The 144,179-nt window shown below is 35.7% G+C and overlaps 1 pseudogene; it reads left to right on the top strand.

Annotated features, from left to right (window-relative positions):
* The first annotated feature begins 31,157 nt into the window (after nucleotides 1-31,157).
* Nucleotides 31,158-100,633, top strand: LOC141398365 (protein sidekick-like; annotated as a pseudogene).
* Nucleotides 100,634-144,179: the final 43,546 nt, after the last annotated feature.

Consider the following 144,179-nt stretch of genomic DNA (forward strand, 5'->3'; position numbering starts at 1 on the left):
AAAATAACTTTTTTCTCTAAAACGTATAGTTTTCCTGCAATCGGGCCTTCTTTTAAAAGTTCCAAAAACTTTGGAGGGTAATATAGGTGTACCTCCTGGTTTTTGATTGAGGAAATACTATTACTATATTCCCAACAAATCCTTGACTTTATATGATTCTAACATTTATGATTAAATTTTTATCGCATATTTACATTTTTTATCAAAAGTCGAAAATTACAAAAAAGTAGATTTTTTTGAATAGCTTGGGTTTTAGGCAAATTGCGTGGAAATGAGTAGGTCAAATGAAGCGTTATCAGCGTGAAATTACAGATAACAGACAATACTATAACAAAATGCAAAAACCATACAAAAATTTTCGAAAAAAAACAGAGTTTTTACGTTTAAACGACCAGTGGCTTTATCTGGGTTAACAAGCTTCTTGACTTCGGTTGAATCTTGCAAATAAAACCAAAGTTATTTCGGGAATAAACACAATAAACTTTTGTTTTATTTGGAATCATCATCTAATCTATTTTCCTGTTCCTCTTTTAAGTAAGTGGTAAAATAAACACATGAAGATAACCCACATATAACACAAACTAATAAAAACAGAAAAATACACACAAATATGCGCTTAAAACGAACGTAGCCCGCTTAAAACCCCTTTGAAATAGGCGTTTTATTATGTCGAAACACAGTATAATCAGATATATTTTACGAGCACGACCATTGTCGAAATCACTGATATTGCGGCGCGAAATTAATAACTTGGAAACGAATGGAGATATCTTTCTGAAATTTTGCACAAACTCAGTCTGTGTCCGTGGGTAATAATGGACTAAATATGAACAGCATCGGCTAAAATTTGGGTATAGCCCTCCTAATATTCGGTATTTTGAGGATTTAAGTCACCCTTTCCTTCCAAATTAGTTGTATGTTGGTGCTTAGGGGTTTCTAGTGAAAAAAATAAAATAAAATAATATGTATATAGGTTCACGTTTGGGTATAGGCCCCTTTTAAGGTACCTTCCGATTTTCAGTATTTTGGGGGTTTAAAGCAACATTTTCTGGCCAAATTAGGTGTAATTTGTTATTTTGTGCAAACATTCTCCACCAAAAATTGTGGACATAGATCTACGTTTTGATATTGTCCTCATATAACGGTACCTCCCAATATTCGGTATAGTTAGGATTTTGTCTAAATTTTCAGACCAAATAAGCTAAATTTTGGTATAGGAGGTTATCATTGGTTATACATCTTCTCCACCAAAAATTGTGAACATAGGTCTACATTTTGATATAGCCCCCCATATAACTGTACCGACAGATTTTGGGTATTTTGAGGATTTAAGCTATTTTTATCAGCAAGATTTGCAGCTAAATTGTGGTTATACAGAATCTAGGAACTCCAAACTAATTAGTAAAAAAACATTGACAGGACCTTAGATAATCTTTGTAGTTACGCTCCATTCAACAAAAGTATATTGCACTAAAAACATAAAAAAATAATAATGTTTGAAAATTTATTGCTATATAACTGTGTAACTTCACGCCCCAAACATTTGTTTTAAATTTCACTTACACCCTCCCCTACAATAAAAAATAAACTTTGTTTTTATTAATAATTTATTTAACAATTAAACAAATATGAAATCAGGTTTTTAGCAACAATTTTGTTAAAATCTGATGCATAAAAATTTCTTGCACTTGACAGTGAATAACTGAGTGAATATTTGCAACACCAAAAAAGTAAAAACAAAATTTAGTCAGCAGAGTGTCTGTAATCGATACAATGGAAAACATTTCGCAATTTTATGCTTTGATTTTTTGACTTTCGTGAGGATAGATCAATTGTTTCGACCAGTGTGGAGCGGTTAAAAAAACATATGACCGTTATCCGTTATCACTAAAATTATTCTAAGCCAAAATTGGAAATCTTTGGACCTACAGTCGGAAAATTCAGTCTTCACTGTGAAACATCTGATAATGGAATGAGGCTGATAGACTTGGTAGTTAGCAGTACCAAATTTAAGCGTCTCGACATTCATAAGGGCTCCTGGCTGTCTCCAGACCAAACAAACAAGTGTTGGATGTACGATCGTTCTGGGGAGCAAATATTGAATCGGTCCACCACCTCATTGCTATTTAAAGTATTACATTACTATTGAACAAAACCAAAAGTATCATTAAAACTTTAAGACCCTGTAGATAAATTTAACTCAAGGATTTTTTCTGTCACAATGCCGATAATTTCTTTACCATTATATAATGATAATTTGTGGCATGGAAGTAACATATATTTATTTAATAATAAATAAAGGAATACTCTTATATGTTAGGAAGTATTTCTGTTGTTTAACCACCACTACTTTATTGTAATTAGGGAAAAATTTATTTTTCCATATACAAGTTATTTTGTTCGGAATATGTCCTCCAGAAATGAATATATGGAACAAAAATAAATTTTGCATTTTTGCATACAAAAGATATGGTCAGTTTCACCCAGTAAATACTATCCGATCATCATCCAAAATTACTGGCATCTTCCTTGGCCTAAACTCGTACCTCTTGCAAAATTGTAACACCATTGAACTAAAACTGCGACATTTTCTTGATTATGATGCACTACATACTGTGAGATCTCTGACCACGTACGTCAACATAATTAATGGGAAAGACCAGAGTTTATCTTCAAATATTACATGCATGAGCGGAATGGGTATTCCAGGAATAAAGATACAACCTGTACATTAAAATTTTTTCAATTTTCATAAAATATTCATCATCTTCTAATATTGCAATTATATTCTTTGTTTAAATTTCGCGTCGATCGGACTATTACTTTGACCAATAGATAAGCTACAAAAGCGGATCAAAATTTTGTTTTCCATCATCAATAACAATAAATGTCTATTCTGGCCTGAACCCGGCCTAAATACAAAATTTCGTGACGATCAGTCCATAATTGTTGGAGTTTGATTGCAATTTATAACGAACAGACGGATGAACACACATCTGTAAATCGCTTTATCTCGTCGATATGTGAAAAATCGTATTACTCATTGGGGGTCTACGACGAATATTTGGCAGAGTTACATGCATTTTGGGCAAAGTAAATCTATAATACCCTTCCCAAATTGTGGAGTAGGGTATAAGAATATATTTTTTTATTTCTTAAATTTTTGACTAGTAGAATATGTTGAAAAAAATTGTCTGAGATATAAGCGTTGGAGGGGAAAATTTCATTGTGATTTTCATGTAACATAGAAGTTTAAACGCGGTTTTGTCGAAATTTCATTTTTGAAAACCGTGCCTACCGTAGCTCGAAAACGGATGGTCCGATCTTCATATGTTTTTGAGGGACACTGAAAAAGCGATTTTACGAATTTGTTTTGAAAAATATCAATATTTTTTTTTTTTAAATTGAAATTTTGACTTATACAGTTCACCATTTTTTTAAAAAAATTATATTGTTAATTCCGTTTCTCTTAAGGACAAGATTATTAGGCACGGTGTGCCTGAACCAACTTTAAGTGGAAGGTGCTTACACCTGGGAAGTTTTTGCGGATTCTGAAACTACAATGATCAAATATAAGAAAAATCAAAACACCGGTGGGCTTTTTAAATAAATCGCGGTCAAAGTTCACATTTTTAGGGTTTTTTAGGTTGTCACGATTTTGCTTGAAAACTGCAAGTCCAATCGAAATAGTAGCAAAGAAAATGTTGTAGCTGTGAAAATTATCTACAACATTGATATTTATGATAACTTCGTAGGTTTAAATGAAAACCACTTACACCAGGGAAGTTTTTGCGGATTCTGAAACAGCAATGTTCATAGATGAGAAAAATAAAAAAAATCGCTGGAGGGATATTTAAATAAATCGCGGCCAAAGTTTATATTTTTAGGTTTATTCTAGGCTTTCGCGATTTTTCTTGGAAACCGCAAGTCCTATCGAAATGATGAGAAAGAAAATGTTGTAGCTGTGATTGACCTTTATGATTTGTTCCTAGGTTTTACCATATTTTAGATATAGGAGTTTAGTTCATATTTTTTGGTTTTTTTGTTAGGTTTTCACGATTTTACTTGAAAACCGACAAGTCTTGAGGAAATGGGACTAGAGAAAATCTTATATCTGTGATAATTCTCTTACAATATTGGCTTTTGCAATTTTTCCTAGGTTGTACCATTTTTTGAGATATATAAGTTGAAATTGGGAAATTTCAGTCATGACATTGTTTTACAAGGAGGCGATACAGTCAGTGCATTGTCCCATTTTGAACTTATTCATCACAAAAATGTTAGAACCCACGAACACATCATAGTGGCAGGTCTTGTAGAGAATTTTCACAGCTACAATAATCTCTCAAATACATTTCGATAGGACTTGCTGTTTTCAAGAAATATCGTGTAAAAATAAAAAACCTTAAAAATGTGAACTTTGACCGCGATTTATTTAAAAAGTGCTCCGGCGATTTTTTTGTTTTTTTTTTTTATTTTTCTCATCTATGAAGATTGTAGTTTCAGAATACGCAAAAACTTCCCAGGTGTAACCACCTTCTATTTAAACTGGGTTCACTGTGTAGCTTGTTAATGATCGCGATTTCGAGTTACAGTGGGCAACGCACTTGTCAGAAAAATACGCAATATTTTCAAAAAAAAAAAAAAAAAAAAACAGTAAGGAAAAGATCAAAGTCGGGCGGAGCCCACTATATGATACCCTTCACCACAGTGAATATGCACATAACTTGGAATAATTTCATAGTTTCTCTTCAGTAATGAAAGTCATGGTTTATTACTCGGAGGAGAAAAACAATAGATTTATTGGACGCCTTTAATGTTTTCGGTACATATGTATAACGGCTTATAAGTTAGTTAAATGTAAAAAAAGATGCAGATGAAATTGGACTGATTTATACCTTAATAATTTATTTATATCTTATGTATATCTTAAAAGTTTTAATAGGTCAGTATTTCTATTGACAGCCCGCTATCTGTCCGAATTTCATAATAAAATATATGTATACTAGCAAAGTGCCCGCCACTTCGTATCCGGAAAGGAAATAAAAAAACAACAAACAATATTTAATACCGAAATGGTGAACTCTAAAAATGTTGTTGTACTACTACCTATTTTAATTGATATGTAATTTCATTTAACTACTATTTGTAACATTTTAGTTATATTTCCTAAAAAATCGGACGTATCTCACCCCTACAAATTAGCAGCGAGTGCTTCAATGTGTAGTACATTTTAGTAATTCTAAAACATTTATTGAATATTATGCTTTAGAACTTTGCTATTGTTCCAAATTATGTAATTTCAGCTTTAATCTTATACCAAAACCAAATTTAGTAATTCTTGTACCATTATATATGAGATATTTTCAATATCACCTCCATATCTCGGTCAACAGCGGCCTTCGTACCAAATTTCAGAATTTGTACTTACACCTGGGTATAAACTTCAAAAATTACTCCTTATATCAACACTATACACACAGCCGTTATTCTCATTGCTAGCTCTATATGTTTCTCCACCATATCTTAACCCCGCACACCAACAGTGACTCTAAGTTTAGAATTCGAGCTCTGTACCTAGCCCAAATACCTAATTTTGCACAGTAACTTTAATTCGAAATTTCAGGATTCCAGCTCTATCCGTTCACCCAAATTCTAATAATATCAATATTAGTACCATTGAGTACTTTACGTACACACGTGTACACCTTTCTAAAACCACCTCCTTATGTCAACTGTACTTTTTAAACCCTCAGCCTTTAGGCTAAGGAGGGTATATACACTTTGATACGATGAAAATGTGCCTCATCGAAATAATGGTTTTAGACCCCAAGTATGTTTGGACGAAATGTGTTTCAGACAATTTGGAGTCGATCTAGCCATGTCCGTCCGTCTGTCTGTCTGTCTGTCCTGCTGGCTGGAGCGCACGATAACTCTCGAACGGATGAACCGATTCGGTTCAAATTTTGGCTTTCGTAATATTTTGCCCAAACTTAGTTTAAGTTCGAAGATGAGCTACATCGGTCCACTCCTTCCGGTACCACCATCACAAAAGTTCGAAAATGTTCGGAAAGTTTGTGCGCACGATAACTCTTGAAGGTAGTGACCGATTTGGTCCATACTTTGTACAGCGTAAACTTTCTACCAAAATAATATAAGGTTCCAACATGGTCTCAATAGGTCCACTCCTTTGGGTACCTCCCAAACAAAATTTCGAAAAAGTTCAGTTTAGGTCCATCTCTCGAATCGCTTTGATTTTTATTTTAGCTATTTGTATTTACAGCCCTCCATACGACGGTATAAGTTTCATCAGGGGCAAGTCCATACTTCCTGGGAAAATAGTATGAAAGTTGCAAAAACCCCCTATGACACCGTGTAAGGTGGTTGGGGCGCAAGATAACTCTTGAACGGATCTGCCGATTCGGTCCAAAATATGCCCTTAGTAATATGTTGTGCACACATAGTTTAAGTTTGAAGATAAGCAATATCGGTCCACTCCTTCAGGTACCTCCCCCACAAAAGTTCAAAAATGTTCGGAAAAATTGTTCGTACGGTAACTCTTGAAGGGAGTGGCCGAATTGGTCTATACTTTACACATCCTAATATATCTACCAGATATAGATCAGGTTTAAATATGGACTATGCTTGTCCACTCCATCCGGTACCTCCCACACAAAATTTCGGATAAGTTCACTTTAAGACCTGATATCGGATCACTTTGATTTTTGTTGAAGCAACTTGCATTCGCTGCCTCAATTACGATATTAAATGTTTTTTTAGGGGCAAGTCCATACTTCTTGAGCAAACAGCCCGAAGAGTGTAAAAACCCCCTATGACACCATATGTTGTGGCTGGAGATCCACTTCCATAACGGTCAATGTCGATCCATTCCTTTTAGTATCTCCTCCGCAAAACTTTTGATCTTTAATCCTAATCAACATTTTTGTCGGTTCAAACGCCCAAATTTTTTTAAAACCCGTTAAATACATACGTATTTTGGGAAAAAATGGTTTCAATATACACATGCTGAGGGTATACCTCTGTCGGCAAAGCCGACTGATACTTTTTTACTTGTTAAACTTGATTCTCACTCGAAATTTCAACCTTTAAGCTTTATCAAATACAAGATTCTACAAACAATCCTTAAGGCAAAAATCGACGGAAAGCGCGGAAGAGGTAGAAAACAAACAACCTGTCTCAAAAATATCCAAACATGGACTGGCTATAATGATGAATACTCTCTTTTACAAGCCGCTAAGAACAGGGAGCTGAACATCAAATAATTATAAATATATACTTAATATCATATATGTATCATTGAAATATTATTGTACGATCACCAATATCCGAATAACGGATGAGTAAATAAAGAAGAAGAAAGCTTTATCTGTTCACAAAATACGAATTGTTACCAAATTTAGTGCATTTTAGTACTTTTCGCACACTTATATTTCGAATATCCAAAAACCCTTTGGTACATCTATTCTACACTCTATCAGTGACCATCATTCTAAATTTCTAGCTCTACCGGTTCGCCAAATACAAATGGTACCATATTTAGTATCTTTTAATACTTTTCGTACTGTTCCAGTTCGAATTTCCAAAAACTCAACCTTATCTGACACCTTCGGACCAAGAGTGACCCTCACCCAAAATTTGAAGATTTCAGATCCAGCCGTTTAGCCTGGGCCTTGATTATCAATCAGTCAGTCAGTCATCATCACTCAACTCTTTTATAAGTATAGATGGGAGCTGAATTTGACTCCATATAGATTTAAGTCGGTCAACAATTGGTTTAAACGCATGAAAAAATGTGTTAATCATCCTATTTAGCAAACTAGTTTCTAGACCGAATTTGGTCCCACGTTTCAAATTTCGGTAGGAATTAGTGACAACTTTATTTTGGTTGTTAGCTTACCCAAAAATTTCTTTAATTACCGATATTATAAACATTTTAATTTTACTGATTTTTGTCGGTAACTCGAAAAATGAGTTACAGAATTTCAGTACAGATTGGAGTAATCTTAAAGTATACTGGCTTTTTTGGCTTGATATTGCCACATTTCCACTTAATATTATTTTCTCTTTTCCTTAACGTGGAAGAATCTTGAAGTTTTACCACTTTTTACTCTAAAAGCGTTCCCTTATTTCAGATACCATACAATTCATATGAGAGTAGTTTAAAACTTTTGATACTTTTAACATGTTTTTTTAAGTAAAGGGACAGACCAAATGCTAGATGTCATAACAAATCCCTGGTAATGCGAACTTTATTCCTTACTTGTCTTAAAGTAAGGGATAACAAAAATAGACTATAAAGATACGATCCGTAGAAATTCTCACAAAACTCGTTTACGGAAAGTTATGACAGTCTAATGTAGATAGGATGACATTGCAAATATCTTCACTTGATAAGAAATAAGAGTCTTGAGTGTAGCCGTTATGTGGACCAAACTGTCTCACTACCATTATCAAACATTTTCGTTCATTCCTAAAGATGCAAATATCTCCTAAAAACAACCTAATAGGAAAAGGTGCCGCATGTTACTTCAGCTCCCTAGTTTAAAATCGTGTAGTCGGACGATTTTTCTACTGCTCTTAGTAATTTTAGTACAGAAAGTCTTCATTACAATGTATTTAATTTAAAAATAGTGGCACAAGGTATGACAAAGTGGCACAAAATTTGAAAAAAGTGGCACATTTGGTATCAAAATACAAATGTGTCACAGAAGTGCAAAGCCGAAAAAAGTGTTAAAATTGATACTTTAGTGGCAGGCACAGCGGTCACGCTGGTCCCTTGCCCAAACAAATTATCTTTCCGAATTTGTATTTGAATCGGACAGTAAATGCGACCTGTACTTTGCACAAAGACATAATACGGCACTCAGTGGGAAAAAATGCAGATTTAGCGTGCAGAAAATAAAAGTCGATGTTTTATTGTTAGTTTAGCCAAAATTATAATAAGAATAGCTTTAGATTGGCAACTTTACTTCATTTATTGATATACTCGTAATTGGCCTATTTGTATTATTTATATATTTTTTGATCTAACCCCCATATGGCGGTACCTCCCGATTTATGTAATTTTGATGATTTAAGCTGCATTATCCAACCAAAATGGCTGAAATTTGGCATTTTAGTCTTCCTTGGGGTTATAAAATATTCCGACAGAGAATTGTTGGCACAAGTCCACTTTGTGATATAGGTACCGTCTTCATTGGGGGAATAAAATATTCCAACAGAGAATTGTCGGTACACTTTTTGATATAGCCCCCATAGAAAGGTACGCCCCGATTTTCGGTATTTTTAACATTTCACCCACATCAACCAACCGAAATTGCTGAATTCTGATTTGAATATACATATGTACATACATAACTTATGGTGGAGGGTGTAATAAGAGTTCTGTTCTGCACTTTTTGGTAATAAAAATTTGTATTTAACAGTTTGTTTGGAGACGTATCACTGCATTAATTTTCCTACTTGAACCCGTATTACGGACTTTTTCATTTGGTAATTTCTTATCTGCTATGCCGTGATCAATTCCAAGGGATATTTGATCTTATTTATGAAAACGTTTCCTATAATCGTTGTTTTATTGGAACCAAACTTAAAAGAGAGCTTAGTTCTCGAATAGGCATATTTCCTAAAAATTTATATAAAACCAAAAGTCGCAGAAAGTCGCACGTAAATAGACAAGATACATAAAATACTAATCCCCAATTTTAATTGAAAAATTTAGAAAAAAATGGGACTTACATTTGTTTACTTCGAAACATCAAAATTGAAATAACTTATGGGTTACAAAACTATTTAATTTATTTCAATACCATTACGGTATATCAAAAATACAAAATATTCCGCAATAATATATTCACAGAATTCACACATCTATCGCAATTTTACACCTAAAAAAGGTCATCGTTAACATCGTAAAAGATATCAATTTTAAATGTGCCATTATTCCGTTCGGACTAGCTATTTCTAATTATTACATATGCCGTTGAGTATAGTCAACACTTTAGTTCAATACTCTTCTAGCGTTTCATAGTTTCCTTCAAGTCCATTTTTTAATTTTCTGACGCTAGATCGGGATATTTCTCACTGTGCGGCAGTGTGATGTAGGGTATAAAAAGACATACATATGAAAAAAAATCTTATAAAAAAAATTTGGTGGATTTCTTGTAAAAAATTCAGTTCATTAAGTAATTATAGAATACATGTAGTTATTAAAGAATAAAAAAACATATTTAATATCAATGACAACGCATTCAGTAAATGTGCAAAGTAAATTATGATTTCGCCATTCATTATGTATGTACCTTCAACAAATAAAAATTCTACTTTAACAACTACAACTGTGAGTAGTCTGTGTAATGAAGTAAAATTATGCCAATTTACTAAACTGTTATACAAATAATATTATATGTACATAAACTCTTCAGACCATTACTCATTTGATGGGTGAAATGTCTAGAGCGCCGTGCTAACACGAAACTGGTTAAAGGAAGCGGGTTCGACTCCGTATAGAATAATTTTGTTCTTGTTTTTTTTTTTTTTTTTTTTTTTTTTTTTTTTTTTTTTGTGGAAAGAACGAAATGTTTTTATAGTTGTTCTCAATAAACTTCTCTTGAATCTTACAAATAAAAAAATGTATTGAGTTTTTTCCAAATAACCGCAATAAACTCTAGCTCCAATGCATATACTCGTATCATCATTGTTCAAAAAGCTATTCCTCGTTTATGTTGTAAGTAAAAGGTAAAATAAAAACAGTAACAGTAATAAAAACAATGTACACACACACAGAGGCACTTAAAATTGAAATTCGTCCGCTTTCACCACCATCAAAAGTCACATTTTTATACCAAAACACGGCAACCCTGCCACCATTACATTTACATTTTGAAGCAAAAAAATGTCTTTAAAAACTACACATAAGGAAAAGGACGATATTTTTAGAATCAGGAGAAGAAATCCTTTTAATGTAGTCAGGAAAATATGTGTCTATATTTTTTTGTCCCCAAAATGATCATGTCCCCAAATAAATCACTAGATAGATAGTTTTTCGGGGACTGTCCCCAAAGAAGCAAAATGTCCCCAAAAACGCTACTGTGTTGAAAAAGTGTCCCCAAACCCTGCACACTACATACATATATATATATATATATATATATATATATATATATTTTATACGGCATAATTATTGTGTTTGTTTCTTTTTTGGTCAGATGCTGAGGGTATATCACCGTTAGCGGAGCTGACTTATACTATCTTACTTGGTGTGTGATTTAATATAATAATTTTGGTATTTATAAATTTGTTTGCATGCAAATTATTTGAATTTCTATTCATTATTAGTTATTTATATCGGTATAAAACTATTTTCGAAATGGCCTGAAAATCACAAAACTGCGTGCATCAGCAAGCATATGTGAAGACGATAGATCTTCAATAAACCCACAATCAATGTGAATTTTCCAATTTTGGCATATTGTTTAGAAACGTATAATTTATATAATTGTTCCACAAATATTCCAGTAGGGACAAGGGAGGCTTATCTTATACCAATGGATTCATGTTGTGTCATTGATATGTGTCGTATTTTTTATCGTCGAATCCGAAAGCCACTAGTAGAGAAGTTTTTCATGGCTGAAATACTCAGGAAATATCGGCAGCATTACAAGGGGTATTATGCCACCGTCGAAAATTTGATGTGGCCAGGCGTGGGAATCATACCCGGACTTTCAGCGTGCAAAGTGGTTGCACATAGCTAATTTCTAGAAGTTGTGGTGTAGGGTATCACATGGTCGGCCTTGTCCGACTATAGCCTTTGCTTACTTGTTTTGGTATATATAGGTCTACGACGATGCGTTGCAAACTTTTTGGCCAAAACCAACTTATAATATCTTCCCCACATAATGTTGTAGGGTGTAAACAGACGGCTTTTTTGGCAGCTAAATAAAAGCAGCTTTTGACTGTTCCGGACTGGATTAAATTTACTATGAACATATCTCGAATGTTACAAATAAATAGTGTTCTCGTAAATCACAAAATAAGTTTTGGAAGTTTCCAGTGTAAATTTTTAGGCGGCTGTGTGGCCTAATTATTCCCCTGGCATATTCTTCCTACTTTTTTGGATGGTTTTTGCTCCCTTTTTTAATTTTTTTATTTGAACTTTCGGGCCATTTTCGACAGAAGTATGGAGAATAAAATTATAAAGCTGTAGCAAAGACTTCTAAAAATTTAGTACGGGTGGGATTTGAAAAAGGAATAAGTCGTCGGCTCCCTTTTGGGCCATCTTAAAACTGGATCTAATTTTCGGTAGTTACTCTTAAAAAAGACCAATATTTAAATTTCAACATGAGCCGAGAGATGACCTCAAACTGGCTTAAAGTGGAAGAGGATTTACCTGAAAGAATGGACGGACAACATAGTACATCTTTTTACTGGTCAACGTAGGATTTTTAGAGCTTTTGGCTCATTATGTCAGGACACATTCATTGACTTGCACTAGAAAAAATTTTTAGTTGTATTCAGAAATTTCAAAACAATCCTCAAAATTATAAACTGAACTTAAGCGAATTTTTTAACAAGGGCATTGGTGGTGTTTTTTTATTAGGATAGCTGATGCAGTTTCGTTTGTTTTTTTTTTTTTTTTTCAAAATAGTCTGTCTTAATTTTATTTTGGTATGCTGCTTTCGTTGTAATTCAACCACACATAACAGCGTAGAAAGTTTGTCTTTGTTTTGCAAACACTTTCGTTGGGGTTATATAAGGTTGTCTAAGAAAAAAATCTCATTGAATTTTTTTCTACGGTCACACTTATATTTCGATCCGACGATTGATGTTTGGGTTAGCGAGGATCGAAAATAGTCTTCCCTGCCTTACCCCTTGGTGAACAATGTCAAACATTCTCCACTAATAAATAAGTTGTTTTAAAATAATTAACAACAATGGGATTAAGCCAGGCTATTTCAAAAAAAAAAAAAAACAATTTTTTTAACTTTTGTGTGGGACGTACCTGAAGAAATCGTTCGATACTGTGCACTTTTAATTTGAAATACAACGACAAATACAACGACGTGCAAAGGTTAGTCACTCCCTTCGATATTCGATAAGCCCATCTTCGAACTTGATCTATGTATGTAACTGTGGACAAAATAGTATGTTGTGCAAATTTTGGACTAAGTCGGTTGATCCGTTCCAGAGTTATCGCTTTCACCATTGGGCCCAAAAACCAACTATGTATTTCGAGAGGCACATTCATTTTCTTATCATCAATCGGAACCAATATTATACTGAATGTATGTGTTCGGTTCCCAGATAAGACGACATAAGCCTATGAGTAATGAACTTAATTTGTTACGTTGAAGAAATTCACCTTTGTCCCTTCGGGATGCTCAGGCTAAACTAATAGTTGGTTTTCTATTCTAAAAAAGTACTATATGAAGTACTGATGTCGTATATGAAGTACTGATGTCGAATATGGAGAAATTTAATCACTTGTTTCTGATGCAATCTGGTGTTGGTTGTGTCATATTCTAAACCCTTATTTCTTTCTCAGTGAAAATGTTATGTTGTCTGGCCTGGAATTTCGGTGTGTAAGGCGAATGTCCTTAACAGGCAACCTAGTGGCACCCTCAAGGATACCATTGAATTTAAATGTATCATGTTATTTTCTCTCATTAAATATCAACAAGATAACTTTTACTGATTTTTTTTAATTTTTTCAACAACAGATTTTCTTAATATTCAATACTGCTTCTGCGGCTCATAAAATCGTACCGTTTTTGGGTAATATTAATTAAAACGAGTTAAAAAGTATCAGTCGGCTATACCGATAGAGATATACCCTCAGCCTTGAATTGAAACTTTCAACTACGGACAGATCGAACGTATTTAGTGTATTTGTAGATCGAAATAATCCATTATGGAAGTAGATCTTATTTTGGGAGTAATATCTTTTCGATAGATATCGCGCCCAGTAGCCATTTCAGTGGGTCGTCGTATAACTTTTGGACAGGAAGCATGGACTTGTCCACTGATAACATAATATCCGTATAAACATGACCACAACGAACACCATCGGTATACATTTCCAAAGGATCTTCGAACAGACCCTAAACTGTACTTAGACACAAATGTTGAACTTTTGTGTGGGAGGTACCCTAAGGAGAGGACAGATATGGGCCATTTTAGAATTTAAACTAAATTTGGACCAAATATTAGGAGATCCAAACTTTGGACCAAATTGGTTGGGGGAAGTACTGGTAGTTGTGGGCCGGTATTGCCCATTTTTGAACTGAAACTAAGTTTGGACAAAATACGACGAAGGCAATTATGCCATGACACACAGTGTCATGGGTTTTTTTGCACCTTTCAGGCTATTTTCTCAGGAAGTATGGACTTTCTCTTGATGAACTTGCACCGTCGTAGGGGGCAGTGAATACAAGTTGCTAAAACAAAAATCAAAGCGTTTCGAGAGCAGGTCCTAAATTGAACTACTCCCAAATTTTGTGTGGGAGTTACCCTAAGGAGTCGATATCGGAATCTTATCTAAGTCTGGTAGAAATTTTACTATATGCAAAGTATGGACTAAATCGGTTACTCCCTTCAAATGTTATCGTGCGTACAAATTTTCCGAACATTTTCGAACTTCTGTGAGAGAGGTACCGGAAGGAGGTGACCGATATAACCCATCTTTTAACTTAAACTAAGCTGGGACAAAATATTACGAAAGCCAAATTTTAGACCGAATCGGTTGATCCGTTCGAAAGTTGTCGTGCGCTCCAGCCAGACAGATAGACAGAGAGACGGACGGACGTAGCTAAATCAACTCTAAATTGTCTGAAACGTATTTCGTCAAAACATACTTGGTAGACCCCACCATTATTTCGATGAGGCACACGTATGAAAGTTAACATAAATGCAGAGGGTATAGTACTGCTGTGACATGTATTTTTTTTGCGATGAACACCACTAAAAGTATAACAACATTTACTGTAATTTACATATATGTACATATATAATATTAAATAAAAATTTAATTATTTCTTTCTGCATATCCTGCATGAAAAGAACACTCACAGGACTTGTTTTTCAATGATGGTTGTCTTAGTAACAAACCAACCACAAGGAACAAAATGGGTTAAAAATATTAGGTTTTATAACTTATTTAATTTCAATAATATATACTTTCGAATATGAAACACTAGGCAACTGTTGTTTATGGGGCGTACATAAATTGGTAATACTATTGGTAATTTATAATTATAATAAATATAAAAAAAATAAAATAAAAGAATAAATTGGTAATATATGATGTTGTCATCGTGACTACAACAACTTTTAGGTAAGGTGTATAAACCAAAACACATAAAAAATATGCCAGAATTTATGTAGCACCATTCAGAAAATACACAAAAACTCTAAATAATGTCTATGTCTATTTATTGAAATCCTTTTAATAGCATAAATTTTCTATAAATCAATTTTTTTGCCTGTGAGACCCATATATCAATTATCCAGAACACTGGAACACAGTCTTTCTTCACTATAACGAAATTCACTGTACAAATACTTCTGTACTACAAAGTTGTTTTTAAAGCACAAGTGGAAAGTCTCACACAAAATAATCTGTCTATAACAAATTTTTACTATAACGTGGTAATTCTTCGGTTCCCAAGTGCACGGTTCCCATCTCTTCGCTGCGCTCACAGATGACATATATCTCCGAAATGCTGCAACATTGCGACCGTTACCTTTAAGTTCCAAAATGTATCAGCAGCTCTAAAAGGTTTTGAAAATTAAATATAGTGTTCACAGCTTGTCTGCTGATGCTACTTTTGCTAATGTTTTAATTTTGACAGAACACCCAATAACGATGGTAAAAGACAATACCCCTTTTTTCCATGTCACTATCACAGCCACAGTCATTAAAGTATATGTATGTACAGTATTAGTCCGGTCAAAATAGACATTGAAATAGCAAAAATTCCCACAGGGCTGAATATTGGTGGAGAGCTGGGGTTTGCCATTAGAAGCAACGTCCTAAAAGTCCCCATCGATCCCATGTGTGCAAAAAAAGTTATTCGGGGTCAAAAGTCAAATTTTAATGGTTTTTAGGTTCTCGTATTTATTTTTTGAAAACGGTTGATCTAATCAAAAAGTTAGTAAAGTAAATATTGTAGACAGAAAAATTATCTACAAGTTTTATCTTTTTAATTTTTTCCTAGAAGGAACCATTCTTGAGATATAGCTATTCTAAAAAACACATGATTTTTATGCACTTATAAGGGAAATATGCACATATTCACACGAACCGGCTAAAATAAGCGAAGTAATCGGGTCTGTCCCCCCAAAAAATATATATTTTCTTGAAGAGCGAAATTGTAGCTATCTTCTAAAAAAAAATTCCAACAAAATCGGAGCAAGTTTAATAGAGTTATTCAATGTTAGAGTCATTTTATGCAAAAATAGCCAATTTAACCCACATGTATAATCGAAAGCCCAACGGGAATGACCCCAACGAAAACTCTCCGATTTTTTTCAAGTTTTGTCAGAAGGTAGGGTTTGTTGCGCTGATTACGGAAATGTATAATTTTTAACGGTTGCGGATCCGGTTCGCCGGTTATTCGACTCGAAAAGCCAAATTTAAAAACCGGGTTAGATACGGATCTATTGAACCGATTACTGCAAAGTGGATATCGTTTGAAAGCTTATGAAAGTATCTAACACATAGTGTGATTACTTTAACCGGTTCGGCTCATAATGTACTTACGCGGCTAATTTTTTATTTGACCTTTAGATCGAGATATCTCGGAAATGGTAAGTCCTTTTTAAGAATAATAAAGACCAATCTTGTAGACAATTATTAAATCTACAACTTTTATTTTAGCCGGCTTTTGCTAAGTCTTACCGTTTTTGAGAAAAATTAAAAAACTGAATAATGCCTCCAAAAATTACCTTTGACCCCGAATAACTTGTTTTGCACACATGGGATCGATGGGGACTTTTAGGTCGTTGCTTCTAATGGCCAACCCTAGCTCTCCACCAAAATTCAGCTTTGTGGGAATTTTTGCTATTTCCCCCTTATACGCATGTCTATTTTGACCAGACTATATGTGCACTTATCATAATGGAAACCATATGTGAACCTGAACTAAATACTCGTAGTGAGCGTATTTAATTAGTCATCAATGTTCAAAATGTTGTCACTTACCCATCCACTCACTCAACAAAACCCATCACCACTAACTAAACTAAGGCAAATTCCTCCTCCCAAATTCAAAATGAAACTACCGGGGCACCCTAAATTATGCCGCAAAAAGAAGGCATGCAACACTTTATCGTTTTTGATTTCATGGTACTTCGACGACTTTATTCTTAACTTTGCCTTTTAAAAGTACATAATATGCATTTTGCAAAGAACGAACAGCAACGACATAGAAGCCTTCTAAAAGTATCATATACCTTGTAAGTAAAAGAAGCAGTAAACATAATGTTATGCATTATTTCTTTCAATTGCGCCAGGGAGTGAGTATGATAGTGAAAGGAAAAACCATCAAAGCTTTTAAATGGCATAAAGAACTCAATACAACAAAACCAGCAGCACCACCATCATCACCACCAACCTAATGGAAATAGTGGAGTAGTAGCAGATGTTTTGGCGTAAACATAACAATGAAATCAACCGTTACATATTTTAGTAATTTTATGCATGAGTCCACAGAGTAATAATTCGCATATTATTTGCAGAATTTCTATCATAACGTACATACCTATAAAAATGTGTATAGTAGGCCTGAAATTGTACTGAGGAAAAAAGTCAATTAGACCACATGTCTACGGTGACAACCTAGCCTCCCGATATTGACTTGAAGTTTTTTATCCACCCTTTTTTGGATATTTTGGCATATAACAGCTAAACCATTGAAATTTTCGATCCAACACCCAAACGGAATTTGTAGCCAATACAATAATTAAGAACTCTCTAGTACATCGCAAAGATATCGATAAATGACACTGTGCTACAAAAGTTGACCAGAAAAATATTTATTCAAGCATTCTGATTAAAAAATTCTATCGTGTTGGGGTCCAAGGACAACGAAAATACCTTGGTTCGTTTGGGTCACTTCGTTTTATTGTTTTATAACGGTAAAAGTAGTGAAAATTTAAACGGGTATAACTTCTTTTATTCACAACGGATTTCTATTGAACCTTTTTCCTTTTAAAGGGGTCAATAATATCTTTCGAATAAACTATTTATTTGTTCAAATCGGTTAACAAATGGCTAACTTACAGTGTTTATTCATACCAATACAATTACTTTGTACTTTAACAGAATTTCTCATAATTTTCAAAATAAATATCACTGTTTGTAATTTTTTGAGTCATGTTTTATTAAGCATATTCTGACACCGCAGTGTTATAGAAGACCAAAAAAAGAGAAGACATGTTTATCGCCATTTTCCATATCTCATCAACTTTCGCGGTTATAGGCCTCCAAAGGTTTGAGGCTTTGATGTCAAAACGGATCATTTTGTCTGGAGCATATAGCATTTCCAAATTAAATGAAACCTTTTCCAAATTGAATAAAACTTTTTCCAAATTGAATGAAACCTTTTCCAAATTAAATGAAACCTTTTCCAAATCAAATGAAACATTTTCCAAATCATATGAAACCTTTTCCAAATCAAATGAAACCTTTTTTCAAATCAAATGAAACCTTTTTTAAATCAAATAAAACCTCTTCCAAGTTGAATGAAACCTTTATTTTTATTAAAAGAAAAAACCAGAATAGTTTGAAAAGATAAAGAAATAAAAAATTATATGGGTTTTAACGATTTTTTACTTAAATTCTAATCTTAAGTAATGACATAAAAGTGTACCTCCCTGCATGTTTTGCTTCCTTGAACTTAAACATTTCATAAGTTTTGGGCATCAATTAAGGTTATAGCGAAATAATGCTAAAGAGAGAATTGAGGGTTAAAAAATTGCTAATAATAACAGGGACTAATTGTATTACATAATTAAGTGGTTTACGATTTGCTGCTTGTGGAATTTTCAATGGACATACTCATTACATAATTGGAGCAGTCCTGTTTATTGAGCTGTTGGTTACTATGCTCAATCACGTCAACGATATTACGATCTATTGTCTGATCGCGTAGTACCACTCTGGTACACAATTTTATTTTTGAAAATACCTTTACTATTGGGTTCAACATCGCTGAATATGGCATTTAAAATTTCAATTTACACCGGTTTAATTCCATCATTATGTGTATTCGTTTACTTATTAAGTTATTGCATACAAATTATCGTAAAAATACTTCCAAAAATAAAATTGTGTGTTAATTTCTGATGCCTTACATGGTCTTCAGCAGAAACTTAGTCAGGCCATAACTCGGAATTTTGACTCACGGCTGATATGTCCTACGGGATTCTTAATATACTCAAAAAGGGCTTTCATTCCCAAACGGAATTATCTCTGCCACAGATTTTCAGCTTCATTTTGTGTCACAGTGTTATTAGCAATTTTTTAAAACTAAATTTCTCTCTTTAGGATTATTTTGCTATAACCTTAACTGATGCCCAAAAATTATGAATTGTTTAAGTTCAAGGAAGCAAAACATGCAGGGAGGTACACTTTTTTGTCATTACTTAAGATTATAATTTATGTAAAAAATCGTTGAAAACCCATATAATTTTTTATTTCTTTCTCTTTTCAAAATATTCTGGCTTTTTTTTCTTTTAATAAAAATTAAGGGTTCATTCAATTTGGATTTGGAAGAGGTTTCATTTGATTTGGAAAAGATTTCATTTGATTTGGAACAGGATTCATTTGATTGGGAAAAGGTTTCATTTAATTTGGAAAAGGTTTCATTTAATTTGGAAAAGGTCTCATTCAATTTGGAAAAAGTTTCATTCAGTTTGGAAAAGGTTTCATTTAATTTGGAAATGCTATATCTTCCAAGCCGTTAAGAAGTTTGATTTACTCTCAGAGTCAAAGCTGTAGCTCTTGTATTAAAGAAAAAAATTGTGAATACATAAAATCCATCGAACTTTATGATCCAGAAGAATAATCATCAATATGTAATTACTTTTTACATTTTTGGTCTACAGATATCAAACCGATCAAATTTGAAGTAGACGACCAATTACAAAGATGTTCTTAGATCTTAATAAATATTTTTTTAGAAAATACGAACTCTGTAGAAACTGTTCTTAAAGGTCAAAACGGCAAAGCAAATCAGGATAATAATCCCATCCTGTTTTCTCTGGTTCTGGTCCACAGATACAAAACCGTTCAACATTCAAAAATACAATAATGTAGCAAAAATATTATTAAACCACTTTCGGAACATACGAACTGACAGTGAAGGGTTCTTAAAGGTCAACATGGCAAAAAACTTTAAAAATATTCGATTTTTATACTTATTTCTCCGATTCAGGTCCATAGAAACCAAACCGTCAAAAATTTGAGAATACAGTCATCTACAGAAATGTACCTACGATTTCAATAAACAGCTTTCTAGAACTTATGAACATTCTCGGGTCTCTAAATAACAAACTCTTCAAAATCAAGAAAATTTTAAAGGTCATGCATTTACGGACCTGAACAGGAAAGAAGAACTGTTCCTAGAAAGTATTTTACCGAGATCTTAAGTACATCTTTGTAGTTGATTATATTCTTAAATTTTGGACGATTTGGTATCTATGGACAAGAATCGGAGTAAAAACTATAAAAATCGAATATTTTCTAAAGTTTTTTGCTATTTTGACCTTTAAGAATCTTTCACTGACTGTTCTTATGTTCCAGAAAGTGGTTTAATAATATGTTTGCTATATTATTGTAGTTGATTGTTTTGTGCGTATTGAACAAAACAAAAAGCAGTAAAGAAAGGACCAAAGGCGGACGGGGCCCTACACCAGTCTTAAAATGTTAAAATGGAATAATCAGTTCACTTCCTAATACGAAAGTACTTAGCTTAGTGATGAAAGTACTTAATTTGGTGCCTTTTGGTGAAAAAATATGGAAGTTATATCCTCAAATCGGGCGAACATTTATATGGAAGCTATATCGAAATCTGAAATCCGTCACACACTCCAAATTTCATCAAAATTGGACAGCTATATCGTGTTTGATGCATCAAATACCTCAAATCGGCCAAAAATATATGTGGGAGCTATTACCAAATCTGATCCGATTTTTGCCAAAAGCAATAGCGTTCTTCCGACGCACGTTGGGGCAAGATTGAAAAAAACGGGACTTGAAACACAAATTTTTGATAATCTGTCTTCACAGGGTTAACGGGTACAAAATTCTACCTAACTAGCCAAAATATCAAAGTCGTATGTTGTTTACTTTTCGTGTAGCACAGTGTTAAAGTTTAACATATTTTTAAAATTTAAGAAACAGGTGAAAAGTATTAAATTTTGCTGCTTTTAAATCGCCATAACGTAGTTTTTGCTACATAAACTTGGCATCTTCAAAATGTATGTTTCAAACAGAGGTAATTCTTAATATTTTAGGAAAAAATTGTTCTGAAAAAGCAGCAATGTGTTAAAAAATTCGTCAAAATGTGTCCAGATTTAGCATAAACTTGAAATGTATTGGAGTATAACAAAAAAGAGTGTCGAGAAGGTCATGAGGATTTTTTTTGTATTTTTCTCTTGATTGTTGTCTTTGATATTGCGCAAACAAAACTTGCGTCTTGCTTGCGCATTTTGAGTTATGCCAAAAATGGTAGAAATAGCCTTGGGTCAAATTTTTGCATTTTGGAGTTTTTGTCTTCTTATTTATTTATTTATTTTGAACATATTTTATAAATTAATTTATAAAATATACTAATTAAGGGTTTTTGTCTTCTTTTTCTCTGTTATTGTTGTATGTCGTGTTTTGGCTTAATGTTTGCGTTCACCCTAGATAAGACAGTGTGTGCACGGCCACTAGTATGTTATAGGTACTATATATAATGATTTATATGAAATGATGGCAATGCACAAGTGTTGAAATAGCAAAAAAATTGCGATTAATTAAAAAATAAATTCGGTTTTTGATATAATTGTCGTTACATAGTAATATGGTACAAAATTCTAAGTCTCTGGCCAAAATATCAAGATAATGTATTGTTTACTTCTACAGTTACACTGTGTTAAAGCCAGGGTTTCGGAGTCGAGGTATTTTTGGCTCGACTCCGACTCCAGGCGAGTTTTTTTCACGACTCCGGCTCCGACTCCGGGTCGACTCCGAGAGTGAATTCCTATACCACTAAAAATGAAAAAAAAAAAGTTTCACACATTTTTAACTTTTTCCTATATTTTGGCCTATATAGGCTAATGTGTTAGTTTTTTCTTACATATTCATTAGAAAGGACATTCGTTGGAATACATTCGAACATATCAATATTGTTTCTGCCAAATCTTACATTGAAAATAGGAAATTTAGAAAGTTTTTTTGTTGAAAATTTTGCCATTTTAGGCGAAGATACTTTTAGTATTATTTTTTAATTAATTTCTCGCTGGAAATCGAGATTAATGATCAATAATGCATCTGAAAAAGGAAAGCCGACGACTCGAAAGTTTTTGTCGGTTTTCCTTTTTTTGCACGAGTATATTCTGGACGGAATTCTTCCGCGTGAGAAAATCTTTAAGCTTTCAAAATATGTGAAAATGAAGGGGCAATAGAAATCATAAGGACTACATGCAATAAAAATTATAATCAATTCAAACTGGATGTAACCCAACATTTTAGTGCACTTAGCCTTAAAAGGAGACCCCAGTTGTAAAGCTCAATAAAAGCCATTTTTCATAATTTTTTCCGAGAAAACTACATAACTTTTTGCGAGACTTTTTTCATCATCTGAAAGCGAAAAATATTACGAAGTTTTGAGACCGTCTACGAAACTCTGTTTTTATTAAAGCATTTAGCGGTGCCAACCAACTCTACCTCGAAAACTGATAAACCAATTGTCATATATTTTGGTGGCCGATTTCGAGAAAAAAACAGAGTTTATTTGCTGCACACAATATAAAAATAAATTTTTCCCATCCAACCCTTATACTATGGCAATATTGTTCCGATCGACTTAAAAATTTGATCACATATTCTATGCTACTTATACTAAAATTCAGAGCTCACATTTTGAACTTTGGCGTGGAGTGGATAATTTTATTGAAATATTTGAGATATATTGTGTAAACAACCCATCACGTAGGCAGACAGATGTTTTCTGGAACTAAAAATTAGCACACGAAAAAATTAGCATGAAAATATTCTACAAAAATGTTGCTAGGAAAATTTTATGTAGGGTCAGTCCACTAAGACAACAAATCGATATTGTCATGTTTCCATTGTCCTTTATCACTTTTACCCGATCCTTTCTCATGAAAACAATATGGTAATGTATTTCATTGAATTTCGTATATGCTATTGATTGTGTAGAAAACTCGGATACACATGAACTATGTCTGTTCCTGGCGGACAGATCCGGTTATTTGAATGTCAACATCTAATGCCCTCATTGAGTACATAAAGAATCCTAGAAGAAAGATTCGCCGTTTGTCAGACTTATGAGTTATGGCGGGATGAATCTGTCGTTGACAAACAACGAATTTAATCTGAATTTCATATATAGTTAATAGATTTGCGAAATTTACCGAAATACATAGAGATCTCAATGTCTTTAATAGAGGACAAGGATGATTTCTCATAAAAAACAGTAGACCTTTGTGAGAAGACCAGTAAGACTTCTGACGAAAGAGGTTAAAGGTCCAATCATAATTTTATTGTCATAGAACTTTACTTTTGTTTGCAAAAATGTAAAGAATCATTTGGATCAACAAAATAGGGATGAATAGACTACACTTCAGAGGATAGTAAATATCCTGTGAATTGTCCTTTAAATTAGTATAAAATACCGTTTGCATATATGTTTTCCTATAATTTTCTTTTAAAATAAATAATTATTTAAAAAAATGTTCTTGTTCCGAATTTAATCTTATGTTTCTATAACGTGGAAAAAATTTTGCCCGGAGTCGGAGTCGAGTTATATTTTCCGACTCAGACTCCGACTCCAGAAAAATTGCTCGACTCCGACTCGTAGACTCCGACTCCGACTCCGAAACCCTGGTTAAATCTAACGAATTTTTTGAAGAGCACCATAAAAAAATTAATGGCCTGTTTCACTAAGACGATTCGAATACAAATTCGTTCGAACTACTACCAAACATATGTTTTTTAAAAAATATTTCATTCATTTTTGTGTTCAATCAAACAAACATATTCTACACAAACAGAAGTTTGGTAGTAATTCGAACGAATTTAAATTCGAATCGTCTTAGAGAAACAGGACATACATTTTTGGTGTATAAAATATAAAATTTTTTACGCATCAAAAGTGGCCATTTTAGAATGGAATCGGTCACTTCAGGTAGATATCAGAATCAGAAAATATATTTATGGCAAAACAAGTTTAGAAACATATTAAACATTAATTTTAAATGTATCCATTTTTCCCTATTTTTGAAAAGTATTTAGAGTTAAGCAAGTAGCGGAATATTTTATAGAGATGACGTTTGATAAAAATATTTTCAATCCCTTCAAAATGCACAAATCACAATTTAAGCCAGTTTACTTGCAATATATGCTTAAAATGTTCGAAAACCCCCCAAATTTGACTGTAAATCTATAGGGGGGCTATACCAAAACATTGACCTATATTGACAAATTTTCGCACGATGAATTCTTAGCATTCAGAACTATAAATCCTAATTTACAGGTAAATATAGTAAAAAATGTGGTCAAGACCCTCGAAATACATAAAATCGGGAGATACCACACAAGGGAGCTACACTAAAATTATTGACCTATATTTATAATTTTTTGCCCAATATTAGCTTAACCAAGAATTAATCATATTAGAAGATTTTAGATTAATCCAATAAGAAATGTAAGCAAAACCGTAAAAACACTTCATAGTTTTTATGGTACGCATTTATGAAGGCTTCGAATATACCTCTCCAATCCATTAATTTGCACCAAACCTGTGTTCCGTTATATTGACTGAGGTGTAAACATTCGAAAAATATTAACATTAGATCACCCAAATGCTTCCCTGAATTAATCTCCGTTTTTTGGAATCTTGCCCCAATGTGCGACGGCTTAACAAAAATTATCGTCCCCAATGTTCAGCAAAATCGGACAATAAATGCGACCTGTACGTTGCGAACGGACGGACGGACGGACATGCATAAATCGACTCAGAAAGTGATTCTATACATATCCCTAGAAGGAATTATGGGTCAATCTCTGTTCCTTATGCATGTTACGTACAAATGCACTAAGACATAATAACTCTTACCACAGTGTGGTGTAGGGTATAAACATTATATTTGAGATATTCACACTTCAACCACCATAACTTAGCCATTTATTAACCGATTTAAAATCCTAATGACTGGTTCGAAAGATATTATTCAACCCTTTAAAAGGAAAAAGGATCAAAAGAAATCTGTTGCGAAAAAACGAAAATCTTTGAAACTTTGTTTTTCAAAAAACAAAAAAAAAACAAAGTGACCCAATGGAACCAACTTTATTTTCGTTATCCACGAACCTCAACGCGATAGAATTTTTGCAACGGAACGCTTGAATATTTTTCTGGTCAACTGTACTACAGCAGCGTCATTTAACAAAATTTTCCCAAAATTGCCACTATCTTAAGAACAAGACTGCCAGAAGGAGCGTTCCAATGCTTTTGCGATGTACTAAAGAATTCTTAATTATTGTCTTTGCTACAGTTTCTGTCTGAGGCTTGGATCGAAAATCTCAATGGTTTTGCTGTTATATGCCAAAATATCCAAAAAACGTCTATCAAAAACCTCAAATCAAAATCGGGAGGCTCGATTTTCACCGTAGACATATGCTCTAGCAGACTTTTTTGCTTAGTACAATCCCAGGAATCAGAAACGTTACGCGCCCTTTAAGATTTTTTCCTTCCAATCAAATCGCCCGCCCTATTATATAGTATATCATAACAAACATTTTAAAATGATGTCATCATTTATAAGAAAATAATTAGTCTCAATTTCTGGAGAACGTGTAATTTTATATCTATTATATAAAAGAGCTTAGTGATGAGTGAGTGACTGAGTGACTGACCGACATATCATCGCCCAGACGAAACGGCTGAAGCTAGAAAGTTGAAATATTTACTTTAGATTGCTGTTGGTGTGTAGGGGAGATATAAGGCTGGGTTTTTGGAAATTCGACCTAGAAGGGTACGTAAAGTACTAAAAGGTACTAAATATGGTACCGTTTGTATTAGACAAACGGGAAGAGCTAGAATTCAGAAATATGGAATGGGGGTCACTGATGGAGGGTTAGAAAGATATACCAAAGGGTTATTTGAAATTCGTACTATAAGTGTATTAAGATTACTTATGGAGTGTATGATAGAGGTAGTTTTGGAAATTCGTACTTCTGTGTACGAAAAGTACTAGATGTTACTACAATTTGGTACAATTTGAATTTGGGTGAATAGATAGAGCTGGACTCCTGAAATTTGGAATTAAGATTACCTTTAGAGTTTAGGATTCAGATAGTTCTGGAAATTCGTACTTATGGGTACGGAAAGTACTAAATGGTACTAAATTTGGTACAGTTTGGATTTTGGGTGAACGAATAGGGCTGAAATCCTGAAATTTGGAATTAAGATTAATTATGTAGTGTAGGATTGAGGTAGTTTCGGAAATTCTTACTTATGGGTACTTAAAGTACTAAAATGTACTAAATTTAGTACAATTAATATATTGGCGAACGGATAGAGCTGGAGTCCTAAGTTAAGGATACTGTTGGAGCGCAGGATTGAGGAAGTTTTGGAAATTCGTACTTATGGGTACGAAAAGTACTAAATTTGGTACAATGTGGAGTTTGGTCAACGGATAGCGCTGGAATCCTGATATTTGAAATTAAGATTGCTGTTGGAGTGTAGGTTTGTGCTGGTTTGGAAATAAGTACTTATGAGTACGAAATTACTAAATTTGGTTCAATTTGGATTTGGGTGAACGGAGAGAGCTGGAATCCTGAAATTTGGAATTAAGATTACTGTTGGAGTGTAGGAATGGGACAGTTTTGGAAGTTCGTATTTATGGTTACGAAAAGTGCTAAATGGTACTAAATTTGGTGCAATTTAGATTTGGGTGGACGAATAGAGGTGAAATTCGGAATTACTGTTGGAGATAGTTATTGAAATTCGTACTTTCAAACGAAAAGTATTAATGGTATTATGAATAGAGGTGGAATTCGGAAATTTGGTATTGCCGCTGTTGGTGTGTATGGTTGAGATATAGATGTGGTTGTGGATATACGTACAATAAGAGTACGAAAATTACTAAATGGCACAGAATTTGGTTCAAATTGTTATTGTGTAAAGTGGTAGAACTGAAATTATGAAATTGAGAGCAAGTTTTGGAACTTCGTACTTATGTATACGAAAAATACTAAATCGCGGTTGGGATATAGTTTTGGATATAAGGAAGTAATTTGTGAAACTAATAAATACTATAAGTATTAAATATGGTACCAGTTTGGTGAAGCATGGTGGAATTTCGAATTGTTATATGAGGGTTTGTGTTGGTGTTTAGATAAGGACTTTTGAAATGCATACAAATTCTGAACATAGGCTGAGGGCTGGCTGATTTATTAAGAAATATGAAAAGTATTAAATGGTATTAAATTTGACGTTGGGTGTAGCAATGAAGCTGGAATTATATAATTAGTGTATTAAAAGTACAAAATTGGAATAAATGTATTATTGGGCTTAGGAATAGAGGTGAAATTCTGTTTTTTTCAAAATAGTCTGGCTTAATCCCATTGTTGTTGTTTTAATATTTTAAAACAACTATTTTATTAGTGGAAAAGATTTGGCATTGCTCGCCAAGGGCTAAGGCAGGGAATACTATAGTTTCGATCCACGCCACTGGATCTCATCAGTTCCCTTGTTTCTTGTTTGTGGATATTCTCCACCGAAGTTATTTTTCAATAACTTCTTCAACAAGAAACTTTTTATACCCAAACATCGATCGTCAGCTCGAAGTATAAAGGTAAGCAAAGAAAAAAGTTCAATGAGAAGTTTTTCCTTGGCAACCTCATACAACTCCGACGAAAGTGTCTGCGAGCAATGCCAAATCTTTTCCACTAATAAAATAGTTGTTTTAAAATATTAAAACAACAACAATGGGATTAAGCCAGACTATTTTGAAAAAACAAAATTGCAAACGCTATCCCAATTAAAAAAACGCCACAATGCTTCAAAGGTGGAATTCTGATTTATAATTAGTGTGTTAAAAGTACAAAATTGGAATAAATGTATTATTGGGCTTAGGAATAGAGTTGGAATTCTGATTTTTTATTTATTTGCAGGTTCATTGTAAGAGGTGGTCGTTCAGTAAGTGTAGAAGTATCAAATAAATATTGAAGCACTGGTATTGAGTGAATCGATACATGAAATTTTTTATGAGGATCACTGTTGAGATTGGATCAGAATGTTTTTTAAAATCCGCCTTTAAATGTATGAAAGGTTTCTACATATAATACCATTGGCATTGGGTGAACAAGTAGAACTAAAACTGTAAAATCTGAGCTAAGGTCCCGGATTTTAAATATTGTACTATTGTTTCTATTCTAACACCAAGGCGAATTTAGGAAGGTGATCCCAAAAGGCGAATTCAGGCCGTAGAATTCATTTGCTGTCAAAATTTGTTTCGCGATATATCGACAAAAGGTAGAAGAAAACGGTAAAATATTCTTCTCGAAGCTTAAATTAACATGTTGTACACATATATTCTTTTAAGGAGAGAAATATTTGTTACTTATTTTTGATTAAAAAAATGTTTTGATAGTAAATGAAGACATCAGTTGGTATTATAATGTACTGAAATGAAAAAGTCAAATGTATCTTTTCAACAAAATTGTTTTTATTTTTTTTTTCTTTTGCCTTATTAAGGCGAAGGCCATTTATAGTGATATTTAATTAATTCTCTTTCGAGTTGAGCTGTTAGGCCTTTAGAGATACATTGAAAAATTAGGAGTCTACCGAAGTCCCACGCATCCAACCATTACACTACGTTTCACGGGTGGTAAATCCGATCTTCAGGTGTATTAGGATGTTGTTTTTGTGGCAGACGAAGGCAAAGTTTGGTAACTGGTATATATATCGAACTTCATTAGATAAATGTATATGCGAAATTATGTCAGTTAATTGAAACTCCAAACTTTTCCTATAGTCCTGCTTTGGTAATCCCATTTTTCAATGTTCACAAATACTATGGTAAGTTTTATTCCTACATCATTAGTAATTGCTCTTCTATATCAGAAGATTTTATTTTTTGATCATCAATTATTGTCTACTAAAGTTTTGACAAGTTGATGGTGGCTTAGAACGCTAAGACGCCGGCAACCTTGACACTCAGTTGTCGGAGACCCAGGTTCGAATCCCAGCCTGGCTCATGCTGAAATTATTTTTTATTTTTGCCTTATTAAGGCGAAGGCCATTTATAGTGATACTTTAGTAGACAATAATTGATGATCAAAAAATAAAATCTTCTGATATAGAAGAGCAATTACTAATGATGTAGGAATAAAACTTACCATAGTATTTGTGAACATTGAAAAATGGGATTACCAAAGCAGGACTATAGGAAAAGTTTGGAGTTTCAATTAACTGACATAATTTCGCATATACATTTATCTAATGAAGTTCGATATATATACCAGTTACCAAGCTTTGCCTTCGTCTGCCACAAAAACAACATCCTAATACACCTGAAGATCGGATTTACCACCCGTGAAACGTAGTGTAATGGTTGGATGCGTGGGACTTCGGTAGACTCCTAATTTTTCAATGTATCTCTAAAGGCCTAACAGCTCAACTCGAAAGAGAATTAATTAAATGTTTTTATTTTTGTTGTCTATTCGTAACGTTATAGTAAGTTCATTTGAAAAGGTAGATCTTTGCGCCTAATGTTTTACAATAAGGTTTTTACACCCTGAGAATTAAAAGTCCTAAAATAAAATACCTCAGAAATTAACTGTTTTATAGGCTAACATCTTTCGATTGCAGGTTTTCTACATTTTGATATCACGAATTCCAAAATTAGGTTGGAAAGTGTGGATGTGGAAAATACCCATACCTTTCTAATAAAACATGGACTGGAATTTAAAATGTAGGCCGCTGTTGAAGTGTAGAGGTCTTTTTTTTGAAATTCGAACATAACGTGTACGAACAGTACTTAAACGAAATTAATATCAATTCAAATATGTATTAGTACATCAAAATTTTCAGTGTTCATTTGTATACTATTCCATTTCCGCATACGAAGTACCGGGCATTTTGCTAGTCTATAATAAATCATCCCTAGAAACAATTGTGAGATATACTGTTTTAACTAAAAAACCTTGCCGAAACGGTTTTATTAGAGTGGACTACTCATAAAGATATGTACACATGTAGTTCACGTATCATAAAAAATAGTCAGATGTGTCCTTCTTCTGAAACAATACAATGATTTTAAAGATAATTAATGATTTGAATGATCAAAGATTTTTTGCAATAAAAAACAAGTAGAAAAGTATCAATCGGCTTTGCCATAAGAAACTAAGCAACCTAAATCAGTTACTCCTATGCCTATAGAAAATATTGATCAAAGGATTTCTGTAGTGCGATTCTCTAACCTATTTTTGAGTTACTAAGAAAAATCTAAATATTTGAATGCTTATAATTTCGAAAATTAACGATATTTTTCGGTAAGTTAGAGACCAATAAAAAGTACTCCTAAAGCTCTAACGATAGGAAAAGTGCTGTCAACTTTTATTTAAATTTTTCATTCACAATTTTTCGTTTTAATTTTACCGCTTTTTGTCGGTACACTACTGCTTATTCTATCATTATTTACCAAGAAGTTTTTCACAATGACGAAAATGTTATCGAAAATGTTATTGCAAATGAAAAAGGAAAGCGAACCCACATAACCACAAATTTATGTGACTAGATATGTCATCAGACATATCGGCTGTGGGATATTGACGGATGTTTGTCCGTTCAATTTGTAAGACTTCAATGACAAACGTTTTTTTAGCGCAGCCTTTGGAAGTTATGAATTTGGCCTTGAACGCTAACACGGTAGTTGTGTGGGTTCGAATCGTCGGCTTTCCTTTTTCACTTACAATAAAATGTTCTTCTTTTGTTATTCCAATGGAATTCCAAACAATTTTTTTTAATTTTATTATTTAAAAAATATTTTAAATCAATTTTTAATTTTAAATGAATTAATATTATTGTTTCCCCACTTTTTATTTTCAACAGCTATAATCGCCACGTTTTACCACACAACCATCATCGTCATGTTCTACAGTTAGTGAAGGACGAAAGGAAATTCTACAGTGTCATGTCTTAAGTAAGTGTTTTTATTAAACATTTGTTTGCTTACTTCTTTTTGCTTGGGAATATTTCTGTCCTTTTTCTGTTTTGATTGTGGCATTGATATGATATTATGACTTTTGGTTTTATGGTTGGCAAATCGCAAAACAAGAACAAAAGCCCAAATGTATTTTCGCTTGAAATTGATATGGAGAACATAAAAAGTGGTTAAATTTCATTGTTTGATAATAATGTGGAAAAATAATATGCGGCTCTTTTATGTTTCTGAAGTTCTTTTTTTAGCTGAATTTTAATGGCGTGTATAAAAATGTTTCTTCAGGTTAAATTATTTCTCCATGGTATTTGATTTGTTTTGGTTTACATTTATTTCCCCTTCTTTTTCTGAGTATGATTTGGTCATTGAGTTTGGTTATTGTGACACACATATTCCTATAAAAATCGACTTCCAAAAATAATGAATTGTTCAACATACATATGTTCCAAAAGGTCTACATGTTTTTGAAACTATAAATTTACATCAATAGCTTTTGCCATAGCCTCAACAATCTTTAAAGAAATCAATCAAAGAGGTAAGCAGTAAAAGTTATTATCACAGTAACATAACAGTCATAGTATTTTTATTTAATCTCTTTTTGTATTTTGCCCAAGGACCTTTCAATACTCTGTTGTGACTCTCGTTTCCAAGTACTTATTATTTTTCTTTAATGTAATTGTTCTTTCTTGTTAAGTTTTCTTCAATAAAGAAAAAGCCTAACAAAATCATTGCGAAGTGACGAGAAAGAGAAAATATTTCAAGAATAAACTTTTCTATTGACAATGTTTTTAATTAGAAATGTCTTAGGATACTGAAACCTAAGGACATTACTCGTATTTTTGCTTCTTTAAGGCGACAAAATCTCTTATCGAATGCCATGAACTGTATTAAAGGAACTTCTAGAAGGTCAAAGCAGCAATCCAAGGAAGTTAAATGCAATGTGACAGTGCTAATAGCATTAAAAGAAATTTAATATGCCTATTTAATGGTTGTGCATTAAAAAAATGTGTCGCTGGCCTTTTTTTGAGAAGAACATTAATTTAATTAAATTTATTAAGACATTTTACGATATTTTTATTAACAACAATGCGTATATCACCATTAAGACAAAGAATATGTTCTTTTAAATTATCTATTATTAACTGATAATTCTGTAATATTCCATTTTTTCTCTTCAATGGTTAGCAACAATAACCAACCACTGTCTATCTCTTCTAGTCTATTGCACTTTCCTTTGAATTTCTAATGAATTTCTCCATTATATTCCTTCTCCAAATGTTGTTGCGTTTGTTGTTCCAAAACATTGTCGTTGGAATACAATGCTTTACACCTAAAAGCTTCTTTATTTTTATTATGCTTCTTTACTTTACATGACAATCAATGGCAAAAATTGTGCCACCAACAGTAGCCAGATTTTTAAACACTAATATAACAAAGGCGATATTATAGTAAAAGCAAGCAGAGAGCCATAGACTGTAGAATACTGTTTACTCCATTGACACATTTTCACCATAATCACACCACCAATCATAATAATTGAGTTCCCATTCATTTTCCCCAACAAAACACACATTTTTCGTAAAATATTTCCACACACACACACACACAGAAAATCATCAGTAATTCATTGTCACCGCCACCTGGTCGGTTGGTTATGCGGCGATTGCTCATTGCAACCGCTGCGCATATTTTTTCAAGTATTAATGAAATTCCACAAATAATAGTGTTAATGATTGTATAGTGTACATTGATTTAATGTTGATTTAATTATATAAATTGATTTATAACATAATTACATACATACGTTGGCACATGCACATTGCGTAGGCAATGGAGTGGTCCCATTTACATTGGATGATTGTACGATCTTGGCGCCTTGACTAATATCATTTGTGAAAGGCTGAACTCCTTATTTTCACTAAATCTACGGCCACTCTATTCACCACATGGACTGCGGAGATATAGCCCTATTAAACGTGCTGGTCGATAAATCAATAATTCTGAACACTAATAACCCCAAAGTCCTGGGGTCACATTCTATAGCTTATGAAAGTAGTCCGCGCATCCCACTGCTATATGCAACAAGTTGAAATGTAGGTACTCCATATAAGGCGATAGGTCGGTCTGTTGCAAGCTATACAGCACAAGTGTAGTTCGCAAATATAAGTGCAACGTCATGGAACAGTATTCAAATCTGTCAGAATGTCACTCTGAGCACTATCGAAGACTCCGATATAAAAGAAGACCCCTTTATCAGTAAGCCTATCATTCAGGTTTGAATGCATTCACACAGATGTAGTCGCAGATGGCATAAACAACTACTGTGTGAATGCGTTTTTCGGAATACAACCCCATCTATAGCGGCTAAAGAAAGTCAGCTGCCATGGAAAACCAGTGTAGTGTTGGCCAAGTACCTTTAGAATGGTGCAGCGTCTGAATTCCTAAAGAGCAAGGATTGATAGTATCATGTAAATATCTGTTCAGCATGATTTGTGTGTAATTGCTGATCTTGCAGAAACATGATGATTTCTGTAACGATTTTGCTAGTTCTTGTTCTTGTTACATAGCAAGCCAGCCTCTTGGTTCACCTTTATACTTCGAGCTGACGATTGATGTTTGGGTATAAAAAGTTTTTTGTGGAAGAAGTTATTGAAAAATAACTTCGGTGCAGAATATCCACAAACGAAAAACAAGGGAACTGATGAGATCCTGTGGCGAGGATAGAAACTACTCTTCCCGCCTTACTCCTTGGCGAACAATGCCAAACCTTCTACACTATCAAATTAGTTGTTTTAAATATTAAAACAACAACAATGGGATGAAGCCAGACTATTTTGAAAAATCATCCTAACATCCATGATTTTTGCATGGTCCATGCAAAAATCATGGATGTATGATGTCGCATATATTTACTGGACAATAGCCGTAGACTATCCCCGCATTTTCACACACAATATCAGGAACCTATGACTTATCCTGATGATTTATTTTGGTCTGATACGATCACATTTTAAAGGAGTTTTTAAGCGTTTTTGAAAAATGGGACTAAAAAGACCCGTTTAGTGACTCGCATGAGGGTTAATTTTTTTCAAAAAAAGATACCCCGCATTGTTGTCAGTAATATTGCCAAAGACACTTTATACCAAGAATGCAAGGATTCCAAGGAATCTGATGCCGAATATTTCAAATATTTTTTGAATAAATTTGTTTTGTTCTTTTTGCGAGTTGATTTTTGCGGTCAATTTTATCAGATCAGGAATAGCCGCCATCATTAGAGTATTTAGAACCATGCCAAAACCGTGGATGTTAGGACTCGTATGTCAAATATATATTCACTGGACAATAGTCGTAGACTATCCCCGCATTTTCGCATACAATATCAGAAACCTATGACTTATCCTGATGACGTTATTTTAGTTTATAGTACTGAAATACGTAATTTTTCAAAGTCCGATCTGAATAGAATATTTCTAAATTTCATGCTACTTTCATGCATCAACTCGCAAAAAGAACAAAACAAATTTATTCAAAAAATATTTGGTTGTTTTGTTGGCAAACTTGATGTATGTATTTTTTTGATATACATATATTGCAAATACATATTCCATTTATTCAGTGACTTATATTGAAATGGAGATTATTTTTGTCTTTGACGTCTTTTATCTAGAATGAAGTTTTGTGGGACAAAACTTAATAAACTCAGATAAAGTACAACATTAACCCTAAAACGTGATTTTACTTTTGGCAGATTACAGGCGTTTAGGAACTATTTAGAGTTTTGGTGTATTCGGGGACCTATAGTAAAATTTTATTACAAATAATTTTGTAGAATATTTTGATCTGATACGATCACATTTTAAAGGAGTTTTTAAACGTTTTTGAAAAATGGGACTAAAAAGACCCGTTTAGTGACACGCATGAGGGTTAATTTTTTTCATAAAAAGATACCCCGCATTGTTGTCAGTAATATTGCCAAAGACACTTTATAACAAGAATGCAAGGATTCCAAGGAAACTAATGCCGAATATTTCAAATCCTGTAGAAATGGGCGCAACTTGCCACGCCTATTTAGGTTACTTCCCGACGTAAACTTTCAAAACGCCGATACACGTGTCTTCTTTTCCTATTCTTTTCCGGTCCTCTTTCATATTCTGTGAGGGGTTCCTTGTAATTTTCATTTATTCCTCCTAGTAATCATATATACAATAAACCAAAGTGCCCGATTAAGGACGCAAAAAAGTTACATATATAATTTAATCCATCAAATATATCAAATCTAGCGTCCTTTTATCTATATATTTTTATCTGTGTATCCGTTTCGTAAAATTAATTCTTAAAAATAAAAGGTCAAAAAATTCCCACGGATATCTGCTTTGCTGGGTATATGTTTAATTTAATTTGCGAAATTCCGCCTAAAAGTATCTCCATCAATTATGTTTCTTTCTCATTAATAAAGCCAAATGTCAAATATAGATTGAGTTATAAAATATAGTGCTATGTATGTTATGTGATAGTATATTAATGTATAAAAGATTATGGATTTTATTCGTGTTGATAGCGGATTTTATTTTATTCTTATTGCATTTAAAAATATACGCTCGAAACTTCTTTTTCATCTACAAATTGCTATTCTTTAAATTGTGGATTGATGCATAAGACTTTGGGTCCACCAGTATTATTTTATATACATTTTGTTCATTCATAGACTGAGGGTACTTTTATATTTAAATATTATTTTTAAACTCAAATAACTTTTAAGATGTAGTTTATTATATCAAAGTATATTCACACTAAATCATGATGATGTGTATAAAAATGTTATTTACCTGCGTACATATACTACATATAAAAAGCTTGTACTTAAGCGACAGACTTCCTTAATAAAATTTTGACGGATTTATGGCGAAAAAAAAACTATCCATTTTTTAGTTAAAATCGATATTCTGACTTTGACAGTTCACATTTTTTTAAATGGATATTTTTTAATTCCTATTCGCTTAAGTACAAGATTATTAGGTTGTTAGTGATCCCACAAAAACAGTTTACTCGTTTTCGAGCTACAGTGGGCACCGCAAATGGCTTTAGAGGCGACCATTTGTCAGAACACTGTGCAATATTTTTCAACAAAAAAATTAGAAATTAACTCAAAATATGATCTATCAGATGAAAGCAAAATCTTCTAAAAATATTTGGTAGATTTCTTGTAAAAAATTTAATTTTTCGTGCTCAAGATGTGGCCATAACCCCTTAAAATACGACATGCAAAGCAATTGTCTGGATGAGTCTGCAATGAATTCTGTGTATTCTTTGATATTTTCATACATCAAAGGAAACCCTTTTCATTGCATTGCCATATATACAACTCAAGGGAAAAAGTTTTTATTTTCTGCGAAATGTTTTATCTGCTTACAAAAAATTGCGAAATATTGACTTTCATGTAACAAAATTTAGATAGCTCCTCTCTCCATACAAAACAAACTAAATTCTTTTCATTTCTTTATGTCATAGTTTCTTCAAATCATCATCAGTTTTCAATAGATTCAAGGATATCGTTTTGAGTTAGAAGCACATTCATCTTGATGACTACCCTTTTGATTCAATATAAAACTTTTTTCCTTTTGAGGACATTTAAAATAGTTCTTCAGTTATGGAGAAAGTGTCTACATTCGTTCATCACTTGAGCAGCCAGCCATCACACATGTCCTTGCATTGTCGAGTGTGTTTTTGCAAAGTTCATTTTAAGTTTAGTTGGCAACATTTGCCATGGGAGTAGGAATAACTTAAAAACAACTTAATGGATAATTCAAAATTTATTGACTGCATGTCAATGGTTTAATGTTCTTTGCCAGAGAATAATTACAACTTTTAAGTACATAGTTCAGTATGCAAATTGTATATATATGTAGCACGGACGTACGCAGGATTTCATTTCGGGGGGCCCACCTTGACCAAAATCATGAAAGTTAAAAACATTGTGTAGCTTTACGTAAAGCTATATAAAGGTTTTTTTATTTGATTTTATATGCAATATTGACACTAAGTATATAAATTCCATAGAGAGTGCTAAGTATATTTTAGATACCAATTTGAAATTTGGAACAGATCAGTCCTTGGATGTTTAGAATTGCAAATGCACCATATCAAACCATGTTCGGTATAGTCCCCATAAAAAAGTTCCGCCGGTATTTTGAAGTTTTTTTATTTCGAAACTATTATCCTAATTTTTAAAAATATCGTCTGTAATATGGATTTTGGGAATCCTTTTGTTAGAAGAACCTCCATGCAGAAAGTAGTCAAAATAAATTCACGTTTGAATACAGGGTCGATTAAAGGTATACAGTGTTTTAATGTGGTGGTGATATAAACAGTTCGGCCCGAACACAACGCCTTTTCTTATTCTTTAAAGTACATACGTAGATATCAAAACCATTCCATTAAAGAAGTTTTGTATTACTTTTGCCTTATTAAGTTTTAAATTGAACACATTTTTTACCACTAAGACTGATTCTGATAAGAAGATGTATCTCAAAAACCGTTTAATGTTATTTGTATACCATTATTTAGTTAATTGAAGTAAATACATCCAAAAAGAAAAATAACTCGAATCGCATGTTCAGATTAGACTTGTATCGAACATTTCCAATCAAAAATTGTCTACGGCTCCTTTTTCAAAGTTGATTGTATGGCGTGCTACTGTAAAAGAATATAAAAACATCAAAACTTTTCTATTTTACCAGAAGTGATAGAATCCGTGCAAGCCAAAAAATTCCATTAAGAAACAAAAAAAGCCGGACAGGTACAAACTACGACCCATAGACTCCGAACCCTACTCGCAGTACTGTTTGAGACGAAACGAAACGGTCTTTGCAAAAACATTGCAAAAAATATCCCTGAAAAAAGCTCGGCAAATTTTCAGCAAAGTCCTGACAAAATATGTTAAGTCGAAAAAACTTAATCTGATACCCCAATAGTTGTTGTTCCGGCTTCTTTTTATTTCAATTGTACGAGAAGATGTTAATGGACTTGATGACATAAAAACTGTCCAAGGACAATGCCCAAAGATTAGTCACTTCTGTCTGCACATTGGAGTCAAACTTGGAAAACAAGTACATAAAAAAGTATCAGCCGGGTTCGCCGACAGATTTATACCGTCAGCCTAAGTTGAGGCTTTTATCTATACACAGGTCGAATTCGGACTACATAATCAAAATCTTTTTCATAAAACTGTGTAATTAGAGAGTTTAAGAATGTCGTGGCCTTTTTTGGACGTATAAACTTTCCGACAAAAATGTCGAAAGATTTGGGCTATAAAACTTCACGATTGTGGGCGTTGCGAATAAATGCTTATACTGTGCTCATAAATTTGACTTCGATAAAAGCGCAAAAGTTTTGCAGTTTTGCGGACAAGATAGCTGAAAGAACGGACCGATATAGTTCATTTTGGAAGTGATAGTTATCGGATCAAGACTCATTTTAACTGGTCACCGTAAGATTTAGAGCTTTTGGACCATTATGCCAGAAAGCATGGACTTGCCGACGAAAAATAGAATGTCGAGTATCATTCGCCAAAATGTCCAATGGACCCTCGAACAGCCCATAAACTGCACTTATGTTGAACTTTTGTTGGTTCGATAGTGTAATACTAATGTTGGTCGTTCTGATTTTTTATACTCACACACGCGCAATGTATAATCTGTAAATGTGTGTTTTTGGCCATCCCTAGTATAAATGTTCAACCTTTATGACGAACTTTCATTGAACCTTACACTTACCTTACACTTCACTCCACATGAATTCACACAGAATTTTTTCGTTTTTTAGTTGAATGAGTAATGCCACCAAATATTCATGTAGCTGTCATTATTTTTGAGCCAAACCCATTTTACATGCGTTAAAAACGGAAACAAACATTGTTGCTAGGTTTTAGAAATAAAGAAAAAACGTGAATTTTCAACAATCTTTGTAGAGATTGGCAACCATTTCAATTTCATTTTGTTTTCTATTAAAAAAACGAATATCCTCAAAAATGCAAGTGTTTAAATCCTACAATTCATGTGCTGGTGGCTTGACACCTGTGTGCTATTTTTCCCCCAAACAAAAAAATATGCATGCTTTTCTATGCAATTCTAATAAATCAAAAAACGAACTCTATTAAATTTTTATTTTTCTGGATTTATCATGCATGTATTTTTTCGATTTCTTTTCCTGTTCTTTGGAATTGAATTCTGTTTCCCAATCACTGCACTGCTCTGCACAAAGCAAGTTGTCTGTGAATAACTAAAATGAAAAAAAGATTTCTTAATTCTACCAGACAACACCTTTCAACATGACATTTAAATCGAATGAAACTGATTGGAAAACTCTTTGGCATGACAACAGTATTGAATTTACTGAAAATGTGTCACTACTTTGTTATTCTTATCGTTTAAAAAGTTTGATTTTTATTGTTTGCCTGTCGGTTTGTCTGGGTGTGTGGAAGCGTTATAAAAATCTTATATTTGATTTCTTACTGAATGTTCATATGTAGATTATACTTAATGTATGACAAATATTGTCCTTCGATTATGTTCACATCTTCCTACAGAAAATTGAGGGATATATTAAATTTGTCACTACCTTTGTAACATTGCACTTTAGGTAATTTGCCCAGTTTTTGAGGCAAAAAGTAGATTTTGCAACTTTTACTAATAATAATTTTTTAGTAGGCATTGAAAAAAGAGCATGTTAAAATGTATTAATATGAATGATATTTTTCGAAATAGCGCCATTATCGCGGTTTAAATTGCCGTCAAAGTGAGAATTTCGAAGAAAAACTAAAAAAATATATGTATATTATAAGGCATGTTTCAATGTATTTAAAACCGCGCAAAAATCAACCAAATATAAATATATGTAAAATGGAATAGATTGGCAATTGCGAGACGAATTTATTTATTTTATAGCTTAAACAATTTGCGACCAAAAAACATAAAAAGTCTAAAATAAATATTTTACTTTTCTTAAACTCACTTCATATAGACTTATACTAAATTGGCCGTGTTTGGCCGTGATTTTGACACCTGAAACACATCACAGAAAGTCTTCTGCATTGGTGTTACTAGGTTTCAAAACCCGATTTTGCCCGTTTTTTGCTATTTATCAGATTTTATAAGGTAATTTCTCAATAAAAAGTCTTAAAATTCTGTAAGTTTGGTTTGAGGAAACAAATAATAAATATAAAAAATTTTGTTGTTTACAATTTCATTGCAAGTAAAATAAGTAATGGCGACAAATTGTTCGTTTTTTCAGTGGTTTTCTATAAACGGTGCGGCAGTAGTAAGCTTTATTTTATCTCTCTCTTACATAAAAAACGCACTCATGAAATTGGTAATTAATGCAAAAATTAACTTGTTTACATTAGAAAGTAATGGCTTATTCGGTTTAATACGCTGCAAAATATTAACTTTGAATCCACTCCAGGTAGTTATATACAGTGACACGTTATTATTAAAAATTAGTGTTATATTTCACTGTGCAACATTTTTAAGGTAATCTTGTGCAAACAATTTGAGCTAAGGATTTTGTGAAAGTACAGACCCAAACGACAAAAACCCTAGTTGGGTTTTGTTATGTCAGATACAGCTTGGATTTTATGTCCCCATCTAAACATTGTTAAATATTGACTTTTTAAAGCAATTTGGGGCTATACCTATGAAACCAATGCAAATATTCTTCTGACCTCTGAAGCAAATTTGTAGATAAGGGCAAGAATAAAATATTTAGAGAAATAATGAACTCGAAAAACTACATTTAATGCTTTAAATTTTATAATATATCTAGAAATTTCATAGTTTGTATACATTTCGCACCATATCTCCGAAACTGATACATTTTGTATCAGTTATCTTTGAGAAAAATATTCGCTCGAATGTAATACATAACTCTTCTGAACATGCCATTGTTGTAAAATGCCTCTATCACGTTGTTTTCAGCATACTTTTCAATGACGTTTTAATAAATATGTCAATAATGTGGTGAAATTCGAAATGCGAGTATAAACTTTTGGTGTGAATTGTGTGTGAAATACGTGTTGTAAAAGATATGATACAAAATACCACTGAAACAATATGAAATAAGCATTTTATAGTTTCAGAATGTTCTGAAGAATTGTTGAGAACATTATTTGGAAGATTTTTTTAATAGGTTACTTGCTTCAACTCCCAACAGTTTGGCAGTTACTGACCAGAATTCCAGAAATTATGTAAAAATGTTTATAGTTTATCAATTTTGATGCCTTAGATGGAGTTTATGTTGTACGGTCTGTTAAAGAGATAAGTTCTACTTCTTTAGGGCTACAATATTGCTAAAGACATCAAGGCCAACTTCCTTAACCCCTTATTTTTTTGGCTTTTGATTTTAAGAACTAACAACAATATTCTGGTTTTCCAATAGAAACTGAAAACTAATTTGTTAAATTTGTTCATGTGTCTGTGTGAGTTTGTGTGCATATGTAAGCAAGAAAAAAGTTTGCATACAAATCTTATGGTGGCTTTCACAAAGAAATCCCAAAATGTCCCTTGGTATTTTAAGGATTTTTGCTGGTATAAAATTTCTTACAAAAGATTTGTTGATTGTCCTTATAAGACAAAAAACAATAAGTGAAGTTTTAAGTATTTTAATAAATGGGGATTTCTGAGTGAAATCGGGCATTTTTTCACAATGAGGTTTTTGATTTCCTTTATTTTATCAGCAAAACATTTCAGTATATTTTCAGATTTTTTTGATATCGTGCCTTGAAAAATTCGAAATCTGTAAAAACTATATGCAAAGCAATACTCATAACTTCTTTAATATTAGTCCAATGTGGTTGCTTCGATTTTCTGTAACCACAAAGCCACCGTCGTGCGTCTGCAATCTTTGCCCTATAAGAATTTAGATGACTGGTTGAGCCAAATCTACTCTGCTGACGTTATTCAGCTACGATAGATGCGGGATGTCCTCCGAGGACCACATTCAAATGATAGTTTTTTGATTGCATCTGTGTGAATGCTATTCAAATCTGCTTGTTAGGCCTGCTGATATCTCTATGCCTGGATCTGGAACTCCTATCCACCATATTGTGATTGGCATGACTCTCACGGTAACACCCGAACAAGTATTGCAACGAAAGCTTGTCATTGTGTTGCTATACCGTAAGAATCTTTGTCTTCCGTGGACCAAACTGGCGCCTCATAGCTTAGCACAGACCAACCTATCACGTTATATGTGGTCAATAAGATTTCTTTAAAAAATACCCAAATGCTGCCGGCTAGGAACTTGAGGACCTTGTTCCTACACCTCAGCTTGTCGGAAATAGCTATGATATGCGCGGACGACATAAATATGCTTTCGAATGTAACCCCCAGGTTTTTGGGGTCGTTTGAGGTCGGAATTATGCTATAATCGACCATGACACTCAACCCTGTTCTTACCTCTGCCGTTCATGTGGTGAAAAGAGTGGCCGTATATTTAGTGGCAGATATTTGCATATTCCTCGCGTTGAAAAAGTTGGTAAGATGGATCAAATAGGAGTTCAGCCTTTCACAAATGGCATTAGGAAAAGTACCTGACGACCAGATCGTACAATCATTCGCATACGTTATGATCTCAAGGGGTGGAATACAGGAAAGGTAGACGTTAAGCAGTTCCGGAGATATCACCCCATCTTGGGAAACTTCTTGTTTCTCTCTACGGGGCTACTACTGAATTCCACGTACGACTGCCGTCCACAATTCTAATTTACTATCTAACGTTGCAAACTTGGACTGAGGGGGCTCTGCTCGATGTCATCAAACAGCGTGGAGTGCTTGACAGAATCAAAGGCTTTTGATAAATGAAGCGCCAACAACACTGCCCTATCGCACTGCTTGTTGTGGTTGAATTCTACACTGTTATTTATAGAGATGATGTGCAGCGCTGTTGTAGTGCTGTGCTGCATACGGAATCCATGCTGATAATTGGCAATTGGATAGCTATTTCTGATACTGGGGAGGAGTAAAGCCCCAAGAGGCGAAATATGTCTGTACGATCCACCTTCAGTAGCAGGAAAACACCTCGCCCATTTTCTATACTTCGGGCACGACCAGTGTGGCTAGCGGCAGTTTTAGAACTTAAGTAAGAAACTAAGGTACTCAAGCTCATCAAGCTATTTCAGCATTACCATGGGTATTCCTTCAGGGCCAATAGCTTTTGATGATTTAGCATACCTAATGGCATTTGCAACATCACCATTGTAAATTGTGGTGATTTCTCCTCGCCAAGATATATAATGCGACGAAGTACACTTCTCTTCGTCCTGTCACTCCCGCGTCCTGTCACTCCCGCAGCAGTGATGATATCTCGGAACGTCTTCTCTGCTACCAGAACATCAGAAGGTTTGCGCAGATCTCAGAAGCGGTGATTAGTGAACTCTCTGAAACTCTGCCATGATTGATGAAAGCGGGCGTTCAGAGGTGATGCACTGTGATGGTCTGCTGATGGAGACAATTACGGGGAGATGTTTTGTTGCCAAGTGACTTCATTTGTAGACCAGGGTTCCAGAGTGTCTTGCCCACAATTCACATATTCCGGTTTCAATGTTGCAACTCTTCAGATTATTTAATCACTTGTTCCGCCTATGCTCACCGACCAACCTGTTAACTTTCAGTGTCAGCTCCATTACTCTAAGGTCATTAGGTTTTACACAACAAAACTCATCACGCTCATTTGCTAAACCGGTCGCCTCACTTGGAAAATTCGGTCTCACTTCGGGTATTCACAGGTATATATGGAGTGGCCGCAGCAGTGATGATGTCTCCGAACATCTTCTATGCTACCCGAATACCAGACAGGTTGCGCAGACCTCTGAAACGGTGATTAGTGAACTCTCTGTAACTAGGCCAATTAGCCTTGCCATGATTGATTAAAATGAAGCGTTCAGAGGTGAAGTCATCAGTCGATCTGCAGATGAAGGGGTCATTAGAGTCAGGCTTAAGCGAGATAGGGTTATATTAAACATACTTGTGCAACAGGAAAACTAGTCTTAACATAATTCCCCAAAAGCATAAAAAATCCTACGGTGAACCACTAGAGTAGATGGTCGACACGATAATTATTATCGGAAAGAGTTCTTCGAAACACAGACTATGGTCTCCGATCCTGTTGAAATTTCATTAGATTGTAGTTCTTGCGATCATGATTACAATAGTAATTTTTTATAAGGGTTCTCCTTCACATGTCGTCCGCATATTTCTAAGAAAAATTTCCTTTGTTAAAACCCAACTTAAATGTCATTTGAAGCAAACTTTAATATTTTAGGTTCCTGGATGAACAGCAATATATGCATGGGAGGCTGCAGGAAAATTACTCATACGTTTGTATTTTCTTTTAAATTAAAAATATGAAGGTTTATTGCATACTTTTATACACTAGTAGAGAATTAGAATATGCAAAGAATGACAAATATGGGTGAATGGTTAGGTTAGGTTATAGGATGCGCAGCTGCTGTATGGGCAGCCACTTCACTCGGAGACCTTGAGGTCCATTGTGTTCATCCTGGATATTGAAAACAAAACTGGTTGAAGATATTCTGGTGTGATGTGGATACGTATGTGTGACTGTGGTTGTGTATGGATGAAGATTGTAGGTGATGTGGTTGTGGATGTAGGTTCTGGGGGTTGATCTGGTGTGTGTATGACTTTTCGGCATCTTAGTTAGTGGTTGTGATTGTTGGTGGATTGATGGTTATGGATGTGATTTAAATAAGACCATAGGTGTGGTGATATGGTGTGAAGGTGTTGCCTGTGGATGAGAAATGAAATGTAGCTGGGATGCGTTAGACAATGCTACTGTGTACGTTGGAGCCATTTCAGGCCTTTAGCAAGGTGAAGTAGATCGGACGGCTCTGCTTGGCTAAATGCTGTTAGTGATTGGATGGTATGTACCCCCATGGTACACAGTCTTCTGGAAATGAGCATAGGACAGCGGCATAAAAGGTGCTCAATCGTCTCTATTTCTGCCTCATCCTCGCAAAGCCTACAGTAGTCGGCCAAGTCTTCTTCCCATTTACTCGTCATGGATCTCGTTCTGCAATGACCCGTGATGATCCCCACTGCTAGTTTCAGATCTGGTTTCCTCATTGAGAGCAGTGAGGCGGTTCTTGTCTTCGACGGGACTGGCCAGATTGCCCTTGATGTGCTGCAGCTGGGCAAGTTTTGCCAGTGCTGGCAGAATTTTTCCCGACCTTTTTGTATTATCTCTCTCCTGAAGTGGCACAATGGTGGCTTGATGGAGTTGTCGATTTCAATATTTTGTGACTCCGATCCGCAGCGTGCCAGTTCGTCGGCTGCCTCGTTTCCCTCGATGTTGCAATGCCCTGGGACCCAACACAAGGTGACGATTGATTTTAGTGGCTCCAAAGCGTGTTTGCAATCCAGAACTGCCGCGGACTTGATATATAGGGACCTGAGAGATTTTAGGGCCGCTTGACTATCAACAAAGATAGTCACCGGTCCAGATATATCCCCTCTCATGTTGTTAATCAGTTCCGCGGCCTTCCTGATCGCAAAGATTTCAGCTTGGAAGACACTGCAATATTCGTTCAGCTTGTATGAAATACGCAGATCCAGGGAATTGCTATAGACACCTGCTCCTGTGCCTGTTTCCATCTTAGAGCCGTCGGTATAAATCTATATACCGTCTAGAGGTGGGCTACTAAGTGTCCAATCATCCCTATGGGGTATATGCACCTTCGCTGCCTCGAACGACATTTGTGGTGACATATAGTCACTAATGTTCCCCAAGGCCGTTGGTAGTCCGAATCGACGTAGGATGCAGCTCGTCCGTGCTCGGAACTGCGCCATGAACCTAGCTCCTTCAGCCGAAGGGCACTCATTGCTACCAGTTCCAGCACTACTAGGTCCAGTGGGTGTAGATCTAGTAGCACATTTAAGGCAGCTTGTGGAGTGCTCCTCATGGCACCAGTTATTAGAATTGATGCCGCTCTTTGGACGCTGTTCAGTTTGTTTAGATATGTCGTTTTGTTCAGAGCATTCCACCAAACCAGAGAGCCATAAGTAAGAATTGGGCGGACAATGGTCGTATAGATCCAATGAACGACCTTTGGTCTCAGACCCCAACACTTACCAATGGAGTTCTTGCAGGAATATAGAGCTATTAGACCTCTCTTGGTGCGCTCCTCGACGTTCCTTTTCCACGTGAGTTGGTGGTCAAGAATGACGCCGAGGTATTTGGCTTCCGAAGAGAGTTCAAGACTAACTCCATCCAGCACTGGTAGGGTGAATGGTCTGACCTTCCTTTTATTTGTGAACAATACTAGCTCTGTTTTCGATGGGTTCACTCCGAGTCCGTTGTTAAGTGCCCATCTAGATAATTTGACTAGAGCTCCTTGCAAGAGTTCTGATAGTGTCTGTGGGAACTTCCCACTGAACATGATGACAACGTCATCTGCATACGCGATCGTCTTTATGCGCTGCCTATCAAAATCCTTGAGTATTTCATTTATCACTAGAAGCCACAGTAGTGGAGATATTACACCACCTTGAGGTGTACCTCTAGTGACCTGCTTCCGAATGGAACTTCCACCGATGCTTGAATTGATTATTCGGCTACTGAGCATGCCGTCAATCCAATTGACCAGTATAGTCGAGACACCTAGATTTATTAGAGAGCTGTGTATGGATTCGAGTCTAACGTTATTGAAGGCCCCCTCTATGTCGAGAAATGCGGCTAGCGTATAGTCCGAGCCATCTATATTCCTCTCAATATGTCCAACTACCTCGTTTAATGCTGTTTCCACCGATTTGCCTTTTAGGTAGGCATGTTGGGCGGAACTTAGGTCTGTGGCTGAAAACTTGGCTCTAATGCCAAGGTCCAGCAGCCTTTCTAGAGTTTTTAGTAAAAAAGAGGAAAGACTAATTGGTCTATAGTCTTTTGGAAGTGTGTGGCTTGACTTCCCCGCTTTAGGGATGTATACCATAGTCACTTCCCTCCATAGAACCGGTATGTACGATAAACACAAACAAGCCCTGAAGATGAAGATAAAAGGGCTTGAAAGTGTTTATGGCCCATCTTATTTTTGGCTGACTGATGATCTCATCAATAGCACTCACATCTGCATCTACGGTGGCATGGTTTTGTATCGTTGGAACGTCAGTTAGTTCTGATACATCCATGCAGTTAGGGCAGTGAGTGGAAGCAAGGAGATCTAGAGTCTTTAGGCCTGAGTTCGTCCATGTGCCGTCAGCCCGTTTAATACTACCAATGGGTTTCGGGTCCTTTGATAATACTTTACGGAATCTAGCCACGTCCTTTACTCCTTCTATAGTCTCACTAAAGCAAATCCAGGATTTGCGTTTAGCCTTCTTAATTTCACTGTTGTATTTATTGAAAGATACTCTGTAGTTCTCCCAATCGGTTGACAACTTTGACTTATTTGCTTTATTATAAAGCCTCCTACTAATCTTCCTTAGATTGGCAAGATCTTTTGACCACCAGGCCGGTTGGTTTCTCCTACCAGGGTGAGTTAGTGGGCAGGAGGCCTCATAGCTATCCACCAGAACCTTTGTTACATGTTTCACAGCGCTATCAACTTCTGCGGCTGTTGTAGGATAACAGGGTACCCCCAGCATTGAAGTTGCTAACTCTGAAAACTTGTCCCAATTGGCCTTCCTATTCCTATGTGGTGGTTGCCGAATTCCATCAACTGAGACTTTGAAAAGTATCTTCCGATGATCCGAAAAGGAGCAATCTTCGGATACCTTCCAGTCAGTGATGTGGGAATCGTCTTTGTTTACGAGGGTTATATCAATAACTTCCTCCCTTATACTGTTTTGGAAAGTACTTTCATTTCCCCTGTTGCATATTCTCATGTTATGTTTTAAGATAAATTCGAAAATGGACTCACCCCGTGCATTCGTGTCGCTGCTACCCCAGTGGAAGTGATGGGCGTTGGCATCGCACCCCAAGATAATGAGGCAGTTGCTACCCATCTCTTCTACAAGTCTCTCCACGTGTTGGCCGGGTGGGTCAGGGCTCTCATATGGCATGTAAATTGACGCAAAGATGGTAGATTTTTGTGACACATCTTGCATTTTTATAGCCGTTGTATCTCCTGCGCTGAAATGAGAGAGATACATTAAATTCAAGTTCTTCTTTGCAACTATACAGGTTCTTACCTTGTCTCCGTTGGATGTGGCGAAGATAGTATAGTTGCTATCGCTTAGCCCAGCAACCTTATTTTTATATAAGTAGGGTTCCTGGACTAAAGCGATATCAACTTCTGACTTTGAGAGGGAGAGTAGAAGTTCAGCAGCAGCCGCTTTGCAGTGATGCAGGTTAATCTGCATAATGCGAAGCGGCTGCTGCCGTCGTTCCTTTACTGTCTTTGACCTAGACGGAATCTTATCCATCCTAGGCCAAAGTGCAGTTTCCACTCTCGAGCCCGCAGGTATTCCTGCCCTTGTGTGTCAATTGACACCCTTATCGCCATACCCTCACCCTCCGGACTATGGCTGATGAGCTTCCATGAGCTGGTCTGGAGGTTAGGGTTCTGTCTGGCAAGTATCGTCAGAATCCTTGTTGGGACCACCGCAGGCGGGGGTACCCACGCCGACAATACCTTTCTTCTGGGAACCTCGTCTACACCCACAGCCGCCAATTGGCAGCCCTCCCAGAGTTCACCAAGGCCGTATATTGTGTTAACAAGGAAATTCAAGGATTCCTTTTTCTCACAACAGACGATCCTGATGCCTCTGAAAGGAGCTGCACTGCCGAATTGTGTGTGCTTGGAAGGCTCCCCTTCGCCAGCAAACACTATCTCACGCAGCTGATTTTCAATCAGCCGCCAGTGTTTGTCGTTGATCCTGCATTCAGGATCCGCTCTGTCGATGACCGCTACGCGCAATTCATCTGGCACAAGCGGTCTGACAGTCCTTCTATTCCCCGTCCCGCTACTCTTGGGAGGAGAGCTAGGAGTCACCTTGTGACTTAAGTTGGCCTAAGATGTTGCCTTAGTATTGGTGGACTTCTCGCTCTCGTTCCCTTGGTAACGGACAGAGGAGGTGGATGGCTTAGAGTTCTGTCTCGGGATGGGTCTTTTGGCCTTAGGGTGTGGTTCCTCCGTAGATCTAACCCTCTTCACCGGATTTCTCGATGAAGAGGGGTTGGAAGATGCCACACTCGTAGGTGTAGATTCCGTCGTCGGGACAGGCATCCCAGTTCCCTCCTCCTCTGAGTTTTGGGGCTTCCTACTTGGGAATTCAGGCTTTCCTGGAGGCTGAATCAAGTCACCATCACTCTTGGTTTGACCTTTACAGGTAGTGGGAGTGGATGATGACGTTGACAGCAGTATCTTGTCGACCATCTGGATAAGGGAGAGCCTATCGATCTCAGGATTTCTCCTGGGTAGGTGAGGGTACTTCCTTTCGAATTTGCTCACCACCCTGAGATTAATCCTGATCAACTTGCAGTCCCTTACCGAGATGGCCGAAGATTCCATGCCGATGCACTTCCTAAGATAGTTTAAGGACCTCCGATAAGTCCCTTTATCCTTCGTCAGTCGACCTGCTGTGTTGCCTGGGGTAGTGGGGACTTTGTCGTCCAAAGCCTTGGTCGTTGTCGGAACTTTGTCACCCGAGGCCTTGGTCGTGGTACCCTCCTCAGTGGCATCCTGCCTGTGCAAGGTTGGCTTATCGGCTTCGGCCGATGTACAATTATCCCGGGTCAGTGATGGTTCCATATCCGCAAGAATTGTAGTTTCCGTTGAGCCCGAGGACAGTTTATCTGTGACTGCAGCTGCTGGAACAACTGTGTTGTTTAGTTCGTCATCAGATAAACTGTCCTCGGTCTCTTCAGAAACACAACTCCGACTAGGGCCTGGGGAAACCATCCTCTCCAACATGGCCAGGAGCTGCCTACTCTGTTCGGCAAGACTGTCCTCAACCAGTCCCATGTTTGGTGGCTCTAGTCCGTCCCCTCCCGAAGATAATGTTCTGTCTGGTGTGGTCATATCAAAGTCCATGGGCGTTGCGGTTTTGTCGGCATCTTTAGTTTTCGGGGTTTTTGGTGGTTTTGTTTTAATTTTAATTTGTAATCCATGCGTCATTGAATTGATGGGGGAATGGAGGTCGACCATGGCATAGCCCTCCTGTACCATGGCAAGGACTTGCCAACTAAGCCTGTACTGCATTGAGGCGCAAACCTTGAACACCGATAGGCACGGGTTCGCTTAACACCCCGGCGTTAGGGGATCTCTGTTACGTAGGAGATCACTACGTGGGTAACCTTTGGTCGACCACAATCTCCTCGGCCCAGTTTCCAGAACTGGGTGGGGGAGATTGTGGCCTTAAGCCCTCGCATCGCGTCAAGATTGTTACCCCTAGCGAGGGAATATGGGTGAATAGTGGCGCATCCTATGCTAACATCCGATCACAAAATAATAAAAATGACATTTTCTAAAAAAATAAAGGATGTGGAAGGCAGACAAAGACGAAATGATACCCATCCCAGTCAGATCACACATCACTTTTACTTTTCTGCAAATGTGAACTTTTACCAGCAGGGACTCTCAGTTATTCATTCACTTTCGAGAAAATCTCATTTTTATTCATGCCTTCATTAGGTGACTACAATAATATATTCACGCAAGTGTCTTCCTACTCTCTAATCAAAAAGGAAAATGATAAAGTTTTTGTAAAGAAATCCCTGTGGTATAGGTTTTAAACGAATAGCCCAGCTAACAATTTTTGCCGAGATCGTACCGAATTCGGATGTATTTTCTGCACAAGTTTCCATTTCTGATGCCGTAATCGCATGCAAAACAGGTCCGAATTTGTGTGAAGCGGTTCGCAGAATTCGGAACGTTTTGTCGAGGGAAATTCGGAAAGAACATTCTAGTTTCTACACGAATTCGTTTAGAATTCGAAAGATTTTCTGATAACACTCTGAAGAAATATTCGAAAATCTGAAGAAAAAAGAATTCCTTTCGGAGATTTGTTTCGAGATTCTGAAAATTTTCGGAACAAATTCTAAAAAAATTCTAGATATTTTCTCCGTAAATCGGAAACTATTCTGATGTTTTATTAGATACTCTGAATATTTTCTCCCAAAATTCTCAATGTTTATTAGGATACGATTCGAATTTCTCATCGATTAAATTGGAACTTTATTTAAAATATTTGTTGAACTTTTTATTATTACAATGATGATGAAATAGCATTCGTCGCAGCTGCCCACTGAATTGCACATTTATAAAATCATAAAGCACAGTCCTTGCGAACAAATTTTCCATTTGATTTATCTAAAATAGAAATAACAATATTATAAACAACGTTTTAGAAATTGGATACAATCTTACACTTTCATTTATTGTAAAACATCTGCCAATTTCATCACAAAATAACTTGTTCCGTTACGTCTTATTCACTTAACAGCTGCAAAATAACTAAAAAACAAGCAATATCGTGAAGACACAAAAAATCTCTCCCTTTTCTTTAAATCAACTCTCGACGAATGTTCGGCAATTTTGTTCCCGAGAGAGAGAGAGAAACGAATCAAAATTTCCCATTAGAGTATGTGCAGATTACTCGCAACATTTTCGAAAACAAGCGCACGAAAGTGTGCAGAAATTCTTAAACGAAATCTTGCTGAAGATCACTTCAATTTCTGAGGGAAATTTTGAGAATTCCGTACATTTTCTGAACAAACTTTGGAAAACCTCTTAAAATAATCTAATATCAGAGCGCTCGGCAACAATTGTTTACTGGGTAGGAAACCTCACACACACAAAGACAATGTATGCCTACCTATTCTATGCGACATCTAGATTGCATTTACGGCGTGTTCGTGTAAAAGGATGAATATAAAGTTATCATGTGAAAAAATTCACATGAATGCGTGGTAGAACCTACTTATTTCCGTCTTTTCACACGTTTCGTAGGAAAGAAGAAACTGCATGTACGAGTATGTAGCTGTAACTATGATGACGTTGGCGATTGCATTTTCCTCCCAACTCTTTTTTCGGTTGTTTGCCTACCTATTTGGCAGCATAAGCTTCTTTTATGCATTGATGCTGAAACATAGCAGGCATTCATTGAATAAAATGGGCACCCCAGAAGCCAAGTGGGTAGTTGAACTTTTGATGGAGTGGAACAAAATTATTCCAACTAATATAGAAATGCACCGTAATGTGTTGAAGATTTGTTGCTGGCCCCCTCCATATTGTTTGCAGAGTTTTAATAAAAGCGAGAGTTCAGAGTACTCGAAATGTGTTAAATAGTTACGAAAACGAGAAAAAACAATTTCAATGCTTGAGTTTATCGTAGAATCATGTTTGTGCATATGGTTTTTTTGGAAGATTAACTAATGAGTTGTGGAGTACTGAATGTAAGTTTGCACAAACAAGTTTTTGGGGATAGCTGTAAAAAAATGTAATCAAGTATTTCCCAAAAAAGATCTTAATGTTGGCGAATATAATGAATTTTGTTTGGCCTTTAACGTGTATATTCCAAAAGGAATACTATTTCCCACAAACATTAAAGAAGGTAAAAATGTAAAAAACGAAATAATTATCTCATAGCAAATATTACAGTCCTATTCAATTGGTAGTACAACGATTAGAACCTCGTCATATCCTCGGCCTATGGCGTTTGAGGGTATATACTCGTACGATACAGACAAAAAATGTGCCCTATCGAAATAATGGATTTCAGACAATGTGGAATCGATCTAACCGCGTCCGTCCATTTGTTTACCCTTCTGGCTGGCTGGAACGCACGATAACTCTGGAGAAGCTCAACCGATTCGGTCCAAAATTTGGCTTCCGTAATATTTTGTCCAAACTTAGTTTAAGTTCGAAGATGGGCAATACCGGTCCACAACTTTCGGTACTTTCCCCCAATATTTAAAAATTCCAATAAAATGGAGAAAAGAAACATATCTGGAAAGAATATATCCAAACACTATTTAAGGATGATAACAGATCAAGCTACGTTAACAATGCATCAGATTATATGACAGGAAACAGCATCACAAATAACGAAGTAGAATCAGCAATAAAATCCCATCGAGATGGAAAAGCTACAGGGCCTGGTGAAATTCCAATTGAATTATTAAAAATGCTAAATAACAGAAATATTGAGCTACTGACAAAACTGTTTAACTACATCTACGATACTGGTATATACCCACAGGATTGGCTAAAATCCACCTTCATAACAATACCAAAAAAACCCCATGCCAAAAAATGCAATGACTAACGTCTCATTTTAATGAGTCATGCTCTTAAAATGTTTCTCAAAATTATCCAGAAGAGAATATATGAGAAATGTGGAAAGGAAATGGGAGAAACTCAATTTGGTTTTAAGGAAGGAATGGGAACCCGTGAGGCTTTATTCTGCATACAAATACTTGTTCAAAAATGTAGAAATGTCCACAAAGACGTATTTTTATGCTTTATAGATTACGAAAAAGCATTCGACACTGTGCAGCATGATAAAAAAGCTTGTACTGGCACCAGACTGCGAAAGTCAACATAAATGGAGATTTAACTGAAGATGTAGCAATATCTAAAGGAGTTCGACAAGGATGCATTTTATCTCCAATACTCTTCAACATTTACTCCCAAAACATTTTTCACGAAGCAGTAGATGGCATCCAAGAAGGTATATTGATAAACAACAATTACCTAAATAATATCAGATATGCTGATGACACTACATTAATATCCGACAGCATATCAGCCCTACAAAATCTTGTTGATAGACTAACATCAAGTAGTGAGTTGTATGGGCTAAAAATAAACACCCTCAAAACAAAATTTATGATAATAAGTAAGAACAACGCTCACAACGAGTTGATTTTAAAAATACAAAAATTTCCATATTGAGAGGGTACAAAGTTTCAAATATCTGGGAGTTTTGCTAAATGATCAATGGGACTACTCAAAAGAAATCAAATGTCGCATAGAAATGGCAAGAGATGCATTTCATAAATATAAAAAAGTCCTAATAAGCCATGATATAAATGTTGCAACAAAATCTCGTTTCATAAAAGCGTATATATGGCCAGTCTTTTTATATTCAGTCGAAGTGTGGACTTTAAAAGCGGCAGATATCAAACGACTCGAAGCATTTGAGATGTGGGTGTACCGTCGAGCACTAAAAATACCATGGGTCCTGCATGTACCAAATATTGGAGTATTGCGAAGAATGAATACAACAAGAGAATTATTAAACAACATAAAGAAACGGAAAACGGCATATCTAGGGCACATTATGCGAAACCGTAAATACATCATTCTCCAGGAAATACTGCAAGCAAACATAGAAGGAAGACGTACCAGAGGAAGAAATGAGATGTCATGGATTCAAAATATCCAACAATGGACAGAATTCCAGAACGCCGAAAATGTAATAAGCATAGCGAGAAATAGAGATATATTTTCCTATTTTGTTAATAATTTATAAAAACATAAATATGTAATGTTTTTGACAATTGAAATCGAATACGCTATAAATAAAATGGTATGCACGATATCTCTTGAACGGGGCATCTAATTTGAACCAAAATTTGGATCTCCTAACATTTTGTCCAAAATTAGTTTAACTTCCACCGATGTTGTTCTGTGTGGTCCAGTTCAATGCGAAATTATGTTTTCCTTGGACAAGTCTATGTTTCCTGGCATACTCGTCCAAAAGTTATACGATGACCCACTGACTAGTGGGTGTTATATATATCGAAAAGATATGACTCCCAAAATAAGATTCTCTTCCAAAATGGGCCAAGTCGGTCCATTCCTCTATGTTATAATTAACACACAAAGGAAAGTTAATTGTATAATCAATGTAACAGAAAACAACGTTATGTAAATTTCTTCCCAAGATGAAAGTGTATTTATAAATATTTCTTATAATCCATAGAATAATTATAGAATTCCTCGTTATAGTAATCTAAAATAACTTTTATAATCCACGCTTATAGTCCTCTAAAATAGTTTTATAAATAGCCTTAGAAATCCACGCTTATAGTTCTCCAAACTGCCTTAGAAATCGACGCTTATAGTTCTGCAAACTGCCTTAGAAATCCACGCTTATAGTTCTCCAAACTGCCTTAGAAATCGACGCTTATAGTTCTGCAAACTGCCTTAGAAATCCACGCTTATAGTTCTGCAAACTGCCTTGCAAATCGACGCTTATAGTTCTGCAAACTGCCTTAGAAATTCACGCTTATAGTTCTGCAAACTGCCTTAGAAATCCACGCTTACGGTCCTCTAAATTAGCTTTAAAAGTCCATGCTTATATATCACCTAAAACACCACATTTACACTGTGCAACAAGGTTTCTGTGCGGTGGAAAATTCCTTTTGGAGATGAAAGCCCTTAGTGAGTATATTAAGAACCCAAAAAGAAATTTTCCCCATAGGTCAAGTTTCAGAGATATCGCGCGATGAATTTTTTGAATTTTCGCCTATGATGCTTGAGAAAATAGCTTTATATCTCTGTTTGCCGTTATTGTAGCTTCGTTTTGAGATTACATGTCTTCAGTCAAATCGAATGGTGAATCTTTTTGTAGAACATTTCATTCTTCTAACTCAATTCCTTTCATGTCCTTTTCGTCCTTTCTTTCTTGAACCGTAGTAAAAGTACCACAAGATGGGATTTTACAGCATCCAAATATTCCACAAAAATGTTGCTCATAGAATTTTAGGTACGGCTCTCATTGACAACTAATCGATATTGTCACGTTTTCATTGTCTTTTTTGACATTTACCCGATTTTTGTTCAGAAAAAACCTATATATTGTTTTTCTGTATATTCGTTATTTGTTATGTATTGGTAGGTAGACATACCCATTGGTTATCGCTTATATTGACATCTGGGATGTATCTGAAATATTTACCATATATAGCTCCCGATATGCTGAACACGTTAATGACAAATTTTCTTGGAGAATAGATCCGGTTATCTAATATTTTAAACCGGATATAGCGATATTAAACCCGGATTTTGTACCGATTTTAAGTAACCAATTAAGCTTATATGTATACCATTAGAAAGCTAATAAAATTGCCAATCAGGGAAAATAAATTTTTTGACAGCATCTAACCTGAGTTCAGTGCTAAAACAAAAAACCCGTATTCTTGAACCGTTTTTAAGGAAAAATATCACTGCGCGTAAATATGAAGATAAAAGCTTGGTGGGTGAAATATTCTTTTTGCCGATGAAAGTCGATGAAGTTAGTATTATGAACCCGGAAGGACAGTTATGCCATAGGTCAAACTTCTTAGTTATAGCGAAATGGAATTTATGTTACGGGTTTATTGTCGTGCTCTTAAAGTTCATCCAGAATGTGTGCATCACGCCATAACTCAGAAGTTTGACCTATGGCATAACTGTCGTTCCGGGTTCATAATACTAACTTCATCGACTTTCATCGGCAAAAAGAATATTTCACCCACCAAGCTTTTATCTTCATATTTACGCGCAGTGATATTTTTCCTTAAAAACGGTTCAAGAATACGGGTTTTTTGTTTTAGCACCGAACTCAGGTTAGATGCTGTCAAAAAATTTATTTTCCCTGATTGGCAATTTTATTAGCTTTCTAATGGTATACATATAAGCTTAATTGGTTACTTAAAATCGGTACAAAATCCGGGTTTAATATCGCTATATCCGGTTTAAAATATTAGATAACCGGATCTATTCTCCAAGAAAATTTGTCATTAAGGTGTTCAGCATATCGGGAGCTATATATGGTAAATATTTCAGATACATCCCAGCGATAACCAATGGGTATGTCTACCTACCAATACATAACAAATAACGAATATACAGAAAAACAAAACATAGGTTTTGTACCAATGGGTATGTCTACCTACCAATACATAACAAATAACGAATATACAGAAAAACAAAACATAGGTTTTTTCTGAACAAAAACCGGGAAAATGTCAAAAAGGACAATGAAAACGTGACAATATCGATTAGTTGTCAATGAGAACCGTACCTAAAATTCTCTGAGCAATATTTTTGTGGGATATTTGGATGCTGTAAAATCTCATCTTGTGGTACTTTTACTACGCTTCAAGAAAGAAAGGACGAAAAGGACATGAAAGGAATTGAGTTAGAAGAATGGAATGTTCTACAAAAAGATTCGCCATTCGATTTGACTGGAGACATGTAATCTCAAACCGAAGCTACAATAACGGCAAACAGAGATATAAAGCTAATTTCTCAAGCATCATAGGCGAAAATTCAAAAAATTCATCGCGCGATATCTCAGAAACTTGACCTATGGGGAAAATTTCCTTTTGGGTTCTTAATATACTCACTAAGGGCTTTCATCTCCAAAAGGAATTTTCCACCGCACAGACCTTGAGTTCCAATTTGTGGCACAGTGTTATTAGATTTTGATGTCCTAATTAATTTTTTTATAACTACGATTTTATATAATCTTTTGTAAAAGCTCATCACAATATCATATAAGGATATGAGGTTGTAAAAGATGCATAACCCTAGCAAGCATCATCAAATTCATACATAGTTGAGCTGCTCGGTGCACACATTGCACTACTTTTAAAAATCTTAAATTTATGGGTCAAAGACAAGACATTAAATATAATATTTATAACATAGATAAACTAAATCAATTCCCTCATTTCCTCCTTACAGAGGATGAAGTGTTTAATGGTTTAATTTCATTAAAATATTGTAGCTCTCCAGGTCCTGACGGTGTACCGGCCAACATTCTGAGGAAATGTGCTTATGAACTGTACAAGCCTCTCACTAGCATTTTCAATGATTCCTTATCTTTAGGATACTTTCCTGTGCTCTGGAAATCTAGTTTTATTATCCCCTTACATAAATCTGGCAGTAGGACTGTCGTTGAAAATTATAGGGGCATTGCAGAACTTAGTGCAATCCCAAAGCTTTTTGAACTTTTGGTATCACGTAGAATAATTCATTTTGTTTCACCAATTATTTCTCCATATCAACATGGATTTATAAAAGGGAGATCAACTTTAACGAACTTATTGGAACTTACTTGCAATGTTCACAATGGATTTTCTCTAAAACATCAAACAGATGTAATTTATACCGACTTTAGCAAGGCCTTTGACACGGTCGTGCATAAGTTATTGATACACAAATTGGATACAATGGGCTTTCCAACTACACTTTTATCATGGATTTCTTCTTATTTGCAAGATCGCTCCCAAAAGGTATCTTTCAATAATATAATTTCAAGAGACATTACTGTTCACTCTGGTGTTCCTCAAGGAATTCATTTAGGACCATTACTTTTCGTTCTGTACTTATATGACCTTCCTTCTGTGATAAATTTTTCTAAAGTTTTAATGTTTGCTGATGACGTTAAACTATTCTGCAACCTTGATTCGCGAAATCAAGCACTAAAACTCCAACATGATTTGCATTCTCTAGCAAATTGGTGTAGTATAAACGGTATGTCACTAAATCTAAAGAAATGCAAAAAATTATCGCTGTTTAGAAGTCGACCTCTTTATTTTGAATACTTTATCGGTTCTCACAAGCTTGATGATGTTGATTCATTTGATGATCTTGGTGTCATTTTAGATAATAAACTACGTTTTAATTTACACATTGAATCCTGTGTCAATAAAGCGAAATCGCTCTTAGGGTTCATAAAACGTTGGTTCAAGGAATTTGATGATCCGTATGTAACTAAACGTTTGTTTGCCAGTTTGGTTCGGCCTACATTAGAATATGGTTGCGTATTATGGAGCCCATTCTACAAATCTTATTACAATAAGATAGAATCTGTCCAAACTCAATTTCTCCTGTTTGCTCTTAGAGGTTTGCCTTGGAGTACAGTGGAAGCACTTCCCCCCTATGGACATCGATTACAACTTATTGATCTCCCGACTTTGGCACGGAGACGTCTTATGCCTAGAGGAACATTTTTAATAAAACTTTTACGTGGTCAGATTGATTCAAAATTTTTAATTGGCGAAATAAAATTTAATGTGCCCTCGCGGTTTACTCGGAATTACATACCGCTCAGTCTTCCATTAGCAAGATCTAACTATGAACTAAGCAATCCGTTTAGATCATTATGTGAAATCTATAATAATTTGTATGCACTTATAAACTTGACAGACCCTTTACCTATAATAAAGTCTTCTATTCTACCTACGTCTACAGCTTTAGAATCAAGTTGTTGCCAGATATACATACATATATGTTGTGTTGTCCTTATTGCATAATCTGTTTTATTAACTTGTTAAGTACTATTTTATGTAAATCCGGCTGATGTGTAACTGTAGCCGGAAATTTCCTACCCTACTAACCCTCCATAATCCGGATTATGGGGTGTACGCTCTCCCTACGTTATGGGGAGGTGGCCCCCTCGGTCGGCAGGGGCGGGGAAGAGTGGCGTGGGAACGTTCGAAACAAAAATCTTCAATTATAATTCGATTGTCGTAGATTTTATTATTGCTTTCAAAAAAATAAAGGATCAATTGGACCAAAAATATTTTCTACTCGCGATTTGTGATCAAAATAGAGATGAAAAGACTAGACTTCAAAGGATAGTAGATATGCTGTAAATCTTCCTCTAACTTAGTATAATATACCGTTTGCTTGTATAATTTCTTATAGCTTTTCTAAAAAGTAAATAATGATTTTTGAAAAAAAAAATTTGGTGTCCCGAATTTAATGTTATATTTCTATAATGTAAAGGAAAATTTGCCCGGAGTCGGAGTCGAGTTATTTTTTTCGACTCAGACTCCGACTCCAGCAAAATTGCTCGACTCCGACTCCAGCAAAATTGCTCGACTCCGACTCCGACACCGAAACCCTGCGTGCTACAGTAAAAAAATATAAAAACATCAAAACTTTTCTATTTTACCAGAAGTGATAGAATCCGTGCAAGCCAGGTAAAACACATCAGAAAATTCCATTAAGAAACAAAAAAAGAAAACATATTTTATCAGGAGTCGGACAGATACAAACTACGACTCATAGACTCCGAACCCTACTCGCAGTACTGTTTGAGACGAAACGACACGGTCTTTAGAAAAACATTGCAAAAAATATCCCTGAAAAAAGCTCGGCAAAATTTCAGCAAAGTCCTGACAAAATATGTTAAGTCGAAAAAACTTAATCTGATACCCTAATAGTTGTTGTTCCGGCTTCACTTCTGTCGGCACATTGGAGTCAAACTTGGAAAACAATAAAAAAGTATCAGCCGGGTTTGCCGACAGATTTATACCGTCAGCCTAAGTTGAGGTTTTTATCTATACACAGGTCGAATTCGGACTACATAATCAAAATCTTTTTCGTAAAACTGTGTAGTTAGAGAGTTTAAGAATGTCGTGGCCTTTTTGGACGTATAAACTTTCCGACAAAAATGTCGAAACATTTGGGATATAAAACTTCACGATTGTGGGCGTTGCGAATAAATGCTTATACTGTGTTCATAAATTTGACTTGATAAAAGCGCAAAAGTTTTGCAGTTTTGCGGAGAAGATAGCTGAAAGAACGGACCGATATAGTTCATTTTGGAAGTGATAGTTATCGGATCAAGACACATTTTAGCTGGTCACCGTAAGATTTAGAGCTTTTGGACCATTATGCCAGAAAGCATGGACTTGCCGACGAAAAATAGAATGTCGCTGTAAACAAGACCACAAAGAGTATCATTCGCCAAAATGTCCAATGGATCCTCGAACAGCCCATAAAATGCCCTTATGTTGAACTTTTGTTGGTTTGTTAGTGTAATACTAATGTTGGTCGTTCTGATTTTTTATACTCACACAAGCGCAATGTACTATAATCTGTAAATGTGTGTTTTTGGCCATCCCTAGTATAAATGTTCAAACTTTATAACGAACTTTCATTGAACCTTACACTTACCTTACACTTCACTCCACATGAATTCACACAGATTTTTTTCGTTTTTTAGTTGAATGAGTAATGCCACCAAAAATTCATGTAGCTGTCATTATTTTTGAGCCAAACCCATTTTACATGCGTTAAAAACGGAAACAAACATTGTTGCTAGGTTTTAGAAATAAAGAAAAAAACGTGAATTTTCAACAATCTTTGTAGAGATTGGCAACCATTTCAATTTCATTTTGTTTTCTATTAAAAAACGAATATCCTCAAAAATGCAAGTGTTTAAATCCTACAATTCATGTGCTGATGGCTTGACACCTGTGTGCTATTTGTCCCCCAAACAAAAAAATATGCATGGTTTTCTATGCAATTCTAATAAATCAAAAAACGAACTCTATTAAATTTTTATTTTTCTGGATTTATCATGCATGTATTTTTTCGATTTCTTTTACTCTTCTTTTGGAATTGAATTCTGTTTCCCAATCACTGCACTGCTCTGCACATAGCAAGTTGTCTGTGAATAAAAAAAATGAAAAAAGATTTCTTAATTCTACCAGACAACACCTTTCAACATGGCATTTAAATCGAATGAAAATGATTGGAAAACTCTTTGGCATGACAACAGTATTGGATTTACTGAAAATGTGTCACTACCTTGTTATTCTTATCGTTTAAAAATTAGATTTTTATTGTTTGCCTGTCGGTTTGTCTGGTTGTGTGGAAGCGTTATAAAAATCTTGCGAATTTGATTTCTTCCTGAATTTTCATATGTAGATTATACTAAATGTATGACAAATATTGTCCTTGGATTATGTTCACATCTTCCTACAGAAAATTAAGGGATATATTAAATTTGTCACTACCTTTGTAACATTGCACTTTAGGTAATTTGCCCAGTTTTTGAGACAAAAAGTAGATTTTGCAACTTTTACTAATAATAATTTTTTAGTTAGCATTGAAAAAAGAGCATGTTAAAATGTATTAATATCAATGATATTTTTCAAAATAGCGCCATTATCGCGGTTTAAATTGCCGTCAAAGTGAGAATTTCGAAGAAAAACTAAAAAAATATATCGTCTGCTCCGTCGGAAAAGGTCGTAATTCCCTCTCAATAAATTTTTCAGGAGGAAAAAAAAAACATTCCAGCGCTTTCTGTATTATAGATTTTATTATGGTGGTAAAGACAGAATTCTTCGTTTATTTATTCCGCTTCAATACCTTTACTTTGTATGATAAAATTCCGTCGCGTTTGGGAGATAATTGGATGTTTTTGGACTTACGACCTATTCCTTGTACAGTTTTGTATTTTTGTAGGGACTTACGACCTTTTCCTACAATTTACGAACGTTTTTAAAATAAAATATTTATACTTTACAAAACAATGTAGAAAGGGTATTATAAGTTTGTTTTGTTCAATATTCGTGTAACATCGCGAAGTATTCGTCGTAGACCCCCTCCCCTTGCCATTTTTTCATATCTTGACGAGATAAAGCGATCTAGCTATGTGCGTCCGTCCATCCATTAACAATTGTAATAAAACTCCAGGCCTGAATTTTGGACCGATCGTCACGAAATTTTGTGGAGAGGTCGGGTTCTGACCAGAAGTGATGTTGGTTTTGATCGAAAGGTGTGAAATGGACCAAATCCGCAATTTTTTCCCGACTTTGTAGCTGTCCTGTAGATCGCAGTAATATTCCGATCGGAGCGACATTTTAAGAATGATTTGAGTTTAAGATAACGAATAAGCATGCAATTTAACATGGTGATGAGATAATTATTAGCGAGCTTAATGGACCAAAACTTTTGGGTGAAATCTTATATACACAAGACAATGTGTGTATGATTGTATGTATGTTCAGCATAGACTCAAAAACGGCTGAACCATTTTTTTGAAAATTTTAGAGAGTGTACAAAGAACAACCGAGGTGAAAATAGGCTTTATATATATATATTTTTTTTTTTGAATTTCGGAGGATTCATGAATAGTGTTCTTTTTTGTCTTCTCAAGTATTTCCGCCCCAACTCCCTGCATCTTTTGTTTTTGTCTGCAAACCATGTCGAATCTTCAGCATGTAAGGTCTTCCTGCATTTAGGATGTTTATCATCACAGCTTTCAGAATCACCGTGAAAACCATAGGGAACTAGACCCATGACACAATTGTCTAATTCCATTCCAAATTCATACTACCATTATGTCTTCTTAGTTTAATAACATTTTAATCAAATATTTATTATTTTAGAATCATTTAATAATATAAACATTGCACTTACCCGTCCGTTAGAAGGTATTACTTTATTGAATTCAGAATACAAACTAATCTCGTTATGTGAATAAATGTCCCTAGAGAAACCACAAATTACCGGTTGATAAAGTTAAGTAAGATATACGAAAAAACAGTAAAAATCTTGGTTTTTTTTACAATTTTTCCAATATATGAGGTATTTGAACACATACAGCATCCCAATTTGTGTCAATGAAAAGGCTAGAAGTCCATCTTTCATTATCAGTTCGCTTATAGGGGAAAATAGATTTCAAATGAAAATTTTCGTTGCAATATAGAATTTATCACATTTTTGTTCAAAAGTTTGGTCCACAGACCTTTTCGTACTCAAATTTGTACGTTTAGTGGACTTACGACCTTTTCCGACAAGGGCAAAAAATATAGAAAAACGCGACATACTACCATTTTCTTTTTATCCTATGACGTGTTTTGACTTGTACTATCATCCTGTAACAAAAACGCGATTTCCAGAAAAAGTGGACTTACGACCTTTTCCGACGGAGCAGACGATATATTATAAGGCATGTTTCAATGTATTTAAAACCGCGCAAAAATCAACCAAATATGAATATTTGTAAAATGGAATAGATTGGCAATTGCGAGACGAATTTATTTACTTTATAGCTTAAACATTTTGGGTAGCGACCAAAAAACATAAAAAGTCAAAAATAAATATTTTATTTTTCTTAAACTCACTTCATATAGACTTATACTAAATTGGCCGTGTTTGGCCGTGATTTTGACACCTGAAACACATCACAGAAAGTCTTATGCATGGGTATTACTAGGTTTCAAAACCCGATTTTACCCGTTTTTTGCTATTTATCAGATTTTATAAGGTAACTTCTCAATAAAAAGTCTTAAAATTGTGTAAGTTTGGTTTATTACGCTTATTCGGTTTAATACGCTGCAAAATATTAACTTTGAATCCACTCCAGGTAGCTATATACAGTGACACGTTATTATTAAAAATTAGTGTTATATTTCACTGTGCAACATTTTTAAGGTAATCTTGTGCAAACAATTTGAGCTGAGGATTTTGTGAAAGTACAGACCCGAACGACAAAAACCCTAGTTGGGTTTTGTTATGTCAGATCCAGCTTGGATTTTATGGCCCCATCTAAACATTGTTAAATATTGACTTTTTAAAGCAATTAGGGGCTATACTTCTGAAACCAGTGCAAAGCTTCTTCTGACCTCTGAAGCAAATTTGTAGATAAGGGCAAGAATAAAATATTTAGAGAAATAATGAACTCGAAAAACTACATTTAATGCCTCAAATTTTATAATATATCTATAAATTCCATAATTTATATACATTTCGCACCATATCTCCGAAACTGATACATTTTCGTAACGTTATCTTTGAGAAAAATATTCGCTCGAATGTGATACATAACTCTTCTGAACATGCCATTGTTGTAAAATGCCTCTATCACGTTGTTTTCAGCATACTTTTCAATGACGTTTTAATAAATATGTCAATAATGTGGTGAAATCCGAAATGCGAGTATAAACTTTTGGTGTGAATTGTGTGTGAAATACGTGTTGTAAAAGATATGATACAAAATACCACTGAAACAATATGAAATAAGCATTTTATAGTTTCAGAATGTTCTGAAGAATTGTTGAGAACATTATTTGGAAGATTTTTTGCAAGAGGTTACTTGCTTCAACTCCCAACAGTTTAGCAGTTACTGATCAGAATTTCAGAAATTATGTAAAATTGTTTATAGTTTATCGATTTTGATGCCTTAGATGGATTTTATCTTGTACTGTCTGTTAAAGAGGTAAGTTCTACTTCTTTAGGGCTACAATATTGCTAAAGACATCAAGGCCAACTTCCTTAACCCATTATTTTTTTGGCTTTTGATTTTAAGAACTAACAACAATATTCTGGTTTTCCAAAAGAAACTGAAAACTACTTTGTTAAATTTGTTCATGTGTCTGTGTAAGTTTGTGTGCATATGTATGTAAGCAAGAAAAAAGTTTGCATACAAATCTTATGGTGGCTTTTCACAAAGAAATCCCAAAATGTCCCTTGGCATTTTAAGGATTTTTGCTGGAACAAAATTTCTTGCAAAAGATTTGTTGATTGTCCTTATAAGACAAAAAACAATAAGTGAAGTTTTAAGTATTTTAATAAATGGGGATTTCTGAGTGAAATCGGGCATTTTTTCACAATGAGGTTTTTGATTTCCTTTATTTTATCAGCAAAACATTTCAGTATATTTTCAGTTTTTTTTGATATCGCGCCTTGAAAAATTCGAATTCTGTAAAAACTATATACAAAGCAATACTCATAACTTCTTTAATATTAGTCCAATGTGGCTGCTTCGATTTTCTGTAACCACAAAGCCACCGTCGTGCGTCAGCAATCTTTGCCCTATAAGAATTTAGATGACTGAATCATCCCGAACGTGGTTGAGCCAAATCTACTCTGCTGACGTTATTCAGCTACGATAGATGCGGGATGTACTCCGAGGACCACATTCAAATGATAGTTTTTTGATTGCATCTGTGTGAATGCTATTCAAACCTACTTGGTAGGCCTGCTGATATCTCTATGCCTGGATCTGCAACTCCTATCCACCATATTGTGATTGGCATGACTCTCACGGTAACACCCGAACAAGTATTGCAACGAAAGCTTGTCATTGTGTTGCTATACCGTAAGAATCTTTGTCTTCCGTGGACCAAACTGGCGCCTCATAGCTTAGCACAGACCGACCTATCACGTTATATGTGGTCAATAAGATTTCTTTAAAAAATACCCTAATTCTGCCGGCTAGGAACTTGAGGACCTTGTTCCTACACCTCAGCTTGTCGGAAATAGCTATGATATGCGCGGACGACATAAATATGCTATCGAATGTAACCCCCAGGTTTTTGGGGTCGTTTGAGGTCGGAATTATGCTATTCGACCATGACACTCAACTCTGTTCTTACCTCTGCCGTTCATGTGGTGAAAAGAGTGGCCGTATATTTAGTGGCAGATATTTGCATATTCCTCGCGTTGAAAAAGTTGGTAAGATGGATCAAATAGGAGTTCAGCCTTTCACAAATGGCATTAGGAAAAGTACCTGACGACCAGATCGTACAATCATTTGCATAAGTTATGATCTCAAGGTCATCAAACAGCGTGAAGTGCTTGACAGAATCAAAGGCTTTTGATAAATGAAGCGCCAAGAACATTGCCCTATCGCATTGCTTGTTGTGGTTGAATTCTACACTATTATTTATAGAGATGATGTGCAGCGCTGTTGTAGTACTGTGTTGCATACGGAACCCATGCTGATAATTGACAATTGGATAGCTATTTCTGATGCTGGGTAGGAGTAAAGCCCCAAGAGGCGAAATATGTCTGTACGATCCACCTTCAGTAGCAGGAAAACACCTCGCCCATTTTCTATACTTCGGGCATGACCAGTGTGGCTAGCGGCAGTTTTAGAACTTAAGTAAGAAACTAAGGTACTCAAGCTCATCAAGCTATTTCAGCATTACCATGGGCATTCCTTCAGGGCCAATAGCTTTTGATGATTTAGTATACCTAATGGCATTTGCAACATCACCATTGTAAATTGTGGTGGTTCCTCCTCGGCAAGACATATAATGCGACGAAGTACACTTCTCTTCGTCCTGTCACTTCCGCGTCCTGTCACTTCCGCGTCCTGTCACTCCCGCAGCAGTGATGATGTCTCGGAACGTCTTCTCTGCTACCAGAACATCAGAAGGTTTGCGCAGATCTCTGAAGCGGTGATTAGTAAACTCTATGAGACTCTGCCATGATTGATGAAGGCGTTCAGAGGTGATGCATGCTGATGGAGACAATTACGGGGAGATGTTCTGACTAAAGAGAAACGACGGGTTGCCAAGTGACTTCATTTGTAGGCCAGGGTTCCAGAGTGTCTTGCCCACAATTCACATATTCCGGCTCCAATGTTGCAGCTCTTCAGATTATATAATCACTTGTTCCGCTTATGCTCACCTACCAACCTGTTAACTTTCAGTGTCAGCTCCACAACTCTAAGGTCATTAGGTTTTACACAACAAAGATCATCACGCTCATTTGCTAAACCGGTTGCCTCACTTGGAAAATTCGGTCTCACTTTGGGTATTCACAGGTATATATGGAGTGGCCGCAGCAGTGATGATGTCTCCGAACATCTTCTATGCTACCCGAATACCAGACAGGTTGCGCAGACCTTTGAAACGGTGATTAGTGAACTCTCTGTAACTAGGCCAATTAGCCTTGCCATGATTGATTAAAGTGAAGCGAGGTGAAGTAATCAGTCGATCTGCAGATGAAGGCAATTATGTGGAGATGGTATGACCCAACAGAAACGACGGGTTGCCATGTGACGTCATTTGTCAGACCAGGTGACACCATGGGCATGTCATTCGAACTATGATATTGTCCGCTAATTCTGGTAGGGGCGCCCGCATTGACCGTGCAAAACATAGAACTGTCAATTTGCCCAGCCAGGACTTTACCCCTCTAGTCATAGCCGAGGAACGAATGCCACAACTCATTATGAGAGCATTAAAGTCCCCTAAGACCAGTCGGTTATGACCTTCTATAAACGTGCTACTGTTGGGTCTATAACCTATAGTACAGGTATTTATCGGCGGGATGTATACGTTACGCAACTCTACCTTGACAGCTCCACACCTGACTGCTACCGCCATAGACTCAATGTACGGGTCATTAGAGTCAGGCTCAAGCGAGACTCAGACTCAGTTATTCATTCACATTCGAGAAAATCTCATTTTTATTCATGCCTTCATTAGGTGACTACAATAACATATTCACGAAAGTGTCTTCCTACTCTCTAATCAAGAAGGAAAATGATAAAGTTTTTTTTTAAAGAAATCCCTGTGGTATAGCTTTTAAATGGATAGGAAACCTCACACACACAAAGCCAATGTATGCCTACCTATTCTATGCGACATCTAGATTGCATTTACGGCGTGTTTGTGTGGAAGGATGAATATAAAGTTATCGTGTGAAAAGCTTCACATGAATGCGTGGTAGAACCTACTTATTTCCGTTTTTTCACACGTTTCGTAGGAAAGAAGAAACTGCATGTATGTAGCTGTAAATATGATGACGTTGGCGATTGCATTTTCCTCCCAACTCTTTTTTCGCTTGTTTGCCTACTTATTTGGCAGCATAAGCTTCATTTATGCATTGATGCTGAAACATAGCAGGTATTCATTGAATAAAATGGGCACCCCAGAAGCCAAGTGGGTAGTTGAACTTTTGATGGAGTGGAACAAAATTATTCCAACTAAGATAGAAATGCACCGTAATGTGTTGAAGATTTGTTGCTGGCCCCCTCCATATAGCTTGCAGAGCTTTAATAAAAGCGAGAGTTCAGAGTACTCGAAATGTGTTAAATAGTTACGAAAACGAGAAAAAACAATTTCAATGCTTGAGTTTATCGTAGAATCATGTTTGTGCATATGTTTTTTTTTTTTGGGAATTAACTAATGAGTTGTAGAGTACTGAATGTAAGTTTGAACAAACAAGTTTTTTGAGGGTAGGTGTAAAAATGTAATCAAGTATTTCCCAAACAAGGTGTTAATGTTGGCGAATATAATGAATTTTGTTATGAGGCCTTTAACGTGTATATTCCAAAAGGAATACTATTTCCCACAAACATTAGAGAAGGTAAGACGGTAAAAAACTAAATAATTATCACATAGCAAATCTTACAGTCCTATTCAATTGGTAGTACAACGATTAGAACCTCGTGATATCCTCGGCCTATGGCGTTTGAGGGTATATACGATACAGCCAAAAAATGTGCCCTATCGAAATAATGGATTTCAGACAATGTGGAATCGATCAAACCGTGTCCGTCCATTTGTTTACCCTTCTGGCTGGCTGGAACGCACGATAACTCTGGAAAAGCTCAACCGATTGGATCCAAAATTTGGCTTCAGTAAAATTTTGTCCAAACTTAGTTTAAGTTCGAAGATGGGGAATACCGGTCGACAACTTCCGGTACTTTCCCCCAATATTTAAAAGATTCCAATAAAATGGTATGTACGATATCTCTTGAACGGGGCATCCAATTTGAACCAAAATTTCCATCTTCAATATTTTGTCCAAATTTAGTTTAACTTCCACCGATGCTATTCTTTGTGGTCCAGTTTAATGCTATATTATGTTTTCCTTGGACAAGTCTATGTTTCCTGGCATACTCGTCCAAAAGTTATACGATGACCCACTGACTAGTGAACGTGATATCTATCGAAAAGAGTAAGATCAACTTCCATAATGGACCAAGTCGGTCCATTCCTTTAAGTACCTCCTCCACAACACTTTTTAACTTTAATCCTTTAAGGGCCACAAAATTCTGAAAATACCCTAAATACATTTGATCTGTTCGTAGATGAAAGTTTCAATTCGCATAGGCTGAGGATATATCTCTGTCGGCAAAGCCGACTGATACTTTTTACTTGTTTCTCTTATCAAGTAATGTATGTATTAGGGAAGTTAGTTGTATAATCAATGTAACAGAAAGCAACGTTATGTGAATTTCTCCCCAAGATGAAAGTGTATTTATAAATATTTCTTACAATCCAATTAAAATTCCCGGTTATAGTACTCTAAAATAACTTTTAAAATACACGCTGATAGTCCTCTAAAATTCACGTTTTTAGTCCTCTAAAATAGCTTTATAAATTTATCTTAATAGCCTTAGAAATTCTCGCTTATAGTTCTCCAAACTGCCTTAGAAATCCACGCTTACAGCCCTCTAAATGAGCTTTAAAAGTTCATGCTTATATATCACTTAAAACACCACATTTATTTATGTGTCTTATTATTTCACTTGCGAAAAAGATGTTCCTCCCACATTCCCCCATCGGGTTAACAACATATTCCCGCAATTCATTCACATACTATTTATAGTTTGCCACAATATTATGGAGTTTTATTCACTATGATTTCTAGTTCTGACGCATTTAACCTGTCATTGTCAATACAATTTTATAGCTTCTGTCTTTAGTTGCCGTGGAGGATGTGTTTTTCTCTTCTCATTCATGAAAGAAGATTCTTTGAACTGAACTGTTGTTGTTAATGTACATAACAGCAAAGTCGATTGCCTCAATGCGATAAATGGCAGAAAGCAAATAGACACTTCAATTCAAATCCTCTCTTAAGAAGATTGTTGCACATAAAGCTGCTGGCAACGTTTCTAAAAAAAACAGCAACAACAAAGGCATCCTTTAAATTTAATTTTCATATCTCTTCAATGTTTAGTATTTATTCGCTGGTATTTCCATATAAACGTTAATGATGGTTGCCAATATTAAACGGCAATTACTGGGAATTAGTTTTCATGATTTTTATGACGTAGGGGATGGAAGATACCAAGGAACGGTCCTGACCGGTTTTAACATGGCAAAGCCCAGGATTTATCTTGGTCCCTCTTTCATCTCAAGTGAACACTGACCTCCCCGTTGAGTCACCTGGGGAACTGCCTCTAACACCCGTTACAGGTAGTGAGCTAACATGTACCGCGCGTTCACCCATACGAACGTTAAAAACTTCGGTTTGGGCGTCGGGTTAGTAACCCTCCCCTAGAAAAAACAGCCTACTATGAAAAAAGAAAAGAAAAGAAAAACAAACCCCTCTAAAATTGACGAACCCCGCAAACGTTTTAAGGACCATGATCTGCGAATCTGCACCTGAAATGTTCGCACTCTTTATAGAGAAGGTGCAGTCTTCGCATTGGCAGACGTACTTGAAAAGTACAAGGCCGATATTACTGCCATACAGGAAATATAACAACACCTAAAGGTGACGCACTGTATTATAGCTGCCATGACGTAAAGCATGAGTTTGGTTGCGGATTTGTAGTTAGTCGGAGACTAAAACCTCTGGTATCCAGCTTCACCCCAGTGAATGAAAGACTTGCTACAATTCGAATAAAAGCTAAATTCTTCAACATCAGCTTTATTTGCGCTCATGCTCCCACTGAAGAAAAGGACGAACAGACCATATATATATATATATATATATATATATATATATATATATATATATTACGAGCGCTTAGAAGAAACATATGACCGTTGCCCTGCCCATGGCATTATAATTATTCTAGGCGATTTTAATGCCAAAATTGGAAAGGAGAATATCCAACAGTCGGGAATTTCAGTCTCCACAGTGAAACATCTGACAATGGCATGGAGCTGATAGCCTTTGCAGCTGCAAAAACACCCGATTTAATCATCTCGATATTCATAAGATCCAGATCAAAGAACAAGTAATCAAATTGATCATGTTGTGATAGATGGAAGACATTCATCGATCGTGTTGGATGTACGATCGTTCCGAGGCGCAAACATTGATTCGGACCACTACCTTGTTGCAGCAAAGGTACGTACCCGTATAAACGTTGCAAATAAAGCACGAACAGACACAACGCGGAAGTTGGACATCGATAGGCTGCAAACACAACAGATAGCCACAGCATATTCCACTCAACTAGCCCAATTGCTTAATGAGAGCACTCATTGTCTCGATAACATAACAACACAATGGCAAGATATTGCCCACACCATGCAAACAGCCGCAAAATCCATAATTGGAGGAGTGTCGTGCTGCTACCGAAGAGAAAAATGCGGCATATAGAGCTACCTTACAATCGAGAGAGATATCGGGAGAAAAGGAGAGAAGAGAAACGTATTTTCCGCAAGAAAAAGAGAGAAATGGAAAAGCGGGAGTGTGGAAAAATCGAGATGTACAGGAGCCAGAATGAAGTCCGAAAATTCTACCAAAGAGTGAAACATCAAACAGATGGATTTGGTACAGGCACATCATCCTGTAGAGACCAGCAAGGTAATCTCGTAACAGATACGGATACCGTGCTCATGATATGGAAAGAACATTTCTCCAATCTGCTGGTATCCAATAGTAGCGAAGACGATGATACCACAGATCCAATCCCAGAAGATGGTATAGAATGTATACCGCCAGGCCAAGATGTGGTAAAAACAGCAATCAACCGGCTGAAGAATAATAAAGCAGCAGGAGCCGATGGCTTACCAGCCGAGCTGTTTAAAACCGGAGGCGACGCGTTGATAAGGTGTATGCATCAGCTAGTTAGCACCATCTGGCAGGAAGAACGGAACCTGAGCATCCTATGTCCCATCCACAAGATAATAGATAAGACTGTATGCTCCAACTATAGGGGCATAAGTCGTCTCCCTATTGCCTATAAGATAGTGTCAGGGATATTGTGCGAATGACTAAAGCCAATGGTCAACAAAATAATTGAACCATACCAATGTGGCTTTAGACCTGGCAAGTCCACCATTGACCAGATATTTACCCTGCGGCAAATCCTGGAGAAGACCCAAGAGATGCAGATCGACACATATCACCTTTTTGTCGATTATAAATCAGCATTCGACAGTCCCCTCCGACCAAAGGTATTCCATGCAATGTCTGAATTTGATATCCCCGCAAATCTCATCCGGCTTTGTAAGATGACTTTAACTGATACTAGGTCCTCAGTTAAAATTGGAAAGAACCTCTCCGAACAGTTCAGTACCAAAAGAGGTTTCAGACAAGGAGACAGTCTTTCGTGTGACCTATTCAACATTTTGCTGGAAAAGGTACTACGAGATGCAAATGTCGAAAGAAATGACACAATTTACACCAATAGCCACATGTTACTTGCTTATGCTGATGACATAGACATCATGGGACGATCAGTAAAGGAAGTAACTGATACCTTTAGGGAGGTCGTAGCAGAATCTGCGAAAGTGGGTCTGGCGGTAAACGGCGAAAAGACCAAATTGATGAAGTCGACGCGCAAAGCGTCCATAGAGCTCGGACCAACTGTGCAAGTTGGTACTTATAATTTTGAAGTAGTTAAAGACTTCGTCTTCCTCGGCACTGTCATCAACACAACAAACAACATCAGTTTTGAAATAAGAAGAAGAATTGTATTGGCCAACAGATGCTACTATGGTTTAAGTGAGCAATTTAAAAACAAAGCCACATCTCGTCAAACAAAAATAACATTATACAAAACGTTGATACTACCCGTATGGCTTCGAAGCATGGGTACTTGCGCAAGCAGATAAGGCAGTGCTTGGTGTGTTTGAGAGGAAAATTCTTCGAATGATCTACGGGCCGATTTGCGTTGGCGGTGAATATCGACGTCGTATGAACAACGAGCTGTATCAACCATACAATGACATCAATGTAGTTGGACGAATCGAGATACAACGATTGCGATGGCTAGGCCATGGAGTAAAAAGGAGTATGAATACATGCCACATGGCGGTGCACGCAGAATTGGCAGGCCAAAGAATAGATGGCGCAAACAAGTTGATGAAGAGATGACAAGGCGCGGTATTCCAGAAAGCGAAGCGAGAAACAGAGAGAATTGGAGATCTTTTCTTAGTTCGGTCTATGGAACAAATGTTCTGTAATGGGCCAGCTAAGTTAGTAAGTAAGTAAGATGGTTGCTAATATTAAACGGCAATTACTGAGAATTTTATCGGTTTTAAAATGTTGTGTTAAACTCACTTTGCGTAAGCATCCTTCAAATTTAGTTTTCATTTTTTTTCTAATATCCCTATATAAAATGTAAACATGAACAAGTAAGAGGGGGCTATAGTAGGACGGGACCGACCATGTCATATCCTGCAACACTTGCCCTGGGCATTAGTTTTCCACAGAATTCATTTTAAATTATTCATTTTGTATTAAAAAAAAACGAATTATAAATAGCTTTAGGTGATTTTTACCGAATTGACCAAAGAACAAGTACCATCAGTGTCTCACCTAACTGAAGATTTGGACTAGAGTTGACAAAAAATCGATAGTATCGAATATTTTTTAAAAATTACAGTCCTCTAAAAAAGATAAAACGATCTATCGATATTATCAGATTAAAAACCCCTAACCTAAAATCTATTGAAATGAATAGAAACTGGGCGGCCTTTCAGTTTTGTAAATGTGAAAAAGTAAATCCGTGTACACATTTTTCGGAACAGTACATTGTATTTTTGTGTGTGTTTTTATTAAATAAAAGCAATTTTTTTATTTAATTCTTGTCTTATTAGAACGAAGGTAATTTAAGTCCCCACACATCCAACCAATATGCTACGATCGTTTCGCTGGTTACATTTCTGGACCAATGTTTGTATCGAAAAAAAGTGCTTCTCGGGTTCCCATACCTTCCTTAAATCCAAACTGAGATGTTCCCATGGCTTTTTCGCACTTTGAGTATATTCTGGAGTGAATTATCCATAGAAAAATTTTTGGGGCAAGGCTCATAAGACTTATAAGTCTGTGTTCGTTACAATAATTTGCGTTGCATTTTTTCGGAATGGTAATAAATGTATATTTTAACCAGTCTTGTGGGTATCGACCTGTATCATATACATGGTTAAATAATTTTGTTAAAAGTGCGATGTTTTTGTCATCTATTAATTTAATGATTTCCGAAGGAATCTCGTCAGGGCCACAAGCTTTCCTATCTCTCAGAGTGTTTATTGCTGTTTTAACTTCTCTTCGACTGATGGGATTTCCTGTAAGATTGTTGAGTCCGTTGTTCAAAAGTTGTTCGATTTTCATCTGTAAAAATTTGTTTTATATAATCTCTCCAAATAGTCTTCTTTTCTTCTGTATCAAACACAGGATCATTATTATCATTATATAGTACTTTTGAATGAGTTTTGCGGTATGCACCAGCCATTTCTTTTAACTTTTTATGGGGATTAAAGTCGTCGTGAAAGCTTTTCAATCTTTCAATCTCCTGACATTGCTTATTTATATGATTGTTTTTTGCCATGCGTATAGTGACTTGGATTTCCCTGTTTAGTTTCCAATACATTTCAAAGTTCTTGTTTTTATGTTTTCGGCTCTCTTCCATCATGTTGAGAATATCCTGTGTCATCCATTCCTTCTGTGTAGATTTTTTGCCGTATCCGAGGGTGTTATCTGCTAGGGGTTTGAGCGTAGTCCTTAGTGCGTTCCACAATGTTTTCAGTATTTATATTTCATAGTTCTCGATTTAGATTATCTCGAAGATTTGCTTTCAACGTGGTATTTTCAAGTTTTGCCACATTGAGTTTGCGAGGGATATTCTTTTTTCTATTTGTAACAATTTTTGTGCACAACTGCATCATCAGAAGATTGTGATCTGAAGGAACATCAGCGCCTGGATATGTAGAGCATTTCTTAACCGAGGATCCGAATCTGGCATTAATTAATATAAAATCTATTTGGTTTCTCACAATATTGTCCCTTCTATCCTGTGGCGATTTCCATGTGTATAGTCGTCTTGGGGGAAGGCAGAACATTGTGTTTGTTACCATCATTTTATGTTCTTGACAGAACTGAATTAGTCTGTCACCCCTGTCATTTCTTTCGCCTAGGCCATAGTTTCCTGTTACGCCTTGGCACTTTTCTGCTCCTATTTTAGCGTTAAAATCGCCTTGAATTATTGTAATTTCGTGCCTCTTTGTCATTCTTAGTAAGTCTTCAATTTCCTCGTAAAAAGCTTCAATTTCATGATTACCTTTGTCCGTAGTAGGTGCGTATACTTGGATTATGTTCATGTCAATTGGTTTACATTTAATTTTAAGTAGCATAGTCCGATCCGATTTGAAGATAGAACCCTTTACGCATTGCGCTATGTTACTTTTTACTATAATCCCGACACCGTTTCTGTGATTTTCGCTGGAGTTGCCAGAGAAGTATATTTTCATGTTTTGGGAGCTAAATTCGCCGCTTTGTGGCCACCAGGTCTCACTTATTCCGAGTATATCGATGTTTAATCTGTTCATTTCCATAATAGTGTTGGCTAGTTTTCCTGCTTCATAGAGACTCCTTACATTCCATGTAGCAATTCTTAAATGTTGTTTTTTACCTCCGGGGATTCTTAGCACCCTTGTGTTGCCGCAGACTAAGGGCCGTGTATTTATCTCATCATTCATAATAGATAGTTGTATAGTTTTTAGGGAGAGAGGTACTTCAGCGGGTTCCCCTTGCCATCTGGAGGGTTTTATTTTAGTTTTTTATTTAATTGAATTAATTGAGCCTATCATGACCTTAGGAGTTTTGTATTGAAGAGGTGATATCTTGCGAAGTCCACACACATCCAAACAATATGCTACGATCGTTTCGTTGGTGGCTTAAGCCAGCAATTGTTTTCTCTCCTTCATATTTCTGTGAAGTACTTGTGCAAAATATCAACAAATGCATAGACATTTCCGACATTTTTTCTTCCAAATTAATGGCAAAGACAACTTAAAGTATAGTACACATTGACAAGCAAAACTGACAGTCATCGAGGTCTATTTCGTGAATATCAAAGCCTAACTGAAAATGTTCTTTGGTAATCTCTAAATAATACCGTATATATTGTATTTCAAACGTTTTTAGCTGAATACAAGTTGTTATTTGCCGGAAAATTGTACTAAAAGTACGTTGACTGTCAGTTTTGAATGATAGTGTGTACTCCCCTTTACGACAATATCGATAGTTATCGGTTTAATTAAATGAAATATCGAAAATATCTAATGTTGGGAATATCGATAGCTCTATTTTGGACCACTATGTCAGGATGCGTGGACTTGTCAACAAAAAATATAACATCGCTGTAAATAGGACCACAAGGACTAGCAAGGGTATACATTTCCAAAAGTTCTTCGAACAGATCCTAAACTGCACATAAACAAAAATGTTTAACTTTGGTGGAGTAGGTACCATAAGGTCAAGACCGATATGGGGGAGATACCGGAAGGTGCTCACCGACAGTTCCCATCTTCGAACTCAAACTAAGTTTTGACGACATATTACGAAGCCAAACTTTGGACCGAATCGGCTGGTCCGTTCGAGAGTTATCGTGCACTCCACCCACTACACATACATAAGGTTTTTTTTTTTGTGTCATATGTGTTTTTACAGCTTTCGGGCTATTTTCTCAAGAATTATGGATTTGCCCTTTAAAAACTTGTACCATCGTAATTGCGGCAGCCAATACAAGTTGTTACAATAAATAGCAAAGCGATTCGAAAGCAGGTCTTAAACTGAACTTATACCAAATTTTGTGTGAGAGAAACCCTAAAGAGTATACAGATAAAGTCCGGTAGAAATTTGACGATGTGCAAAGTATGGGCCAAATCGATTACTCCCTTCAAGTGTGATCGTGCATACAATTTTTCGAATATTTTCGAACTTTTGTGCGGGAGGTCCTGAAGGTATGGGCCATCTTGGAACGTAAACTAAGTTTAAGCAAAATATAACGAAGTACAAAATTTGGTTTGAATCGTGAGTTATCGTGCGCACCAGCCAACCACACAGGCGGAACGGGGGTAAATCGGCTCCAAATTGTCTTAAACAAATTTGTTCCAAACATACATGGTTAGACCCAAACCATATTTGGTCGCCCATACATATTTGGTCGTATCAAAGTGTATAAACTCTTGATAAGCTAAAGGCTGAGGTATGAAATATCAATACTTCGAAGTAATGCATTGCTTTTTACATAGGTGGTACACAAACTTCAGATCCCGTAGAGCATTGTATCTCGCATCGATTAAAAAAAAAACTGGGAATATTTCTATTATGGTTTAAAAATTCAATGGATAGGTGGAGAGGTGGAACATTCTTTTCAGCAATAAGCATATAGATATTACACTAAAAATTTAGCAATTTTCTCAGAAAAGTGTTGGTCAATTTAACTCGCTAAATATTATCAGATCATCATGTTAATTTCAAACCTTTTCTTTGGTTCGAATCATGAGTCATCGTGCGCACCAGCCAACCAGACAGACGAAAAAAAAATTCCTTCAAACATACTTGGGGTCTAAACCCGCTATTTCGATTATGCACATATGTATGTACATATTTGGTCGTATCAAAGTGTATAAACCCTTGATAGGCCAATGGCTAACGTGTACAAATACCAATACTTCGGAGTTTTGCATTGCTTTTTCCAAAGGTTGTACACAAACTTCAGACCCATAAAGTATCGTATTTCGATTTAAAAAACTGTGAATTTTTCTATCGTGGTTTAAAAACTTAATGGAAAGGTAGAGAGGTGGAACATGCATTTCAGCAATAAACATATAGTCATTACACTGAAAATGGTAGCAATTTTCACACAAATATTTGGTCCATTTAGCCCCTAAATATTATCAGATCATCATGTTAATTTTCAACTTTTTTGTCGTAAACACAAACTCGCCGATCAGACACAGAAAGGCGACCAACAGAGCCGCTACAAAATCGGTTAAAAAAATTGTTTTTGCTATATTTCACCCACGAAATAGTTTGCGATCTTCACCAATAAAAATAAAGGTATATTCATTTCTGAACCCGTCCTTCATACAAAATTTCGTGGCAATTGGTCCGTAATTGCGGCTTGTAGATTGATTACAATTTTTAATGGACGCTTTATCTCGTCGAGGTATGAATTTTGGTATACCACATGGGGGGTCTACGATGAATATTTCGCGGTGTTACGAGGCCTAGGCGTCATTTGAATTTTTTTTTTTGGAAAGGATGACAGTTTTTATCCTAACGTACTCAGGACAGTTTGGCATGCGACCATGTGTTTGGTTGTTTTCAGTGGCTTGATTGAGACACCTCAAAACATCAAATCCACGTTTTGTCCGGTCAAACAGACGCTGGTACGAATCGATGTGTGAGAGCTCGTATTGCTATGATGCAGAACGATTCGTCTTCTCTTGTTCGTTTTGCGAGCTCTTCAGGAGACTTCAGGCAAACAAATTTTAGTGTAACACTCAGAAATAACCGTCTTATAGTCGCCACATGATCAGTTTTACCGAAGAAATAGGCGACCATTTGCTTCCAAGGTATTCTTCAATGAACAACTTTAGTTGGATTTGGATCGCTTTCGAACCCCATAGATCCTAGATTCGTCGTCTGTGGCGATCTTATTAATGTCGTTTTTGTTCAAAATTTCTTTGCACAAATTCGCAAGAGCCATTTTTTTGGGCGATTTAATTCCTGCAATATCAAATGGAAGAAATGTCCAAGGATGACTCTATCTCACGGTATATAACATGGCGATCTTGCATTATCCGTTCAAGCACGGCTTTATTTTTTGTTTTGTTAAAAAAGTTTTTCATAGTGATATTGGATGGCCCTTTATCGACATGTAATGATTTAATTTGATTGATGCGTTATTGCCGTGATTATTCATGTCGAAATTTGTGAAAAATTATAGGACGAAAATGTTCACACGTTCGACGTTGGCGACACTGCGTCTTGCCAAGGCCATAGTGCCTCGTACATGAATATACAAAAAAACTTATAATACCCTTTTCACATTGTAATGTAGAGTATAATGGTGGTTACCAATATTATTGGGAATTCTGACACAGATAAATACTTTTATCTCATAATTCCTCATTTGAGTATTAACCCTTCAGCACGTCAAATGTGATGTTAACATGTTTTTTCCGGAATCTAAATGTTAAAAAAACGAAATTTAAGGAGAAATTGCAAAAATGAATATACATATATCCTCTTGTTCAAATCTTCTTCTGCTTGAGTTTTTTTTTTATTAAACTTAGAAACATATCCTCCTCCTATCATAAGTATCGAAACAAATCTAAATCTAAATTCTTACATTTGTCCATTGCTCCTCCTCCTCCTCAACATACATACAGTGATCCATTTTCAGTTTCATTTTTAATTTCCTTATGCCATACATACTAAATCGAAACTAAAAAATTTCAATAAAATATCAGAGAAACTCGTTTGAACTCTATAACCGGAATTAAGATGAATTTTATAACATATACAACATGGCCTAAGGGGTTAAACGGGGCTACATGGGAGAGTTTATACTATTTTAACGACATATCGCTCATTTATTCAAAGAGTGACACATCTCAAAAAATCCAGTTTCGACAAAAACCGCGTTTTAAGCTGGCGATTGAAATTTGACCTTCAAACTCAAAAAGATTATTACACAACAACTAAAATAACTATCTGGACCATATTGTGCAAACAGCTAGCCAGATATCAGTGCTAAATTTCTGTGCAAGATCAAGCATGATTTGAAGTGCTTTAGTGCTTCATAAACTCAAAAAACTTTTGTGTTGAATTATGCGAAACTCGTAGTAAATGAGCTGTAACTCGTCGAGTTTTAGAAATATCAACATGAAAATTTGACATAAGATAAAATAGAAGTCGTAGAAAAAATAGAATTTGCTTACTCGGAAAACGCTTTTTTTGAGTTATGCCACTCTTTGAGTAAATGGGCGATATGTAACTGGCCATCGTTGTTGGTCATTATATGTTGTATGACATCTAACGTACATACATTTGTGTGTATGTGTGTGTAACTCCCAACTTTTGTATGCCTTAATGAAAAGAATATTTTGTTTTTTGTCATAACTGTCTTCATTCGTTGTGCTTGAATATCCATCCGTTTTACATACATACATTGACATGTGTGGAAATAAATACGGGTAGTTATTTTCCAATAGTCCTCTTTGTCAGTTTTTAGAATTTTTTGTTGCCTTCTTTAAACATTACCCGTACTGTTTTCGTAGTATGATACACAGATGAAAGGATAGAGATAACTCTGAAATAATATCCGCAATGCATGTATATGCACAATGAATTAGAATGGAAGTAGGCAGAGCATGAATGAATAACCCAGGGGACATATTTTTAGGGAAAATAGGAGTAAACGATTCGTATGGAATTTGTAATTACTGGCTGAGACAATTAGTGATAAATTAATTAATGATAATAATTATAATGATAATAATAATAAATGATAATGGTAATAATTAATGCTAAATGTATTCCAGGATAACAAGGACATCAAAAATGTCCTTGAAAAATTAAATACGAAAAATCCTTTGAAAATATACTGCAATTTAAAAAAAAAATGTGTTAATGTCCTTTATGTAGTGCAACACTTCCCGAAATTTAATTATCCCTGCTTAGTAAATTATTTTTAATAAATATTTACACGAAATTCTTCAAAGAAAACAAAACATTTTATTCCATATCATTCATTGTCCGACACAAAAAAAATTAAAAAAAATAAGAACAAACCATATTCTGAAACCGCAGCACAGCAAAGATTTAGTGGATCCTTATGGCGACCCTGGAAACGACTGGACCACGTTACAATACCTTGAATCAGTTCATACTATGTTGGCAAGAATTTACTACTACTACGACATCATGAGCTTACTCCCTCAGCTTAGACATAAGCTGGTCGAAACCAACAAGGATTTCATTTATCACCAGTAAAATAAGGATTGTTTATTCTCCATTTTCTCCTCAATGTGCTCTAACACCTCGTAGACTAAAATATGTTGTTGGTATCCCCGATTTCCCAGTGGAAGCGATCCAATCTTACAACTTCCTTAGCTGGTCATCGTATCTGCTACGTACGCCTTCCAGTTCTCTCAATTGTCCAGATATAGTCTATAATAGATATATGAGTAAAGGACAAAAAATTTAGTTTCTACTTCGGCTATCTCGGCGATATTATGAAGGAACGGCTGTCCTATAGCTTTAAGTCGTCGTTGCATTAGTGCAGGGCAGGAACAGAGGAGGTGCTCAACAGTTTCCTCCTCTTCTTCATCTCCGCAGCTGCGACAGTTTTCGTTGTTTGGTATATTTAAGCGCTTTGCGTGGTTACCGATAGCCCAGTGACCGGTTAACACTGCAATAAGTCTTGCCAGGTTCCGTCGATTTTGGCTGATTAGGAACTTTGTGCGTTTGGCATTGTATTGAGGCCATGTAGATTTTGATATTCGGCATGTTTCCGTTTTGTCCCATCTACTCTCGGCCAATGATAGATAGTATTTGAAGACATCCCCTTTAACTACTCCCATTGGTGTTGCGACTGACGCCTTTGGGAGTTCGTTAGAGGCGGATCCTGCTCTGGCTAGTTCGTCCGCTTTTTCGTTCCCATCCATTCCTTTATGGCCTGGGATCCAGGTGAGAATTATTCTTGACAGACGCCCTAGTTTAGCAAGTTCTTCTTTACAATCTTTCACTAGCTTCGATGTGGCAGAGTTTGATTTTAGTGCAAGGAGTGCCGCTTGACTGTCGACAAAAATTCCTATCGAGTTTGGTGTGTGGAGTTGTAAGAGAATAAAACAAGCTTCCTTTATGGCCAGTATCTCCGCCTGAAAAACACTGCAGTCGTCAGGTAGCTTTATGGATGTAGATATATTTGCATCATATGAGAAGACACCAGAACCGATTCCACATTTCATCTTGGAACCATCTGTGTATACATTGATGTCATGACCTGCCATTGGTGATCCATTATTCTATTCTTTCCTGCTTGGAAATTTGACTTCAAAAGGCTGATCAAAAGTCATTGTAGGAGCGCAGTAATCAGCAGCAATTGCTATTTCTTTTGGTTGTTTGTGAAGCACGCACGCATGTCCGTAGGCTCTATCGCTCCATATTCCTACAGCCCGCAGCCTTGCCGCATTACATGTTGCAATTGCTTTGATGTGTATGTCTATTGGCAGAATGTGCATCATAACATTGAGGGCTTCAGCCGGACAAGTCGGAATTGCCCCTGTCACCCCGATGTATGCTGATCTTTGTATACTATATAGTTTTTTCTGCGTAGGTTTCTTTTCCACTGCTGGCCACCATACTAGTGCTACATATGTGAGAATTGGTCTTATTATACTGGTGTACATACATAACATCATTTTAGGTTTAAGGTCCCAACGGCTCCCAAATATTTTGCGACACGTGTAGTATGCAACGGTTGCTTTGTGAACACGATGTTCCATGTTACGTTTCCATGATAGCTTTGAATCTAGGATGACGCCTAGGTACTTGGCGTGATCTGATAGGGGTATTTCTTGACCTCTTAGTCGCGGTAGATTGGGTATTGAATATTTGGTGTTTGTGGTTTTCCCGTTTTCCCTGCATTCACACCCAGTCCACAGCTTGTTGCCCAAGTATCTAGTGATTTCAGGGCCCCGTTCATGATGTCACTTATCACGGATGGGGACAAACCAGAGACGAGTATTACCACATCGTCCGCATAAGCAACCACATAAATCCCCATATGGTCAAGTTGAATAAGGATTTCGTTAATGACAAGGAGCCAAAGCAGTGGGGATATAACTACTCCCTGTGGAGTTCCCCTGTTTACGTGCTTTGACAGCGTACTGTTTCCTAGTGAGGCAGTAATAACTCTACTTTGCAGCATGGTGGTTATCCAGCTACTGATGAATGATTCCACGCCAAAGTTATCTAGAGCTTGTTTTATTGCTGTAGTACTGACATTATTGAAGGCCCCTTCCATATCAAGAAAAGCACCCAAGGTGCACTGTTTATGTTCTAAGGATTTCTCGATTGCCTAACGACTTCGTGTAGGGCTGTATCTGTCGAGCGTCCCTTTATGTAGGCGTGTTGACTGGAAGATATGTTGTTTGAGTTATCCATCTTTTCTCGAATATGCACGTCGATGAGTCTTTCGAGCGTCTTAAGTAGAGATGATGAAAGGCTTATGGGTCTGAAGTCTTTAGCATTTTCATGACTACGTTTTCCTGCTTTGGGTATGAAGACAACTTTGACCTGTCTCCAACTCGCAGCAACGTAGTTAAGGGATATACATCTACTATAAATGTACACTAGCCAAGGATTGGCAGCATTTTTGGTATGATACCATCTGGTCCCGGAGATTTGTAGGGAGAGAAGCTGTTATTTATGGTAACATGGGGCGCCTTCGCCACTGGGGCGGCTAGGCCATCGCCGATTTTCTCGCAAACTACAAATGATAGAAAAAATCCGTTAAAGGAAAAATTGTGAGTTTAATGTAGATCTATCATCTCCCAAAAGTTGGCAGTTGTGTCATAGGTATGATAGCGGACTCATGCGGTTTTGTATTTTCAGGGTATTGGGAAAAATAATTATGGTAGTTATTTTTTGTGATATCTTCTTTACCTTTTGCGATATCAAAAACACATTTTATACCGTTAGAAAACAACTACTGCAGAATATAAATCCCAATAATTCGCATGAAAAAATCAATTGCAAATGTCAATATATTAATATTATGAAATATGTAAAGGGTGGGGCGCCTACGCCATGATAGGGACGTGGTGGGTTAATGTTAGAAATTTGTCATGTTTAACTTAAATTTTTTATACCATAGATATCCCACACTATAATGTGAAGTTGAAATCAAATATTATCCTAAACGTATCTTGTTTCAGTTATATTATAATTTTTGTACCTAAATTCAAGGTACCTACTTCAATTAACTGCTAGAATCGGTTATTTTTGGGAATTTGAAAATCATTTTTGATTATTCAATAGAAAGCATATTACTTTTTTGCATAATGTTGATACTTAAGGAAGAAGTGTGGTAAATTACAGTTTAGAGTCCGTTGGAGAATGTTCAATATCGATGGCGAAGCTGCCCCATGGGTGGGGAAGCTTCGCCACTTTTTAGACTTTTTGTAAATTCTCAAAAATAATATTTTAAAAACAAAATTATAACTATTTATATATCAAAACTTATAGTCAAGACATGCTAATATTTGTACCAAAAATAATATTTGAAAAAACTTTAACGATGTTGGTATGAGAACATTTTGAACAAAACGTGGCGAAGGCGCCCCATGTTACCATATATGTTATGTTATTTATATTATCTTATCGACTTCAGTATCGTTTATATCTGTATTAGTATTGGATTGCACTTCGCTGGTTCTATCAGAACAGCCAGGGAAATGCGTCGTAAGCAGAATTTCAAGAGATTCGGCTGAGTTGTCAGGCCATGTGCCGTTGTTTCTCTTTATATATGTGGGATTCGAGTGTCCTTTTGCCATAACTTTGCTTAGTCTGGCTGTATCTTTGGTTCTGTCTAGTGCTCCGCAAAATTCAATCCATGATTGCTTTTTCGCTCTGGCTATGGCTTTTTTGTACTCCTTTAGCTTATTTTTGTATGGCTGCCAGGATCCGCTTTGGTAGCTGTCGTTGTAAGCTTTCCGTGACTGTTTACGCAGTTTAGAGAGCTCGGATGTCCACCATGGTGGATAGTGCTTTTTCGAGCGCGTCCTAGGACATGATATTTTAAAAGCTGTATCTAGAGATTTCTCCAAAATAGATACAGCTTTATCTATACCCGCCGTAGTATCGCTTTTGTGTGGAATGCTGGGTAGTTTGTCCTGCAAAACCCTATTGAACTTCTCCCAGTTCGTTCTTTTCGGGTTTCGAAAGCATTTAATTGACTTTGCTTTTTCTGATATATTGAATAGTATCCAATTGTGATCTGAGAACGATTTTTTATCGGATACTATCCAGTTAGCTATTAGTTAGGTCAATGACCTCCTGCCACCCACTAAAGTTATCCGAGCTTGGAAATGCAAACGTTGGGTTAGTACCTCTATTACATATGGTAAGATTGTTAGTATTAATGAAGTCTAGAACTGACTCACCTCTGTCGTTCGTTTCTGTGCTGCCCCATAGGGAATGCCTTGCGTTTGCATCGCAGCCAAGGATGATGGTGTTGAGTGGGTGTATGGCCTCCATGGCGCTCCAGACCTCGCTTGGTGGGGCTTCCCTTGAGTGGGCCATGTAGCAAGAGGCAATAAAGAACTGCTTGCCATTGTCCAGTTCCACTTTTGCAACGGTGAAGTCCGCTGTACTATACTCTGGACATAAAAATGCGTTTATTTTATTTTTAACAATTAGACATGATCTAGGCTTACCGTTATTCTTCATGTATAATGTTTTATATCCTCTGCTATTAAGACCCTTTAATTCGTTTTCGTAAACGTAGGGTTCTGGGATGATGCCTATGTCAAGATCCTCCTCTACTAGAAGGATCCGCAGGTTATCTGAAGCGGCTCTAGAGTGCTTCATATTGATCTGCACGACCTTGAGCATCATCTTATTGTGGGGATGATGTTGATGGCCCCTCTAGCTGCATATTATCTAGCAGCTTTCCGACATCGTCGATGTCATCTGCATCGTCTTCTCCGTTCGGGCCATGCGATCTTAGTATCTTTACTTTGGCTTCCCTCACGCCAAAGAACAGTTTGTTGCCGAGTCTCTCTAGTGCCTCCACTCTGGCCTCTGTTATAGAGAGAACCAAACTCATGCTGTTATTGTTCGGGGGTTCAGTGGCGATTACGGGCCAATCGTCCATTGGAACATCCTTGTTAATCCTCGCCAGACCTTGTAGTAGTTTCGGGCCGTCACAATCTATCTTGGGCAGCCAAACTCTGGCACGAGGTCTTATTGGGATTTCGTCGGCTGGGATCCACCGCAGGCTGATGTCTTCCCATGCACCGCTGATCTTAGCCATACATTTTTCCAAGAATCCCTTTGAGAACTCGTCCATGCATTTGATTACCCTGTAGCCACGATGAACCTCGCTTGAGTCGAAATGAGGCACGGGAGAATCTTCGTTTGTGAAAACATGTTCCATAACTTGTTCTGGCAATTTAGTTTCTACCATGTCCCATTCCGCAGTGGTGATAGGGGACAGCTTTCCCTTCTTGTCGTTAGCCACGGCAACCATCAGGTCGTCCTTAACAACTTCATTGAAGGGACGTTTTATTGTCGGAAGAGTTGCCAGACTGCAACCCAGGAGTTTTGTTTTTATTTGCTATTGTATTTTTCTCCATATGTTGTTCCCACGAGTGTGCCGTAAGGGGATGGACCATCGTACGCAGTGACGGCTTGCGCAGACTAGGATACTAATACCTACAACTCGACCCGTGCCCTGCCGCCGAGGGGGGATTGCTAGCGACCAGACTTCTTTAGACACTAGTCGGCCATTCAGATCCTCAGCACAACTCCCACTACCTTGATCTTAAAAGTGTATATATACATATGTCACTCGTCCCAAAGGTGATCTGTGGAGCAAAATTAGTTCACCTTCTGTGCTCGTGACAATTCCCTCCTCCTTTTGCAACCGGGCTTGGGACCGTCTTTGGCGGAGTTCGCATTGAAGCTAGCGCGGTTTTTTACGTTGCTATTCGATTGCTGGTTAAACAATTCAAATGACGAACATCTGTACAAAGTAAAAGTAGAAGAATACGAAATGAAGATTACACTTCTAATGTATCACTTTTCAAAATTTCCACTTCATCCACCTTTTATGGATGAAGCCGGATTTTAGGTGTTTTTGTATTTATACCCTACTCCGCAATGTGGGAAGGGTATTATAAGTTTGTTTTGCTAAAATTTCATGTAACACCGCGAAATATTCGTCGTAGACCCCAATGTGGTATACCATTTTTCATATCTCGACGAGATAAATCGATGTGTGTCCGTCAGTCCATTATAAATTGTAATCAAACTCCAGGCCGCAATTATGGAAAATATTTAGCGGTTGAAATGGACCAAATACAGAATATTTATCAGATTTTGTAGCTGCTCTATAGGCACAATAATAGTTCGATCGCCTCAAAATTCTATATAAGGTAAGATTATATGACGAAGAAAAAGCTTGCAATTTGATATGGTGGTCAGATAATATTTAGCGGCTTAAATGGACCGAAACTTTTGTGTGAAAATTGAAAAGAAAATGTAATATTCAGCTTATATCTTTATTCCTGAAAGACACATCCCAGACAGGTAAGCCTCACTTGGCTAAGAATTTCTTGACCTTTCTATTGGTGCCAATTAAGTTGATCTACGTGATCAGATATCCAGTTATTTGCTTGTAATGTAACCATAACCACGCTATATGTCGCAATTATAGTTCAATAGTCACGAAATTTTGCACGAGGTAATAGTTTGGATGGAGGAAGATGCATACAATTTCGGATAAAGATCTGATATTATTCAGCGGGTGAAATTGACCATACTTCTGCATAAAAAATATAAAAATTCAATTTCTGGTCGATGTTTTAATTCCAGAAATTACAAAATTACAATAATGTGTCGATTAGATAACGAACCTACTGCCTAATATATAATGGACTCATTACTCCCTACTCCTACTCCCTACTCCCTTGTCCCTTATGGGATGTTTGTGGAACAATTATAGAGGATGGAAGATACCAAGGAACGGTTCTGACCGGCTTTAACATGGCAAAGCCCAGGATTTATCTTGGTCCCTGTTTCATTTCAAATGGACACTGACCTCCCCGTTGTGTCACCTGGAGAGCAGCCTTTAACACTCGTAAAAGGTAGTGAGCTAACATGTGCCGCGCGTTCACCCATAAGAACGTTAAAAACTTGGGTTTGGGCGTCGGGTTAGTAACCCTCCCCTAGAAAAAACAGCCTGCTATGAAAAAACGAAAGAAAAGAAAAACAAACACCTCTAAAGTTGACGAACCCCGCAATCGTTTTAAGGACCATGATCTGCGAATCTGCTCCTGGAATGTTCGCACTCTTCATAAAGAAGGTGCAGTTTACGCATTGGCAGATGCATTTAAAAATACAAGGCCGACATTACTGCTATACAGGAAATACGATGGAACGGGAAAGGCGTCACAACAACACCTAAAGGTGACGCACTGTATTATAGCTGCCATGACACAAAGCATGAGTTTGGTTGCGGATTTGTAGTTGGTCGGAGGATAAAACATCTGGCCTCCAGCTTCACCTCAGTGAATGAAAGACTCGCTGCAATTCGACTAAAATTTTCAACATCAGCTTTATTTGCGCTCATGCTCCCACTGAAGACAAGGACGACCAGACCAAGGATATATTTTACGAGCGCTTAGAAGAAACTTATGACCGTTGCCCTGCTCATGACATTAAAATTATACTAGGCGATTTTAATGCCAAAATTGGAAAGGAGAACATCTCTGGCCCAACAGTCGGGAAATTCAGTCTCCACAGTGAAACATTTGACAATGGTATGAGGCTGATAGACTTTGCAGCTGCAAGAAACATTGTAGTTAGCAGTACCAGATTTAAGCATCTCGATATTCATAAGGGTACCTGGCTGTCGCCAGATCAAAGAACACGAAATCTAATTGATCACGTTGTGATAGATGGAAGACATGCATCAAGCGTGTTGGATGTACGATCGTTCCGAGGTGCAAACATAGACTCGGACCACTACCTTGTTGCAGCGAATGTACGTATCAGATTAAACGTAGCAAACAAAGTGCGAACAAACACAACACGAAAGTTGGACATCGGTAAGCTGCAATCACAACACATAGCCACAGCATATTCCACTCAACTGGCCCAACTGCTTGATCAAAGCACTCCTCGTCCCGATAACATATCAGGACAATGGCAAAACACTGGCCACTCCATGCAAACAGCCGCAAATCAGTACTTGGATACCAGAGACCTCCACCAAGGAATCCATGGTATGACCAGGAGTGTCGTGCTGCTACCGAAGAGAAAAATGCGGCATATAGGGCTACTTTACAATCAGTTGCAACGCGTAGAATCGGGAGAAAAGGAGAGAAGAGTAACGTATTTTCCGCAGGAAAAAGAGAGAGACAGAAAAGCAGGAGTGTGAACAAATCGAGATGTACAGGAGACAGAATGAAGTCCGAAAATTCTACCAAAGAGTGAAACATCAACTGGCACATCCTCCTGTAAAGAACAGAAAGGTAATTTGGTAACTGATACAGATAGTGTGCTAAGGATATGGAAAGAGCATTTTTCCAAACTGTTGGTATCCATTAGTAGCGAGGTCGACGAAGATACCACAGATCCAATCCCAGAGGATGGTATTGAATGTATACAACCCGGCCAAGATGAGGTAAAGACAGCAAAAAACCGGCTAAAGAATAATAAGGCAGCAGGAGCTGATGTCGTACCAGCCGAGCTGTTTGAAACCGGAGGCGACACGCTGATAAGGTGTATGCATCAGCTAGTTAGCTCCATCTGGCAGGAAGAACGCGTACCCGACAATTGGAACCTGAGCATACTGTGTCGCATCCATAAGAAAGGAGATAAGACTTTATGCTCCAACTATAGGGGCATAAGTCTACTCCCTATCGCCTACAAGATAGTGTCAGGAGTATTGTGCGAACGACTAAAGCCCATGGTTTAGGTGATAGCTCATAAAGGCCGCAGAGAATAGTTGTTGTTTGTGGAGATCAGAATGGTGATACAACCCGATAAATAAAAGGAGAGGAAATAGAACACAAAGGTTTTTAGTTTGTATAATAATAATGGTGTGTAGGGTGATTTATTAAGGCGAAAAGTACTGATGACTTTACCTGGAGTGGGTGAGACGCGTTGTTATTCGCGAGTAAACCGAGGAGTACTTCGGTACTGGTGAAGAGATGACTTATAAGTTAGTTGTGTATAAAAACCGTGAGTGAATCAAGGATGTAGCAATCACTGCTTATTGGAATATTCTCACTACGCACAGTGGATCCACTTGTAGGAGAAAGAGGCCAAAAATATTTAGAGTGTAAAAATCAAGCCTATGCGCCGGTTACAGCTTTGTGCTGCTACGAAGAGCGTTTTAAGAAACCACGAGCATAACATTCTTCCCCTTTCCCCTCAGGAGGGGGTATACAGTTAGAATTATTTTATGCTGTTTATACAAAATGACATGAATAAAGGTCCCGATTATCTTATAGTGCAAAAATAGGCTTGGGGAAACAAAACAATCTCCAAAACAATATAAAATCCAACCAATTTAACGGATTAAAAAAATCCACATTTTTGTTTGAAAAGTGGTAAAATTTTTAATATAGATCTTATAACATTCTTCCTGGAAGGCACGTACCGCCAAAGTAAGACAAATTTGGAAGAAGATTTCTTCATCTTGCCACTGATACCAATTATGTTAATGTTCGTGGTCAGATAACAGAATTATACGCTAATGTATCCATAGAAACCCTATTCTAGGGCAGCATTAGTCAGCAGCCCACAATTTATAGTCTGGCACTAGATGGCAGCTGATTTTAATACTGAATAATCTAAGACCCATGAACTACTTTGGGCAATTATTCCCGAGGTGGGCACAGGTGGGCATCATAACTAAAACCTTAGGTCAAATTTAAGTATATGGTCGAATTGGCATTACAGGATACACTAAGAAAATATGCAGCTAACTAGAATTCCACAACACGCTAAAACACTATTTGTTAATGAAAATTAAGCTATTACCTTCTCCTTCAAAATCCACTATAATATTTTGCTATACGTATTAGTCTCGCGATATTTTGAATATATTTACTTGCTCTTAAAATGTAGGTTGTACTCACAACAAAAAATATTAGTCAAATGTTCCGACTTTTGAAGCTATTCTTAAGAAGATCGCGTTCGAATGAAACAAAAATTAATATATTTTTAAAAAGGTCCATGTCATAGCTGTCAGAGTTGCCAGATGTTGTACCAAAATTTTGACATTCATTTTTTTATTTTTGGCCAATGGCTGGATCCACTGTGCTACGATCCGAAGTGAGCGAACATAGTTCCAGGCAGAATATGCAGAGAAATTCCACTACCAAGAGAGTACTCTCTACGATCCGCATATTTGGAGGTGTCGATATTATGAGTAGCGTTTTTTTAAGATTTTTTCTTATAATCAGAATTGAAACTTCCACAATAACCGAAATTAGTAGAACAGATTTGAGAATGGGATTTTGTTCTCAATCCATGTACCAAATTAGCTTAATTTTTTTTTTAATTTTTTTTTTTCGATGGAAAGCTAAAAAAGCTTTATCTTTTTCACATATACCATATCTGAACATAGTCCAAGTTAAGCAATATCGAGTTCAAATTGTTTGAAACTGGCTCAACTATAGTATGTCAGGCATAATACCATTATTTCTATGAGACATATTTTTAACCCCATCTTTAGCCATTCATTTTCAAAAAGTTCGCTTGGAAATATTTTTTGACCCATACATGTGTTACTGTTTTATATGTATATATGTATCAAAACATACAAAAACTATTCTGCATATGCTGTCATTTGTATTTTGTTGTGCTATTTTCTAATAGTATTTTCCTCAACCGGAAACATACTGGAATAAAAGGAGCGAAAATGGACGAGCAGAAGAGAACTTTTCATTTCTGGTGTGCCTGTTTTGAATGGTTTGTTTGTTTTCTCCTCATTTGTAGAAAAGACATCCTTATTGTGTATATTGGAAGCAACAAGGTTCTTCCTGAATTACTGCCCCCGATGATTTGGCACACAATTTGCAAAAGTGTTGGACATATTCACATGAGTGTCTGATTCAAATCTCCTTAACTATGACTCTTTTTGTGTTGTTGTTGTTGGGTAATAGGGCATTTCTTTTTGGTTGGTTGGTGTGTGTGTGTATGGGTTCTACAAATGTCCTTTTGCGTTTAAAGACTAATTTCCATTTTTTTTTTTTCAATTTCACACGGGGCAAGAGTAGGGTATATCAATTTCTATTAGGAATATATTCTATGCAGGATTCATATAATTGATACTATCGTATACAGATATGTCACTTATGTGCAATCAAAATGCCCAGTAATAATAGCCTGCAGTTAAAACGAAATAGTGACAGTTGATAATACATATGAAATGGCTTACTTTATCGATTATGTATGTACGTGAACGCACATGCATACAATACATCTACTGAATTATATTTAAAACGCTCATTCAAATTATTTTTATATATTTTTAATCCTAGCATATCCTTTTATCACTTAATTCTCAATGCATATTTATTTTCATATTAAAAATATTTTTTTTCATATTAAATTTGTGATTTATTTTTAACTTTGTTTTTCGTTTCTCTTTTTTGCAGGCTATCCCCAACCCACATATCGTTGGATAACAAATGGTGTACCAGTCGGTGATTTCTCACCCAGTCAGTATATGCGAATACTGAATACCCAGCGTGATGATTCTGGCAGTTATAAAAGTATTGCAAAAACGAAGCTGGATCAATATTTAGTGAAACGATTGATTTTTTTGTTGCCTGTGAGTATAAATTCAGCAAATTAAAACGCATTTTTGGGAGAAGAAATATGAACGCTCTATTTTTTGGTTGAAAAAATAAAACATGGACAAAATTATTCATAACTTAAAACATTCAAATGGACGATGGATCTACATAAAAATATGAAAACGGTGATGTTGACGACGTGTGGTGGACGATGACAGCAGTGAATTGATAATGAATTTACTTTTTTCATTTGCAACAGAAACTTGCCAGTTTTGTTGATAACTTTCACATCATGATGAATATATCAGTGCATGTGGTATTATACTATTCTTCTCCCCATCTGTCCCTCTTTCTCATTGGCATATATGGGCCAGTGTGTCGCTTTTGTTGAAACATTTTTCATATTTCCATATGGAAAGACAACTGAAAATCCTGGTTTTCAATTCATTTAAATACTTGAGGCAATTTTTATTTATTTTTTGTCGGATTCATAACAGATGGTAACCATGGTTTATTGAAGAGGAAGTAATAGTGTTTTTAAGAGAAATATATTAATTTAACGAGAATTATAAAAAATGATAGCGATTGCGGTGGGTTGGATTACTCAAATAACACGTCCTCAGTAGACGGTGGAATTTTCATTATATAAATATACCCTCAGCAGTAAAGGACAAAAAAAAAATTAGTTTCCATGAAGCCAAGATTTGCACTACTATAATACGCGAACTATTGTAGTTTAACAGTAACTATGGCTATTACTGGATCAAATTAAGTGTTTTTAAACAAAGCTCAAAATTTAGCAATAAAATTAATTTTGCGTGGAAGTTATGACCGCGTAAATGAATAAACATAGGCAAAAACACGTTGAAGCTATCGAGGTTTTTTACATTGCTATTCGATTGCTGGTGAAACTGTTCAAATGACGGACATCTGTCCGAAGTAAAAGTAGAAGAATACAAAATCAAGATTACACTTCTAATGTATTACTTTTCAAAATTTCCACCTTTTATGGATGCTCACATTATGAAGCCGGATTTTAGGTGTTTTTTGTATTTTTAATTAACTTGGACGCGCACTCGGGTATTTAAAAAACCAATCATAGCATTAAAGTACTCGCGATTACGCATAATTTGATATGTATATTGACTATGTAGCCCAGACAACTTCACAGTAAACCACTGCCAAAGGCCAAAATATAGTGCGATATTTTTTTCGAAAACCCCTATTTTTTGGGCACAGTATTTACAATACACTTTTGATTGTGCTGGGACCCCAAGATATTTTAGTTTTTTGACGGTCCAGATCATATAAATCATAGATCGTGAAAATCCACCCACTAGAACGGCAAAAACAGCAACTGCAAAAAAAAAAGTGCGTAAAATATTTTTGAAAATATCGCGGATTATATCGATAACACATCACTCGTGTCTTTGCGAACACAGTGGTTTAAAAAATTTAGTGGCATGGGAGCTTTATCCGATTTATCCCAAAAATAGTGTGTGATGCTACATCCACGGTTCTTGATGGATTTTATCGAAATAGGTTTAGATCGATGTATTATTTCATGGATGATAGTGAAATCGGATGCGCATAAAAAGTGTATGCACTTTGTGCAAATTATAAGCGTTATACAGTTTGTTGCACACAAAACTGCAGACGATGCTACATCTTAGCGGCCAAAGTAAATTCTAGCAAATGCGTACAAATTAAAAGAGAAGAATTTGCGGTGTTGGTAAACCGCATGCCCATCAAGTGATTTTGAGGATTTCGCGATTTACACGCATTTTAAAATGAACATTACCCGATACAGTTTTATTTCAAGAGTTTACCCCATTTAAAGGAACCCAACATTTATTTGAACGATATCCATATCTTCCGCTAGATGTTAGCGTGTATTCGAGAAGTGAGTAGAATCAAAAAATTTGATTTTTTCGTTGAAATTTAACTAAAATAAAAGAATAACTCCGACCTATTTTTCCTAAATTTTTCAACTAACTCACAAAATAAATGTTAGTAAATATTTTCTCTTACAAACATTTTATAAATTTCCTCAATATATGTTTTTGTTTTTGCTATAATATGCAAACCACTAAACGGACTTGTATAGTTTTTGTCTCATTTGAATCTTCGCGATGTTTAGATTACGTACATATTTTTATATATTTTTCAGATGCATAAACAGGTTGAATTTTATTAAAACAAGTTGCAAACTAGCAATTGTTTGGAATTCTTTCCTAATTTCCGCGAAAATGTACAACTTTATCACTAAAGTTATGGGACCTCAGTAAACATATAGTATGTAGGAAGCCATAAATCAACAATGTTTCTCGATATAATGAATAGCGTTTTTATATAAAATTATTATCTCGAACAGATTTGAGAATGGGAATTTTTTCTCAATCCAGCCAAAAAAAAAAAATTAATTTTTTTCAAATGGAATATTAAAAAATTCTGACTTATCCTCATATACACTTTGATATACAGCAAAAAAACTGGGAGAAAGTTGTTACTTCAACGAACACCGTCGCACAGAGGTGTGAAATCGCAAAATATCGGAGATTAATTTAAACAAGTAAAAAGTCGTTAAGTTCGGCCGGGCCGAACTTTTTATACCCTCCACCATAAAATAGTCTTAATTAAAATGGAATAATTAGGGTCCTTTCACAATTTTACGCGTAACAACTTTTCGACAATGGATAGACTCCTACTGCCTCCCACTATTGCTTAAATTATACGGTGAACACAAAATCGGGAGGTACCGTTATATGGGGACTATACCAAAACATGGACCTATGCCCATATACTTTGAAATATAAGTTTGCTTATCACTAGGAACCCTAAGTGCCAAATTATAACTAATTCGGTCTGCAAATGTGGCGAAGAACGTCAAAATACCTCAAATCCGGAGGTACCGTTATATGGGGGCTATACCAAAGAGTGGACCGATATAGCCCATCTTCGAACTTGACCTGCCTATGGTAAAAAGACCCTCGGGTGCAAAATTTCAGCACTCTATCTCAATTATTGCGGACGCTAGAGTGATTACAACAGACGGACAGGCGGACGGACAGACGGACATGGCTAGATCGTCTTAGAATTTTATCCTGATCAAGAATATATATACTTTATAGGGTCGCAAATGATTAGTTCGATGTGTTACAAACGGAATGACAAACTTAATATACCCTCCATACTATGGTGGAGGGTATAAAAATACCACAATTATGAATTTCTTTATAGAATGAACAAAACCACAAGTAACTTTTTGAGGAATCCTTTCAAAAGTTAAATACATTATTAAAAAATGAAGAACAAAGCTAAAATTCTCAAAATACCGAAAATTGGGAGGTACCGGTATATGGGGGCTATACCAAAACATAGACCTATATTGACGATGTTTCGTGGAGATGTTTCACGACCACTGAGAACCTCAAATGTCAAATTGCAGATAGTTCGGTTAAAAATTGTGGCTAAAATTCTCAAAATACCGAAAATCGGGAGGTACCGATATATGGGGGCTATACCAAAACATTGACCTATGTTGACGATGTTTCGTGTTTTTAACCGCTTAATTCATATTCAATGAACTGGAAACTGCTATGGAATACAATCCTAAGTCCAACTTTTTGCTTTCCTACAATTCGTATAAGCTGAATTGCGCTCTAATGTGGTTTTCATCATTAACATACCCCTGTTATTGGTTAAGTGTTTATATACTTTGTTTCATAAACATATTTGCATTATGCATATTTTCCAGTCTTTACAGATCTATGTCTTTGAACGTGACTAGACAAAATGCATGCAAAAAAAAATTAAGAAACAATTTATAGAAATATTACCCTTAACAGAAACAAAACAGGTTGCAGGTAATTTAAAATCGCAATCTAGGAGGAACATTTCATGTAATAGTATCAGAAACGAAATTTATGAATTTAAGGATCTATTCCAGAACAATTCCATGTCAATTGAATCGTTAAATTCGGTTAAATACCTACAAAACATATAGAAGAAACAAGTGAGCAAAGGCTATAGACGGGGCCGACCATGTGATACCCTACACCACTACCCCTGTGTATAAGCTTTTCACTAGTAAACATTTCTTTTAGGGAATATAATCCGACTACCACCAAACATAATATGCCTCTTTCTCTCTGGGACCCCCATAAGCAACCAAAATTTCGTGACCATCTGTAGCGACCAAAAGTCACGGTATTCGTTTTTGGTGACATTTTTAATATTACTTGTAACTAATTTAAATATTAACGGTCGAACAATTCACCTAGCGAATATCGTCCGCATGAACACTTGAATGAAGGACAACGACATCTGGCGGTTAGTAGTGTTACCACAGTGACATTGCTTTGTACCACTGACAGTACCAATGCCTGTAAACATTGTCCGTGAGAAGAAACTGTTGTATGGAACGATCAGCCGAAATGGTATAAAAGGGGGTGTTGTTCACTCAATCGAAGGAGTCGTCTGTTGGGGGCTGTTAAGTTAAGTGTGATTGGGAAGAGGAAAAGGTGCGCAACTTCGATTGGTCGGAGCCTTAGTAAGCTGAACAATAAGCCTTAACTCGTTGTGGTGACTGGACCGGACGCAGGGCCAAGTGAGAGTTGTAGCAATACACTCTATTCTTCGGGCTGCGTTGACGCTGACTGCTGACTGACTGACACACATCTCAAAATCGCTTTATCTCGTCGAGATATGAAGATTGGTATACCACATTGGGGGTCTCCGACGAATATTTCGCGGTGTTGCATGAATTTTTACCAAAACAAACTTATAATACCCTTTTCCACATTGTGGTATAGGGTATAAAAAATGAACAGTGTGAGTTTCTCTCCCTTACGTCCAATATCAAAATAAATTCTTGTGACGACCCTGGCACCCGCTAAATCTACCACAGCTTCAAAGTGAGAAAACACGTCGTCACACATTCGATCAAAATTGCGACCTGTAGCGTTATTACAAAAAATTTTAGAATTGGATGCATTACCGACTATTGTCTCTTATCTCCCTTGTTTGACCACCTTCGCCAACCTACTTTACACCAATGTAAAGGTAATATTTTCTTCTCCCATTGACAGGCTTTGCCGTTGGGATACCCCTACTAGAAGCCGATATATTCACAAAGAATAAAACTTTGAATTTGTCTCCACATGAGTTTTTCCCCATTCCGACCCCTAAATATTATCCGACTATCACCAAAATCAATAGGCATCTTCCTCTGTGGGGCCCCCATCTACCCTCAAAATTTCGTGACTAACCGATCAAAATTCCAACCTGTAGCGTGATTAAAAAAATGGAAAAATTAGATATATTATTGACTTTTGCGATATCTCGGTTGTTTGCCCACTTACTTTTGCATCAATATAAAGGAGATATTTTCTTCTTCCATTGGCGGGCTTTCCTTTTGGAATACTCCTACCAGAAGCGGAGATATTCGCATAAGAAAAAAAATTGACTTTTCTCCACATAAGCTTTTTGCTTATTCCGACTCCTGAATATTACCCGACCATCACCAAACTTAATGGGCTTCTTCCTCTGTTGGACCCGCATCAACTCCCAAAAAATTCGTGACGACCCGATCAAAAATGCGACCTGTAGCGTGATTACAAAAAAATCGGAAAATGGGATGCATTACCGACTATTGCGATATCTCTGTTGTTTGACCACCTACGACAGCCTACCTTACATCGTTGTAAAGGTGATATTTTCTACTTTCCTTGCCAGATTTTACTTTTGATATACCTCTTAAAGAAACAGTGATATTGGCTTTGAAATAAAACGTTGACATTTTCTCCAAATAAGTTTTTGCACATTCCGACCCCTGAATTTTCATCGGACCATTATCAAAATCAATAGGCTTCTTCCTCTGTAGGACCCCATTAACTCACAAAATTTCGTGACGATCCGATCAAAATTGCGACCTGTAGAGCTATTTCGAAAAATGGGATGTATTACCGGATATTGCTATATCTCCGTTATTTGGCCACCTACGCCAACCTCCTTTGCATCATTGTAACGGTGGGATATTCTACTTTCATAGTCAAGTTTTGCTTTTGGAAGCTCCCCAACCAAAGCTGTGATATTCGTCATTATAATAAAAATCGCAAAAAATGAAAAGTTGGGTTGTATTAGCGACTATTGCGATATCTTCTTTGTTTGACCACCTACGACAACCTACTATATATCGTAAAGGTAAAGGTGATATTTTCTACTTTCATTACCATGTTTTGCTTTTGGTATACCCCTTATAGATGCGGAGATATTCGCTTTTAAATAAAACGTTGACTTTTTCACCAAATAAGTTTTTTGCTCATTCCGTGCCCTGAATATTATCCGACCATCGCCAAAATCAATAGGCTTGTTCCTCTTGACTCTTTCCAGACTGACTGACTGAATGACTCTACAAAAGGAGAAATGTGGAACAATAAAAGCTACATAAAACCATAGTCTGTCATGTCATGCATGTCGGACATTAACTAAATGATGACAGCAATTATAGCTGATAGTAGCAAAGAGGAATAATAAAATGAAAACCCGCTGCTGGTTTTATGATGGGCAAAATCATGCCATTTGCCACCATTCATTCATTCACTTACATGGAAATTACAAGTAACTGTTAATATTATGTTAATTTGTTGCCTAAATGACAACACTTTTTATTTACCCATTCATCCTTAATAGTTACTGATGTTGTTGTATTCGTTCAATCAAATCATCTATTCATTTGTTCCCTTTGTTTTGCTTTTTATTTTTCATATATGGCCACATACAATAATGTATCCAAGGACCGTTTAAATGTCATATCTGGCCATCCGGTCATATTGAATTCACCCGACATCGAATCAGTTCCTGTGCCATCGGTTATATGTCAAACTGTCGATAGACCGCTCAATTATGACATTAAATACACATTCTCAAAATCCAATCAATTGATTGTCCTAAATACAGATGAAGTGCATCATCAGGTATAAACACACAAATGGGCAAGTAGGTGACAAGCAGTTCTATACATGTGAATGTAAGCGGTAATCCGTAAGTTGAAGTGCCGTTGGAAAATTTTCTACATCCGCAGGATATGAAATTGAAACGTGGCGAACAGGTTGCAGAGCAGGACCATTCCGTAGATATTTCGTCTTAAAGTTGACTGAATAACTTATCTAATGTATTCAAAATGAGGATTAATAATCTGTGCTATTCAAATATTGGGAACGGGAACATTTTATCTACGTCTGCAGATAACTTTACTAACGTATGCAACCCTATCCAAATAGTTTGCACAATTTATTGGCTTATTCAACATTGGACGAATAGGTGGGGTAATAAATATATCGCCATATGTGGATAATTCATCTGATGGATCTAAAACATGAATATTTGTTATCCGCGTTATCCAAATAAGGGAATACTTATACACAATAAACCTGTTGATTGTTAAAACGTGATCCAATTTATCTACAAATGTAGATACTTCATCTGACGTATTCAAAAAATTGGAATACTTATACACCTTATCCAACATTGGGAAAAGTTTTCTAGGATTGTTATCTGACTTATCCATTTTATCCAAACTGTGTGGATAAAGTATTCACAGTGCTGATAATTTATTGCGTTATCAAACTAAAGTGGAAAATTATGGACGTTATCAAAAGAGTGTGAAAGAGGAGGATAACATGTAAAAAGTTAAGACAGATTGTGGATAAGTTTTCCTCTCTGATAAAATAGACGAGAAATCTCATTTACGTAAGCAAAATTGTGTGTATAAGTTGCGGAAGCTGACAAAACCAGTGTGGATAATTTATCCACGCTTTCGAAATAGTGTAGACAAATTTTCAACGCAGTTAATAAGTCTTTGGTATATTCATGTTAACGAAAAAGTGCTAAAACTTATTATCCGCAATAATGTCATAGTTTCGATAAAATATCCATGTTATAAAAGTTACATACATGTACAACTTTTCAAACTGGATAAAGTGTTTTCATTCTAGGGATAACGTGGATAAAGTATTTTCAATAAAAGGATAACGTGGATAAGGAATTTTCAGTTTAAGAATAATGTGATCAAATATTTCCCTATATGGAAAACATGTATAAAATGTTATCCTTATGTTTATAGTGTGGATAAAAAGATCGGGATAAAGTGGATAATGTATATCTCTTAATGGGATAAATAGTATTTTCCTTATATCGATAACGTGGATTAAGTGATTTCATTATATTTTCATTATATGGATAACGTGGATAAAGTATTTTACTTATATCGATAACGTGGATAAAGTATTTTCATTATATTAGAGTAGTGCCAAATGAACTATATGGAACTATCTAGTTCATTACGCTGTTCCAATGGCCCACATCATTTGTATGAACAAATTGCGTATACGCAATATCACACGTTACATTCTATGACGTTACACATACGTTTTAGAACTAGTACAGTGAACTAGGAACTTGATTACCCAACTCTACATTATATAAATATCGTGGATAAAGTTCTCCAACTATATAATAAATATAACTTTATCCACATTACTTTATAATGAAAATAATTTATCCTCTCTGTATACACATTATCCTTATAACAAAAATATTTTATTCATGTGTTTCTTACAATGAAAATACTTTATCCACGTTATAATTATAATGATAATACTTTATCCACGTTAGCTTTATAATAAAATGCTTTATCCACATTAAAAAAAATTAAAAAACCTCCATCCACGTTATTCTAATGAATATATGATGAAAATGTTTTATCCACATGTATTAGACTATGAAAAACTCATCCAAATTATTCCAACGACGAAAATACCTTATCCACTCTATCATAAGAATAGAAGAACTTTATTCACGTTAAAATAAAAACTCGTTTTATTAATGACTAGCAAATGCCCGCTACTTCGTATGCGGAAAGGGAACAAAATATATATAAACAATATTTAATACGGGAATGGTGAATACTGGAGATTCTGTTGTACTAAGGCCTATTTTTATTACCAATATTTTTTTCGATTGTAGTCAGAATTTACAAAAAAAATCTGAAGTATCGCATCCCTACACAACTACCATATTTTTTATTTCGAATTTCCAAAACTACGTATCATATTGCAAATTTCAGATTTGACTCCTGGTTTTAACCCTTCCCCAAGACAGCATTCCCTTCCAGTACGAATTTCCAAACACTGAACTTTATCTGATGCCTTCACAACAACAATCACGCACATTTACAATGCAAGGTTCTAGCTTTAGCGGTTTCGCCCAGAACCCGAATAGGTCCGTTAAATTTTCGGCATTCAAAATGGCCATAAAAATCCACGTTTTCGTATATTCCCATATAACGGTACCTCTCGACTTAGTGTATTTTAAAAGATTACTTCCTTATATTCAACATATATCCTAACCCCAATTCACTTATCTGTTCTCCTGAAACCCATTATAGTACTGTTTAGTACTTTTTGTATAAATAAGTACGAATTTTCAAAACCTCCTTCCTACCTCCACTCTAAACACAAATTGCTAATCTAGTACCGAATTTCAAAATTCCAGTTCTACCCTTTACAAAGTCACAAATTGTACAAAATTCTCTACCATATAGCAAATACCAAAAAGTACCAAATTTTGTACCATTTAGCACTTTTCGTACACGATTTTCCAAAATGTACTTTCATATCTCAGGTCTATCCGTTCACCTAACCCCAATTTATAGCCAATGTAGTTCCATTTAGCACTTTTCCATAAGTATGAATTTCCAAAACTACCTCAATCCTTACTCCAACAGTAATCTGTTCACGCAAATACAGCGAATTCCGTACCAGTTAGTACTGCTTCGTTCACATTAGTACGATTTTCCAAAGCTTCCTCCATATCTCAATTCTATATTCTAACAGTAATCTTAATTCCAAAGTTCAGGATTCCAGCTCTTCAAATCCAAATCCAAATCATACTAAACTCACTACCATTTAGGACTTTTCGACCTTTAGTACTTATTTCTTACTCTTAATCAGTGACCCCCATTCCAAATTTCAGGATTCCGGCCCTATTCGTTAACCACATCTAAATTGTACTATATTTAGTACTATTTAGTACTTTTCATATAAGTTTAGTTCGAATTCCAAAAATCTTTCATTTTTACTCTTCAACAGTGATTCTTATTCAAAATTTCAGGATTCCAGATCTATCCGTTCACCCAAATCCAAATTGTACTAAATTTAGTATCATTTAGTACTTTTCGTGCACTTATAGCTCGAATTTCTAAAACCCTTTCTTTGTTACTCTCCATCAGTGACCCTCATTACAAATTTCAGGATTCAAGCTCAATCCGTTCACCCAAATCCAAATTGTACTATTTAGAACTTTTAGTACCATTTAGAACTTTTCGTGCACTTATAGTTCGAATTTACAAAAACCTTTCTTTGTTACTCTCCACCACTGACCCTAATTTCAAATTTCAGGATTCCAGCTCTATTCGTTCCTCCAAATCCAAATTGTACAAAATTTAGTACCATTTAGTACTTTTCGTACCCTTATAGTTCGAGTTTACAAAAACCTTCGTTGTTACTCTGCATCAGTGACACTCATTCCAAATGTCTGTATTCCAGTTCAATACGGTCACCCAAATCAAAATTGTACTAAATTTAGTACCATTTAGTACTTTTCGTATCCTTATAGTTCGAATTTCCAAAAACCTTTCATTGTTACTCTTCATCAGTGACCCTCATTCCAAATGTTTGTATTCCCGCTCTATCCGTTGACCCAAACCCAAATTGTACTAAATTTAGTACCATTTAGTACTTTTCGTGCACTTATAGTTCGAATTTCTAAAAACCTTTCTTTGTTACTTTCCATCAGTGACCCTCATTACAAATTTCAGGATTCCAGCTCTATCCGTTCACCCAAATCCAAATTGTACTAAATTTAGTACCATTTAGTACTTTTACCCTAATAGTTCGAATTTACAAAAACCTTTCATTGTTACTCTTCATCGGTAACCCCCATTCCAAATGTCTGTATTCCAGCTCAATCCGTTCACCCAACTCAAAATTGTACTAAATTTAGTACCATTTAGGACTTTTCGTACCCTTATATTTGGAATTTCCAAAAACCTTTCATTGTTACTCTCTATCAGTGACCCTCATTCCAAATGTCTGTATTCCAGCTCTATCCATTCACCCAAATCCAAATTGTACTAAATTTAGTACCATTTAGTACTATTCGTGCACTTATAGTTCGAATTTCCAAAAAGTTTTCTTCGTTACTCTCCACAATTGTAATTTCAAATTTCAGGATTCCAGCTCCATCCGTTCACACAAATCCAAATTGTACTAAATTTAGTACCATTTAGTAATTTTCGTACACATACACTTCAACAGTAATCTTAATTCCAAATTTCAGGATTCCAGTTCTATCCGTTCACCCAAATATAATTTGTACTAAATTTAGTATCATTTAGTACTTTTCGTACACATTAGTACGATTTTCCAAAAACATTTAATTACATCAACACCACTTCCCAACCTTGATTTCCATACCAAATTCCATGATTCTAGCTATATCCGTTCAAAATATACAATTGGTACTAAATTTTGTAAATTTTAGTACTTTTCGTACACTTAGAGGTCGATTTTCCAAAAACCCTTCGGTACATCTTTCTAGATCTCCATCAGTTACCGTCATTCCAAATTTCAGAATTCTATCTCTTACCGTTTCCCTAATACAAAGGGTACCATATTTAGTACCTTTTAGTACTTTTCGTACACTTCTGGGTCGAATTTCCAAAAACCCAGCCTTATCTCACCCCTACACACCAACTGCAACCTACACCCAAAATTTCAACTTTCTAGCTTCAGCGGTTTCGTCTGGGCGGTGATGAATCAGTCAGTCAGTCAGTGAATACCTCACCTCACTGCTCTTTTATATATATAGATAAAAATACTTTATCCACGTAAAAATAACACTACAAAAACCGCATACACATGGTTCCAACATTAAAGATACTTTATTCAAGCTATTCTATAAATATTAAAACTTTATCATGTTATCCTTATCATTGAAGTACTTTATACATGTTATCCTATTGTCACAAAAATTTTACCCTCGTTATACTAATACTGAAATACATTATTCAGAAAATTTGGATTCGGATAACTTATATACTCTATCCAATTGATGTTACCGCGCTGCCCATGCAGACTAGGGTTATATATATATTGTTGCATTTTTTGCATACATCTAAAATATCACCACGTAGCCGTGAAGAACAAGGAAACATATTAAGAAATGCGTTGTTACTTTTCCCCTACAGTTAAAAAAAGTTACCGAACCGATTGCATTAATGTTTTCCATTGTAGTTATTTCTTTAATTTTGTTTATTACGACAGAAAATCGTTTTCCAATAAACTGTTTTTGATTGAAATTGAATATACATAATTTTCAATATTGGACCATTCTACTTTTTCTGAAACACAACATTCGCCATATCGCAATATTTTAAGTGTTTATTTTAAATTAAATACTGTTTATGTATTCATATAAAATTTATATTGTAATGTAAAATTTATATTATAAACTAGCTGAACCCGGTGCGCTTTGCTACCCCGAATACGATAAAATATAATGGAATGCCATAATTATATTAACGTTTTTAATATTTTACCGAATAAATATAGGAGATATGAAGGCGTTATATACCTATTCAGGGTTGTTATGGAGCTACTATGGTATTTTTGTATGTTTCAGGAGGTAACACTCCTCCGAAAGCCTTTCCGCCTATAAGTATTCCTAATGATTTAGATATATCATAAAAAAACATAAATCTTAAGAAGTCTCTCATAGATATGATACTTAATAGCTGTAGCCATGATCAATTCATTCCTAACTATAAGTACTTGTGTAAATAATGATGACTTCTACTGACTGCTAAGTCTTCAAAATTTCATTGAAATGGAACATACGTAACAAAAACATGAAATCGACCGAAAATATATATGGGAGCTATATTCCCATATGCACCGATCTCGATATAATTTGTCAAATTTATTTTTAGACCAAATCCCGTCTCACATTCCAAATTTCATTGAAATTGAACATACATAGCGTGTTTTGTGCATAAAGTACAGAAAATCAGCCGAAAATATATATGTGAGCTATATTCAAACCTAAACCGATTTCGATATTATTTGTCCCAATTATTTCTAGAACGAATTTCGTCACAAATTTCAGTGAAATTGGACATACATATATAGAGTGTCCAAATCTGAACCGGTCTCCATATAATTTGGCACATTTATTTTTCGCACAAATTCCGTCAGACATCCCAAATTTCAATCTGCCGAAAATATTTATATGGGAGCTACATCCCAATCTGAACCGATTTCGATAAAATTTGGCACATTTATGTCTAGACCAAATTCCGTTACACATTCCAAATTTCAGCGAAATTGGACATATATAGCGTGTTTGGGGCATCAAATGTGGAAACTCGGCCGCAAATATATATTGGAGCTATATCCAAATCAGAATCGATTTCGATATAATTTGGTTCATTTATTTCTAGACGAAGTTCTGTAACAAATTTTAAATTTCAGCGAATTTGGAAATATATAGCGTGTTTGGTACATCAAATGCGGAAAGTCGGCCGAAAATATAAATGGGAGCTACATCCAAACCTGAACCTATTTCGATATAATTTGGCACATGTATTTCTAGACCAAGTTCAGTCACACGTTCCAAATTTTATTGAAATTGGATATATATACCGCGTTTGGTGCCTCAAATACATGAAATCGGCAGAAAATATATATAGGAGCCATCGACGTAGCCAGAGGGGGGGCACTGTCACATTTGGTCTAGTGGGCCCCCCCCGAAATGAATTCCTGTATACGGTCCTGATAGGAGCTATATCCAAATCTGAACCGATTTCGATATAAATTGGCAAATATATTTCTAGGCCAATATCCATAACACATTTCAAATTTCAGCGCAATTGGATATATATAGCGTGCTTGGTGCATAAAATACAGGAAATCGGCCGAAAATATATATGGGAGCTATATTCACATCTGAACCGATCTCGATATAATTTAGCACATTTATTTCCAGAACAAATTCCGTCTGACCCTCCAAATCTCAGCGAAATTGGACATACATAGCGTGTTTGGTGCATCAAATGTGGAAAATCGGCCGAAAATATATATTGGAGATATATCCAAATCTGAACCGATTTCGATATAACTCGGCACATTTATGTCTAGACCAAATTCCGTTACACATTCCAAATTTCAGCGAAATTGGACATATATAGCGTGTTTCGTACATCAAATGCGGAAAATCTGCCGAAGATACATATGGGTGCTATATCCAAATCTGAACCGATTTCGATATAATTTGGCACATTTATTGCTAGACCAAGTTCTGTAATACATTCCAAATTTCAGTGAATTTGGACATATATAGTGTGTTTGGTGCATCAAATACATGAAATCGGCAGAAAATATATATAGGAGCTATATCCAAATCTGAAACGATTTCAAAATAAATTGGCACATATATTTCTAGGCCAATATCCATCACACATTCTAAATTTCAGCGAAATTGGACATATATAGCGTGCTTGGTGCATAAAATAAGGAAATCGGCCGAAAATATATGTATATCCAAATCTGAACCAAACTCGATATAATTTGGACCATTTATTTCTAAAACAAATTCCGCCACACAATCCAAATTTCATTGAAATTGGACATAAATAGCATGTTTGGTACATAAAATAAGGAAATCGGCCGAAAATATATGTATGTGGGAGCTATATCCAAATCTGAACCGATTTGAATATAATGTAGTAAATTTATTTCTACATCAAATTCCGTCACACATACAAAATTTGGAGATTGTATCTGTAATAGTTCTAAAGATATTTGCATACAAAATCTAAATTTTTTGGAGGTACCTCCGGTTTTGATGCTATATCTCCAGATCAACGCGAAATTTCAAAAAATTATATAGCCTATTTTCATTCCAGGCCATGTAGCAATGTACTCTAAACATTTCATTAAGATCTGTTCAGCGGTTTTCGAGTCTATAAGGCACAAACAAACAAACAAATAAACAAACAGACAAACAAATTTCAATTTTATATATATAGATGTTTGTTAAAAAAATAAAATCAAATTTTTTATAAAGGAAAAAATATCGAAAGTCCTTTAGAAATTGTCAGACAGACACTTTAGTTACAAACTTTTTAATTCATACTTTTTAATTTCCTGTATTTTTTCACTTCCCCCCTTTTTAGATATTCCATTGCGAAGGATAATGCTTTGAACATTAAAAAACTGGAGCATGGAGATTCGGCTATGTGTCAATGTTTGGCAGTAAATGAGGTTGGTGAAAAACCTGAGAGTAAAAAGTAAGTATATCCCCCCTAAACCAACTCTTTGTGTTGTGCTCCTTTCATATTTCAATAGAAACAATTCTCTTAATGGCAACAATTTTAGTTTAATACTTTATAAGTAGAAACACTTATACATACAAACAATCAGACATCATTTGCTGTAGGCATATTAATAATCCTTTTAAATATTAATAAAAATTTGCAAGTGATTTCAACAATAATTTCGTATTAAAATTGTGGTTATACCATTCGTTCATAGCTATTAAATTGTCATACAATAATGGTGGTTGGAACAGCTACTTCTACCACTACTTCTAATAACAATAAAATATCACCTACTAATTACAAACTTAAAACCAAAAAATTCATTAAACATCGTTTTAATATACCTAATCATGGTGCTGTCGGCACCTACGCCCTAACCGCTGTCACTATAACAGCAATTACTATATTACCAGAAGTTCAACCAAATCCGCAGAAGATGTAATAATCAATGGCATCGATAAGCATAGATTCAACTCCCTCGATTACGATGATATGGCGGCGACAGCAGCAGCCTATCACCATCACCGCCATCACCAACCTAATAGATTTAACGAAATCTTAAGTATCCACTAATATTGCTGCTAATATAACCCGCAATGTTAATGCTTCTTCTTCAATCATTTATGATACGACCACTACATGTACTAACTAGCATCAACCCGCATCCTCCTACTACCACATCAAGTAGTAGTACTACTAGTATTACCAACACTAAGGATATGATTGCCGGTGTTAATTGTGCATTCGTTAGTGATTTATTAAAGCGCATTAAGCGTTTGGCTCAACCGCGCACTTTACGTGTCAAGTGCCGCAACGCCTTCTGGTGCATAAAACAACAATAACAGTAGACGCAAGGACGTTTGCTTTGGTAATAGATACTTTATCATAATTTATGGGTGTTGTTATTAAGTTTCTCAAATAAATCTTAGTTGTTGGTGTATTCATTTTTCATGTTGATCTCCTTGTTTGCGTTATTAAATACCATTTCATTTGCTTCGCTCGTTCATTTTCATGCACACACAAACGCACCGCCGCCATGCACGTAGAATTTTATTTGATTTCATCTATTCTTTTAACAAAAATGCTTTTTTTATTACATTTAAACATATTGCATATTATTTCGAAATCACCTTGTAGTTGTAGCCATGAAAACTAAAGTTGTGTAGCTTATTCAAGTTAACCACTATTATAATTGCTATAAATAGTAATTAAATTATTTAACAATAATTGAATTATCTCAGTTATCCACACTATAAAAGTAAAAAAAAAAATAAAAAATAATTTCAAAAAAATAAGTTTCAGTGTTTTATTTAGAAATGCACTTAAAACTAGAAAATAATTTGTCGCTTAACCTCAATATGTATATACTTCCACATGAATCCCTCAAATAAAAAGCTTGCATTTAAATTAAAAATGGTGGCAAAATAAAACGGCAAGCGGCATCAGTACATTAATTACATTACATGTTGATGAAATATAATTCCTTATTGGATTAAATGTCATCTTAATGTAAATTTCACTACGAACTATCTTCAAAACTAAAGGAAAAAAGTAAAAGTATTTTTTATGTTAATTACAATGATAAGTAAGTAAAAGTTCATTTAAATGTCGTTGAATCGATGTTTAATAGTTCGTGTTACACATATTGGCCAAAGCACTTGAAATTTCACTACTAACCTACATAGACCTAAAAGGCAATGTATGCAAAATAAACGTACGTTCGTGCCTACAAGTAAAAGGAACCTTCCTTCTACTAATAGCATTAACTTTATTTCACCTAACTACCACAGACATACACAGGATTCGCAAGGCAAATACTCACCAACACACACGTACAACGATATATAGACGACCAAAATTATAGTTCTTTTGCCTAGGATACTATTTTAACGGTATCATATCGTTTTATTTATAGCTAGCTGTTGTTACCAACCGACAACCCTAGGTAAGTAATAGAAGCTACTAGGCTTCCGGTGTTCTTTTTGTTGTTATTTTCAAGAGCTGTTATTGTTACAACGAGCATATGTAGAAAAGTGGTTTCATTCTCTGCTTCTAGAGGCAGGCAAGAATATGATAGCTCCAAAATGTTTGTATGCAACGATGTCGGCACGACTTTAATGTTGCATTTTCTCCAGGCCCTTTTCTTCTTTTTTGGCAAGCTACTACTTGAAGAGTGTTTATTATTTAAAATAGTTTCAACACAACACGTTAATGTTTCCACATGAACTGTCTGATAGTGTTTTTGGTACCTGTGTACGTGTATATGTATGTTCCACACTGTACACTTATCGTTATGAAAGGCTCCGTTCTTTATGTAAGTCTGGGTAAAGTTATGAATTTGAATTATTTTAACAACAACATGATTATGTCGCCCGTATATGTTAAAAATTTGGGAGGAAGAAGTATTTCCTTCCTCTTGGAATAATGGCATCGTGGTAAAAATACCAAAAAGGGGGACCCAAAATTTGCAACAATTACAGGGGTATTACCTTACCACCAATCCCAAGCAACAAATTAGGTCGCATAATTCTAACCCGAATATCTGGCTCGGTCATTCACTCCGAGAGAATCAATCAAATATCAAGAGGGCTTTTGTAATCGCAGTCGGTGAGGAAACTTTTTCACTGAATCGAACTTAAACACGCGTTTTCCTTATCAGACAATATTCCGCACATGGTACCTGCGTGGCACAATGTCGCGAGTTCATATTAACTGTGGCCAAAAATAGAAGGAATTGTTGTAGGTGCATCAATTTTGGTACAAGTACCTATTATTGGCATACAATCTTCAGGACAAAAAATTGGGTTGGTCGGTCCACGTTTTGATATAGCCCCCATAGAACCGTACCTCCCGATTTTCGGTATTTTTAATGTTTTAAACACAATGACCAACCGAAAGTATTCAAATTTTGTGGTTAGTCTTCGGCAGATGTATCAAATATTCCAACAGATAATTGTGGGCTTAGGTCCACGTTTTGATATAGCCCCCATACAACGGTACCTCCCGATTATCGGTATTTTGAAGATTTTAGCCTCATTATTACACCGAAATTGCTGAAATTTGGTATTTAGACTTCGTAGGGGGCATTATACCTTCACCTTGAAATTTGTCTGCATAGGTCCACGCCTTCATATAGCCCCCATAGGACGGTACCTCCCGATTTTCGGTATTTTGGAGGTTTTAGCCTGATTATCACACCGAAATGGCTGAAAATTGGTATTAAGTCTCCGTTGGGGGACTTATAACCTTCCACCAGAAATATGTCGGTATAGGTCTTCGTCTTCCTATAGGCCCCATAGAACCGTGCCTCCTAATTTTCGGTATTTTGAGTGTTGTGGCCTCAATATCCACCCGATATGACTGAAATTTCGTGTTTAGTCTTCATATTGTTTGTGAGCATATTGAATATATCAAACTCTTGTCTTTATATATGAGAATTTTCCTCTAAAAACTTTTTTGACCGATTAGTGGTCAAAAAACAGTATTTTTTGTAAAAAATCGAATTTTGATTTTCGCTGTTCACAATTTTTTTAAAAATTGATATTTTTAAAACTCTCTCGTTTTAAAGCAAGATAATTAGGCACTTAATAAGCCCACAAAAATCTATGATGATCGGTTTATTCGTTTTCGCGCTATAGCCAACACCACAAAACGATTTGTTAAAAAAGGGGGTATCCTCTCAGTGAGGTGGACGCTGAAAGAGACAAATGACACATTCGTCTGCAAACCTCTGCAGCTGGGACCTTTATATATTTGAAGTACTCACTTTTTACTACTCATACAGCAAAAAATATCGATATACACTTTTATACAATTTTTTTCCCACTCCACTTAATTTAAAATTTGCTTCAGAAAATTAATAAACTTAGTAATACATGTTTGGGTAAATGTAAACACCATATGATTAATATTTACATGCAAACAAAAGTATAGCCAAGTTTATTACATTCCAAGAGAACTTAGGAACCATTTCTGCAGCGACCGTTACTTTTAAATTTTAAATATTAACGCATAATATAATTTATGACGTAGGGGATGAATGATACCAAGCAACGGTCTTGACCGGCTTTAACATGGCAAAGCCCAGGATTTATCTTGGTCCCTCTTTCATCTCAAGTGGACACTGACCTCCCCGTGGTGTCACCTGGGGAACTGCCTTTAACACCCGTTAAAGGTAGTGAGCTAACATGTGCCGCGCGTTCACCCATAAGAACGTTAAAAACTTGGGTTTGGGCGTCGGGTTAGTAACCCTCCCCTAGAAAAAACATCCTACTATGAAAAAACGAAAGAAAAGAAAAACAAACCCCTCTAAAGTTGACGAACCCCGCAAACGTTTTAAGGACCATGATCTGCGAATCTGCACATGGAATGTTCGCAATCTTTATAGAGAAGGTGCAGTCTTCGCATTGGCAGACGTACTTGAAAAGTACAAGGCCGATATTACTGCCATACAGGAAATACGATGGATTGGGAAAGGCGTCACAACAACACCTAAAGGTGACGCACTGTATTATAGCTGCCATGACGTAAAGCATGAGTTTGGTTGCGGATTCGTAGTTAGTCGGAGACTAAAACATCTGGTATCCAGCTTCACCCCAGTGAATGAAAGACTTGCTGCAATTCGAATAAAAGCTAAATTCTTCAACATCAGCTTTATTTGCGCTCATGCTCCCACTGAAGAAAAGGACGAACAGACCAAAGATATATTTTACGAGCGCTTAGAAGAAACATACGACCGTTGCCCTGCCCATGACATTAAAATCATTCTAGGCGATTTTAATGCCAAAATTGGAAAGGAGAATATCTTTGGCCCAACAGTCGGGAAATTCAGTCTCCACGGTGAAACATCTGACAATGGTATGAGGCTGATAGACTTTGCAGCTGCAAAAAACATGGTAGTTAGCAGTACCAGATTTAATCATCTCGATATTCATAAGGGCACCTGGCTGTCTCCAGATCAAAGAACAAGTAATCAAATTGATCATGTTGTAATAGATGGAAGACATTCATCCAGCGTGTTGGATGTACGATCGTTCCGAGGCGCAAACATTGATTCGGACCACTACCTTGTTGCAGCAAAGGTACGTACCCGTCTAAACGTTGCAAATAAAGCACGAACAGACACAACGCGGAAGTTGGACATCGATAGGCTGCAAACACAACAGATAGCCACAGCATATTCCACTCAACTAGCCCAATTGCTTAACGCGAGCACTCCTTGTCCCGATAACATAACAGCACAATGGCAACGTATTGCCCACTCCATGCAAACAGCCGCAAAATCCATACTTGGATTCCAGAGACCTCCACAAAGGAATTCATGGTATGACCAGGAGTGTCGTGCTGCTACCGAAGAGAAAAATGCGGCATATAGCGCTACTTTACAATCAGTAGCAACGCGTAGCGCACGAGAGAGATATCGGGAGAAAAGGAGAGAAGAGAAACGTCTTTTCCGCAAGAAAAAGAGAGAAATGGAAAAGCGGGAGTGTGAAAAAATCGACATGTACAGGAGCCAGAATGAAGTCCGAAAATTCTACCAAAGAGTGAAACATCAAACAGATGGCTTTGGTACAGGCACATCCTCCTGTCGAGACCAGCAAGGTAATCAGGTAACAGATACAGACAGCGTGCTCAGGATATGGAAGGAACATTTCTCCAATCTGCTGGTATCCAGTAGTAGCGAAGACGATGATACCACAGATCCAATCCCAGAAGATGGTATAGAATGTATACCGCCCGGCCAAGATGAGGTAAAAACAGCAATCAACCGGCTGAAGAATAATAAAGCAGCAGGAGCCGATGGCTTACCAGCCGAGCTGTTTAAAACCGGAGGCGACGCGCTGATAAGGTGTATGCATCAGCTAGTTAGCACCATCTGGCAGGAAGAACGCGTACCCGACGATTGGAACCTGAGCATCCTATGTCCCGTCCACAAGAAAGGAGATAAGACTGTATGCTCCAACTATAGGGGCATAAGTCTTCTCCCTATTGCCTATAAGATAGTGTCATGGATATTGTGCGAACGACTAAAGCCAATGGTCAACGAAATAATTGGACCATACCAATGTGGCTTTAGACCTGGCAAGTCCACCATTGACCAGATATTTACCCTGCGGCAAATCCTAGAGAAGACCCAAGAGATGCAGATCGACACATTTCACCTTTTTGTCGATTATAAAGCAGCATTCGACAGTCCCCTCCGATCAAAGGTATTCCACGCAATGTCTGAATTTCGTATCCCCGCAAAGCTCATCCGGCTTTGTAAGATGACTTTAACTGATACTAGGTCCTCAGTTAAAATTGGAAAGAACCTCTCCGAAGAATTTTGTACCAAAAGAGGTTTCAGACAAGGAGACAGCCTTTCGTGTGACCTATTCAACATTTTGCTGGAAAAGGTAATACGAGATGCAAATGTCAAAAGAAATGGCACAATTTACACCAATAGCCACATGTTACTTGCCTATGTTGATGACATAGACATCATGGGACGGTCAGTAAAGGAAGTAACTGATACCTTTAGGAAGGTCGAAGCAGAATCTGCGAAAGTGGGTCTGGCGGTAAACGGCAAAAAGACCAAATTGATGGTGTCGACGCGCAAAGCGTCCATAGAGCTCGGGCCAACTGTGGAAGTTGGTACCTACAATTTTGAGGTAGTTAAAGACTTCGTCTACCTCGGCACTGCCATAAACACAACAAACAACATCAGTTGTGAAATAAGAAGAAGAATTGTATTGGCCAGCAGATGCTACTATGGTCTAAGTAAGCAATTTAAAAACAAAGCCACATCTTGTCAAACAAAAATAACACTATACAAAACGCTGATACTACCCGTGCTAATGTATGGCTCCGAAGCATGGGTACTTGCGCAAGCAGATAAGGCAGTGCTTGGTGTGTTTGAGAGGAAAATTCTTCGAAAGATCTACGGGCCGATTTGCGTTGACGGTGAATATCGACGTCGTATGAACCACGAGCTATATAAGCTATACAAAGACATGCATATAGTTAAACGTATCGAGATGCAACGATTGCGTTAGCTAGGCCATATCATGAGAATGAGCGATGATGAACCCGCTAAAAAGGCGTATGAATACATGCCACATGGCGGTGCACGCAGAATCGGTAGGCCTAAGCTTCGATGGAGCATACAAGTGGATGAAGAAATGGAAAGGCGCGGTATTCCAAAAAGTCAAGCGAAAAACAGAGAGGAATGGAGATCTTTTCTTAGTTCGGTCTATGGAACAAATGTTCTGTAATGGGCCAACTAAGTAAGTAAGTAATAATTTATTAAATTTAGAAAAAAAAACACACAAAAATACGTATTAACTTAAATTGTCGGATTTAAATCCTCATATAACAAAAACTACTTCACGTATCAGTACCAAAATTCAGATTCTTCTTAATTAATATGTTTTCTATCACTCCCCATCAATAAATTTGTTCAACGAAGTATTTAGTTTTTATCATTTTTGGCCACGGTCGTGACACTGTGCGTGGTAATTTTTTGGTTATACCCATAATGTATACATATTTATGCCACCATACACATATAAATCTCATTACTTTTAACATATTAAATATGAAAATGAAGAAGAGTTCATCTCAACTCTATGAAAGATAAAATAATGTAATTATAGCCATACCACAACATTGTAACCTTTCGAGGTTGATGTTGTGTTTAACAAAAAAGTTAAGAATTTGTAAAGAGAACTTGGCAAAAAGTTAAATATTTCATAAGCAGGAAAAATGTATAAATTACCAAAGTGGGACGGAGCTAACCAAAAGACGTTCAGCACCACTTCATAGTTTGGTACAGTTATGCAAACATAGGAATGTAGACCAAATATGACTTTTTCTATACAAATTTTCAAAGAATGCATGAACATTCTTGTTATCTTTCCTAACCGTATATGTTAATGCATACTTCTATGCATTATCTCCTTCAAAACTTTATAAGCGTGCTGATGACAATAATGAGCTAAGTTTCTATTCACTTTTATTATTTTTGTCTTATCCAAAAATTGTAAACAAAATTGTATAACAACTCCTATTATATTTCAAGTTTCAAAAAATCTGCCCCCTTGCCACACCCTAAATGTTTTGCTTTCTTAGCTAATGCTGCCACTTATTTTTTTAGCTCGTTCTACTTTCTCTTTTGTTTATATTTTTAAGCTTATCTATGTTACACGTACATAGCTTATTTTAATATCCTTTTAAAAGCCTTAGAAAAATTATAATTTTGGTAGCCTTCAGGCATATGTTTCTTAGAAGCCGAAGATGTTGTTTTGTAGGTGTCTAATATGTGGTATGTGAGGGTATGTGAAAGAAAGTTGAGACCATAAATATTAAATAACACCGACGTAGGTACTGTAATTTAATAATATTTTAAATTATGCATATGTATGTAAATTTTTAGGTAGCATAAATTGTTAAGAAACTCAAATGCTGAGGAAGAGAATACTCATGCAGAACCAAGATGTTATGTCAGGAGATTTAAAGAACATAACGTTTGTAGAAAAATATATGAAAATTTATAAAAAAAAGTCATAGAAAACTTAATGGTACTTAAAAAAATTGAAAAAAAAAATTCTTAAAAATCAACATTTGGTCCGACGGCCCTTGAAAAATCCACGTTTATTCAGATGGTCCTTGAAAAATTGAAAACATTTAAGAATATGTTTCACATTTCTTCAGATTGTCTTGAAAAAAATATTCTTAAAAATCCACGTTTGGTCAGATGGTCTTCGAAAAAAATATTCTTAAAAATTCACCTTTGGTCAGATGGACTTCGAAAAAAGTATTCTTAAAAATCTACGTTAGGTCAGATAGTCTGCAAAAAAATAATCTTAAAAATCCACGTTTGGTCAGATGGTCCTTGAAAAACATTCTTAGAAACGTTTGGTCAGATGATCCTTGAAAAAATATTCTTAAAAATCCGCGTTTGGCCAGATGGTCCTTGAAAAATATTCATGGTCCTTGAAAACATATTCTTATAAATCAACGTTTGGTCAAATTATTAAATCCACGTTTCGTCAGATGGTCCTTGAAAAAATATTCTTAGAAATTCACGTCTGGTTAGATTGTCATTGATTTTTTTTTTAAATCCACGTTTGGTTAGATTGTCATTGATTTTTTTTTTAAATCCACGTTTGGTTAGATTGTCATTGATTTTTTTTTTTAAATCCACGTTTGGTTAGATGGTCATTGCAAAAATATTTTTAAAAATCCACGTGTGGTCAGATTTTCCTTGAACAAATATTCTTTAAAATCCTCATTTGGTCAAATGGTCCTCGAAAAAATATTTTTAAAAATCCACGTTTGGTCAGAAGGTCCTTGCAAAAATAATCTTAGAAATCCACGTTTGGTTAGAGGGTCCTTGAAAACATATTTTTAAAAATCCACATTTGGTTAGAGGGTCCTTGAAAACATATTTTTAAAAATCCACATTTGGTTAGAGGGTCCTTGAAAACATATTTTTAAAAATCCACGTCTGGTCAGATTGTCCTTGCAAAAATATTCTTAGAAATCCACGTTTGGTTAGAGGGTCCTTGAAAAAATATTCTTGAAAATCCACGTTTGGTCAGAGGGTCCTTGAAAAAATATTCTTAAAAATCCATGTTTGGTCAGATGTTTCTTGAAAAAATATTTTTAAAAATCCATGTTTGGTCAGATGGTCCTTGCAAAAATAATCTTAGAAATCCCCGTTTGGTTAGAGGGTCCTTGAAAACATATTTTTTAAAATCCACGTTTGGTCAGATGGTTCTTGTAAAAATATTCTTAGAAATCCACGTTTGGTTAGAGGGTCCTCAAAAAAATATTCTTAAAAATCCACGTTTGGTCAGATGGTCCTTGAAAAAATATGCTTAAAAATCCACGTTAGGTCAGATGTTTCTTGAAAAAATATTTTTAAAAATTAACGATTGGTCAGATGGTCCTTGAACAAATATTCTTAAAAATCCAAGTTTGGTCAGATGATCCTTGAAAAAATATTCTTAAAAATCCACGTTTGGTCAGATGGTCCTTGAAAAAATATTCTTAGAAATCTACGTTTTTTCTGATGGTCCTTAAAAAAATATTCTTAAAAATCCACATTTGGTCAGATGGTCCTCGAAAAAATATTCTTAAAAATCCACGTTTGGTCAGATGGTCCTTGCAAAAATAATCTTAGAAATTCCCGTTTGGTTAGAGGGTCCTTGAAAACATATTTTTTAAAATCCACGTTTGGTCAGATGGTCCTTGCAAAAATATTCTTAAAAAGCCACGATTTTTCAGATGGTCCTTGAAAAAATATACTTAAAAATCCACGTTTGGTCAGATGTTTCTTAAAAAAATATTTTTAAAAATCCACGTTTGGTCAGATGGTCCTTGAAGAAATATTCTTAAAAATCCAAGTTTGGTCAGCTGATCCTTGAAAAAATATTCTTAAAAATCCACGTTTGGTCAGATGGTCCTTGAAAAAATATTCTTAGAAATCTATGTTTTTTCTGATGGTCCTTCAAAAAATATTCTTAAAAATCCACATTTGGTCAGATGGTCCTCGAAAAAATATTCTTAAAAATCCACGTTTGGTCAGATGGTCCTTGGTCAGATGGTCCTTGCAAAAATATTCTTAAAAATCCACGTTTGGTTAAAGGGTCCTCAAAAAAATATTCTTAAAAATCCACGTTTGGTCAGAAGGTCCTTGAAAAAATATTCTTAAAAATCCACGTTTGGTCAGATGTTTCTTAAAAAAATATTTTTAAAAATCCACGTTTGGTCAGATGGTCCTTGAACAAATATTCTTAAAAATCCACGTTTGGTCAGCTGATCCTTGAAAAAATATTCTTAAAAATCCACGTTTGGTCAAATGGTCCTTGAAAAAATATTCTTAGAAATCTACGTTTTTTCTGATGGTCCTTCAAAAAATATTCTTAAAAATCCACGTTTGGTCACATGGTCCTTGCAAAAATAATCTTAGAAATCCCCGTTTGGTTAGAAGGTCCTTGAAAACATATTTTTTAAAATCCACGTTTGGTCAGATGGTTCTTGCAAAAATATTCTTAGAAATCCACGTTTGGTTAGAAGGTCCTCAAAAAAATATTCTTAAAAATCCACGTTTGGTCAGAAGGTCCTTGAAAAAATATTCTTAAAAATCCACGTTTGGTCAGATGGACCTTGAACAAATATTCTTAAAAATCCACGTTTGGTCAGATGGACCTTGAACAAATATTCTTAAAAATCCAAGTTTGGTCAGATGATCCTTGAAAAAATATTCTTAAAAATCCACGTTTGGTCAGATGGTCCTTGAAAAAATATTCTTAGAAATCTACGTTTTTTCTGATGGTCCTTCAAAAAATATTCTTAAAAATCCACATTTGGTTAGATGGTCCTCGAAAAAATATTCTTAGAAATCCACGTTTGGTCCGATGGTCCTTGAAAAATATTCTTAAAAATCCACATTTGGTCAGATGGTCCCTGCAAAAATATTCTTAGAAATCCACGTTCGGTCAGATGATCCTTGAAAAAATATTCTTAGAAATTCGCGTTTGGGCAGATGGTCCTTGAAAAAATATTTTTAAAAATCCACGTTTGGTCAGATGGTCCCTGCAAAAATATTCTTAGAAATCCACGTTCGGTCAGATGATCCATGAAAAAATATTCTTAGAAATTCGCGTTTGGGCAGATGGTCCTTGAAAAAATATTTTTAAAAATCCACGTTTGGTCAGATAGTCCTTGCAAAAATATTCTTAGAAATTCACGTTTGGTTAGAAGGTCCTTGAAAAAATTATTCTTAAATATCCACGTTTGGTTAGATGGTCCTTGAAAAAATATTCTTAAACATCCACGTTTGGTCAGATGGTCCTTAAAAATATATTCTTAACAAGTGAGAAAAGGCTATAGTCGGTACGGGGCCGACTATGTGATACCCTACACCACTACCACTGTGAATAATTTTTTCACTCGAAAACATTTCTTTTATGGAGATACGGAAGTTTTCACCTATCTGGCTTTTATACCAAATGACTTAAGGCGAACTGAACCAAAATAATTAATATTTAGTTTTATATTTGACTACTGTCGGCATAACCAACATCAATAGGCTTCTGTCTCTGTGAGAAAATTTCGTGATGATCCGATCAAAATTCCGACCTGTAGTGTGATTGCAGAAAAAGTGGAAAAAAGAGATGCATTAACGACTATTGCGATATCTCTACGGTTTGACCACCTACGCCAACCTACTTTGCATAATTTTAAAGATGGGATTTTCTACTTTTTTAGTCAGGCTTTGCTTTTAGAAGGTTCCAAACCAAAGGTGTGATATCCGTCATTATTATTAAAATCGCAAAAATGAGTAGTTGGGTTTTATTAGCGACTATTGCGATATCTTCGTTGTTAGGCCACCTACGACAACCTACGTTACATTGTTGTAAAGGTGATATTTTATACTTTCATTGCTAGGTTTTGCTTTTTGTAGACCCCTTATAGACGCTGAGATATTGGCTTTGGAATAAAATGTTGACTTTTTCTCCAAATAAAGTTTTTGCTCATTCCGACCCCTAAATATTATCCGACCATCATCAAAATTAATATGCTACTTCCTCTGTGAGACCCTCAGTAACCCTCGAAATTTCGTGACGATCCGATCAAAATTGCGGCCTGTAGCGTGATTTCCAAAAAAATGGCAAAATGGGATGAATTACCGACTATTGCGATATCTCCGCTATTTGGTCACCTACGCCGACCTAGTTTGCATCATTGTAAAGGTGGAATCTTCTACTTTCATAGTCAGGCTTTGCTTTTGGAAAGTCCCCAGCCAAAGCTGTGATATTCGTCATTATAACTAAAATCGCAAAAATGAAAATTAGGGTTTTATTTGCTACTATTGTGATATCTTCATTGTTTGATCACCTACGAGCACCTACTTTACATCATTAGAAAGGCGATATTTTCTACTTTAATCATCAGGTTTTGCTTTTGGTATACCCCATATAGAAGCTGAGATATTTGCTTTGGAAAAAAACGTTGTCTTTTTATCCACCTAAGTTTTTTGCCGTTTCCGACCCCTAAATATTATCCGACCATCACCAAAATCAATAGGCTTCTTCCCCTCCGGGACCCCCATCAACATGCAAAATTTCGTGACGATCCGATCAAAATTGCGACCTGTAGCGTGATTACAAGGTTCAGATGGACAGACGGACAGACGGACAGACGGACGGACGGACGGACTGACGGACGGACACACATAGCCAGATCGACTCAGCTCGTCGAGACATTCATTTTGGTATATATAAGTATGGGTCTAGGACCACTATTTCGATGCGTTACAAACTTTTTGGCCAAAACCAACTTATAATACCCTCCCCACATAGTGGTGCAGGGTATAAAAATCCACGTGTGGTCCTTGAAGAAATATTCTTAGAAATCCGCGTTTGGTCAATTTTTCCTTGAAAAATTATTCTTAGAAATCTCCAAATGATCAGATGGTCCTTGAAACAATATCTAAAAAATCCACGTTTGGTCAGATGGTCATTGCAAAAATATTCTTAGAAATCCACGTTTGGTTAGAGGGTATTGAAAAAAATATTTTTAAAAATCCACGTTTGGTCAGATGGTCCTTGCAAAAATATTCTTAGAAATTCAGGTTTGGTTAGAGGGTCCTTGAAAAAATATTCTTAGAAATGCACGTTTGGTCCGATGGTCCTTTGAAAAAATATTCTTAAAGAGCCATGTTTTTGCAGATGGTCGTTGAAAAATGTTATTCAAAATTCACTTTTGGTCAGATAGTCCTTGAAAAATATTCCTAAAAATCGAGGTTTGGTCAAATGGTCCTTGAAAAAATATTCTTCAAAATTCACCTTTGGTCAGATAGTCCTTTAAAAAAATATTCCTAAAAATCTAAGTTTGGTCAGATGGTCCTTGAACAAATATTGTTAGAAATCAACGTCTGTTCAGATGTTCCTTAAAAACATACACTTTAAAAATCCACGTTTGGTCAGATGGTCCTTAAATTTTTCTTAGAAATCCACGTTTGGTCAGATGTTCCTTGAAAAATATTCTTAAAAATCCACGTTTGTTCAGATGATCCTTGAAAATATTCTTAAAAATCCACGCTCGGTCACATGGTCCTTGAAAAAAAAATATACTTAAAAATCCATGTTTGGTCAGATGGTCCTTGAAAACATATTCTAAAAAAGCCACGTTTTGTCAGATGGTCAATAAAAAAATATTATTCAAAATCCACGTTTGGTCAGATGGTCCTTGCAAAAATATTCTTAGAAATTCACGTTTGGTTAGAGGGTCCTTGAAAAAAATATTCTTAGAAATCCACGTTTGGTCAGAAGGTCCTTTGAAAAAATATTCTTAAAAAGCCATGTTTTTGCAGATGGTCCTTGAAAAATATTATTAAAAATTCACGTTTGGTCAGATAGTTCTTGAAAAAATATTCCTAAAAATCCATGTTTGTTTTAAAAGCTACGTTTGGTCAGATGGTCCTTGAAAAAATATTCTTAAAAAGGCACGTTTTGTCAGATGGTCCATAAAAAAATATTATTAAGAATCCACGTTTGGTCAGATGGTCCTTCAGAAAATATTCTTAAAAATCCACGTTTGGTTAGATGGTCCTTGAAAAAATAGGAGACCTTTCGCATGTCTTCCATCATAGGAATATACTTATTTTAAGAAGTCCTCAACCTATACAAGACCCTTGAAACCGTGATTTCATAGATGATCTTTAAGAAGTTTTCTATTTGTTAGGTTAAAATGTCATCATCCTATGGTATTCCTTTAGAAATTAATATACCTCCCTTCTTCTCCTTATGCCCGACTCTCATATTCAATTCGTATCGAATTGGTAAGTTTTGTTTTGCTGGGGATGTTGACATTACGAGAGTTATCTTCTGTCCATATGACACATGTATTTTTGGGGAAAGTATGGGAGTACTTACCTATATATATGTAAGTATGCATCGTGTGCGTGCCAATTATGTAAGCAATTTATTTGTCTTTTATGTGTTTACTGACTACGTGTACGTGTGTATGACGACATGTAGATGACACCATTAAGAGTTTGTGATTTAAAAAATGTGACATCTATGTATAACTTCCTCGTCTTCCGCACATGTTCAAAATGTAAATGTTTTCTAAATTATTACATTTTCCAAGAAACCAAATATATTAGTGATATGAACTTACGAAAATTCATTAGTATTTCGTTGAACACAACCACCCATCAATTGTAAATTTCAGCTACTGACTTACATATTAAAAGGATTTCTAAGTTTTTAGACTTTTAATGGCTGTAATTGAAGCGTTTTAGTTTTCACTATTGTAGATTTAATTAAATTGATATCTAACACCATTTTCTTGAGTTAACGACAACTTCTTAAACATTTAAGTAATATTGTGGCTGCTGTTGAAATCATTCTTTTGTTATTTTCTTCCAAAGAATTTAACGTGAAAATTTGTAATAAATTATTAAAGGGAAAAGATTTATCCGCATCATAAGATTTAACTTTTAGAAACGAAAATAATGTTTAGGAGAAAATGGAAAGAATAGTTTTTGAGAATTAGAAGACAACAACCAAAATTTAGGGAGTACAAAGAATTCCCTTCTTTTTTTCAATTTAATTTTAAAGTATTATTTGGTCCTTTTAGAAGGTTTTCTATTCGCAGAAGGCTTTAAAGAGGTGTTTAGAGAATATCTTTAGTGTTTAGTGGGTTTCATAAGATATTTTACCTATTAAGAGATTCTTCTATCTCGGGACGCTCTTTAAGAGTTTTTTTATACCCTCCACCATAGTATGGAGGGTATATTAAGTTTGTTTTTCCGTTTGTAACGCATAGAAATACTCATTTGCGACCCTATAAAGTATATATATTCTTGATCAGGGTAAAATTCTGAGTCGATCTGTGCACGTCCGTCCGTCCGTCCGTCCGTCTGTGTAATCACTCTAGCATCCACAAAAATGGAGAGAGAACGCTGAAATTTTGGGAAAATGCGTCTTATGTTTGCAGGCAGGTCAAGTTCGATGATGGGCTATATCGGTCCACGTTTCGGTATAGCCCCCATATAACGGTACCCCCCGATTTACGGTATTTTGCAGTTTTTAGCTACATTTTCAGACCGATTTAGCTATAATTTGACATTTAGGGTTCTTTAGTGTCAATAAATTTATATAACAAAAGTTGTGGACATAGGTCCACGTTTTGGTATAGACCCCATATAACGGTACCCCCGGATTTACGGTATTTTGACGTTTTTAGCTACATTTTCAGACCGATTTAGCTATAATTTGACATTTAGGGTTCTTAAGTTTCAGTTAACTTATATAACAAAAGTTGTGGACATAGGTCTACGTTTTGGTATAGCCCCCATATAACGGTACCCCCCGATTTACGGTATTTTGACGTTTTTAGCTACATTTTCAGACCGATTTAGCTATAATTTAACATTTAGGGCTCTTAAGTGTCAATAAACTAATACAACAAAACTTGTGGGAATAGATCAACGTTTTGGTATAGCCCCCATATAATGGTACCCCCCGATTTACAGTATTTTGACGTTTTTAGTTACATTTTCAGACCGATTTAGCTATAATTTAACATTTAGGGCTCTTAAGTGTCAATAAACTTATATGACAAAAGTTGTGGACATAGATCCACGTTTTGGTATAGCCCCCCTATAACGGTACCCCCCGATTTACGGTATTTTGACGTTTTTAGCTACATTTTCAGACCGATTTAGCTATAATTTAACATTTAGGGTTCTTAAGTGTCAATAAACTTATGTAACAAAACTTGTGGACATAGGTCCACGTTTTGGTATACCCCCCATATAAAGGTACCCCCCGGTTTAAGGTATTTTGACGTTTTTAGCTACATTTTCAGACCGATTTAGCTATAATTTGACATTTAGGGCTCTTAAGTGTCAATAAACTTATATAACAAAAGTTGTGGATATAGGTCCACGTTTTGGTATAGCCACCATATAACGGTACCCCCCGATTTACGGTATTTTGACGTTTTAGCTACATTTTCAGACCGATTTAGCAATAATTTAACATTTAGGGCTCTTAAGTGTCAACAAACTTATATAACAAAACTTATGGACATAGGTCAACGTTTTGGTATAGCCCCCATATAACGGTACCCCCGGTTTCAGGTATTTTGACGTTTTAAGTCACATTTCTAGACCGAATTAGCTATAATTTGATATTTAGGGATCTAAGTGATCAAAAAACTTATATTCGAAAAAATTATGAACATAGGTACATGTTTTGGTATAGTCCCATATAACGGTACCTCCCGATTTTCGGTATTTTGAGATTTTTACCTATAAGTTTTAACCGAATTAGCTGTAATTTGAACATTTGACATTTGAAGTTCTTAGTGGTCACCACACCTCTCCACCAAAATTGTCTGAAATTTTGGGAAAATGCGTCTTTTGCTTGCAGGCAGGTCAAGTTCGATGATGGGCTATATCGGTCCTCGTTTTGGTATAGCCCACATATAACGGTATCCCCCGATTTACGGTATTTTGACGTTTTTAGCTACTTTTCAGACTAATGTAGCTATAATTTGACAGTTGTGGTTCTTAAATGTCAATAAACTTATATAACTAGTGGACATAGATCCATGTTTTGGAATAGCCCCCATCCCATTTAAGTCACATTTCTAGTCCGGATTGGATATAATTTGTGACAAAAAACCTTATATTCGATAAAATTATGAACATAGGTCCATGTTTACAAGTTTCAACCGAATTATCTGTAATTTGAACATTTGACATTTGAAATTCTTAGTGGTCACCACACCTCTCCACCAAAAATTGTCAAGGAAGGTAGATGTATTGATAAAGCCCCCATATAACATTTGAAGGTTGTAGTGGTCACCACACATTTGCATCAACAATTTTCAACATAGCCCCAATATTTTACATACAATTTGAAGTTCCCACGATATGTACCGATTTTCGGTATTTTGAGGATTCTAGCTACAATTTTTAACCGAATTAGGAGTTATTTGACATTAAAGGCTCCCATCAAAAACTGTCAAAATAGGTCCATGTTTTATTATAACCCCTATATAACGGTACCTCCCAATTTCTAGCCCACCAAAAATTTTCAAGATATGTACATAATTAGATATAGGCACCATTATCTGACATTTTAACGTACCCACTTAAAGTTGGGGACGAGAATGAAAACTAATTATTCCATTTTAGTTCAGAATATTTTATGGTGGAGGGTATGAAAAGTTCGGCCCGGCCGAACTTAACACTTTTTTACTTGTTTTTATCTATTATAGGTGTTTAGGAGGTCTCCCGTCTATTAAGGGTCCTTAGTATGTATTCTATCTATAGAAGGCCTATAGTAGATCTCAGTCAGGAAAAAATATTACGAGTAACATTACATAGTTAAAAAAGTGACGAATATTATGCAGACTTCATTCTCGTTATCAAAGATAAGAGCAGAGCTCCGAATACTCGGTCGAATTCCACTCGCGAGTGAAACTCTTCTCGACATAAACCTGCCCCACTCCCAACAAAAAAATTGCACCAGAAAATATTACCACCTCCCCCCAAATTTTCACTCGCGAGTAAATCGGAGCTCTGGATAAGAGTGCGGTGCACATCTGTTATACATTAAAAATGTATGTAGAAAAGTGATATTGTTCAGATCTAAATAGTTCTTATAACAGATTCATTGTTCATATAAGATTCTTCCCAAATCAATCGATCGAACACTTCGCTTCTTATGCCAAATATTTTTGGTGTTAATAAATTGATTAAATAAGTGGTTTCTAAAGACCCATAGTTGGATCTCTGCACAATGTTTGTAATTCCTAAACATAACTTTAAAAGCTTCGAAATAAGAATTCAACTACTTTACTTATGTGAGAATGCATTCTATTTTTTCCACAAACGCCTCCACACCACTTTCAATTCCTTGAAATACTTTTATCCAGATGTACTTCTTCACACACATAGTCATCGTCTTTTACACAAATTGCACTGCAAATGAACAAAGTTCTGTACTTTTCTCATAAAAATTAGAGCAAAAAACAAAATAATAAAATTCTGAGAAAAACCTTTCTTTAGCGGCATTGGTTTTCTATGCCCTCCCTGAAGTGCAATTTTTCATGTAATTGTTTTGATTGAAACAAATTAATCCACTGAAATAGTTTTTCAGCATTTGTTATTCTAGATTTTTCTCACTATTGTTTTGGTGAGATTTATTTGCTATTATTTTCTGCATCTGTGAAACACAAATCCAAACCCACAAACCAAACTCTCATTCAATAACATGCTTGTTTTTTCTTCTTCATTCACTCTCACACATAAACAAATATATCTTCGTTTTCCAATCAGCAAAACTTGAGATAAACAATCTGACATATGGAAAACAACAGCAACTAAAAAAAAAACAATAAAAACATTTTACAAATGGAAAATTTCCCAAGATGTACAATCACGCTCATTCTCTCGCATACACAAGAAGCAGCAAGTATGCCACACAGCTCCTTCATCTCAAGTGTGGTAGTGTGTGGCAGCCATAAGCGAACAGCAAAACAAACAAACTAGTGGAGAACTGTAGTAGGAAAAAACATAACTATTTGAAGTTCAAAGTTCAAGTAGTACCTTTTCAAGTACCTACTTCCCTGCCGACAAGTATTCAGCAAGCATGCAGTCTGTATTTGTAGCAGAAGCAGTCAGCAATGTCTTTATCATGTACTTGAAATTGTAATTAAAACATTTTTTCTACACTTCTGTTGCGCATTGCTCTTTTTAACTGTCCCTGCCATTCTAATAGTTCCTTGTCGAACTGCGCTGCGCCCTGTTTCCTCAGGAAACCCCACTACTAGTAAGGTAAAGTACAATAATGAAAAAATAAACGTTTGTGTTTTGCCAGCAGCCAAACTCTCGTAGTAATAACCTAGAGAAGCAGCAGCCGTCGTCTCCGCCATTACCACTTCCACTACCACTTTCTTGTTTTCTCTCTCCTTACATCCGCTGTACTTGCCTCAAGTTTTCTTCTAATAATAATTAAAGACATCAGGCACAGTATTTTTGATCTTTTTAGTGACTGTCTTAGAAAAAACATCAGCAGATAGAAGATCTGGTTAGGGTCTTCTATAAAAATATTTTTAAAAAAAACCCAAGATGACTTTAAAAATATTTTTAAAATTCCACGAGGCCTCTAAAAATATTTTCAAAAATCCACGAGAATTCTAAAAAAATTTTTAAAACTCCACGAGGCCTCTCAAAATATTTTAAAAAATTCACGAAACTCTATAAATTTTTTAAAACTCCACGAGGACTCTAAAAATATGTTTATAATTGGACAAGTCTTCTAAAAATATTAAAAAAAATTCACGATGACTCAAAAAATTATCTTAAACAAAAAACATTAAAAAAAACACGAAGCCTGTAAAAATATTAAAAAAAAAAAATCCAGGAGGCCTTTTAAGGCCTCTAAAAATATTAAAAAAAAAATCCACGAGGCCTTTTAAGGCCTCTAAAAATATTAAAAAAAATCCACGAGGCCTTTTAAGGCATCTAAATATATTTTTAAAAATCCACGAGGACTTTTAAGGCCTCTAGAAATATTAAAAAAATCCACGAGGCCTTTTTTAAGGCCTCTAAAAATATTTTTAAAAATCCACGAGGCCTTTTAATGCCTCTAAAAATATTTTTAAAAATCCACGAAACCTTTGAAAGCCTCTAAAATATTGTTAAAGATCCACGAGGCCTTTAAAAATATTTGTAAAAACAAAAGAGTTCTTTAAAAATATTTGTATAAATCCACGAGGCTTTTGGAGGCCTCTAAAATTATTTTTAAAATTACCCAAGGCCTTAAAGAATTTTAAAAATCCTTAAAGAATTTTAAAAATCATTTCAAAATATTTTTAACGAGTAAGCCAAGGCTACAAAACGGTCGGGGCCGACCATTTGATACCGTACAACACTACCCCTGGGAATTAGCTTTCCACAAATCAAAATTTCTTTATGGTACCGTATCACACAAAGCTGGTACCGTATCACACAAAGCATAAATAATAATATAATAATTGTTTCACAAACATTCCAAAAGGGACAAGGGAGACTTATCTCATATCAATGAGTGAGTGTACCCCGATTCATGTTCGCTCTATGATATGGGACCCACAGCCTATATCCGAGTCCGAACGGCGTGTCCTAAGACACCACTTGTAGAGAAGTTTTACATGGCTGAAATACGCAGAAAATATCGCCAACATTACTGAAAGGTATTTTGCCACCGTAAAAAAAATTATGGTGACTGGCTGGGAAATAGTTTTGTAAAAGGTGGCAAAGCAACCCATGCAATGTATGTATAAAAATCCAATTGGACATTTAATACTACTACTTTGTCCGTTTATGCCCTCTGGGAATTAAAATATGGTCCAAAGGTCATTTATATTTTTCATACAAAAGTAATGGTCCATTTTACCCGCTAAATAATATCAGATCATCATCCAAAATTGTAGGCATCTTCATCTACCTAAATTCTTACCTCGTGCAAAATGTCGTGATTATTGAGCTATAATATCGGCCTCTAGCGTGTTTACGATTACATTACAAACAAATAACTGGGTACACCAACACTATTGACATCAAAAGAAAAGTCAAGCGTTCCTCTTCCAAGTATAGCTTACTTGCCTGGAATGTCTCTTCCAGGAATAAAGATAAAAGCTGTATATTAAAATGTTTCACAATTTTCACACAAAAGTTGTGGGCCATTTAACCATGTAAATATTATCTGATCGCCACCTCAAATTGCAAGCTTCTTCTTCGTCATATTCTCTTACCTTATTTAAAATTTCGAGGCGATCGCACTATTATTGCCACCGACAGAGCAGCTACAAAATCGGATAAAAATTATGTTTTCGGTCCATTTCACCCGCTAAATATTTCACCATCATCACCAATTAAAATAGCGATCTATTATGATGTGAAACCGACCTCCATACCAAATTTCGTGGCCATCGGTCCATAATTGCGGCTTGGAGTTTGATTACAATTTATAATGAACAGACGGTCACACGGACGGACGGACACACATCTCAAATTCCACGAGGTCTCTAAAAATATTTTAAAAAATCCACGAGAATTTTAAAAAAATTTTAAAATTCCACGAGGACTCTAAAAATATTTTTAAAATAGCACAAGGCCACTAAATTTATTTTTAAAAATTTAAGAAGACTCCAAAAATCATCTTATAATTCTAAAAATAATCTTAAAAAAACACGGGGCCTGTAAAAATATTTAAAAAAATACTTTTAAGAAAAGGCCATGAAGCCTCAAAAAATATTGTAAAAAATCTACGGGGCCTTTTGAATCCTCTAAAATTATTTTTACAATCCACGAGGCCTTTGAAGGCCTTTTAGGAAACTTTAAAAATATTTGTAAATAGAAACGAAATATTTAAAAATATTTGTAAAGATCCACGAGGCCTTTGGAGGCTCTAAAAACTACCCAAGGCCTTTAAAAAAGATTTAAAGATCCACGAGGCCTTTGGAGCCTCTAAAAGTATTTTGTAAAAATACCCAAGGCCTTAAAAAAATAGTTTTAAAAATCTACAAGGCCTTTGAAGTTCTCAAAAATATTTTTAAAAATACTAGTGGCCTTTAAGGACCCCTAAAAATTATTTTAAAAATCCACGAGGCCTTTAAAAACATTTGTTAAAACAAAAGTGTTCTTTAAAAATATTTGTAAAAATCCACGAGGCCTTTGGCGACCTCTAAATGTATTTTTAAAAATACTTAAGGCCCTTTTTTAATAATCCACTTTTAAAAATGCACGAGGACTTTAAAAATATTTTTAAAAATCCGCGAGGCCTTTACAATTATTTGTAAAAATCCACGAGGCCTTTGGAAGCCTATAAAACTATCTTAAAAATTACTTTACCCCTTTAAAAATATTTTTAAAAATCTACAAAGCCTAAGGGGACTTCTTAAAATATTTTAAAAATCTAAGAGACCTTAAAAGTTCTTCTATCTATAGAAGACCCTTAGGTCGTCTTCTTTTTATAGAAACCCTTAGGAAGTCTTTTATACAGAAGAGGAGTCCTCTAAAAGTTTATTTAAAAATACCCAAGGCCTTTAAACAAATTTTTAGAAATTCACGAGGTCTTTAAAAATATTTTTAAAAATGCCCGAGGCGTTTAAAACTATTTTTAAAAAATGTACGAGGCCTTTAAAAATAGTTCTTTAAAAATATTCGTGAAATCCGCGAGGCCTGTGGAGACCTCTTAAAGTATATTTAAAAATACCCAAGGTCTTTAAAACTTTATTTTTTAATTTTTTTTATTAATTATTAAGATGCACGATGTCTTTAAAAATATTTCTAAAAATCCACAAGACTTTTAAAAATATTTGGAATAATCCATGATTGCTTTAAAAATATTTGTAAAATTAAAAGAGTTCTTTAAAAATATTTGTAAAAATCCAGGAGGCCTTTGGAGTCCTCTAAAAGTATTTTTAAATATCTACTAGGCCTTTGAAGGCCTCTGAACTATTTTTAAAAATCCACGAGGTCTTTAAATATATTTGTAAAAACAATAGAGTTCGTCGTTGTCTGTTAAGATCTTATAAATGTCGTTTGAAGCATCTTTGCACCAAACCACAATAGACTTTTTTGATCGATTGAACAATTTTGCTGGATCTAGCGAAAAAATTCACTTTTGCGACCAGGTGTTCATGGTGGGTGAAATGCCCATGGATGCATCTATCTCACGGTATATAACATGGCGATCTTGCATTATCTGTTCACGCACGGCTTAATTTTTTTCTGGTACAACGGCCAATTTTGGGCTACTATCACTAACTTCTATTTTTCGAGTTTCGGCCACGATTGAATTCATTGAACCAGTTTTTCATTGTGATATAGGATGTCCCTTTATAGACATACAATAATTTGATTTGATCGGTGCACTTTTGCCGTGATTATTCACGTCGAAAATTGGGAAAAATTATCGGAAGAATATGTTCACAAGTGAATTCCATTTTTTTTTGCAAAGTTTTTCACGTCACTGTAAACAACCGAATTCCGCAACAACTTGATTCCGAAACACTGTGCATACTACTTTGCCGCTTCAAGAAAAATCTGATACACTCAGATTTGTGTGATTGCGTTTAGTTTTATTATTTTACTGAGTTAATTGTTCGTTCGCTTTTGTGTTTGTGTGTTTCCACAGTTTTCCCTTTTATATTCAACCATTTTCCCCTTTTCTGTTTGATCTATCAAAAGTTTCAATTTGATCCGTTGGTTTTGAGTAGCATTTTACCTTCGACAGCAACATATAACTAAAATCAAGTAACTTTTGAAAGCTGAAAGTTATATTAATTTGCAGTCATTATCACACTTTAACCCCATGTTGAAACCTGATAATGTTTTTTCATTTTATTTTGCATTTTAAACTGGGTTACGATTAAGCTGAGGACCTAAGATTCCAGGTAGCTTGATGAAATTTTCTTACCTTTCCAGTGAAAAGAAAGGAGCTACAAGGGTTTTTTGACATACATATCACATTCGTAACACATGAGTCTGGACAGATCGGGGGAGCCTGTAACCCCTAGAGGACGCGTCCCCAGGTGGCGGATAGGGGAATGCTTCCCAGATATGGGTGGTAAGAGGGAAATCAAATACCTCTCGCGGACCAACAGGTAGCGGTGTCTGTTTCCACAGTGGGCGGCTACAAACAGCGTCTGTACTCTAAGAAGAGCGGCTGAAACGAGGACGGAAAACTTACAACCCATCAGAAGATAAGGGGAAATCACTGATGTATTATACCTTGAAAACCATATTACAATGAATGCAGAAACAAACATATGGCCCTCAATCTCCTGTAACTCGAGGATGCTAAGAATCCCCGGAGGTAAAACTAAAACGACGCTTAACATTGGTACTTGGAATGTTAGAAGCCTTTATGAGTCTGGCAAACTAAGCAATACAATATCCGAAATGGAAAGACTGAATATAGATATCTTAGGTGTTTGCGAAACCTTGCGGCCGAATGTTTCGGAATTCGTATACTATGGTGCCAAAATCTTCTTCTCTGGAAATTCGAACAAGAATCATAGGAATGGTGTTGGGATTATCATTAGAAGGAACATTTCCAAAAGCGAGGTAGGATTTTTTCCAAAGTCAGATAGGACCATGATGATCAAAATAAAAGCAAGGCCTATCAACATCAATATAATTCAAGTATATGCTCCCACATCAGACAGAAGCAATGAAGAAGTAGAAATGTTTTATGATGAAATAGAAAGTCTTGTTAAACTTACAAAACCACATGATATAAATATCATCCAAGGTGATTTTAATGCAAAAGTAGGGAGAGGTGAAGTAACTGGTGTTACAGGATTCTGTCAAGAATTCAACATGAAGATAGCAAATACACTTTTCACTCTACCGCCAAAAAAGCTCTACACTTGGAAATCTCCACAAGACAGAATTGGCAACATCATTAGAAACCAAATAGATTTCATTCTTATCAACAGGCGACACTGCGCATCAATTAGGAAGGCCACAACATATCCGAGTGCTGATGTACCATCTGATCATAACCTTTTAATGGCAAAGATACGCATAAAACTAAAAACTCATTCTAAAAAGGCACAAAGTAAAAAACTTGACTTAGGAAAACTTCAAAACAAAACACTAAAATCGGATGTATGTACAAAAATAAATACAGAGCTGAATAATGTCGACAGCGAAGATATAGAAAATATATGGAATAGTGTAAAGAATACTATAAACTCAATAGCCAGAAACACCCTAGGCAATTTTATAAAACCAAAGACCAAAAATTGGATGACTCAAGAAATTCTGCAGCTAATGGATGAAAGAAGAGCATTTAAAAATAAAGATTACGAAAAATACTGTGAACTAAATAGAGAAATTCAAATGCTAAAAATAATCACCTAAATACTCAATGTCAGGAAATTGAAAGACTTATGAGCCTACATGACGATTTCAACCTGCATAAGAAATTGAAAGAAGTATCTGGACAATATAGGAATACAAATCCATCTATCCTTTTCAATAACAACAATGAACCGGTCTTTGAAATTGCAGAAAAGAAACATATCTGGAAAGAATATATCCAAACACTATTTAAGGATGCTAACAGATCAAGCTACGTTAACAATGCATCCGGTTTTATGACAGGAAACAGCATCACAAATAATAAAGTAGAATCAGCAATAAAATCGAGATGCAAAAGCTACAGGGCCTGATGAAATTCCAATTGAATTATTAAAAATGCTAAATAACAGCAATATTGAGCTACTGACAAAACTGTTTAACTACATCTACGATACTGGTATATACCCACAGGATTGGCTAAAATCCACCTTCATGCAATGACTATCGTCTAATTAGTTTAATGAGTCATGCTCTTAACATTTTTCTTAAAATTATCCAGAAGAGAATATATGAGAAATGTGAAAAGGAAATGGTAGAAACTTAATTTGGTTTTAAGGAAGGAAAGGGAACCCGTGAGGCTTTATTCTGCATACAAATACTCGTTCAAAAATGTAGAAATGTCCACAAAGGCGTATTTTTATGCTTTATAGATTACGAAAAAGCATTCGACACTGTGCAGCATGATAACCTCATGGAAATTCTCACAGCAATTGGAATCGATGAGAAAGAGATAAGGTGTATTAAAAGCTTGTACTGGCACCAGACTGCCCAAGTCAACATAAATGGGGATTTAACTGAAGATGTAGCAATATCTAAAGGAGTTCGAAAATTTTTCACGAAGCAGTAGATGACATCCAAGAAGGTATATTGATAAACAACAATTACCTAAATAATATCAGATATGCTGATGACACTACATTAATATCCGACAGCATAACAGGCCTACAAAATCTTGTTGATAGACTAACATCAAGTAGCAAGAGATGCATTTCATAAATATAAAAAAGCCCTAATAAGCCATGATATAAATGTTGCAACAAAATCTCGTTTCATAAAAGCGTATATATGGCCAGTCTTGTTATATTCAGTCGAAGTGTGGACGTTAAAAGCGGCAGATATCAAACGACTCGAAGCATTTGAGATGTGGGTGAACCGTCGAGCACTAAAAATACCATGGGTCCTGCATGTACCAAATATTGAAGTATTGCGAAGAATGAATACAACAAGAGAATTATTAAACAACATAAAGAAACGGAAAACGGCATATCTAGGGCACATTATGCGAAACCGTAAATACATCATTCTCCAGGAAATACTGCAAGCAAACATAGAAGGAAGACGTACCAGAGGAAGAAAAGGGATGTCATGGATTCAAAATATCCAACAATGGACAGAGTTCCAGAACGCCGAAAATTTAATAAGCATTGCGAGAAATAGATATATATTTTCCTATTTTGTTAATAATTTATAAAAACATAAATATGTATGTAATTTTTTGACAATTGTAATATGATCGCTAACATTCGAAAATCGAATACGCAATAAAGAAGAAGAAGAACTATAAAATTGTATATACCCACAGACATGTATGCATATATAGTGCATATCCTACTCCCTCTTTTTTCACTTATATTCTCAGTGTTTGGAAATAGTTGTTGCGTTGTTTTATAAAAACAACAGCACTTTGTCCCTATATTTTTTACATTAATACCACCACAGCTTCCGCTAAAATTATTATTTTAAGAAACCCATCCACCTATCGGGCTAAAACTGTTTATTTTACCGAAATGTAATCAAAAGTTATGATATAGTACAACTGTTACAATACCTCGTTACAATACCCCGTAACTCAGTTCCAAGTAAATTTTTTTAAGTAAATTTTCTACAAAAACGCCTATGTTTACTTATGCATATGTATGACAAAGTAAATGATATTTTCCTATTATTTTGCTTCTTACCTAAATGGCCCGATACAGGACACTTGTCCCATAAACCAAACCAAAATATCAGTTTTTCTCTCTTTCTCTCTCTCTTTGATAAGAAGATTTTTACCATTTTTTTCCTTGAACGAATAGAGATATTTTCATAATTCTTTATTTGTTCGACAGATAACACAAGCAGTTTTCGATGCATTTTAAGCTATTGAATTCGGTTTAGTAGTTACAGAGGAATTTAAGGTGGAAATTAAAAAAGGGGTTGTTTCATATTATGCATCAAAATATGAGTATTTTAAATTGTTCATATGTTCTTACTATTTAAAAAAGATTCAAAACCCAATAAAAACCATGAACATACAAAAAATTGAAAAAAATGTTTTTTTTTTTTTTAAATTTTAACTAAATTTAATTTTTTCCTAAAATAAAAAAGTCAAGGGGTACTTTTCATAAAACTCGCATAAAAATGTCCATTTGGGTAAAAAACTATAATTTATATTGGAAACTGTATGGAAATATATATACATTTTCACCCATGTAATTTCAAAAAAGAAAATAAAATAGTGTTAAATGGACGGAACCGGACGGGTACAAAAGTATGTATATATGGACTGAAAGAGGACACTTTGTTCCAAGCTGTTCCCTAAAAGTTCTACACCAGTACATTTGGAATTTCACTGAAATTTAGTGTCTGAGGAAAAATAAAAAAGCTCACTTCATGTAAACAGTTCTTTCTTAAAGACAACCAAACTTCCCATCTAAAAAAACAGTGAACATAAATTTTTTTGTAGTTTCCAAGAAAGAGCAATTTCTTTCTTCAGAAATTTGCAAAAATTACGTGTGTTCCAAAAAGCCTTCCAATATTTTGATAATATTTTTGGATTCCTTAGTTTCAATATGTTTACTATCGAATCCCACACAGAAAATTTCTATCGGTGATGACAAAAAAATTGGGGTTTGGCCATGAACATCGATTCCTGAACCTCTGTGCGGCGTTAAGTTTGGCCAGGCCGAACTTGTTATACCCTCCACCACGACTTGTATTGAAGTAAGAAAAATAATAAATAGCAAATTTCAACAGACGGACGGACGGACTGTCTGACATGGGTATATCGACTTTCAAGTTTACCCTGATCAAGAATATATACACTTTATAGGGTCTCCGATGAATATTTCAAAATGTTACAAACGGAATGACAAATTAAATTATACACTCCATATTATGGTGGAGGGTATACAAATCCGCTCCTTTAGAGATGAGCTGTGTACTTTCCTATAGGTAGATAAATTTAGGTTGTGGTACTTAAAAAGTATGAAACCTTTGACAAATTTTTAAATAATCCCCATTATATCATTATTTACCACCGTCCCCTCCCCTTCACCTTCTTCTTCATACCCCATTTCATCTATTCTCACTAGTTGATGAAAATTGTGTTTTGGTCAGTGAACCATGTCAGAACATTCTTGTTTCGCAATACGTTTACAAAGAGACACGCACACATAGGAACACCATTATATCTCGCTAAACAGCGACACTTTGAACACCAATCGTATCAACAAAAATGCCAAAACAAGATAACAAGTAGCAGTCGGCAGCGGCAAGTGTAATGGTCACAGTCTATGAACATGAATTGCAATCAACATGCCTACATGTCTTAACAAAGAAGTTCGTATGCACATCGTTTACACTTACAAGTGGAAGCAATGGGCCTAGAACACGACAAGCTAGTGGCATAATAAGAAGGCTAATAATTACCATTATAAAACCACTGACGTATCGACAACAGAAGCAGGCGTTGAGAAACAACAATATACTCACATACGCACGCCACTGACGGAGAGAAAACACTAACGTAATGTGTTTTATATCCATCAGTGGTTTTAACAGCCCTATTTCCTTCAAAAACGCCCATCATGACCACCAAATATTAACTGCACACAAACACACACGGGTGGACATTGGACGTGGGCAGCATGCAATAGCATGTTTAATACATTTGGATTACAAAGGACTCTTTGATTATTTTCCCATAGCCAAGTTATGGCTGGGTTGTGTAGGGGATGAGAGGAGTTTCTTGATGAGTGTTTGGTATTTGAGTGAAATGAAAATAATGAGGTCACACGGGATTTGTATTGCCTTAGTTCTTGATCAGGGTACAAGTTATACTGCTATTGGCGGCTACTGTGTGCTACAACACCATATCGTTTTGGTTGGACATTAATTACGCCTATTCATTGGCATACCAAAAAAAGCGTACAAACGAAGTTTTACAGAGGCTAGGAAACAGAAACCTTTATTTGAAAGATAATGAGGAGCAAAATTGACTTCAAGAACGCCAAAATCTTTAGAGTTCCACTACCGATCTGACTTTCAATTTCATAACTTTACGAACCTAGATAAATTAAAAATCTCAATAATTCTCAATAAATAACATTATATTTTAACAAGTGAGCAAAGGCTATAGTCGGGACGGGGCCGACCATGTGATACCCTACACCACTACCCCTGTGCATAAACTTTTCACTGGTAAACATTTCTTTTAGGGAATATAATTCGACTACCACCAAAAATAATATGCCTCTTTCTCTCTGGGACCCCCATAAGCAACCAAAATTTCGTGGCCATCCGATCAAAATTACGACCTGTAGCTTGATTGCAAAAAATGGAAGAATTGGATGCATTACCGACTATTGTGGTATCTCCCTTGTTTGACCACCTTCGCCAACCTGCTTTACACCAATGTAAAGGTAATATTTTCTTCTTCCATTGACAGGCTTTGACGTTGGAATACCCCTACTAGAAGCCGATATATTCACAAAGAATAAAACTTTGAATATGTCTCCAAATGAGTTTTCCCCCATTCCGACCCCAAAATTTCGTGACGATCCGATCAAAATTGCGACCTGTAGCGTGATTACAAAAAATCGGAAAATGGGATGCATTATCGACTATTGCCATATCTCTGCTATTTGACCACCTACGACAACCTACTTTACATCGTTGTAAAGGTGATATGTTCTACTTTTCTTGCCATGTTTTGCTTTTGATATACCTCTTAAAGAAACAGAGATATTGGCTTTAAAATAAAATGTTGACTTTTCTCCAAATAAGTGTTTGCCCAGTCCGACCCCTAATTATTATCCGACCATCACCAAAATCAATAGCCTTCTTCATCTATGAGACCCCCATTAACCCTCAAATCTTCGTGACGATCCGATCAAAATTGCGACCTGTAGCGTGATTTCCAGAAAAATAGAAAAATGGGATGTATAACCGACTATTGCGATATCCCCGTTATTTGGTTACCAACGCCAACCTAGTTTGCATCATTGTAAAGAGGGGATCTTCTACTTTCAGAGTCAGACTTTGCTTTTGGAAAGTTTTCAACCAAAGCTGTGATATTCGTCAATATAATTAAAATCGCAAAAATGAAAATTGGGGTTTTATTTGCTTCTATTGTGATATCTTCGTTGTTTGATCACCTACGAGCACCTGCTTTACATCATTACAAAGGTGATATTTTCTACTTTCATTGTCAGGTTTTGCTTTTGGTATACCCCATATAGATGCTGAAATATTCACTTTGGAAAAAAACGTTGTCATTTTATCCACCTAAGTTTTTTGCCCTTTCCGACCCCTAAATATTATCCGACCATCACCAAAATCAATAGGCTTCTTCCCCACCGGGACCCCTATCAACATGCAAAATTTCGTGACGATCCGATCAAAATTGCGACCTGTAGCGTGATTACAAGGTTTAGATGGACAGACGGACAGACGGACGGACACACATAGCCAGATCGACTCAGCTCGTCGAGACATTCATTTTGGTATATATAAGTATGGGTCTGCGACCATTATTTCGATGCGTTACAAACTTTTTGGCCAAAACCAACTTATAATACCCTCCCCACATAGTGGTGTAGGGTATAAAAATGGCATTACCCTTGGCTCACGATTTCATACATTACTGCCTCCATCTACATTGTATTTGTATTTTTTATGTTATGACCTAAATTATTGCACAGGATAAATATGTTTTCAGGTTTAAGTTTTAAAGTCCATTTTTAGTGAGCGAATAAGAATTTCTCATTGAGACAGCCAGCTAGTGAGAAACACATATACACCTATTTATAAAATGTTACTTATTCAGGAAATTACATTCATATTAATTTTTAGCTTATTGCATTCCTGCCGTCAAATATGAGTGGCCAGCCAACATGTGTTGCTGATTACACAGCAACCTAACCCATATAACCGTGTAATAATGTTTTTTGATATCATGATGCAAAATTGAAAGAGCGGGAACAGTAGAATAGGGTTGGTACCTGAAGGAGTGTATCAATATAGTATATTCTGAAAGTTTATCTTATTTAGGTATTCATTAAATTCATATTTAGCGCGCCAACCGAAAAACGTAAAAATTCTGTAAAAATATCAAACGATCTTTAGACAGACCTTAAACTGCACTTAAGCGAAATGTTGAACTTTTTCAAGGGAAGTAACCCAAGTGGTTGTCCCATATAAACACTATGGGAACATTTTATAACTTTTGTGGAGGAGGTACCCGAAGAAGTTTACCAATATAGGCCATCTTTGAACTTAAACTAAGTTTGGTAAAAATATTGGGATGTACCAATTTCGGACGGAATCTACTCTATCTACTGAATCTACTATATTCGAAAGTTATCGTGCGCTTCAACCTGTCAGCCAGACGGGGCTAAATCGACTGTCAATTATCTGAAACTGATTTCGTCCAAACATATTTGGAGTCTAAACCACTATAAAGGTTGAGGGTATAAAAATATATTAACTGTATAGCGGAGAAATTGTTTGAACTTTATAGAATGGACCGATGTCCACCATTGAACTTTATCTAAGATACGCAGAAATATACTATATGCAAAGTTTGGAGAAACTCAGTATCCAGTTCGAAAGTTGTCGTGCGCTCCAGTTACTACACATTGCGGCCGTAGGGATTTTTGCAGCTGTCTCATGAAGTATGGACTCTTGCCCCTGAAAGAAATTATAGCTTCGCAACGAGTAGAAGCTGTTTCAAAAACATCAAAGTAATTCGAACATTTTGTATGGAAGGTACCAGCAGAAACGAACCGATATTAATCATATTCGAACCTAGTCTATGCGTGTTAGAATTATTACAATGTTCAAAGTATGGACCAAATCAGGTACTTCCTTCGACAGTTAACGTGCGCAACACGTTTGCAAAACGTTTTGAATTTTTGTGTGGGAGGTACTCGAGGCAGTGGCTGATATGCCCCACCTTCAAACTTAGATCAAAGTTTGGACACATTTTTACGAATTCCAAATTTTATACCGAATCGTTTGATCCGTTCAAGAGTTATCGTACGTTTCGGCCAGCCAGCCAAACAGACGGACGGACATGCCTCAATCTACTATAAATTGTCTGAAACGGATTTCGACCAAACATACTTGGTGGCCATTATTTCGACGAGACATATTTTGTTAAGCCGAAAGACTGAGGGTATAAACATCAGAATTGAAGTTCGTGCCATCAAATGGGTCCACCATCTCAATTATTTTGGTAGTTTGGTGGCTAAAAACGTTGGAGTGGTGAAGAGCACTTGAATGTTCGACTAACGAAAGCGAAGACTGCTTCGGCCTTTAAAAACGGACGAAAAATCTCAACTCAAACTACATGAATTGAAACTTTCATCTACGCTCAGATCGAATGTGGATCAAATTTGTTCAAGAGATATCGTGCATATCATTTAAGTTACATTTTTAAATATTCGGTGGAAGTAACGAAAGTTGTGGACAGATTGCCTATCTTCGAACTGAAACTATGACAAAATATGACGAAAGCCAAATTTTGGACCAAATCGGTTGATCAGTTCGAGATCCATAGGGGTTTTTATCACCTTTCGGGCTGTTTTCTCAAGAAGTATGGATTTGCCCCCTGATAAAACTTGTCCCGTAGTATGAGGGGCAACGAATAGCATTTGTTACAACAAAAATCTAAGCGATTCGAGAGCAGGTCTTAAAGTGAACTTATCCGAAATTTTGTGTGGGAGGTACCTGAAGGAGTGGGCAAATATAGTCCATATTCGAACATGATCTGGTAGATATATTAGGATGTGTAAAGTATGGCCCAAATGGGTCACTCTCTTCATGAGTTATCGAGCGAACAAGTTTTCCGACCACTTTTGAATTTTTGTGGGGAGGCACCTGAAGGAGTGGATCATTGTATGGGGGGGGGGGGTTAAATACAAGCTGTTCCAAAAAAAATCAAAGCGATTCGAGAGCAGGCCCTAAACTGGATTTTTCCGAAATTTTGTGTGGGAGGTACCCGAAGGAGTGGACCGATTGAGTCCATATTGGAACCTCATTATTTCGATGAGGCATATTTTGCCCCTCGTTAGGATAAATGCTGAGTGTATAACAAATCTTTTGAAAAGACGACTTTCGGAACATCACTAATCCCCACTCCAGTTGAGATCTCGCAACAAAAATGGTCATGGATTGCCCACATGCTCCTAAGACCTGCCGATGACATTGCTCGACAAGCGCTTCGACTGAATTCTCAGGGAATAGGCTGGCGTGTTGGTGTTCCGGCTAAAACGTAGAGAAGCGGTCGATCGATACAGGACTACAAGCAAAAAACTATTTATGGAATGACGTCAGCAAAGCATGGCGCAATACAGTTCGTTATAAAAGTATAGTTGAGGCTTCGCAGGGAGTCAAGAATAACAAAATAAATTGCGGCTTAATTTAGAACACGTTTTTAATGTGTATACAAAATAGCCACATGAGGTTTACTAAGCGTATGCTCAACATACTTTATACACACTCTATTACTTATACACCAACTGGTCTTTTTAAGTAGATTTCAAAGGGGGTTTAATTTAAATAAAGTTATTTGCTTAGTATCAATGGACGTTCGAGTATATTTCTAAATCTTCCTATCATAACTACATCCCAATAAACTGCAAACAACCAAACATTTTTTGAAATGTAATATGAGCCGCTCAGTGCACACTTCGACTAACTCCACTTTTTGAAAAATTTGAGATTTTAGTGTCAAAGCCTTTGATAACGCCATATCTATTTATGATTATAATATCTTTCCTGAATAATAAAGATGAGCACCTTTAAATAACAAGTTTTTATTGACCACTGAATAATATGCAATTTTTTCAGTGCACACTTCGATTAACTCCACATTCAAATGTAGCTCTGCTCACAACGTGTACATTTTTACATGCAATGTTGTTTGTTGAAACCATAGATGGCCTTTATATTACATACGTCGGAAACGTCGTAAACCTAGCCATGAAGAATGATGCTAACATAAAGCTAACATGAATTAATTACAAATATTATTTTATAACCGAACTGCCAACATTAATTTTTATG

The sequence above is a fragment of the Musca autumnalis genome, unplaced genomic scaffold (assembly GCF_047663935.1).
Source record: "Musca autumnalis isolate F117 unplaced genomic scaffold, ASM4766393v1 scaffold_3, whole genome shotgun sequence".
In the NCBI taxonomy this organism is placed as follows: domain Eukaryota; kingdom Metazoa; phylum Arthropoda; class Insecta; order Diptera; family Muscidae; genus Musca; species Musca autumnalis.